Below are 144,179 nucleotides of genomic sequence, written 5' to 3' on the forward strand. Positions count from 1 at the left end.
GATTCTTGGATCATCTCATCTCGATATGTTCCATCACTGCTATTGCTGAAGGAAGAGAAGGATGAAATCAGGGCGAGGAAACAGTACAGCTGGGGCATACGCAGAAGTTTCTCATGAACTTCTTTTGTGGACAGAAGTCTATCACATTGGTAAAAAGCAAGTAAAACTTCATTTACAGTGGCAGATGCTCAGAATGGGCTTATTTCACCTAAATAAGCCAGCATTCAAAACAAAGGTAGCAGTGCTTCTAACTCAGTGTGGCTCTGCAAAGCTCCACTCACCAGGGTTTGTGAGGCTCTCTAGGCATGCAAAGTACTAGTTTTGTACCTTGTTATCCAAAAATAGCACTTTAACATTATCTCCATAGACACTGTGTAAATATATATGTAAACACTACAGTGTGTATCTACACACAACTCCTAGGCACAGCATGACGGGGTGTATGGCAGAATCACGTTGTATTCAAAACCTGACAAAAAAGCCCAAAGAAAAGTCTCAGGAAATCCAGACTGTCTGAAGACAAGCCCTGCCTCCAAGATGGCACCACATGGTTTCTGCAGCTGTAATACACAGACCTTTCACTTTTAATTAAACGTATGCAATTTTCATGTTGTTCCTGTCTCATATCTAATATGCGCCACAGGACAGATTCCCAAATGTAACATTTTGTGTATTTTAAAATTAAAAGCCATCCCCCCTCAATGAACACTGGAGGGAGCGTGGGATGTAGGAAAGCAGCAGTCTTTAATTGGATGGTCTTCGGAGCAATATTTGAAAACCTGAAGTACAAAATCTTGTCTCTTTCCAACAGAGCTGGAGTATTTCAACAAATTTATCTGCATTCAGCCAAGGTAAACGGCAGGTCAGGAGGCAATGGAAAAACAACTCTCCTTCCCAAGAAGTCAAAACAACTTCCTTCATGGTATAGCGTGTGGCCATACAAAGAGTATAAAAACTGGGAACTGAATCCAGGGTTTCTACTAATGAACTTCAACGGGTTGCTAATTTTTTTTAATTCCTGATAAGCAGCACTGCTGCCTAGACAACGGCTCATGGGACCGTGGAGGAAACTGGCTGGGTGATGATATCATCTTATTAGCCACAGTGCTTTCTGTTTTGCAGCATATTTTATTTTCTAGTGTGTTTGGAGAGAAGTACTGGTTGAAGAAAACAGAGAGATTGATTTATAAAGCCCTTTGGAGAAGTGCAAACTGATTATAGACTTTTCCAAATATGGCATGTTTTCCTTACCAAATTTTGAAATCTGTCTTAAAAAAACCCATATTTCCGTGTGTGCAGCTCCTTCATTTCTGTTGTCATAAAATCCTTCATCTGGGCTTGACTTGCAATGTGGGTAGCGCCTACTGGGGTAGAATTCCTCACGAGACGGGAGAAGGAATGAAAACATTTCAAAATAATTCTGAAAATTCGGAGATTTACTTCTGTGGCATCTCTCATGAGTAGAAGGAAGGCAGGATGGCAGGCAGGCTGGGAAGAAGGAAGGGAGGCAGGCAGGAAGGCAGGCAAAAGAAGGCAGGCAGGAAGGCAGGCAGGCAGAAAAGGCAGGCAGACAGGCAGGAAAGAAGGCAGGCAGGCTGGAAGGAAGGAAGGGAAAGCTTTTATTAACATGGTCTTTGCACAGTACCCCGGTGGAACACTGGCTGTGATCAGAGCTATGAGTATCTAGTCCTTAGTTAACTTAATTGTTACACGCACAGACTAGATTGCATACAATAAGGAAAACACTATCTAAAATCTGCTTTAAAAGTTATTTAACCAGACCAAATCATCTGGGAAAGTACAAATATTTCTAAATGGAAAAATATTTCTCTATAGCTGAGCTAGGCCTGACAGCAAACCTTAATGAATTATTAGTACCTTTATTGTTTTCTTTGGCCCCTGTGCACTATAATTGTAAAAAAAGTCAGTAAAAAAGAGAACAATTGTAAAAAGCAAATATTTTTTACAAAAATACAAAGTTTTAAAAGCTCTTAAAAGTATATTCCATATTATTGATAAGAGTTGGACTATATATATATATTTATATAAAATCTATATATTCGTGTATCTGTATAATTTTCCTACATTTGGGATTTTAGCAAATGAAACATAGTGTTTCCACAGTTGCTTTATATGTTTTTTTTGTATGAGTGACCAACAGTCTTACTCGGATTGACAGAATGTCTTTTCTCAGAAGACAAAAGTTGCTTATGTATATGGTTACCGGTTGGGAAGAAAATCTATAACAGAATTAGTCCAACGGTATTTCCTGATGCTGTGGGTTGAAAGGCCTCCAATAATTGCAGGATGCTGGGGAAGAGTTGCTGCCGAATTCCTTTATGCATTTCAACCAGTTTTCAGTGCTTGCTTTTGGTTTTTTTTCAATTTTAGTAGGCAATGTTGCTCTCTCCCAGGATTTTCTTCTTCTTTAAGTAGATTTCCATACCATGTAGGTATCTGTAAAGTCACAGCCTATTACACTCCAAATATTTGCCCTACATTATGAGAGAAAAAAGAAAAACACAGAGAAAAAAAAAAATGTAAAAAGCCTGTGAAGATTAAATGCATTTCCGAAAACAAAACTTACAGAGATCAAGGTATGTTAAAAATTTAAGTGGATTCATATTCAGAGCCTGTAAGTCCTGGAGGATAAATATTTGTAAAGCACGAAGTTTTCCTAAAATAACAAATGTATGTAGGAAAACGAAGGCAAATTACATTGTTACTTACACACGGTCCTTTAGTCTGGACACCCAAACAGAGTATACACACACAAAGCTCCTTCAGCACTTTTGGTTTGGTTTAGGGGGGCATTTTTTGTGGATGGGATGTAATTTTGGCTCTAGCTGACATTTCCATCTGCCTTCACTGAAATTCAGCCTACATGTTTGCAACTGGAGCAGCCAGGCACTCTTGGCAAAGCAATGTTTAAATAGTTTGTACGGAGGAGATAACGTTTCGGGCAGAGCCCCACCCTGAACACAAATACCACCTAGCTCTGTGAAGACAGGGCTAGGATCTAAACAACCATGTGAACCGCCTGCCCTCTGCCATTGCAGAAACGCCTGTATAACCAGAAAGAGATGCCCCATGGCAATCACCTGGGTGACTGCTCGGCTACATTAGCAATTTATGAGTCCTCCACACCAACGGCAACAGATGAGTTGCTTATGGCCTCTCAGCCCAATGGGACATGTCCTGGCAGCAGTGGGAATTTTAAGACCTCCTTAGCAGTCACCAAGTGCCTCCTGTTGCACAAACTCTCAAAACAGAGTCCTTTTGGCTTTCAAAGGCTGGTACCTGAGCCATCCTAAGGCCAGCTTTCCCCCCTGCATGGCCACCGAGTCTATAAAAACAGCTTCCAGTGTGGCCAGGGTCGGGAGCACATGTGGCAAATCACGCTTGAAATTTTAGGTGTGTTTGAAGTCTCAGGAGATGGTCAAGATGCAGAACATGCTATGCCTACAACCAGCATGAAGGCTGCTCTTCTCTTGTGGTGAAAGAGCACAAGATTTATTGCAATAAATCCAGCATCTGCATCGTGCAGAGTATTAGAAAAGCCCACACTGGGCTGGATCTGAGTAGAAGTGCTCGAAGTGTGATTCCACCTCTTCCTCAGCAAGGCACTGCCATAGCATCTAGCCTTATGCCCTGATCTTCTCCCCTCTAGCTGTGGAAAATGTACTTGAATTTGGCCTGCTAGGGGTAGGGTGAAATAATCAAAGCAAGCGCCTTGCTTACCTTTGTCCATGTCTTTTTCACAAATGAAGTTGTTAACATCTTCACAGTAGAAGTCATTCCAGAGCCCAGCATAGATTAACCCGGCGCAATCTTCCCCTGGCTCGTGCCCGTGGCTCCAGTTATCAGGTTGCCCAGTTTTCCAGTTTCTTTCAACCAAAAAGCAAGTGATGTGATTGCACAATGCAGCACACATGACAGTTTTTCACCACAAGAAATTAACGAAAACATCATGAGATCTGTTCTGAACGGGAAATACACGTCGAAACAAACAATACATGACTCTTGCTGAAAATGGAAAACAGATGTATTACAGAGAAGGGAATCTATTCAGCCTCAGGCTGCCAAAACTCAGAGACCTAAAATTAGACCGATGAACTTTATTTTAGTTTCTGAATGTACATGCACATACAGCGGGAGTGCTTCATGCTCCATGTGCGTTGCTCCAATCCTGCAAAGCCTGCGCACTGCCTTCCTGCTGGCAGATGGGACTGAGAAGAGCCGGCAGGCTCACGAGTGCTACCCAGGATAGCAGCACTCTGCCATCACCCACTGCAAAGGCGCTCAGCCCTCTGACCACACCGAGGCAGGCCTCTCGGCAGGCACAGCAAAGATTTATCTGTTTTACGGACCCATATTTGGATGGGAAGTGAATTTTTGGACTTAGAAGGAATGTACAAAGTATATATAAACGTATCTTTTGAGATCGTTAGCTTTGATGGTGAAACTTAACGCAGCATGTAAAAAGCTTGCAGCAAGTGTTTCCTCATCCTGTTTTTGTTCAACAAGCGAGAAATGCTTCCAACCTTGGGACTTAAAAGCTCCATTTTCCTGAAGAAACAGGTTGTTGAAGGGAGCTTGTGATTGCTGGCTGATACAGTCCATGCTCAGCTGAAAAACACGCCTGCCTGACACAGAGCGTCTGACCAGGCACCTGGGAGAACACACAGCCTTCCAGAAGTAATGAAATACTTTGAAAATCAGTAACTGACAGCTCTGAGGTTACGACAGGGCACCTAAAACCACGGTGTAGTGGAAACCTATTGAAAGCAGTGGCTGAAGTGGGAATCAATCACAGCACTGCCATAAAGAGAAAGAAAGATGAAAACGTAGAGGGAGAAAAAGGGAAAAATACTACAGCTCATTTGAAATACATCTGACTTTTTCCATGTTTCTCATCAAAATGAACACCAATGAGATCACAGCTAATCATTTCGTAACATTTGACTGACTGTAGCCTGTTTTTCTGGAGCACAGCATGCTCAGCTCTATAAACTCTTTAGTCCACTCCTCAGTATTAAAAATTTGGGTGGTTGCAATCTGTTCCGTTTAGGACAAATTAGGTGTAGCCCTAGGATTCCTGGAGAGCTGCCAATTCAGTTCTCAGCTGGCCAAAGCTTAGACACCCTAATTTCATGCATTTTCCTTATGTTTAATGCTTTCCACTTGGATTTGGGCTTTATCTAAAGGCTAGTCATTTTTATCAGAACAAGCGCTCTATTTATAGCCAGTTGTAATGCAAATAAGGAAAATTCAAACCAAGACAGCAAAACTGTCTGTGCTTTCCATCTCAACTTTGTAATAAAAGTCAGGAGCAAATGTTTTGGCAAGAAACACTGCGCTATGTAGTTCTGTGATTCTTTCATTCAACATTCAGTTTTCTTCCTGGCAAGGAAAGAAAGCCTTGTGCATGGAGAAGGGAGAGAGAAAAAAAACAGTTCAATAGCACCCTCAGTAACGAATTATTTCATTGGCATCTACAACCCTCTGCATCCACTGGATAATTTCTAGATGCTGCTTTTAGAAGTGTCAGCAAGAGTGGTAGCATCTGCAGAAAATCAACGCCATTGTTTTTTATTTACGTACGTGTAAACTGGTAAGGATCCATCCAGCCATCTCCATTCATTTTCCTTCTCTGAATCTGTTAGTCCAATCCAGAAGCTGCCTTTCCCAAAAATCTGCCTTTTTATCCATTGCTGTGGAAGAAAGATCTCAGTCCATAACAAACACAACCGTTTTTGGAGCCAATAAGCTACTCTGGTTTCATAAGCATCTGTGTTATCAGAACAGGAAGGGCCGGAGAAATTTTTCTAAGCTGAAGGTATGTTCAGGAGTTGGGCTTGCGACCCCTTGCCCACACTAGAATCCATCGCAGTGTTTGCATGTGAGGTAGAGAGGTAGGCATGAAAATTAGGTTGACATAAAGTCACAGCCAACGTCTTATAGATACAAACTGAAAAAAACCCAAAGAGTAAGCAGTTGTATCTTGACGTCCCCACTGCTATGTAGCCACCAAATAATTATGTTGAACAGTAGTAAAAGTATAGCTAGATTTATAGTCAGATTAAAAATAGTTTTGGGTCACATTAGTCTTAGGCCGCATGCATTAAATCAGACAATTTAAAATTAAATTACACTCACCACTGCAAAAAATACATTATGGATAATATGCAAGGCATAAAGGACTCCATCTTTAAAGGTTCAAAACTCCTACAATTCTCACCAGCCTTTCTGGCTGCTCTGTGCCCACCACCTTCAGGGTAAGCACCAGCTCTGCTCACACTCCCCTTCTGCACATAGAGAAGCTGCTGAGCAGGCAGAGGGTGGACAAAATGCTAGCTGGAGTCAATCACTGTGTCTACTTCACTGTGTCTACTTCACTGTATGAATTCATGATGCTCTCAGCTTCCCACTTGCCTTGTGGCTTCCACATGTTAAGTAACTTCAAACTTTCTCCTTGAAAAACAGAAAGAGAAGGTAATTACCTGCTCCTCTTTGTTGTTTATGATGACCAAGTGTGATGCCTTCTCTTCACAGAATAACTTTGCCTCTTCAAAAATTTCTCTGTCCATTGAAAAGTAGTAGCACTTTTCTGTATAGTTCTTCCAATGAGGAGAACAACCTGTGATGTGAATTTTTTGTGTTAAGCCAGTTACTGATAACTCAATGGGTCAGTGGTAATTTTCTGCATAGGGCCAATAATAAGTGGAGGATCCCATACACATCTACAGCATGCTACCACCTGAAGTACTTACATACAGTTTGGGAATTTACTTATTAGGATCCTGACTCCGTAAAATCAAGGCTAAACTGTGTGGTCAAAGGGATTATTTATTACTCATACTACTGCCGCCTTTTCTTTAGCCATAATCATTAACTTAAATCAGTTTCAGGTCATCAGAAGGAAGACCAACAGGTTTGACTTCACTATACAGGAGTCCTTGTGATAAATCCTAGATATTTAGTCTAAGGTAGCAGAGGTTATTTGAACGAGAAACTAAGTGGTGAGCACCCTCCGCTACGTGTATTTGTATCTCAGAAAAAGACGCACGTGGTGTGTTGACAGCTTACCGTTAGCCTCGGGCACTGACGTAGGTTCACTTTGTAGTGCCATTGGCATCCCTGGACCTGGCGGCCCTGGTGGGCCAGGTGGGCCCTTTGGACCAGGCAGCCCAGGGACTCCAGGTAGCCCAGGTAGTCCTCGAGGTCCTGGTACCCCTGGCTCTCCCACAGTTCCTTGCAGGCCTTGAAATCCTGGTGGGCCTTGTGGCCCAGGTGGACCATCTTTGCCTTGTGGACCTGGTGGTCCCGGGTCTCCACTTGGTCCAGGCAGACCCGTCTTGCCAGGAGAACCTCTCTGACCTTTGGAGCCAGGCGATCCTCTTGAACCTTTCCCTCCTTTTTCTCCTGGTGGCCCAGTTGGCCCAGGTGGGCCCTTTTCACCTGCAGGTCCTGGTGGTCCGGGCTCTCCTTTCTCTCCTTTTTGTCCTTTTAGGCCAGCAGGGCCAAGAGGACCTTGAGCGCCTCTGTCACCTTTAGGTCCCCTTGGACCCGGAGGGCCTGAAACAATGTAAGCATGCAAAGTGGGGATACGGACAGAAAACAAAACGAAAAGCGCATGTGGGGTCTTTGTTTAATATATCTCAGGCCAGCAACACTGGATATTTAGCACTGTGAAAACCGGGCTAACAGCTACTTCGAGCAGTGCTTGTAGAAGTACGTGTGCTTCTCAGGCACTGTATACCATTGCTCTTTCCTCAGCCTCCATGAAGTACAGGATACAGAAGAAAATAATCTGATGCACCTTGTCCTGTGAACTGGACACTGACACCATGCCCCCGGTGACCAGCCGAGGTGCCAGTCCCTGCAAGACACACTCCATGCTGTTGATGTACACGGTCCTGCATGTTGATGCTCCCGTTCCCTCACTCTGCTATGCTCCCTTTTCCTCTTAGCCCCGTCTCTCTGCTCTTAGACTACAGGACTCTTTCTCCTGCAATGACACTGTTTGCTGCTCTATCCATAATGGGTTGTCAAAAAGAGACAAAACGATGGATAGTGAGCAACAGGCCAACTGTGGGAAAGACCAGAAGTACTAGTTGCTAACTGGCTGGGTCTAACAGGAAAGAGAACAATACCCACAATAGGAAATGGCAATATTGTGACAGCAATAAACAACAAAATAATTTTGGGTTCTGATTATGGATGAGCAAATGCCTTGCCAATACCCCCTCCCCCCCCAATCTACATAATTTAAACTCCTCCAGTGATACATTCCTAAACTGGAGTCATTTAGGCCCAGTTGAAATGAGAAGGGTTAAGGTTACTGACTTGTAATCTTGCCTCTAATTCAGCCTTAGTTTATCTGCAGCAATGGATTTATATTTGTGATTAGAGTTTTAGGCCTGACTGGTTCACATCAGGTTGGAAATATGAGTGTTCTTTTCATTTGGGATAATACTTGGCTGGAAGAAAACTCCTAAACTTGATGCTATTTATTTCTGGAGAAAATAAAATATCCCAGGTTTAAAAACTAAGCAAAGTAGGATGTTTTCTGGCAGACTAACAACTGGCTTGAAGTGAAATAGCAACTTGTTTTTCAATAAGGGTGGACCTTTCTGGGAGTAGTCCAACATATGTTTTTTAGCCATTTCCTCCATAGCAGGGATTTGTTTCTTGAGGTTCCACACCTTCACTAGCTTATTTTAGAAATTAAATCAAAAGCATATCCAGTCAGTCAGCCACTCAGAATAAAATTTTGCTATGTCAGAACCTTCTTTCATAACATCCCCATTCTAGGTATGTAAAGGAGGCATAGGAAAATTAGTAAGGAATATTCAAGCTACATTTACATTTCCAAAGTTTAGGATTAGATAATGGAAAACTCTGTACCAGCATACACTAACTAACTTCCACAAAACTGAAGAAGTAACACAAGCAGGAATTCAACATAGACCATTACGGGCATCCTTACAGAAGCGACGTACCTTGTAGGATAGTGAAGTTCTTGATGAGCTGGCCATGTTTGGAATCTACCAGCTTCATTTCTTCCATGATTACTGACAAATTGGCAACTTCAACATCTAACCTTGACCTCATCAAATCCTGTTGCATCTTGAGAGATGCAGAGTCTAAGCGAATATTGGCTAGTGTGCTGTTCATAAAAATCAGCTCATCTGAATGTTTACTTAAGGTGTCTGTACAAGTTGTCCTGACCTCATTGAGATTGCTAGTCAGTGTCCGTAGATGATGAGCAGTGTAGCTGATGTTGCTGATGATATTGACTACATCGGTTTCGAAGACCTGGAACCTCTCTTCTAGCTGACTGAATTTGGCAGAAGTTCTGTTTTCATATTCTTTATGCTGTTCCTGGAGTTCCTTTAGATTTTGTTCATTGGCTTGGGCAATTGTGGTGATATTCTCCATTTGCCCACTGAAGGAGCTGAGCTGATTGTTCATGTCTTCAAGTGTATCATTGTTAGCTTTTGCCAGTGCTGAATTGTTGGCGGCCAAAGTCTGTAAATTTTGTACTTTCTCCTTAAGCCAGTCAGTGTCCTTCCGGGCTTGAAGGACAACCTGCTGCAGATTTTGAAAGTCATTCTTGATTCTTAGAATAGCTAAGCTTGTATCTTCCATTGACTTCTGCAGGACACTGATAAGATTTCTTTGCTGTATTTGTGTTAGATTTAAGTTGTTCAGGTTCATGATGACCACATTATGAGAATGCACTTGGTTTTGCAAGTTAGTTTGAATATTACTTGTGTCTTGTTGAAGATTGTTGATATAGCCAGTATATGCTTGAAGAGTCTTATTGACACTGATGATCATGAAAGAGTTACTATCTAAGGCACTTCTCATTTGGCTCTGTCTATCATCTAATACATTTCCAGACTCTTGCAGCTTCTCCAGTGTATCTTTGTTTCTGGTAGTTTTCTCTGCAATGTCATGAAGCTGCTGACGAAGAGCCAGAATGTCAGATCTGAAGCTAGACAGTTCAGTATTAGTATTCATGGCTTTTTGTCCAGCTTGGTCATCTGTTGTACAGGAAAAAAATGCAAAAGCTTTAGGATGAGTTTTTTAAAACACAGTATAAAAAAGAACAGTCTATTTTAAGTACAGTCAGGATGTCCAAATATTCTGTCAATAAAACTTCTATGCCATCTATTCCAGAAAAGAGAAACCACTAAAGACAATTCTGCCACTAGACAGAGAAAAAATCAAAGAGATGAAGACCTTGTGTCTTGCTGAGGAGGACAAAATGGTGATTCTACCGTCATATACAGGAAAAACTACCATTAGAAACTGATGAATACACACAGTCAAATAGTGCTTGTATTCTCAATGAAAACTGAATGGTAAGCAGAATTCAAAATATTAAAGAGGTATCAGTAAGTTTATGTTTTGAAGTTAGAACTGTCTGTGGCTGGAAAGCTCCCCTGCAGAAAAGGACCTGGGGGTGTTGATCGACAGCCGGCTGAATATGAGCCAGCAGTGTGCCCAGGTGGCCAAGAAGGCCAACGGCATACTGGCTTGTATCAGAAATGGTGTGGCCAGCAGGAGCAGGGAGGTGATCATGCCTCTGTACTCGGCTCTGGTGAGGTCGCACCTTGAATACTGTGTTCAGTTTTGGGCCCCTCACTACAAGAAAGACATTGAGGTGCTGGAGTGTGTCCAGAGAAGGGCGACGAAGCTGGTGAGGGGTCTGGAACACAAGTCTTATGAGGAGCGGCTGAGGGAACTGGGGTTGTTCAATCTGCAGAAGAGGAGGCTGAGGGGAGACCTTATCGCTCTCTACAACTACCTGAAAGGGGGTTGCAGAGAGGTGGGTGTTGGTCTCTTCTCCCAAGTGACGAGTGACAGGACTAGAGGAAATGGCCTCAAGTTGCGCCAGGGGAGGTTCAGGCTAGATATTAGGAAAAAGTTCTTTACCGAGAGAGTAGTGAAACATTGGAATAGGCTGCCCAGGGAGGTGGTAGAGTCACCCTCCCTGGAGGTATTCAAGGAGCGTGTGGATGTGGCATTGTGGGATGTAGCTTGATGGACATGGTGCTGTGTGGTGTTGGGTGGGTTGGTTTTTGGTGTGTTGTGGCTTGTTGTTGTTGTGTGGTGGTTCTTTTTTTTTTTTTTTTTTTTTTCCAGGTTGGACTTGATGATCTTACAGGTCTTTTCCAACCTTAGTGATTCTGTGATTCTGTGATTCTGAAAGCTCAGAGGTAAATTTTAGCTGTTCATATTTTCTTCCTCCTTTTCCTGGCAGGTGGAATATCTTCACTGTGATTTAGTACATATCGTTTCAATTTTTAAAATCTTGAGCTTAGTTTTAAAAAAGTTCTAATACCTATTTTAAAACAATCTGGGTTAGAGACAAAAGCTTTGCCGGCAGGCTACTCCATATATGACAGGATATGATGTATTTCTGTTTTTCTCTCTAACATACTACTATTGCTTTTAATGACATTTATTTTGCTGTTATCGTTTCCTCATGTTCTGAGTTTCAGTAAGGCAAAACCTTTAATCTTAGAGGAACATCTCTGCTCTTGCTTACACTGCCTTACAGTATCCTTCTGGGAGCTTGCCTGAGTATGATTAAGCTTTTGAGGCTACACAGTTCATCAGCCAGGACGTAGAAACCAAGGAAATAAGCAGTCAACACTCACTGTCAGGGAAGATTCCTTTTCTTGATCTCACTCACTTCCCTCTCCTACACACGGTCCATATATTTTTGTCCTGATCTAAGTGTAGCTATATTTATGAATTATGCAGTCTGAAGTCCATAATTTCAGACGACTCCAAGAGAGGGCAGAATGGTTTTCATAAACTACAGTGAATACAGCTGTGTATGGAGCTCTCTTCTGGGGTGACTGAATGAGTCATGATGGCGAACACCAAATGGTGGCTTGTGAGACTTCAGTCTGAAGTATTTATGGAGTCTTTCCTGGATGGACATCTTCCCGAGCACAGTTCCTCTCCCTGCCACTTGTCTCATTCCAGGATCTTCTCAGCTCTGACTCTACGTTTCCCTCTCGGTTATAGTTCAAGTTACATTGTGTTCCTCACACAGCTCTGACAACTGCCAGGTCCACATAGAGCTAATCACTGAAGCCTTGTCTTTCATTCACCACATGCTGTTATCCTTCTGGCCCTACAGCAGTTCTCTTACCTTTATGCCTCCCACATACATTGCCCCATAACTTTTTTAACTTCCTCCATGGAAAGTCCACTTAAATGGGAACTGATGGTCCTGAGCATCTCACTGGCCATCCATCCAGCAGCATGTAAAAATATGTGGGCATGAATGAATCAAAGGTGCTCCAAGTTGTAAAAATTTAATCAGCATGATATAATAACCCAAATAAAATCCATGTGCTGCATGTGCTTTAAGGTGTAACATTTACTTCTGTATATGTATCAGTAAAAGTACATGCCACTGAATTACCCCATGTCTTTGAACTAAACGCAGTGTGCAAATACTTCAGAATCCAGCTATTTTTTGAGGGGAAAAAGTTGTAAAAATTTATGATCAAGTTTCAAGCAAATAATTTTTCCTAGAAATACATGTCTCAATATATGGTTTATGAAGCTAAACAAAATTTATTTCAAGAAGCACATGTGTGTGTATATTAATATTTATGTAAAAACTAATTATATAAACTATAAGTCTATAAATTGATAATAAACAGCTCTGCTTCCTTTCAGACAAGCAAGAAAGGTAGAAATGTACACTTGGTGAGTAGAATCCTTATCCGTCATCTTTTTCCATCTTCCTGCAAATTGAGAACTGTGATAGCACTTGGGAGACTTGAACTCATAACAACCTTGTGTTTTGTATTCCCTAAGATGATTAAGAAACATTTTATGGAAGTAATCAACTTGCCTCAGACATAAGAGTTTTGAACAGCTGATTATTTGTGCACCCCTTAAAATGGCCTTCAGCTTTGAATCTTAGTTGCTAAAACAGCATCAAGATGACTGGGTAACAGATTTTCATTTTATGTAGAATCTCTTGTGCTGTGGAACAGCTTCTGCTATGTTTTACATCTCTACCTCAGAGAAGACTCTCTACTGAGGACAACCTTAGAGTGTCTGTTTATTTTAGTGTACATGATTTCAGAGTGACCTCAATGGGAACTGTAAATATTGAAATAAGCTTAAAATGCTGTCCTAAGTAGAGCTGATCTTAACTATTTGTAAGTGCTTTCCCAAGTACTTGAGAAATTGGAGTAGAAGTGCTGTATCTTGTCATAGCCAGAGACTTTTCAGACAAATTTCCTGCCACTATCTGCCGAGACAACACCCCAAAGCCATAATACAAAGGGGCTTTGCTTGTGTGTAGATTACCTAATTTCTTCAGACCACTCTCCACCTCTGTGAGCTTTTCCGTATATCTTCTGTGGGATGTTTCCAGGCCACCTGTCACATTGTCCATTTTTTCTACAACTAGGGGAAAGAGAACAGTATGTTATGCAAAGAAGAAAAGTGAAATTACTAAAAAACTCTAGTAAACAATAAAGCAAACCAAAAAAACACCACTGCCATCAAACACAAAAAGAAACCACCTTAAAATTGCCCTGCTTGCCACTACACTCTGCTGTTGCTCTGTGAAATGTTGGAAGGATGATCTCCTGTCTGCTGGTGGGACGCAGCATTCTTCCAGTTCTTCAGTCTGCCAACAGTCCACAAACATTTCTTTGCTCATGAGCAATCTGTCTCTTAAATGAGGAAATCCCTCTTTGTGGGTTTTCCTCATGAACCAAGTCCTTTTCATTTAACAGTATTTCCATGCTCCAAGCATAGTGCTGTGTGGCAAAGGCAGACTGATTGCTAAAGGTTCAGATGCATGAGAGAAGACTTCCTTTTATTTTGCTATGAGCCATTTGTCCTTAAAAAGAACACTTTTTTCTTTGTGCGTTTTAATCATTAAAAATTGCCACCTGGATAGCAAACTTTGGACTGAGATAACAGTTTGAAGATGCAACTACTAAATGTTTTGGGAATCAACTTTTAAACACCTTGATAGTGGTACAGATCACTCAAAACGGTCTTGAAACCATTCTGCCTCATTAAGATTGAAAGGACGGTCATTCAGCAAGTGCAGATTTATGGCTGATGTGCTCTTTATTTTGTAATGTCTGAGTCATTTTCTTGTCACTGAGACAATCTGATTATTTGATAGAATTGATACGGAAACGGAAAAAGCAGAGGAACAAATAAAGAGCCTGGGGTGGCTTCCAGTGGCAAAAACGTGAAATGCTTGCAAGGTTAGTGGCAGCCTTCAGCTTCCATACCAAACCTTGTCTAATAGGCTTTTGCATTCAAGCCATAACCAGGGGCAGAACTTTCTTCTCATCAGGGAATTATTTAGCCCGTTTGCTACACTGGGAGCAGAATGAATCTGAACCAACCCTGGGAGAGGCTACATGAGTTATTGGGCCAGTTCCCCCTTTCAAACAGAAGAAATAAGGTGCTTCCCATGTCTTGAGATAGTGAAGCCAACTCTGTAAACCTGTGTGGTGTAGGGGGTACTGCTAACTCTTTCTGTTTGTGAGATAATCTACAGCTAGGAAATAGTCTCATAGAAGTTGTTGCTATGTAAAGATTTGGTTTTTTACTAGAAATGGAAATTTAGGGGATCTTTTGCTGCTCATGAACAACCACAAGAATCCCAGACCTTTAAAATGTAGTCCACCAAGTGCTCCTTCTTTATTAACTTTTGCCCTTGTTTTTCTGACTCTGGGTACCACAGTTACACAGCAGGCTTTTATTGCTTCCCCAAAACCAACAGGAGAAAAAGCAGACCAAGATTATCTCTGGTGGAACTGCACTGAGGTGAATGGAGTTATAACAGAGAAAAAGTGTCAAGGTTTTCAGAGAGACCAGACACCCTTTGGTGGATTACCTGCCTGCTCCTTTCTGTACTGCTAACGAACCAGTAAAACAGAGACTCTACTGTGTGTGCAAAGACAGAGTCAGAGTGTGGCTTTCTGTATTTGAGATGATGGCATATTGCTTGCTAAACACCAGATCCAGGCTACAATAATGGCTTTGCTTTTTCAGGGGGACCATTGTTCAATACCTTCTGCTTTAGAAAGCATCTTCCCCCCCAATATAGCACTAATATTTCACCAGTTCTTCTGCCCATTAAAGTTACTTGTCAAAATGCTGTATGCCATTTTTCCTAAATGAAGCCAGAGTTGATTCTCTGTTTGTCCTGCCCAACTGTCTTCCAAACTGAAGCCCAGATCAGCAAAGGTCCTTCAGTTACTTGACACTCCACTGATGCATGTATACACCTATGCATCACATGCAGTGAGCATGGGGACCACACTTGGCTTTTCCTTCTGGCTAGCTCTAGGCAGCTCCTTGTTCAGTCTGTGGTGTTCTTTGTTTATGGATAGTCACTGTGAAGGACATGGCTTACTCTGGGCACTTAGAGAGGACCTCGTGAAAGCATCTGGATTTGAAAAGCAGGCCTACTCCAAGTGTTTCTTCTGGACCTGTGCCTTGACTAGCAATGTCACATCACCTATGGGTCTTGTTAATTCAGGTTTAGTGTAATATTCACCTGCTTTCTCCTGTTATGCAATACACTTGGAGTTGCCAAATGAATATATATAATCAATAAAGAAAGGAAAATGTAGTTTCTTCCTTTTGCTGTTCAAATGAATGCCAGTCTGTACGTCAGATATGAAGTTTGTAAAACAGATTTTATACTGTCCTATAACAAGAAGAATGTTTTCATGGTTGAATTAAATCTAACACTGGAAAATTGGGTTAAAATATTCCCCTGAAGAGTCCAAAGCAAATGAAAATAGTAGAAACCCTATCAATACGTAGTAGCCTGTACTGGCAGTTAGATGAGATTGGATGGAACTAAAGATACAACAGCGTATAGTATTTTCATTGCCGAAAGTAAAAAAAAAACACCACCCCACACTAAAAAGACCGAAGCTGGTCTGTAGCTATGGACACTCTTTGTGTGGAACACCCCAAAAATTTGTTGCAGCAGGACTTTAATCAGAAGCCTTACTGGTATTGACAAGTGGCCATGATATGTGGGGAAGACCATGCCTGGACTGTGTTTGAAAGATCACTAATGAACACTATTAAAAGGTCTTTCAGTCCCCAGCAGATTGTCTCCTACAGAAAGTAATAGCTTTTAATTCTAGCCTGTACCTGGACGCCAGACAGCAGCCCTGGATCAGGTGGGATGACATGGCACTTGGGTGGAAGATGCTGGTTTAGAGAGGCTGGAAAGAGAAAGCTGCTTTCAAATACACAAGGTATTGATTTTTGTCTATTTATTTGACACTAAACGGGCGATGACTTACCCAGATTAACTGATGCAAAGTGCAGAATTAGCTGTATCAGGCAAACCATTTCCTTTATTTTAATTCTGTTTCCCCTCACAGGGCAAGTCAGCCCTGTCGTGTGAAGTGTAGAGGAGAGAGGCCAGAGCCAAGTTCAAACCACCCAGCTCCAGCAGCAGAAACAGCAGAGGTCTCTGCAAACGTGAACTGCAGGGTTAGCTCAAGGATTCCCAGAGATGCAGACTAAGCTGAATTTTGTCGTCCCATAGACAAACCAGTGCATATACTTGCTTTGTACGGGGGCAGGATCTTAGTGTCCACGGTCAAACAAATCATGGGCCTGGGGGACTTGATCTCCTGCCCAAACTCCTTCCCCAAGCAAGTTGTAGCGTATTTACTTTCTTGCTACTGCCCTGCAAGTGGAAAGGATGAACTCCGGGGAGAATGAGTAGGGAGCTGTGGCCAAAGTAGGTTTTGTTGCTCTTTCCGTCAAAAGGGGTCATATGGACGGATGTCCTATTATTGGGAATGCCTTTCCTTCCCTGTCAGTAGCTCCCACCACCATTTCTGGATGGAGCCTTCAGTGGTAGACAAGCATGTGGAGCACTCTCAGGAGTGGAAGTCAACCTCTGGGGAGTACCCCAGGCTTGAACAGCCATGTCCCATCTTCTCCAGAAAAAGGCAAAGGCAAAACAGGTAAACCAGCCATAATATCCCTTATGAAGGCCACTCTGCTGCTCCCAACAGTCTGCTGCTCTCAAAAATGCAAAGTCTGTCCATGCCTTAAGCTTGCTTTTGAATAGCTTCACCTCAGTTCTCAGCTTGTTCAGGTCTCTCTGCATTGTCATCTCACTTTCTGACAAGGTCACTGTAGAAAATGTGATAAAGACCCTCCAAACGACGCCAAAATTTCAAGTATAGTTCCTGACCGGAACAGTGAGGACTGTCTGCATTTGAGTCACTATTTCAGAAGCAGGGACAAAATCTGCCATCTCACCAGGGTGTGTTGGCCCTAGGAAATGGCAGGCAAACTCTGGGAGACATATAAAAGAAGCAGATGAAAGTCATGGTGGGCATTAGTCAAGAAACTTAAAAACGAGGACTGACCAGAGAATGAGAACTACCAGAAATTCAAGCTGAGAGCATGCTAGCTTTCCTCACTGGAGCGAGCCACAGGAAGATCACTCACCTTCAATAGACTAATCCGACACTGGCTGGTGCCAGAAAAATTATAACTTTGTATGTTGAATTTAATTTAAGAAAGTATGCATTAAAAATTACAGATTGCTTTATTACTGTTTTTAACAATAATTTAATATGTCTTCTCAAAGCACACTAATAGTAAACTCGGCTTGTTATTCCTTAATGACCTTGATGTTTAATTCATATTTTGGTTTCAGGTTTCTCCAACCTACTATGTAATTTTTACCACCGGTTTGGAGGTTAATTCTATGTTGACTTTGCCTCCCATTGACTTACTTTTTTGCCTGCCATATTTAATCCACTGATTAGTAGTTTTAATGTTTTAAATCACAAAGGATATCTAAATACCACGTAGGAAATGAAAGTTTTAAAAGTAGTTTTGGGCTTTATAAACATAAGTGTGGGAGGCAAATTTAATGGAAACTTAGCTAAGAGACTGAAAGAATCCCTGATGCCAGCAGAATTCTTTCTTTCAGTGTAATATTGCAATAAAAAAGACAAGCCAAACTCTGATGCAGAGAGGAGAGTTCAAGAGCTCTATAAAATTTTATTTTGAATTTTGTTCTTCCTTTAAGGCCTAATTCCTTCCCAACGATCAAAAATATTGCAGTAATTCCTTTGAATATGTACCATCAGCTGTGATTCGTCTAACTCATGTTTTCCCTGCAAATTAGTGCCTAGGCTCTGTGGAGACGAAGCTCTTAGGCTGCCGGTACAAAGGGCGAAATTAACGCCTGACATAAGACCATTTGCTGCTTGGTGTTACAGAAGGAATGGGCACCTTGGACTAAACAGGACTTTTCTCCAGAATATGCCTCTTTCCTTTGCCATTCAGGTGGAGCGGTCACCAAGTTGGTAAATGGTGGAGCAGTGGTCACCAAGATGTCTTAAGGTCTGTGAGCACGATGTGCATTACCCACCCTCCTATAATCTTTTTCCCATTTTTTTGTGGGAGAGGAAATTCTTATGTCCATGCCCTGGATAGACGGCTTGGTACTGCTACGATAGAAAGACTAGTCCCCAGTCAGGCACCACTGACTACTCAGTACAAGAAGGAGGTTTAGAAATGAATGTAGCAAAGATGGGGCCTCAAGATCAGAGCAAAGCCTGGGGAAAAGGCAGTGCTAGAGGCCCCCATGGAGAAAGAAGCTTGAAAACTGTGGACTGAAACGAGGAAGAGAAACTCCCTCTCCCAAAGAGATCTTTCGGACAGTTTCCTTATTGCCATTGCTTCCTACACACACACGAACAAACGTTTGCCAAAGCAAGATATAGACCAATGGTCCCTCCAACTTGATATGCTGTTTCTGATGGCAAGTGAGGTCTGAGTCTTCGGCCGAGCCCCAGAACTGACAGTCTTTTATAAAACTCTCTTGAGGAAAATTTTGCTAAAGCCCAGGCATTGAGTGGGTGGGTTATAGCCCGGGAAGATACCATCCTCATCTGCTCTAAGCACATCTTTGCAGATTTATATCTGCAAAAGGCCTAAGTTTGTCCTCCCCTAGTCCGTATAACCAAATGATCTTATCTTTATAGATCAAGTTTTTGAATCCTGGAAAGTTTTTTTCCTCAGAACCTGACTTCCAGAGACCAGTTACACATTCTTCAGGAGAATGTCTGACCAATTATACATGTACTGCGTTTCTTTACATTTGATTTTCCACATTCCGTCTGCTTTATCTTGAAAACGGAATACCTACGTGTCTCTACCTATCCTTCACATTCTTTCATCTCCCTGGCTAAATCTTCCATCTAAACCAAGAAGTTTTAATTTTTTTCCCACTCAAAACTGTACCAAATCCTCTTAAGTAAGTATTTATCCCTTTCTATTTCTACAATTTCCTTTTCTTTTGCTGGCAAAGGACCAGGGGTGATGTCAGCTCTGCTACGAGCACAGCTGTTGGTGGCACAGGACGCACTGCATGCTGATCACATGAACATTTACCCAGCTTCTTGGAGGGGTTTTGAAGCTATTCTGAGCCACACTCAAGCAGCTAGTTTAAAGCTAGCGTGGTTTTCTCCGCAACAGGCTGCAATGTCCTGTTATAATACTCACAATGATGTTATTCGCTTCCTTTTTTGTGCCAGAAACTCATGTCTTATTTATTTAACTTATAGCTGTGACTGCACAACAAGCAGACATTTACATCAATACATTCATAAGAATGCCTAAGTGGCTACAGTTAATTAGTGCTGAGGATGTATGGGAATTTTAAACCATGCTTTCCAATGTGCCCTACTGACAGCTTGCACAAATGACATTTTCTCCATTACTGGGTTGCCCAACTACCAGAATCTTTGAAATTTCTGTCAAAAGTGTCTAAGCATCTTTGTTCATCAAAGTAATTGTAGATAACTCAATACAGTGGCACCTCCTGGTTCAATCTTTCTTCCAGATATTTCAAAGTACTACTGATCCTACACTTTGTTCCTGTGATAAATATTATATTAGTAAGACTATTCCTGGCTCTCCCATTAAGAAGGACACTTATTCTGGAAAGGTGTGATATATGTAAAAGAGCTCCGTGAAATTAAGGTACAGCACATGTTACAGAGCTTTGAGTCTTCCAGTTAGTACTCCTTCATGGTGGAAGAATAATCATTTTGTTCTAACTTTTTTCTTTTCTTTCAAATGTCTAATCTGGTTTCAAAACTTCATAATTGATTGAAAGTGAAAATCTAAGGTTGCAGTTTGTTGTTATGTGTGTACAAAAAGCCAACATTGCCAATTTATTGATATTTAAGATGAAATGTGATAAATTGCCTGTCTAATATGTGGAAATGCGCTTTGATGCTTGGCTGAAAGTGAAATGTTGGGCTTGATGCATACATACCTTTGTATCCCAGAATGGCTACTGTGATTGTTAATAGGGCACATAAAATATATAATAAGATGATGGAAAACTTCAGTGCCCAGTTATTTTTACATTTGGTACATTGAGTCCCCTCCTGAATACCTGCAAAAGAAGATTTTAAGAATTTTAAAACAACGGCAAAGAACACATTGCTGGTTTTATCTCCCCATTTCCTCTCCTCCATTTTCTAAAGAACAAATTATTTATGTTAGCAGATGGGTGCCTATCTGCCTAGTCTGGCAGGATAGCCTCCGTGGTGGTTAAAGCATCAGCTTAGTGATACAATCACTTTGGGATTTTAGCATGTGGAAGTAGGTTCTGCTTTGCTGGAAAACCTGTGGCTTTCCTGAGAGACAGGACTTTTTGTCAATTGTGCTAATAAGACTATGGTGGGCTTTGGAAGTCAAATATGTATTAGCATCTCCTCTGTCAGGCATCACTCCGCGGCAGCTCGCTCTTAGCATTCAGTCCACCTACAGGGGCAATAGGAGACAGTAAATGCTCTGGCAGAAGGAAAATACAGAAATAAAATAGCATTGTGAAAACCTGGTAGGACTACTGGTCCTGCTTTGTAACATTACCAGAAATGGTTACCATGTGAACACTTTCTTTCCCTAATGAGAGAGACTTTTTTCTTATTTTTGGGGGGTTTGGAGAATACTATTTCCACAGAAAAGAAAGGGTGCTATACTGGTAAAGCTAGTGGTGCATCTATACCAACAGAAAAATGGTGAATTGCCCCTTGTGGACAAGTTTAAGAAAAAGGGCCTCAAGTTGATGAGAGAAAACAGGCCTTTACTATTTTATATTTGAGCTTTTTTCAGAATGGTTTGATATCTTTGAGTCTATTAGGGAAGCAATATTCCTCTTTTCTCTACATGCTCCTTGGGAACAGCTCAAGAGTATTGGAAGTGTTGATTAAGTTACCAAGAAATTAATCAGAAACACAAAGGTGTAAAAACATGAAAACTGGACCACCATGCTGGAATGAATGGGCAGGATTTATCCCTCCTTCCGATGTGCATTAAGCAGGCCAGGGTTAATGTAGCTTTCTGTGCCTGTCAGAAAATGCATTTCTTTGATATTTTACTCTATTTGTGTACTATTAGGGGAGTCCCACAGGAAAGCTTTAAGCTCTACTAAATTCTATGTACCAGATTACTCAACTAATCAAAACTTGTTCCATAGCTTTTTATGAGTAACTTGTATTTCTCCTGAGGCCTAATGCACAGCTGATTTAATTTTCTCAGCTCATGACCTTCTGCAGAGCGTTTTTTTATTTTTCATTTTTTAAGAGAAAAGCATGGGCCACTTTCCCCAGGTTCACAGAGGACGGGTGACTGACATACCAAGTTAAGTCAACTGTATTTCTCTCTCAAAGAACAGCAGTTTCCAGTGACTTCCTTAAGACCAGGGTACTTGAAGGAGGGTTACCATATTGGAGCAATTCGGGAAGAGGACTTATACAAAGTTTATTGGACAAGGCATTTTTCTCAATTCCCTCTGCACACAAACTAGCCATGGCTAACGCAGAAATGCATCTCTCTCAGGTCAGCCCACTTTCCACATTATGTCATCGCATGTTTTTTCTAAACTTTTCAGCTGTGACGTCACGGTCTGTTGCCATGAGATGAAAGTAATGTCATAGATTTGGGTTACCTGGGGTTTAGGCATAAGATCAGTTGGGAATCTGGTTCTTTTTTCAGGAACAGGATCGTTAGGGGAAAAAAAGACAAAGACTTGTAAACATAAACCTAAGAACAGAAACTCCAGAGGGGAAAGGCTTTTCTCCTGCCTGTGCAGGTGGGAAGGAAGAGAGCTGGCACAGAGACGGGCAGTTGCATAGCCCATTTATTGGTGACTTGGATTTGGAAGGCTGATAACTCCTGCACCACAAAAGAAAAGGTGAAGGGTCCATAATTCAACAGCCAGGTTTGCTTATGGATTCTGATGTGCAGGCTGGTTTTCTTTGTTTGGTTGATAATCTCAAGGAGTTCGCTAGTGGGGAAGCTCTGCTTGCTGAAAAAGCTGGAGATGGAAAGTGCAGTTTTCTAAGGGTTTGCAGTAGGTATTCAGAGACTGAAATTATTTCACAGTGGGAACTCATGGTGTCTGGAGCACCATTTTGCTGCTGTTAGCTGATGCTAATGGGCTCACTGAGCCCCTGTGTGCTGAATGCAAGGTTTCTCCTCCTAAGGCTTTAAAATTCAGATTCCAATCCTGTAAGTCTTTGAACATCCCACATACCAAAAAACCACAAGAAGCTTGGGGCACAAAGCACAGCACATTCACCTTTAAATACACAGATAACAGAAAGCTTGATCCTCTTTATTTTAATGTTAATGGAAGCAGGACCAGATCCATAACTGGGAAGACTGATAGACTGCAGAGGTACAAAGCACAGAGAAAGGCAGAAATAAAAACAAAAACTTTGACAGCAACTGCACATGGAAAAGTTTCACTTGATTACAGTCTCATATAAAGATTACTCATTTTATGACATGACCTGCTTTCTGTCACCGTACTGCGGCTTCCTGTGCAGTGTAATGAGCTGAAACGTTGCTGATGGCACTGGATGTATTTCAGTTCAGCATCTAGCATCATGTATGTTCCAGTGCTTCATAAGGATCTTGTTTCACTTGTCTCAGTCCTCTCTATCGCCGGTTCAATAAAACAGCACTTTGGCTTTTCAGAACTTTTACTTTCAGCATATTTCAAACTGACATCAGAACAGCACCCCAACAAAAGCCAGATCTTTCCATCCTTTAACAGTCCAGCACTGTTGGTATCGATAACATAAACAGTGTACTAAAGCGATCATACAGGCAGGAGTGATTCCATTAACTAAGCTGGGCTGGAACTGTGTATTGCATTGCCTGCTGGCGCTTTCTGCCTGTCAGCTTAAAACTGCATCTGATTGCCATCGAACCCCTGCTACCCTCATCTAATGTGCCCCAGGTCCAGGGCTGGAATAAAAAGCCACAGAGCTCTAACAGGCTCCTTTGTTTTCCTTTGCCTAGAGATGGACACAGTAATGTCTTTCAGAGCTATTAAATTTACTCTTGATTGCAAATACATAGCTCTTAACTCTGTTGCTAGTAACAGCTGACTTTCTAGTTTACTAACCATATAAAAATTACTAAAGATAGAGGTACCTTGAAGAAGAGAGCTGGAAGACTCATTCTGATGTCTTTTTGTGCAATTAAATAATCCAGGCTATAAGCAAAGGTAAAAGCCAGGAATGCAACCCTCTCTGTATAGGGATGAATTACCCTGTAATCAGGGCTCCACAACCTCCCCAAGCATGGAGCCTGGCTTCAACTTGCCCTGTTGCTCTTCCCCACTACCCTGTTTAAGGACCAAGCCCAAATAAGCTTGTCCTGATACAGGAGACACATTTAGTCCATGCTGTGAGGACACTTATTTTTATTGAAGGGTTACTCTGAAAAGACGTGATAGCCAAAACATTAAGCAAAAACAGATGGGAGACTATTTCAAATGCTCATTGTGATTACACAAAACCCAGCAGGTTGGCATAACATTATACAGGTTTATCACAAAAGCTGAGAGTCAAGGCTTGAAGGAGCCCTTGCTTGGGCTTTAATTTGACAAAATTTCCCCACTTTTACCCACTCGACTGCTTGCTTTCATGGCTTACACAAAATGGAGTGTTCTTCCAGGAGATGTGTAGCCTCTTATCTAGAAAGCTGTGGAGTAAATGTACAGGGAAAGACCCTCCACACCCATTCTGACGATAGAACATATGTAAAACTTGCAAAAGGGGGTTCTTGGCTGAAGTCAGCTCTGTATCTTTTTGTTATTGTTGCTCCGAGAGCAGCACACTCCTCTCTGTGTCCTGTACACGTGTTTTCAATGTTGGTCTGCTCCCAGACATTTGTCACTAACTTCCAAACCCAGGGAGCCAGGGTCACTTCCGCATGATGTGCATTTCTCACTGCTGATTTGATCAATGTTTAATAAATATCAGATGGGACACAATGTGCCTCATTTCGCTGGACACATGCTTTTTTCCATTCCTTTCCCTGACTTATTTTAATAAGAGCTCTGGTTTTTCTGTCTCACTGTTGGGAAGACATCTGGCCAAACAGACAGCAACCTAGTACAAAGAGATCCTGCTGGCTCACATGCTTTGGGGACCCCCTTCTCTACAAACCAAGATGGTCACAAAAAATATGCAAGTGAGACATCCCCCTGTTACCAGGCTTTGTAGTATTTGTTTTTATAGCATTGCATTCCAGTGACTGAAGACTTTGTTCTCACGCGGGGGGTATACATCTGCAGATTCCTTTTGGGCGCCAGATAAGCAGAGGTTTTGCTGGAGGAGGAGCTGGGTGGTTTGGTTGGTTTTGTTGTTGTTGTTGTTCTGTGTTTTTTAATGGGAGACTAAATATCTTTGCTCTTTGACATGGACTAACCACCTTACAAAATGCCTGACTCCTCAACTGTATTACGTTTCAGGAGCACATCTTTGAACACTCAAATATGATATGCACGCACATTTTTTTGCTGAATAATTATTTTAGAAGTATTTGCCTCTGTGTCCTTTTCTTGGCTCTTGCTGCGGGATCATAGGTGGCCTCATAATATTTCTGCTAGCCGATCAGTTTTGACAAAGATGCAAGGTTACCTTTGTAACCTTGACAAAAAATGTACTGATAAGATGATTGAAGAAATGTAGTGCAGGAAACAAAAATACATGAATTAGTTAGGAGGGGTTTTCCCCAGTGTGATTCACTGAAAAGAGATTAACATCCCTTGAATTTCAGAAGGAAGACTGCAAGCCTAGTTTGCAGCCTTCAAATGATAAATTTCTCAAAGCTCATGTTTTCAAAACTGATGAGCAGTAGATCTAATAGCTATCTTTAAAGGGGCCCGAGCAAACTACATACATCTAGTTCCAACCCCCCTGCCATGGGAAGGTGTTGCTGCCCATGGCAGGGGGATTGGAACTAGACGATCTTTAAGGTCCCTTCCAATCCAAACCATTCTATGATTCAATGTATAGGTAGGAATCAAATACTGAGAGGTACTTAACCATGCAGATATGCAACAAGTGGGTGCCTATCTCACTAGCAAAAGTAGATGATCCCATGAGGAATCCATCTCCAGGTTTAAATAACTAAATGCCTCGAAAAACCTGGCTGTAAGTGCTTAAATTCAGGCACCCAAGTGTAAAATGGTAGGTTTTTACTAATATGCATGACTAGCCTCTTATGACAGAGAGAATTTTGAAATTCAGGCGTATAAGAGTGTACATATATACATACATATACACACACATATTTATGTTCAAATATATAGAAAAATATATCTGTGTATATGATTTTACAGAGAGGTTTTTGTACTGACACAAAACCAGCATATTACATTAGCACACTCAAATCAAAAGCAGACTCATCTTTGCGAATAATAAACTTTGTAGAGCTTTGAGATTACTGAATCCATCCAGCCACAAAATTCAAAGTGAGATTTTTGCCTTCTCTTCTGTGTGGCGTTACAGATTATTAACCTACACTTCATGAAAACAGTTCCTGTGATCCTTCATGAATGGTTTCATTGCAGTCAGCGAAACTGATGATTCGATGGCTCCATATGACTAACCTACCTCAGAAAGCAATCGTTCTTTATAGTGTTTATCAATAGCAAAAACTGAGACTGGTTCATGCTTTTTTTAATTATTATTTTGAGATAAATCTTCTTCCTTCAGTTTAAAGTGTATTTGTACACTATAAAGGCTATAACTTGAGCTAAGTGTAAATAGACACCCTATATTTTTCCTAGCTAATGCATAAAGATCCATGCCCATCCCCAAGTTATTGGATGGGCATTTAGCATGAGGCTGTGGCCATGGGAAGCATAGCATGTACTGGGACTTCTCTGGGCAGCTGCCCCTCTAGCCGCTGCACAGTGCCCCAGCCCCTCTCCAGCTTTGTGACCAAAATGCTGCTGGACAAGCCCTCTTGGGTGTAAGTGTGGGTAAAAGAGCAAACATCATGGTTATTGCATGACCGGTCTGCAGGGGAGCACCAAGCCCTTAGGTTGCAGTTATGAAGCACCTGGTTTGGGAGAGCCGTGCTGCTGCCTTCATTCAAACTGAACCGTTCCTCATGCCACAGCTCCTTCACGTGTGCACATCCATCCCCAGGGCTTTGTGGGGAAGAGCTCTTGACCAGGCAAATCAAGGCCCTTTATTGTACATTATAGAACAGGGGTGGTACTACCAAACTGTGTCCGCTGCCCCCACCTTCTTCACTCCTTGCTCAGTCTCTCGCCATGATTTCCTTTCCACTCAGCCCTAGCGGGAACGTGAGTGCCAGCCTTCTTCCCACATCCACAGTCTTCACAAGCCCTGTCTCCACAATGGCAATGGTCCTGCTCGCCCAAGTGGTGCAGCGCTGGCTTGTGGGCAGGTGGATTGCAACAGCCTGCTTAACTTCATTGTCAGGTTTTCACAATGCCATCAGAAAAAATATTTAGCACAAATACGCTGTCATTTGTTCTGGAATTTGCTAGTTTTGCTTCTGGTTTTGTAATCAAATAGGGATAAATGCAAGCTGTGCTTGTTTTGAAAAGGTTTCTGGTTATTTACTAGGAAGCAATTAAAGCAGCAAAACTTGAAATCTAAGCGGTGGGTATGTACTCACCTAACTTGTGCCAGTTTTCCTATGCCAGGAGGAAAATCAGGAAACATGGCAGCAAGACAGAGGCTGACACAGCCACTCTATATTTCAAGTAAACACTGGAAGACACAGAGCGTCTTTCTTCATAAATTAATAAATAAATAGACCAACCCTAAACCACTCCATCCTCACAGGTTTCTACAGTGTCCTGCATAACCTGATCACCCTGTTACATAGCTGGCGGCTTGTACGAATAACCTCTGGAGAGGAAAAAACACACCTCAAAAGCAAAAGCCTGTTCTGAGAATTTATGCCTCAAAAGAGGAGCCTGACTCCTGCCAGGGCCAGTGGTGCCAGTTCCTGTGAGTTTATCCTGACCTTCACAGTGTGGGATTTCTTTTTCAACCTGGTGCCCCGTTCTTTCCAAGTGCAAGGTCCTGCACCTGGGTCGGGGCAACCCCCAGTATCAGGTATACAGGCTGGGGGATGAAGGGATTGAGAGCAGCCCTGCAGAGAAGGACTTGGGGATACTGGTGGGTGAAAAACTGGACATGGGCTGGCAATGTGTGCTCGCAACCCAGAAAGCCAACCGTATCCTGGGCTGCATCAAAAGAAGCGTGGCCAGCAGCTTGAGGGAGGTGATTCTGCCCCTCTGCTCTGCTCTGGTGAGACCCCACCTGGAGCACTGCATCCAGCTCTGGAGTCCGCACCACAGGAAAGACATGGACCTGTTGGAATGGGTCCAGAGGAGGGCCACAAAAATGAACAGAGGGCTGGAACACCTCTCCTATGAGGAAAGGCTGAGAGAGTTGGGGTTGAACAGCCTGGAGAAGAGAAGGCTCCGGGGAGACCTTATTGAGGCCTTTCAGTACTTAAAGGGGGCCTATAAGAAAGATGGGCACGGACTTTTTAGCAGGGCAATAGGACAAGGGATAACGGTATTAAACAAAAAGAGGGTAGATTTAGACCAGATATAAGGCAGAAATTTTTTACAGTGAGGGTGGTGAGACACTGGAAGAGGTTGCCCAGAGAGGTGGTAAATGCCCCATCCCTGGAAACATTCAAGGTCAGGTTGGACGGGGCTCTGAGCGACCTGATCTAGTTGAAGATGTCCCTGCTTATAGCAAGGCAGATTGGACTAGATGACTAACTTTAAAGATCCCTTCTAACCCAAACTATTCTATGATTCTATGGTTCTTGCAGCTATATAATTATGTGAGACCTTCAGCTTGCATTTTAGGAGAACAGCATATTCCCAGGCTGTTAAAAAAAGAAAAGTGGGGAGGAGTTGTTCCTTAAGGCTTAAGACAATGGAATAATCCACCGTTTTCAAGATTTTTCATAATCCTGCCCCTAAAGAGCCACTCTTACCACTGAGGGGGGCAATGCTGGGGCTGGGGCAGGCACCATGTCCCTTGTCCCCTGAAGCTGGAGGGGGGCACTTTGTCCCAAGAGCCCAGGGTATTTCTGTGGGAAAGGGGGGGGTTTCCTTCTCTGGGACACCTAGAAAAAGCACCACCCTTGATGATTTGCAGGTTGCAGCCCAAAGCTCTGCATGCAGGGGAGGCTGGACAAATTCTCCTCCACCAGACCGAGTCTGTTGGAGGCAGTGGCTGCTTCCCGTAAATCCAAATCCCACATCTGACATAATAAAGAGCCTCAGAGGGCCAACACTATTATCTCTGGAAAGATTTCAGCCTAAGAAATACTTTATTCTGTGTAATGTACACAAACCCTTTCATTAAAGGAGGGGAGAACCCTCATTTTCAGCCTGACCATCATCTCACACTTATTTATATAACCCAGCTAGCATTTTCTCTCTGGCTTTGTTCTTCTTCACAGTAGACCAGAGATTCACAATGAATTGTCAGAAATCCTAATTATACACTTCAACAACCATCACCATTTAATTATATAGTATTACCAAACAATGTCCTACTGTGATTAAACACTAAATATCTTAATTGAAAGGATACAAAAAGCCCAACCACAACACAGGCTAACCAAAGACTGCTGAGTATCTGAACTGTATGTTAGGCAAATATTATGAACAGAACTGAAGGACCGGTGTGGTAAATTTTAAGAAAAATCATGGATTTGCAACAGTTTAAGGTCCAGCCATAGCAATGCGATAAGAATATCACACCACAAGAGGGTCCAACATCCCATAGACTATTAGATTTAAAGACATACCTAGACCTTAACTCAAACCAGAACAAAACCCAGTAAGTGCTGGTGCTTTTAAATAACTGTCTGGAACAAGAGAGATGCGTCTGTCCTCAGTTACTGAAAGTCAAGCAAGGGATCACTCAGTGCACGTCTCTGGAACTAAACCCAAAAATCTAATTAGGTTGTTCAGAAGACGAGAGAAAAACTACAAGAGTTAAAAGAAGACAAAAATTATGTATGAATTAAAGATCTGTTCAAAGACAGCCACGATACATCACAGCAAAGAGCCTCTCTCAAACTGTAACCCAATATAGAAGAATTTAGACTGAATTGCAAGAAGATATATAGCCAGATCTATAGGGAGATCAAAGCCAGATCTTTGGTTTGTGCAACAGCCTCCTAAAACAACCTGAGGATATTCCATCCAATGAATTAATTAAAACTAGAGTGAACAAAGCATTAGCAAATTCACAGAAGGGATCTGTCCTTCAGAGTTATGCCAGATGGCGAAGTAATGCCATTTCTGCCTAAGTCCGGGCCCTCCATCCTGAAATAAACAAGCTTCCTAATGAAACATAGCTCCTAATTAAGGGAGCATAATTTTGTGATTAATGTACATGATTTTTAGTCTTAATTCAAACTACATTCAACTGAAAGGAGGAAAGAAGGTAACACACTCAGAGCATGTATTTCCCCTAACAGTCTCTGTTTTTATAACACAGTACTTAGGTGTTAGTGACCCTAGTAATAGTTTTACATTAACTGGTAGGTAGAAAAAATAGTAACTCTGTGCTTTGTGGCTTTTGAGATACATTTTTTTAAGAGGGCAACATGATCTCATCTAGGGCTGTGAGTGTGGTAGGCACCGATACCGCTGGCAGTGACACCGGTATTGCAGAGCATCTCACTGGGGACGTGGTGAGTCACCCAGAGCACAGGTGGAAAAACCATTCTCTTCGCGGGAAGCTTTCACCCTTTTACTAACTACTTCTGCAATTTTTAACATTATGTTAAGGACAATGCTAAAAACATTGGATCACTGTTTTACAGAAAAAGAAAAGCTTGCCCTTGCCAAATGAAGACTCCAGCCATGTCCAACGAGGCAACAATTCTGTATTCACCGATGCTGCCACAAATGCTATTCCAGCTATCTACAGAAGTTAATTTTTCTTATGTGCCTGCACAAGTTAAATGGGAATACTCAGCAAGCATCTGTTCTGTGTAAGTTTCTGTGCGGATACATATATGCACACATGCACCCCTAACGTGTTTGAGGGAGGTTGTTCGTTTAAGCGCATTATAAAATCCTATCTGTCTCTGCAAAGTGTGCTTTTAAACTCTTGTAACTCATATACATCTAAACCAATTTTCACTAGGTAGTCGGAAGCACGCTACATGCCCTTCTTATTCATTAGGTTTTTTTCTCTTCTCCACTACCTAGTGGAGTGGAACAAAATAAAGTTTCAACCACATTTGATGGCATAAAAACTGTATTTATCTTTTTCCGTTAGGGAAAAGTACAGAGCTACTTTTGATGAGGCTTTCAGCAGGAAAAAATAATTGCCTGTAGGCTATGAACAAGTATGCCCAACTTCATGGGGAAAAGCAAAACTTTGAGAAGGTTATAAAGACTGTGATTTGTTAGCATTAAAATGCAGATGTGTCTGCATCTGCAGGTTTTGTTACATGTTCCAGCTGGAATGCGGCAATGAAATGCTGACATAAATAGAATTGAAAAAAGGTAATCAAGATTTGATGCCTCAAATTAATATATAGACCTTTATCCACCTTTCGCTGTATTTAGTGGTAAGGCTTCTGTTGCCTTCATTAAGAAGCATTTTAATATAAAAATTTCCTTTTCCAACTGAAAAGTCTATCTGAGGACATTATTTGGAATTTAAAAGACTTATGTGTACGCAAAAGAAGAGGTGAAGGTGTTTCTATTCGTGCTGGCTACTTAGCCGTGACATAGGCCCCTTATTTGGAACGTGACCCCGAAAATGAAGAGGGCCACCAGGAAGAACGCAGTAGGACCTCACAGAAGAAAGTGAGTGCAGAAAACATAGTATGTATATGGAAGCCTGCTCGACTCATTTAATCATGTCTGTGAGTGCAAACTGCCACTTCTGCCTAGCCTTTTCCATGATGAGATCAAGACTGCCTGGCTGGGATACCATCCCTGAACAGAGAAGAAAGGATCCCCACAGGCACTGCATCGAACGTAGCTCACAGTCACAAATCCACTGGCTGTAAATTCATTCCTAATCTCCTGAGGTTACATGTTCAACTACAGGAGAGAAATTATGTCTAGGTATAAACACTGCTCCTCTGGAAGTGTGCTGCCTTACTCCCCTTGGCCGAATCGAGACACAGCATTAAATCACCTCCAAAGGAGAGGGGCTGGCAGGGCTAGGATTTATTTTTCACCTCACTGCCCTTCTAAAACCACTTTCTAAAATTGGGCTTTTTCCTCAGAAATATTGCAGGTTGGATGGCAGAGACAATAAATCCTATTTCCATCCTCCAACCTAACCAACCTCCCCCAACCCACCTCAGTCTCTGCCTCCTTTTCCTGAATCTTATCTTTTCAAAATGGATGTTCTCCTCTGTGAAGCTGGATCTCTAGGCTAAGAGGAAGGACTGTGACCCAACACAGCTACCATCTTTCAGTTTTCTCGTTCCGTTCTCCCCTTTTCTCTCTCTCCTGTCTCCTCTGTGCCCTGCAGTATCTCCAACTCCTGAGCTCTCCCCGTACCTTGGCTCATACACACTTCACTAGCATCCAATTTCCTGGATAAAAAGCAGATTTAGAATTAATTCCTCAGGTAATCAGAACATTTTTCACACAGTTGTGCCAATGTGCAATGGCTGTACAATGTAAGGAGCAAACAGCCCTGATAAATGGATTTTTTCCACCTAATACCATCAGAGTTTCTGTGATTTTTCCCTGCTTAATATTCACCTGTATCTAGAGAGGATATTTTTATTCAGTAAATTACTACAAGAAGTTTCCTGTACGGAGGTGGAAGTGTGGTTGATGAATGCAATTTATGTCTTCCCTCCTAATAAAGCAATAAGCAAATTTACACTGTCTTGACAAACACTGGAAAGTGCTGAATTAAATCTGCTTGTTACAAGTGAGGAAAAGCTATGCAGAAAGGCATCCAGAGCACTGTAGTCACAGACAAGGTAAGCGACTAGCCAGGAGTACAACAAATGTACTACCTGCCTACATGGCATCTACCCACTGCCTTCCTAATGTCAATGCAATCACAGTGTTAAGTAGGTGAAAACTCTACTGCAATCATGGAAATACAGAAATCGACAAATCCATTAAAGGCATTAACCTACTAAATCTGTAGGGTGTATGTATGCCTTATAACAACCTGCCATTTTTTTATATCTTGGGAAATTTATTAGACCACCCACTAATAAACCATTAACTATGTTGCTACAGTTACAACAATAACAATAATAAAAATACCTGTGATAATAATAATCTTCCTGAAACATATACTCCTTGCTATAATCCTTTTCTTGATAGCTTACGAAATGATGCAAAACCAAGGATTTGCAAAGTATTTTTTAATGGAGCCAGAGAGTTTTAGGGTCTCTGGCTCCAGAGCCCCACGAAGGGGAGGGAGCTGCCATGAAACCAGGGGCTCCTGTGATTCCACATCTGGAGAAGGACTCAAGTCTTACCTGGCATTTCAGGCTCATTACTATAAGTCTTATCAGGGGATTGAGGGTGACAGTGAGAGGCTTAAATTGAACCAAATGCTTTTCTTATCCAGAAGACAAAATAAAAAAATTAGAAGTTTTCACTATAAAATTTACACGCTATAATGGAAAGAAAATCACAGGTACAAAAGGACATTTTAATTAAGAAGCAGAAGGCATAATATAAATCTAGAGCTACAAGTGGGATTTTTTAAATTTTAATTTAGATGAGAAGTTGTCAGGGAGACCTGTGTTTTTTTCCCTAATTGATATGTAAACATATTATTAAAAGTTCTTGAGAAAGGTACAATCCTATGTAATGAAAAAAAACCAAAACCAAATCTTAGCTTGTGTTTCAGTGAAAGCAATCCCAAGGTAACTGAAAATAATGTTTACTTCTTTGAAGGCCAACAGTTCAGGAAAGAAGGAAGAAGGGAACTGAGTGAACTCAATCAATCAAGACATGCAAATTTTTTTTATTTTGAAAAATTATTCTTCCTGAAGTTAATGCCAAAGACTTTCGGACTGCAAACCTAAATATCTGCCTTAGAACTTTTTCATTGATTTCCAGTGTTCTCCTAGACTTGTAACTTTATCATACTTTTAACTTTCTTGAAGAATGTTGAAGTCCTCAATTAATGGCTGTAATAATCATGTTTCCCTATTTTGATATGATGTACCACTGAAAATATGAGGAAAATGGTCCCTTTCTGTATGTACTGTAAAAGGTGGCAGGCACTTAGAAAGTTAATAGAATTGCACACATTTGTGTCAAGCCTGAATTTGCTTTTCAACTCTTATTTTTTGCCAAATACCAGGATTTATTGGTTTTTGAAGCAAAAAAAAAAGACTGAAACAAATCTGGGGTCAGTATTTAACTCCAGGGTCAATACATCAATACTTCTTTCCAAAGAAGTCAATGTCTGCTGTTATTTATGCCATACTTTGCAGTTGCTCTTTTGAACTCCAACAGAGAAATACATCACACCCTTGACCCACAGCCTTTCAACCTAAGTGTGGAGACACTATAATTTATTTGCTCAATGCAAGTGTCAAATGTTTTCAGCACTACACTGCACTAAACACTCTTGTTCCTTATCACAATTTCAGTTACACAAGTGTAACCTCTCTGGCTTCCACAGAGTTACATGCAATTTATATCAGTGCAGGTGTATCACTCAGCCAGGGAGCTGGAAAATGTCTTTTATTCCACATCAAGCTAAAACCGTAGAACAGAAGAGCAAGTGAAAGCAGCCAATCTGGCAGCTCAGTGGAAACTTTGGATTAAAAAAATTAACACATAGCACTATAACCTATTTAAGGAAAATACAATAAACTACAAAATAACTCTTCTTTGTGTCTTCGGAGTCCACAGGCACTGGGTCCTTGTATTGCTCTAAGATTTATAAATAATAGGCTGAAAAATAATTTTCATGTATGAAAAGTAAAAGTATTTTCTAAAAATGTCTGTTTCTCAGCAGTTTTATTTGACTTAGAACATTTATTTCTTGGCTAGTTCCTTGTATGCCAAATTTCAGCCCAGTATGAATTTTTCTGTGGCTGTACTATATACTCCTGAAAAGCAGAGCTGGAAATGTTGAAAACCATAAACTATAGCTAGAGGCACACATCACAAACAGGACCATGAAAAGCAGACTGTGAGCAGAACCTTCTTTTTTAATGGAAGATGTATTTTGTTTGTTAAGCATATTTCATACATCACCTCCTTGTACTCTGACTGAATCTTACTCAAGCCTCCACAAGGAAGAAATGTTTGGACACACAAGATGTAGCCTTTTCACGTAAGAGACTAATGGTTTTCACTACTTTCCATGCTGTTCTTGTTCTGCACTTCTTGCCCAATCCACAAGGAAAGACAGCGTGCTGTTTGCTCATTTGAACAATGCATTACTCCCTTTAAATAGCTGAGATATGACTTTCTTTAATGCAGTGAAAACAAAAACTTTCAAAAATATTTTTAAGATGAATTAATGTATTCAGCTCTTTCATATCCTATTATATGAATACTACTTTTTACTGGTGAGATCAATGTCTGTACGATTTTAGAAGATGAACTGTGTTGTGCAGTTGTGCACATGACTCTAAAATAGATTAAACTGCTTGATAAATGTCCTGGTGGCTCTTGGGTCAAAAGATGAGAGAGGATATGTCCAGCAAAAAGTGTTACACTCCTGTAGAAATTGTAAGGGCAGTATAATTTGTTAGGCAGGTTCGAAGCTGGTGAGGGGTCTGGAGCACAAGTCTTGTGAGGAGTGGCTGAGGGAACTGGGGTTGTTCAGTCTGGAGAAGAGGAGGCTCAGGGGAGACCTTATCGCTCTCTACAACTCCCTGAAAGGGGGTTGCAGAGAGGTGGGTGTTGGTCTCTTCTCCCAAGTGGTGAGTGACAGGACAAGAGGAAATGGCCTCAAGTTGCGCCAGGGGAGGTTCAGGCTGGATATTAGGAAAAAGTTCTTTACTGAGAGAGTGGTGAGACACTGGAATAAACTGCCCAGGGAGGTGGTGGAGTCACCATCCCTGGAGGTGTTCAAGGAACATGTGGACGAGGCATTGTGGGACATGGTTTAATGGGCATGGTGGTGTTGGTTGATGGTTGGACTTGATGATCTTACAGGTCTTTTCCAACCTTAGTGATTCTGTGATTCTCTCTTCCACTCCTTGTTTTGCCGAGAGCTTTGTTAAAGAAAAGTTAAAGGCACTTACAGAAATTTCCTCTAAGTGTTCTGCCAAGGTGCATGAGCAAACTCAGGTCAAAATTTTGCTGTACATGGACAGAAGCCAGAGGACAGAAGAGCACTTCATTTTTAATCATTATTTCATTAGTTACTAAACTGCTTAGCTGCTCCATAATATTTTGGGTTGTCTGAAAACGGCATCCAGCTTTGTGGGAGATCCTTCTTTGGCCTCTCTCAGCCATGGACACAAACCTTATAAGGTTTCCAAAGGGACACAAAACTTAATGTGTAACTAATGATGAGTACAGGGCAGCCATTCAAGCAAGCTGAATCACAGGATAAGCTGGGACCACTTACAGAAAATGAACATCAATGTAGCTACGAGTATGGTGGGAACAAAAAGCATAAACCCTATGTGCTGTGCTTAGAGAGCAGTGGCTCCAAAAAGGATAATAGGGGTGAGATGACAAGAAGGCTACCAAAGTGTTCCCACCATGATGTTAGAGCCAAAAGGGCAGATCCAGCTTCCCAGCCTGCTGCAGTGAGCTGGCAGTTGGACAGGTCTTGGGCATTGCAGCATTGATGAGCACCCGGCTCGACACGTGGACCCCAAAAGTCCAGCCCACTGCTGTGGCTCTCCAGCCTTCTCATGCTGGAGACAGTGCTTGGAGCCTGGACAACCTTGGACAAGCTCAGCAGCTCAGGGCCAGGCCGGTCATGCAAAGACTAAGAGAAAAGGTCTCCTGGGGCTGGTGACCAAGGGCAGCTCTTGGTGGGGTCAGGAGCCTCAAAGGCCACTGGCTCCAAGGTACCATACAGGAGGGAGCTGCTATTGAGTTAATGATCCTCATGTCCATAGCGGGGAGGCTGCAAGTTTTACCAGGTGTTTCTTCTGCTACGAGTCTTACCAGGAGACTGGGGTTTCAAGTGAGAGGCTTAAACTGAAACAAATGCTTTTCTTATTCGGCAGAAAACATAAAAAGAAGAAGAAAAACAGAAGACTTGGCTGCAGACCCTGGGTGCTTTAATGGAGCACTGGCACTAAAGGGCACTTTCATGAAGATGCAGAAGGAGTAACATACGCCTCTGGCTACAAATTGGAGGAAGAAAGGTGCCTCTTGGAAATGAAGCAAAAATTCAAGCAGTGGGGGTGACTACAACTGGAACAAATTACCATCACAGGGGATTCCCTGTATTTTAATGTCTTTAGATCAAGCCTGACTCCTCATTTAAAAGATATGCTTTAGCCAAAAACAAAGTCATTGGACTTTGTACAGGAGTAACTGGATATAATTGTATGGCCTATCATAGACAAAAGGTCAGAGCAGTTAAGTGCTTTGGCTCTAATCCCTACAAATAGAAATACGTGTGTCTCTGCTCTGGCCTGCTGCATAGAAAATATATGTCTTTAGGGGAAATTAACGGTGATGACAAGGCGTCTCACTGCCCTGAGGGGGACGTGCCTTTCGGATCCAGCTGAGCTCAGAATTAAAACGGGGAGCGAGCAGATAACCCTCCCAGATGTTTTATGGCACTGGATGGAGACAGCAGATGATAAGGGTCAGCGTAGCTCTGTATGCTGGAACATGAGAAGTTTTTTTTTGTTATAAAGCGTATAGTAAGTCTGTTTGTTCAAGAAACAAAATAGAGTGAATCAAAAGGAATAAAGGCTGGAGGCTAATTAAAAGCCTGATTCTATTAATACAATGGGAGAAATTGCTCAAGGACAGTCCATTATGTTGAATCATGGCCCTGTAAGACTGCCAGAAAATGCTAAGAGCTTTGGTGAGTTATCTTTGGTCCTGTTTGTTAAACACAACCACTGAGAAATTGCTCTGTTGCTTTCCCTGAGAGCGGGCACCATCTCCAGTGTTCGGGTATCCACCTGGACAGACAACAACCAAGGCAAGTATATGTCTCTTACCTAGGGGTGAAAGGACACATTACTCATGTTGGGCCTTCTCTTTTTTTTTTTTAGATGAACGTACTGAATCAAAGTCCTAAAGCTGGCTCTTCCAGTCTTTAGGACCTTCTTCAGAGCTGCCTACCAAATTCTGGAGGGAAGCTCTTTTTGCCAAAGTGCAACTTTTTCCTTGAAGAGTACACAAAGCGTATGGAAAAGTATGAGGGAAGAGCAGTGTTTCAGTCAGTTAATACAGACTGGGAAAGATAATAGTACTAAATCACACATATTATGACTACACAAATAAATGAAAATTTGCTGATAATGCTAGTGACTTCTAAAAGGCACAGTATGGAAAGTAAGGATTTAGGACCAGGATGTGAAACAGGAGCATTCTCTAGAAAGCTGAAAAGGGCTAACTTTGACAGGGTTGTAGAAGCTATGTACTGAAGTTCTATTTAAGACAGAGCTCACTTGACATTCACAGAAAACTTCTGCGATCCAACCAGTCCCTGCAGTCCGTATTCTGAGCATACTTTCTGTTATATTTGCACCCCTTACTTATGGCAATAAAATTAAATGCTGCATTTCAGGACAATTTGATTACAACCAAAAAAGTATAATGAATGATATAATAAATCAAATACTGGAAGATTGCTAGAAGTACTGGACAACTGTGCATGAAGGCTTAAGCATTAAAACCTGTTTTCTTGCAAACTTTCCTTTATCCGCCTCTGTTGGGAAGGTTCCCACAACTTGCAAGAGAACAGAGAGAGAAATGGGTTTTTTTGTGAGCTTTTCACAGCATAACGGGTAATCAACACATCAGCCTTTTACAGCCAAGAAACCTGCCTCCCTGTGAGCTGTAACTTGAATCATTCACCATGTTAGTCACAGCTGGGGGTGGTTGTGCTCTGCTTCCAGCCACGACTCTGCCATGCCAGGAGGAGGGGTAAGGGCGCTTATGGGAATCTGCAGCACAGCAGTGACTCCATCATCGAAGGGGGACAGTCACTGCAGAGAGCGTGTGGCCACCTCCACTTCAGGGTGACATTCATGCTGAGTTTTTCTGCAGCCTGTAGGTCTATTACAGTTTTTTCACCTTTTTCATCTAGTAGGCAGCAAAATGTGGAATGCTGAGTGCCCAGACATACTATATTATGCAGTATGACACCTATTAACAGATAAAATGCCATTGTAGTACTGAGGGTGAGTCTTAAATTAACAGTGTTGCATTTCAACAAGGATGCTTAATGTGTTGCAAAAAGTAAGGCTGAGGGCCTGTGTCCTCTTAACTCATCTGAATAGTACCTAGCAATCTTACAAAGTGAAAAACATTGCCTTGAATTTTCATTAAGGCTCAGTGTTCGGATTCATTGCCAGTTCCCATTGGCTCACTTTGTCTTCAGGATAAGTTGCAGATTAATCTATTTTACTTTCTTATGGTAGCGAGGCCAAATTATCTTTGTACCTGCTCCAGTGGAGCCTCACAGAGTTAATGTCATCACACAGATAAAACTCAGACCAAAATTTGGTCTGCTGATTGCTGCCCATTCTCTGCTTTTCAGCTCTTTTTCAAAAAAAAGAGGACAGACCATCCTTCAGTTGTGCGGGACAACTACTGAAGAGACCACTTCTAAAATTTATATTTTTACTTTTCTTGATCAAGACTCTCTTTGGTGAATGTACATTTATTTAAACAGAATGAATTTGCTTAGCAGCTATTACAGACTGAAACTCAGCTCAAAAATACTGTTACCATGAATTAAGATAATTTTCTGTAGTGTAAATTCACCTCATAAATCAATCCGAATGGCTGTGCAGATGTGTCAACTAACTTGCAGCTGTAGGCACTCAGAAATCAGCAGAATTTGTCCCTAAATCTGCAATTGTTTGATGACACAATTAATGTATTATGACTTTCAAGTGAACAGATTATTTGAAGATGTTTTATAATACAGAGTTTCGGGATATCTAGCATGAAACACCACTGCTGGTAAAAATGAGGGGAAAGCGGAAATTAGTGGGTTTTTCTAGTTCTGCTTTCACTGCAGTTTTTCAAATATATCTTCCTCTGCCTCTGACATGCTGGTCAGCAGAGCAAGCATTTCTTCAGTATTGACACGCCATTCGGCTCTACGTGGAATATGAAAAAGAGATGCTCTCGTGCCTCAAGAATGTAAAGCACTTCCAGGTTCAGGGGAGTTACTAAATAAACAGCCTACATTTCAAAATTACCTGGCAACTCCTATTGAAATTGGGACCATTCATCAAAGAAACAGTTTAACATTAAATACATGAGTAGGAGGTTAACTGAAGTTGCTGGTGGTTCAGCTCTTTTGAAATTTGGTCTATTATTACTATTTAGCAAGTGCCTCCATAGCCAAGGACCCTGTTTTGAAGACTCTGGACTAATCCCACTTCCTTACTTATTTTTGTCAATCAAAAAGTGACTGGAGTTCCTGATTTTGGCTGAGCAGACAGAGTGAAACAAAAGCTCTAGAAAAAGAAACCTACGTCTTTGGGACAAACACTGAATTCATGAGAAAAAAATCTGTGATTCAGCAACCACAGAAGAAAAAACAGAAGAAATGATCTTTTTCTATAATTTTGATATTTTTCCAACAGAAATTTTTTTACTTTATTCACAAAAATTTTGCCTCAAATTTAGATTTTTAGCATAACGCAATTTTCAACCCTAAAATATGCTACATGCACCAGATCTACAGTATTCTGTTATGTTTACTGGAGAAATTTTGACTACGCTTTTCTGTATTCACACCTTTGTCCTTTAAATACAGACTGTCAGTCATGCTGTCCACCTTAAACAGCACAGGAACAAAATTTGACTCCCAGCAGGTAGTAGTTTGAAATACCTGCTCCCTCTACTGCTGAGATACACCAAGCAAAGTCACAATCACATGTTTTCCATGGAATTTGCTGCCTTCCTGAGAAATTTTTTTCTTCTGAACCAAATTCTCAACTCTTACATCAATGCAAATCCAGGATAACTCTAGCGTAGTAACTCCAGATCTAAATTGGTACAAGTGGAAACAGAACAGCACCTGAAGCATTTAAAATATTACTTGTAGAAATAAACTGTAGAAGCCACGTCCAAAAGCTCTGCCTTTGTTGTTTTAAAATATTTTGTGGGATATCTAAAAGGACTTCAAAAGAGGGGTCATCAATTCAGAACAAAAGTTATGTTCAAAATCAACTTATACCTTCCCAGGACCAAGTCTTTCTGTAGTCCTTCCTGGTTCCCTGTCAAGGCAGTGCTTCCAGGAACTCCCTCAGAGACTCTGAAAACATGCAATATAAAGTCTGGGCTGTAGGGAAGAGTATCTTTAGAAGAAATTAATGCAAAGTCGAGTCTCTCTGCGAGATCACCATTCACAATTGTAACGGCTCCTGTACCTAAATTATCTCCCTCCTTTATGCAAGTTGTACATGAGGCTGAAGAATAATGTGATCCCAACTCACATGCCTCCATCCTGACCTAGCTTCCCTGCTACTCCAGTCCCAGGCCTCTCTTCTAATTTAGCTAGTCAATTCTGTAGATACCAGAGACACAGAAACCACACTGGGATAAATTAGCCCTCTGAAACCAGACTTTGAATTTTAGCCAGATGAGGTAAAAATTGAGTGACTCACATGTGGTGCAGTAACTCACTACTCAGTTATCTTCAGTCTTCTTCACATGTCCCTATCTCTCCTCTCACGAACAGGCTGAGAGCTTTGCACGTCTCTGACACTTTACCTGCAGTACATACCACACAGCTAATTCCCTCTGTATGAACATATATACAGCTAGATATTACACACCATTTCTGTTGGTATCCCACCTGCCTGTGCAGGATGTTTCTCACCTGCTCAGCAATTCCAGCTCTCCCTGTCATAGCTAAAGCCTTGTGCAATATGGGATTAAAACTGCCAGAAAGCCTTCCTATAGGTATTTACAACAATGTGTTAATATTCCATGTTGTTTCAAAGGAGTGCATATCAATGGTTCATTCCTTGCTGGTGTGTGAATAAACCTCGGATTTTTAACTCAGGCTGAAGCTGTCATTGTCATACAGGTTCTTTCTTTAAAAGTTTCTACAATGAGCTTTCTCCACATTCTTTCTGCTAAAATTTTGGACCTTAGGCTGGCCATCCCTCGACTCAATGATTAAAATCCCCTTGCCACCAGACTCCTTACATTTCTTTCTGACCTCCTCCAGAAGAGCTCTGAGGCAGCTGCTACCTCCTTTTCCCCCATCCAACTCCATCGAATTTCCTGCATCCCTCTGCTATGTCCTCCTTCCCCATCTCCACAACACACATATGGGCCTGCTGGTTGCTCCGGAGGTCCTTTGGAGCCATCCTCCCACTCCTAAAGTCTCTCTTCTCACACCCTGGTCTTTCCCCCCTCCCTTTAACTTGTAAAACTTGTGACACAAGGGAAGCTGGGTCTGCTCTCCATCTCCCATAAGCCGGGCAGCACCCGGTCCTTGTGCACAGAGCCCCAGCCCTGCTCCATCACATGCTCCTCCCTCCTACTGCTCTGCAGAACTCCCCGGTGCTCGCAAGATTCAGCGGCTGCATTGCACATGCATCTGCCACCTGGATGCCTCCTGGGTTTGCTCGTGTCACATACGCCCCTGTCTTTAACCTGGAAGCAATTCTGGGCAGGGACTCTACTGAATATGTTACAGTTTGAATGGTGCAACCTACGGTGTATTATAAATGACTTGGTGAATATAGTATTATAGCTAATCCTCCTGGAGTCTGACAGTGAGGGCTTTTGAAACACTACAGAAAAAAATTTGTTTAAAAAAATCCCCTCTAACATCCCCCCCAGTCCCCGAAAGAGCAGGAGACACAGTAATCCACCTGTTTCCATGGCAATACCACTTCAACAAAGGCTTAGAAGAGTATCTGCTTTCCCCAAATCACATCATGTCACGTTAAGGAGGCTGCGACAGAAACAGATGTTGATGGTGTGTCAGAAGACAGTTACCACCTTGCTGATAAACTTGTTATCTGAAGGTTGCAGTTGTCAGAATAGCTTTTGTACAGACCTCAAGACCACCTGGCTGTTGAAAGAGGACACATCAAAGAGGCGCCAAGCCAGAAATAGCCTGACGCGAAACCTGTATTCAGCACCACCTCCTTTCAAATGGCAATATAATCTCCAACAAGATGCGTGAGGATATGGAGAATATGTCTGCAGAGCATAAAGTATCTGGCAACTGTGGTGGGTACTTCGCAGGGTTCACCACAGTCTGTGGGTCACAGCTGGAAACCCCAACAGAGGACAGAAACTTTGGAAAATACAGATGAGTCAGATCTACAAAGCAGCTCAATCGTGAGGCAATTGACTTGACTTGACCAATATTGTCTTTTTTTTAAATATTGCCAACTAAATATAAAAAGCAAGAGCCCAGTCACGTAGGAGGGACAGGTGACTGTGTTTCAGCAAGCGGTGAAGGCAGTGTGGGTAATCACCAGGGCATGACAGTAGGAAATCCTGTAACTGAAGAGAGAGTAAATACAATGGCTGGGTGTATAAGCAAGATTAGAGACGTGGTATAAATGTGTCTGGTGATGCTACTGGAATAGTGTATGCCATTTTTGCATCTGCTCATTGAAAAACTGAAATGCAGCAATGGCTTGGACAGTACAGATGAAAGGATGATAAAAACCTGCCTTAAAATGAGGGGCTAAAGAACCTCATTTTACTGAGTTCATCAAAGATGAGGCTAAGCTGTCTTACTCATGTTTTGTTTATAAATGAAACCCTTTCTGACAATACAGGGCTTTCTAGTAAACAAAGTCATGATAAGAGCCAATGTAGTGGGCAGTGATGTTAAACATATTACTAGTAGACACAAGCTGATGATTTTTATCAGAGAAGATGATTAACAATGGGAAACAGTGGAAAAGACATTTAATGCATTTTATGTCACACGAAGTTTTAAAATTAAGACTGAATGTCTTTTTAGAAGATATGCCTTAGTTCCAGAAAAAAATTTATGGGCATCATTCAGCAGTTACTCTGTCTTGTATTATGCAAAAGGTCAGACTGCACGATCGTAATGGTCTCCTCTACTTGTAAAGTTATGAGCCTATGCATTTTTAAAGCATTCTAAGCTCTTGAAAACAGTTAATTGCACCAAACGATGTGATTATGAAAATGAATCACTGTCTAGATGGACAGGCTGAAGAGGGTTATATCACAACAGCTAGTAAGCGGCTGCTATGCTTATAGAAACGGACTCAACTGCAAAAAGCAAACATACAAATACTACATAGATATCTGTGCAAAAGACTCCTTGAGGGCACAGAGGCTGCCTGAGCCAGGCTGGGTTCTTCTTTGGGTAGAAGATCAGAAAGAAAAATATTAATAATATATCATGCTTGTTCCTTTGTGCATTTGAAGAGATTTTTATCTGAACTCAGTTTTCCTGTTGCACCAGTTGTCATCCTGGCTACCTCTCTCTTGCATCTAGTAACCGTGCTCGATTTGGGATTCATGTTTGCAAAGCCAGGTCGGTCAGGCTGGTCACATTCAGACTGGCTGGGCACGCAGGACACCAGAGCCCCACTGTGCCGGAGCCTTCCAGCCTGAAGACCTGGCTGGCTCCTTCCACCTTCAAAGCAGGGGCGAGCTCCCATGTAGGCAGTGTGTATGACCAGGGTGCTGGGGCGGGGTTCCGCCTTCAAACGGGGAGCTAACGTCACAGTACAGACCAGCAGGCATTGCTTGGGAGGAATCAGTGCTTTTCTGCTGGGAAATCTGGGACAAAGCAGAAACTGAAGAGGCACCAGACACATATGGCAACTGATGAGCCCCAGTGTGATCTGGTGATGTCTTTTCATGTCTCTCCCCCTCCAGCCCCTCAAAAAAGGGTGGAGAGAAACTTTTTCTCTTCCTTTGCTGTTTTAGGAAAAAGGTTTTTTGAAGTATTGTGAGGCATCAGGGTAAGCCTAAAAGGGAACTCCTAAACAATATACAGAAAAATTGCTTTTTAAAGAAGTCCATCCCCACAACTATTCCAGCGTGTTTCCGAGAAGTCACTGTGGGTAAGTGATGTCTGCAGTCACTTTTCTTACTAAATAGTTCACTCTCTCCTTGAACATCGAAACAGCTTTCACCTCATCTGTCAGTTTGCTGGGAACTCTTGTAATTAAGAAAAATATTGACATGTTCTTTGGCTTTCTAAATAATGCCAAAAGATGCAGTTTCTTTATTTTACTCCCCTTGTGCAGTATTAGCAAAACTCAAAACCTCCCTGAGAAAGTAAGAGCCTTTGACTTGGGAGACTAACAGATTTCCTTCGAGACCTTGCAAACGCACCATCCTGGAGGACTGCTCATCTATCTATCCTGCTAATGTGAAACACAGTGCTGAGACACCCAAGTTAACACTGACCCTGTCCCTGGACTCGCAGCACTACAGCATTACTGCACCTATACCACTGAGCAGCACTGCTGCACCAGCATGGGCACATTAGCTTAGCACCTTGGTTTTGCATCCTGTTGCCTGGTATGATGAAACGCATCCTTCAACACCTAGGCACCATTTAAATAAAAAAGGACTTAACACATATGCAAGTACTGAGAAAGCTTTTAGAAAGACACGGGCATAATGTAAGATGGATTTTGAAATTATACAACATTCCTAATCTTGCAAAGTAAGGTTCTGCTTTTGTCTTCAGGTTCAAAATCACAGAAAGCTTTGTCTACAGTATCTCACTACTACCTCACAAGAACCGATTTAAAACAGCATTACCTTCACCAGCTACAGCTGAGTTCCTCCCCTGCAAAAACCCCCAAAACTTTATGATCTTCAAATATCAAACTTTCTGAGAGGACCATAAGCCAAAACCTACTTGACTTTCCCCCTCTGCCTCCCTGTCTTGAAAAGCAAACTTCACATCTGCTTGTTATCAGTAGTTATCTCACAGCACGCCTCTGAATCATTTAGAAAACTCAAAGCACATGTTTATCCCTGCTGAGGAACCAGTCATTATGATGCTATTTACAGGCCCTTAGTGACCCAAGCTCACTACATGGTGTAGAAAACTGCCAAAGATTTTGTCTCAGGGGTTCTCACTGCTGCTAGGTTTAATTACTTACCATCAGCTTTTCAGCCATAAGGCTACACTCCCTCCTTTCAAGCTGCATTGAGGCATGCCTGTGTGAGGACATGTGGGAAAGCTGAGATAAATCAATTAGACATATGAAGCACGTTGCATGTGACTTAAAGCAAGTTGAGTCCTCATGTGGTTACTCTTATTCAGGAGAATAAAAAGGCTTTCACTTTCCTGTGTAGACAACTTCAAAGCTGCACCGTTTTACAATTGTAATGTGTAGTGAAAAGCAGTAAGGGGCCAGGAAGAGATGCCAATGGTCTTGTGCAAATGCATTCACATCTAAAAATGAAAAATGCTGATTGATTAGTAATGTGGAAGGATGATACGTCCTCCTGAGACGAAAGTCTGCTTCTCACAAAACACTGCGCACACAAATTCCTCCAGGGCCTTTCTGCTTAGATGGCCAGACAAGCCTTATATTCCTCTTAGCACAAGGATAATTAACTACATCACTACAAGATGCTCAAAATAAGCCTACTTTTTGTGGGATATGAAGTTTGATGCAGGACTACGCTTCCACTGACCGTACAGAGTCAGCAGCTTTGCTCAGTATTTTTGATATTCAGGAAAACCATTTAAAATTTGGATCTTGCAGCCAGTATCCAGCTTGCAACTGCTCCTTACTATACCATAGAGAAAATTCCCAGTATCAAATCCAGACCTTTGCCATTCTGGAACAAAAGGCTAAGGATATTGGTTTCACCTTGCGCAAAGAGCAGAAATCTCTTCATATTATTCTTCTTAACCCTCTTGAAAATCTGTGCAGCACTAGCTCCACATTCAATTTTTCATGATTTTGAATCAAAACAGAGTCCTATGTATTTTTGCTTTCCAGTGAATACTTTCAGCAGTGAGCCATCTCTAGCTTTTTTTTTTAATCTAGAAGTGTTTCAACAAGTTTAAAAGTTCTTTTAAAATCTTAGCGAGACTTCAAGAAGCAGCAAGAATCCCGAGACTGCCTCCTCTTCTCATTTTGCTAAAGAATATTTTGAAAAGGTAACAGCATCTATCATCAGACATGGGTGTTACAGCCTTCACTGCTTTCAGAGAATGTCTCTGTGAGGTGACATACAGAGAAAGGACCTACAGTGCCAGATGCCAAGTCTTACAGTATGCATGCAAAAACTCGTCTGAAGCTACTTACTGTAGCATATCTGTGTGATGTACCAATTACAGACAGAGCCACCAACTATAAATTCTACAGAGAATCTATAAGGTGTCTGTCATCTTCTTAATTAAACTAAAACCCAAAAAGAATTAAAAAAAAACCCCAAACCAAAATACTTCCAGCAGATTGAAAACAGCTGAATGTCACCAGGATTTCCATTTCTTCACGTGGAGAAGAATCTGTAGCTGACAACTTCAACCACACGTTCTGCATGCTGCCTCGTTTCACACTGTGGGGGGGGATGTTTATATATCCACTCACATGCATTATGTTCTTTAATAACATAACATAGAGAACTGGAAAAGCTTAAAAAGAGAGCACTTCGGTACAGATAGGTCAAAACCAAAGCTAAGTCTAACTTAACTATGCCATGATTCTCATGTTCCTATTACCAAAGTAGTATAAAATGTGACTACAGTTAACATTTCTGGCTTTATCTTCAGAAATCCATGGAAACTTGGGGTTGGATTAAAAATATGCTTTAACTGCATTGCAATGTGACACTGGAAAAAAAGTCTAGAGGCAATAAGTATATACAAAATATCTGTTCTGCCATGTAAATAGATATTGAAAGTTTGGTGAACATTCCACAGTGGTTTGACAGAATAGACTTTGAAGAAATCAAATTAGAAATGAAAAACGAGTATGCAATTTATTTTGCACATCCTAGTGCCACGGGTCCAGTTCCGTAAGTGCTAGGGGGCTGCTGCATTACTCAGAGGCGAAATGTGTATTTCAAGTCTGCCTTCATTAAGGCAGTGCAGCACAGTTTTCTTTACTTCTCCAGTTTCTGGCTCACACAGGGACTTGGACTGGACTGGTTCTTTTTGTTGAAGCTTGGCTTGACCTGGGATGAAACTCCAGAGGTGTACATCACTGACATACAGGAGGGAAAGACAGTGATGCATTGGAAGGGGTTGTTTCTGCTGCTGTTGAAGACTGTCATTCTCCTCTCACGCAAGAATCTTACGATTTTGAAGTGAAACCACCCTCCTGGTTAGGTGCCCACATAGTATTTGCTTCACTGAAGGCTTTACTTCACTGAAGACTTTACAACCTTTTCTTCAGGCCCAGGTCCTGCCATAGTTAACCAAAGCTTTCCACGTCCATTTAATTTTTCTTCAATATGCAATTACTGCAATGCACTCAAGCTTGGAGCTACCCCTGAAGATCACTCAGAGGCAACAGCTGCCACACACTGTGGCTTCCCACTTGCTAGGAATTGCTCACCACAGGCGACATGTCACAACAACTCTTTCAACACACTGTGCAGATTTGCATCTCTCATCTTCAAAGTTGCATTCATCTAGACTAGCTGAGATGCAGGGAAGCTGGCATCTTTGTGCTAGCTTGCTGAGGTTGGAAAACCAAGGGCTTGATCCACACAAAGCTTAGGCAGCATCTCGCTTCTGGGCACAGTGTATTCCCAAGCCTTTTAGAGCTGGACCTCACCGCTTCTGCCCTCTCCTTTGCTGCTGCTTTACTCCAGGATCATCCTGGTGCCTACTTCTGCACAGACCTCATCGGCAGGTTCCTCCCGTGTCCCTCTGCCTTCCCACTCTCTCTCCTTGCTGGGCCCCTGCCACACGAGGATGAAATGCAAGCTAACGCCCCTGCAGAGCTGGCTACCTCCGCTGCGCTCTGCTCCGTGTTGTGCCTCGCTGGACTGAGCAGGAGCTGGTGATCTGTAACTCTGGCTGTGCGTACGTTGCTCACCTTGGGAAATCAGGATACGACTCAGAGAAGGCACGAGGCTGAGCAGGGATGCAGGTGTGGTTGTATTAAGTTACCACCTTAAAAAGTGGAAGGTCTGTACCAGGCGGTGGTTATCTGGGAGGTGTCGTATTGGACACTGGAGAGCCAAAGCTGGGGCACAGCTTCTCAGGGCTATACTCTAACCTCCAGTTCACCTAACTGCGGCTCCTAACAGTAAACACCATAATGGAAAGCCTGGCATAACTAAGCAGGGGTAGAGTCTTTCAGACTACAAACCAACCTCTTTTACATAAGAATGCAACCATAACTGTTTGAATTTAGCTAGCCCTTGTTTTGATCTGGATGCAGCCTGTTTATACTGCCTAATTGTAATCATTCCTGTGGCTTTGTTTGTTTGTTTACAACAGTACTGGTGAGTTTGGGAAAATGTTGCAAAAGATTGAAACAGCAAAAATGGCGGTCATTTTTTAACCTAATATTTATGGTTTATAGGAGGGCTTTAACATGCATTACAATATTGCAAAACTACAGAATGTCTTTGCATAGTTTGTCAGTATAAATCTGGGGGCAATTTATGCAGTGCTGAGAAACAGCTATTTCTGGTGCAGTTGTGAGCTCTTGCAGTATCAGGCACACAAGATAAATCACCTATTCAAAGATGACGGAAACACTACCAAGAGATTCAAACAAGTTCACTAGTAATTATCTTCTACCATCATGAAAAAAACATATAAGAAGTTCTGAGATCAAGAAAAAGAAAAAGGAGATGGCACCACCCTCGTGTTATGTCCCCACATAGTATTTGCATCACTGAAGGATTTACAGCAGTATTACTTATTTCCTTTTTTCCCAGACTCAAACGGGCTTTCTGAAGATGTCCTGAGCTGAGTTTGTATGCTATATTTCCCATACTTTAGTATATATATTCCAAAATTGTCCCTTTTTCCAGGATTTGTCAATCTTACTGATACATCAAGCTAAAGAGTCTCAACCTTCTCATAGTCTGGTTGGAGATAGTAAGGTTCACCTGAATAAGCAAAGGTCTGGCATCTTATTTAGCAAGAATTAATGGGACAGTTCAGGAAGGGGAAATCTGAAGAGCTCCATGACAGTTAGGAGCTGCAGTCCAGCAGACTTTTAAAGAGGGTATTTCGCTTCTACATTAATTAGATACACACACTTGAAAATTTTCTTTGCCTTCCAGTGCAGGGCCCTAAAACCTACAGTTCTGGTAACACGAGACTGAAACAGTTCTGGAAGTGGGACATCAACAGCTTTCTTTCTTTTAACTGCAGTTAAGGGCTCTGATGCATCGAAAATCACGGGAGCTTTCTAACTAACCTCTTTGTGGACACTTTCAGGTGAAACGCTCTCTCCACACCCTTTGCTTCTCCTCCAGCCCACGCCTAAATTACCAGATTTACACAGTGTGGTGTAACTTTTTGTTGTGACACTGATGACATTCACTTATCGTGCACGGTGTATTTTCTAGAAGGCAAGAATATTTAATTCAAGATGTCCATTCTCTGCTACCTGAACCTGAAATTTTTGCTCAGAATTGTGCAGGGTTTTGCTTTACTTCCTTTTGTCCTTTATTCTGTTGAACCTCAGTGTGTGGAGATTTGCAACCTCATGTTCCCCCTCAGTATTGAGGATTACTCTGGCTTGTGGTGAAATATCCATCTTACACTTTCTTGCCTCTTTGTTCACATCTGGAGCGAGGCACGATGTCATCAGTACGGTATGTCACCTGCCTCATCTCCCCTGGTAAAAGTGAGGAAATTTGCTTGATGCTAAGCATTCATTCAAGAGTCCTAACGCAATATGAAGCTGCTCTGAGCCAGTCTGATTTATCTGCACCATCCCACAGCTCTCTGGGAGGATTTTAACAGCCATTGCCTTGCTCTCAGAAAAAAATAACTCGTCTCATTCACAAATTCTCATTCCTCTCTGCCCTCCTGCTAGCCTTGAATCCCATTTCTGTGCCTTTAAAGGTGAATTATTTTTTTGTTTCCTTTTCATTCCAGCAGAGAGATGGCCCCTTTTCTGTTTCAATGGGATCCGGGCCTTCCTGCCACAGCTGCTCCCTCCTGGCCGGCGGCCGACTCTCTCATCCGAGCTCACTCTTAATGTAGTTTATTTTTCTCTGTCTTACTTGTTTCATTCTTTGCCTTTTCTTCAGGCTGGACCTCTCTTAATCAATCTCAGTCTTAGCCCTTTTCCCTTTCAATTCAGCCTTTTCTGCTGTGCGGGGTTTGGGGGTAAGGGAAACAAGGCTTCCTTGAAGGGATTTGCTTACTCTCTTTTTTTCCGATTTCCTTACTCTTCTCTTCCTCTGCCAGGGAGGTCAGGCGAGCTCTGACCTTGGGTAACAGTGCAAACTGGAACATTTGTGGTTGCAACAGAAACAATTCTTTAATTAATTAAATGATCCAGAAGTTGCAGAACGAAGCCAGCAGAGCTCTCCTGCCCATGGAGACCTGCTGCACTACACCTTACAGTGCCTTCCAGGCTGAAGCTCACTCTCAGGGAATACAGTCATGACTCTGATACCACCCCTCCTGGTCAGTCAGCAGCAATACACATCAGATATATTTATTTATGTATATTTATTTTTACCTTTTTAAAAAAAAATTAACCCAACAAAATTAAAACTCAAGTTGTGTTGTTGTGAACCCTTATTTTGCTTCATGTGGTTTTTGTTTATACGACTGAAGAGTCGCAAAGTTGATAGACTTGAAATATCTGAAGGATTCTGTAAGAAATGATGATATAAAATCTTTATTGGGAACAAGTAGTGCCTTTGTTTGCTCCTATGGATAGCAGTAGGCATGTACCATTGAATCCCATGGAAACAGAATGCGGCCCTACAGTTTCCATATGAAATGTTTTAAAACCGTATTGGCCTGAATGGGGTCTGCGAATTTGTCCTATATGTAAGAGAAAGAAATACTCTTTTAGGAGACTTTTTTGTCTGCTTAACATGTGTTCATAGAGATTGAGCCACAGTCTCTAGGAGTGCTGGGGTTACTGAACCAAATAAATTATTTACGGAAAATACAGGGCAATGTCAAAACACCGTTTGCTTCCATGGTGGAGGGTTGTCTCACCAGCTCTCAAGCATCTAAGCCAATTGTTTCAGCAATGTCACCTGACATAAAATCTAGGGCTGACCATTCTGATATAAAACCATAGGGACTGGAAATCATGAATAACCCATGGAGAAACTGTCCTTAATTAATAATCACATTTCTTCAGAGCCCCAAGTTTGCCACGTACTGTTCAGTAGCCTCCTTTTACAAGTAGCCACACTTTACCATGCCATCTGCAGAAGAAAATAACTGCGTTTAAAAGAAGTGTCTCTTTATTTAGAGCTTCAGGGGGAACTAATTAAAGGTAACTGAAACCACAGCTGCTAAAATAATTATATGGAATCTAAACTATTTTGGAAGGCTCTCATTGTTTCTCAGTGTGACATATGCAGAATATGATTGGAAACCTACCATCACCTTAAACAACATAATTGCGGCAAACTATGTACTTAGAACTCTTGGATACTACCTAACGTAGGTATGTGTAATGTTCATGTATGGTTTATGTGTATGTACACACAAACAGACACACACATTGTATACATGGACCTTTTTTAGTATTCTTATTAGCTGCATATAGTCTTCAAGACTTAGGAGAGAGAAAGATGTATTAGCACTATAAAACTGTAATAGAGAGATGCCCACTTTTCTGCAAAGCAAAGCGTTTTATAATCACACATGGAACTGATTGGCATTGAATACATTAAACATTACTCAACCAGTCTTCAGTTAAGAAAAATTTTCTTTCAATCATTTTCATGTAACAAAAAGGCTTGCACTTCATATATATACAAAGAATGGCAGTACTGAAGCTTGGAAAAAGAGTTTCAGATGAGGTTTGAATTATTCCAAACTCAGGGCTCAGTGGGGAGCTCAGATTTTACATTTGCACAGGGATGCAGCTGTCAAAAAGAGGTAAAATCAATTGACAAAAAGCACCAGAAAACTAATCTGATTTTGTCATTTGGACCTTATTCAAAATAAGTTCTCTAAAATGAAGAAGAGGAAGGATGTGCATTTGAACTCCCTTCTACTTTAACTGTTTCTCTCCAAATGATGTTCATCATCATGGCTTTTCAGTCTCTTTTTAAATTGATTAATACAATCAGGTCTGCAAAAGGCAGGCATTATCATAGACTGATCCAAAGTTGGATCTGGCTTTAATTTTACAAGCGCATTCTTCTCCTTGCATCCAATCCAACGTTTGTTATAAATCATACTAAATGTTTTGGGGTAACAATGTTTCCCCAATAAAGCCATGACAAACTTGTGCGGGAATGCGGGGCACTCCTCCGAGGGTGCACATCCTCCCTAGCCTTCCCAAGCCCAGCACTGTGGGCCTTTCCAGAGCAATATCCCCATATCCATCTCCATTAGTTGACTTGCAATTCACTCTTAGGGAAAATGAAGTGTGGTGGTCTATAATACAGTTATCACAAGGTTTATCAACAGTAAGCTTGGTTTTGCTGATAGTCCTGCTCTTCTAAGTGACAGCCCAGCCAACATGCATCTAAGTAGCATTCAGCATCACAAAAACAAAGTATTAATAGTTTGTTATAAAAAAACCTAACAAGAACCTTGGCGGTATCTTAGTACAACTATTAATTGGAAATAAGAATGAATACCAGAAATTAAATCATTTCCATAGCTTGGAAACAACATACTGTCCCCCTGGAGATGGAGAAAAGCATAGGAGGCCACAAACTGTCAGGACAACAGCTGCATTTACTACTTTAAACAATATATGGTCAGCAAATGTCTATTACTAAAAGACCGAAGTGCAAATCTCCAGCTCAGATATTACTTTTGTCATCATATGTGGATGTGAAAGATGGAAATCTATCAAAGACATAGGCAGAGTCTGAATGCTTTTGCAAATAAACACTTTGGAAAAATACTAGGCACTAAGTGGACTTCAGGGATAACATACACCAAGATACACTAGAGCATCCAGAACTCGGTATGCATAAAGTGAACTAGAAAAACACCCTAACGAACAATGACAGGCAAATGGTGAGGAAATATGTAAAGAATGAAGCTGATTTGTTTGCCATAACAGACATTGAATAGGGCAGAGGATAAACCCTCAGAAGGCCTGACTAAAAGAATTCCCTCCTTCAAGCCTGCTGGGGGGAGGAGGGGGATAGCACTTAACAACATGCTCAGCGTGAAAGCAGGCGTTCCAGTTAGTCAGGGACTGCAATGACACTTAAGTGCCCTACGAAATGCTGGGTGGCTTAAGGAAGGATTCAGACCCACATGTGACAATTTTCACAAAGTCATTTGCCTCACTAATTTTTTTTTTAAATAGTCTAGTTTAAATTTTCCCCATTGCCCTCTTGTACATTGCCCTATCTCACACATTTTCCTTGGTACAGCCAAGGAAAACCAGCCCAGGAGCTAGGGTGTTGGCTTGGAATGGACAATGTCCTTCCATTGGTTTCTACTGGGGCTCAGAGCAAGTCATGCAGGCACAGCCTCTTAAAAAGCACTATATCATCTAAAGACGCAGGTGCAAACATTCTATGACTTTAAAAAGTGCCTTTTAACAACTAAATCCTGCTGAAATCAAGGAAGCATTAAAAGACAAGCAAAAAACCATCACCTTGCAACATTGAAAGCAAGCATGAATTAAAAATGCAAAATTTCTTCAGGATCATCTCATCAAATAGTCTGTCAAAGCAAAATATTTTCTGTACAGTCTCTATTTTTTTCCCAAAGTTGCTTCTCATTGCTGTTCTAATGGACCCTGCATGAAACCAGGAAGCACACAGGCCTAAAAGAGGGATATGGAAGCTATAGATAGACTGTATGAGGCCTGCTCTCAATTACAGCAGAGCTGGAAGGAGTGCAAATGAAAACCAGACTGACAGTCTGGGTATTTTATGTCTCCATGAGACCTGCAAATTTAGATAGTTTCAAGAATATCACATATGACGTTTGAGCGATAAAAGGCTCAGAGACTGAATGGTCTCAACTTGTAGTCATCCTCGTTTTGACTTGATTGAAAACATCATTCCCCATCTTGGATGGTATGTGGGTCACATCAGTGGAAGGAGATTAAGTTCACCCTGTTGGTGCCCTTTCAGATCAAACGTGTTAAGAATGACCTTTGACATGCCAGAAGTGTTGACTGACAGTCTCTTTCCCTCAGATGCTGGAGAGGTTATGCAAATCACGGTGTTTATGAGCTGCTACACAAGACTGGAGCCAACTTTGGTAGAAATCACCCCTCCGTTTCACTGGCTCATGAGGCCACCCAGAGGAGCTGGAAACCTCAGACAATGTTCCTTTCTTATGGAATGAGAAAACGCCTCACTGAATTTGAGAAACTAAAAAATAGATTGACTTGGACTTCTGTGCCAAGATATTTATGTTTCAATTGCATTTTTAAAGTGACAGCAGATAGTAGTTTCCATTTTTCTTGAAGCCATTTTCAAACAGGAGATAGGGTCTGAAGAGTGAGTTACAGCCTGTGCCAGCAGAGAGGATTAAGGTTGTCAAGATACTATGATAAGAATTATGGTACTTTCACATTAGGATTTGGGATTGGAAGTATTGAAAGAGGGCCCGTACAGAGAAACTTGGAGTCTGTCCTCATTTTCCCTGCTACACACTGCTCATAGTTGCCCCGCTTTGTACTACAATAATCATTAGAACAGAGAAGCTGTTGATTTTAGTTTGGAAATCAGCTCTAAGGCAAGCAAATATTGATAAAACACCAAGATGTAGTTGAATACATTCTCCAAATTCCTAAATGTAGAGAAAAATTTCCAATAGCGTGGTAGCACTGAAATGAATGCATGCCCTCTTCTGCAGAGGTAAGGACTGGCACCGCTCAGAAAACAGCTGGCAGAGGACACACATTTGTCGTACAAAATAGAGCCATATCTCATCACTCAGCTCTGTACTTTCTGCATCTCGTCTCATCTCATCTTATCTCATCTCATTTTTCGTTGTATTTCAGCTACATCCATACCAATGCTGATCAGTGTAAAGTCTTACTTCAAGGGATAGAGTGATAGCCAACAGTCCTGTTTATGTGGCCCCGCATGAGACTGAGGTGGTTCGCTACAACCCTGGGGAAATGTCTAGGCATTCTCCATGCTACATTAGCCATGCACGCAGGGAAGGGTCAATCTCTCCATCAGGCTCAGGGCAGCACACTATGAAGAGCAATGTTCTTATTCTGGAGGTTCTGACCCATGAACTCCCATGCATCTGCCAACATGTTAAATATTGAAATGCATAACCACAAAGAGGAGATAAGAGGAAGACAAACCTCACTTAGGTTATTCAAGGTTGCATCTTTACAGCAAAGAAAAATGGGCATGAATAAGGCAGGCTGAACTTGCCCCAACATGGGCAGTCTGTGGGTTGCTTGTAGGCTTTACGTAAAGAGTGTGTTGGAGTGTGTTGGTCAGCATCTAGCTGGCTCCTCAAACTGAGACACTGCAACAGACTCTGGCCTCAACCAAACTCAAACCCTATGAATTACTGTAGGCAAGGATGATGCTCCACAGCTTTCATCTACATGAAAAAACCAACATTCTAAGTCTCCAGAAAATAATCTACAAACAAAAAGACATTCTCCTGTTGAATGTTAAACTGTGAAGCTGGGACCCTGCATGTGTGAGTAATATGAAAACAATCAAAATAATTGAACAATTCAGTTATGAAGTCAGTCATACAGCTGGTTGAGTAACAAATGCATTCAGAGAGAAGTATTTCTGAATAAAGAGTAAAAATATTGCCAATATTTTCAAGTAAAGACTTTCTAATGACTAACTTGACCTGTAAATTAATTCCATAGAAAACAATTATTTGGAAGTAAAATAAACATGCAGAAGTTTGGCATTTAAACAGACTCATAAATAGAAGACATGTGGCTGTAGATGAACAACAAACTCTTTTAACGTTATGATTTTCTAAAGAAAAAATAGCTGTAGATATTTTAGATGTTTTCAGGACAGGTTGCTATTGTTAGGGTCTTCATTTTTGCAAAGTAAAAGAAAAGCAAGACATTGTCTAGAAACACAGCATTATGCAGTTAAAGCAGATTTAAGAGTGGAAATTCCTCTTGCCATTGAAATCATTAGGGTCTTGTGCACGAAAAAGAATATAGCCTTGAAAAGCATAACCTCTCTGCAATGCACAAAGTGTAAAACAGCTGACAGGATGTGCCAGGCTTATTTGCCCTGACCCATCTCCCCTGGGCCCCCCACCCCACACCTTCACCCATGGGCCAGAAGCACCAATAAGCCAAGTCCCAGGACACCCATCATGGCCAGGGCTATGGCATCACCTCCCACCCAGTCCGCACTGACGACTTACAGGCCAGGCGCTCCCAGCACCTGGTCCATAGCCGTGGGCTTGCTGGTGGGCACAGAGTCCGTACATACGCTCCCTGAACGTGTGCTGCGCCTCACGGGCATGAAAGAGTGGGGTCTTGCCCACCCAGATGAGCTGTAGGGCTCAAAAGGGACTCTTGGAAACTTAATAAGAAATTTAAATAAGGAAGCTAATAAAGAAAGCAACAGAGACACTAATATATGATAATAATTAAAACATATTCAGACGGTGACAAATGAAAAGGGATGTTGAAGGTTAGAGAAGAAGCATAATTGTAAGGCAGTAGCTGAGCTTCCGCTTCTTACAAAAACAAGACACCATGAAAGATGCCATATTGCACTTGGCTCCTGTCCTAAAATAATTCCACATTATAAATATTTGACGCAGCACTTAAGACTATTGCCTCCACAGGATTTAATGTAGTATAATGTAATACATCTGTTTGCTGCCCACATGGTATGAGGAGAGTGAATGGGTAAGATATGAACAAAAAATGCAAAACCATATTGTATACTATTACTTCTGTGTTGATCATGCTGCACTCATTACTTATTAAATTAAGACGATGGAAAATGTTTCATAACACCTGAACAGCATGATCTCGTTTGTTGTTTTTTGATCTACGAGACTACATCAACCCTGTTCCTACCTTGACTTTCTGTACCCATGAAAAGTACCATGAAAAGTTGTGACTTGCATGGGTACCGTGTTTAATGTGAAAAGTTGGAGTATCTGTATGAAAATGCAGCAGCATAAGACAGGTACAGTCAAGTAACTTAGGGAAATATGCCTGCTTTTTATGTCTTCAAATTAAGTACTAAAAATCTATTGTCACTAGCTTACACTACCTGAAAAATTGTTATGTTGAAGATACCTGTGTTAACCAAGTTAATAAACCTTTCTATCAACCACATTGCAGCTAAGTGACATCTTCTTACTCTACTTTGAAGAGTTGCAGGATTGCCCTACTTTGACAGTTACCTCCTGTGTGAGTTCCTCTGCTCAGCATCCTTCCCACTTACAGGGGAATCTTCCTTACGGGTATCTTTCTTAAGAGACTCTTACAGTGTATCTTTCTTAAATCGCAAGTGCCATAGTCAAAGACAAATGTTAAAAGACACAAATCACATTAACAAGTAAACAAACTAAGTGCAGACAACACATAGGGGATGACACAAACTTTAGTCACTGCAGGTCTGTCAGTCTCGTGACAACAAACTCCATGCCAAGCTTTTTGTTCTTCTGATGGCAGCTTAGATTGGTTTGAAAAGAAAGCTACACTGAGAAGGTAATTACAGCACAAACTTGGTTTCCACATGGTGCCATGATCAAAGTGTGCCAATCAGTGGTGCCCCCAAGCTTGACAGAATTAAAAAAAAAAAAAAGAAATAACTTCTTACTGTGGGGCAGAGTAAAACCTTTCCAGCCCCACAAGACGGAGTCTCTCTTCATTCCTGTTTTACTTTCATCAAAGCATTTTTGTGTGGTGGTAGACCCAACCAGGATTTTCAAAGGTGCAAACCAGCTTAGATGTCCTTTGTCCCTTTGGAAATATCAGGGTTGAGCTCCAGAGAGACCACGCACAGTCTGGGAAGGGGCACAGCTCTATGTGCCTGCCCTCCAGCACTACCTGCCTGGGGCAGCCAGAAAGCAGGAGGTGGCCAGGAGACATGGTTCAGCCAGGAGCTATAGCTGTGGCAGGCTCCCAGGTCCCACCAACATTGACTGACCCATTACTGAGGGTTCTGGGAATACATTACAATGGATGCACTTTGGTAAGCTCAGTATCTCTGTGACAATCTTTTCCTATGTCTGAACCACAACATTTTGTTTTCTCTGAAAGCTGCCGATGAAGAAAACACTATTTTTTTGGGAAATTGCTTTGGCATCTCTCAGAATATCAAAATGAGTAAATCATTTAGCAGAGAAAAACAGATTTAGGCACAGTTTGGCATGCTATTATCTTGAGTCCTTTACTATATAACTTTTCATAACACTGCCTCATATGGGAAAAGACACAAATCTGTCGGTTGTGGGAAGCTAGATAATTAGTCACTCTAAATAACAACTTATGAACTACAGCTAAAAACTAACCAGACTGGTAAACAAGAATTGCAAGATTGTCATTTTAGCTTCTTTACCCGCAGTTTCACACAGATAAATAAATGCTTAATTCAGCCCTTCGCTAGCAGTGGTTCACAAACCAGGGGTGGTTCGTGAAACCACACAGCTTGCTCAGGGAGCTGTATTAAACCGTAACATTTCTCATTTCTATTTGCCTGCACTGGTCATCCCCCCTCAAATTCGGCATTTACTGGTTCATTTGTCCACAGCTTGGAGATCTATAGGTTTCAGTCAGGTCAACCTAATGACCAGAAATGTAGCCAGTTGTTCATAAACAATTTTCCACTCAAATGCACAAGAGCCTGATTCGGCAGCCCCTTAAGCCAACAGCACACCTCCTGCAAGAGCCAAGAAAGCAAGGTAACAGCATCTTGAAAAAAGTATTAATTTTTTTACACTGGGCAATGTTTACATTTTTCCTTAGCAAATAACCCATCCATATGTACTTGGTTATGGATGAATTTCTGATTTCACAAACACTGTGGTCAGACGTTGCTAGGAGCATACACATGTATAGCTGTTAGTCATCATGGTCTCCTGTCTTTGTAGAGGTTATAATTGAGAGTCTATCATTCACCTCTTTTGTTTGCATTATGGATGGACCTGGCTGAGAGCAGCAGGAATGAACTTGAAACCTGGGTCATGAATGTGGATGATTACAAGAAGGATCTCAGCTAGCATATTTGATCTCTTGAGCTTGGAGGACAATTAGAGCAAAAGTGAATGGCTTAAGTTTTTCTTTAATTAGTCTCCAGTCTGCAATGTATGGGGGTTCAGAGCTTAAATTAATTCTGAAATAACTCACGGTCCTCTTTTCTTTTTCCATCAATATTACTATTTCCATTGAAAAATATTTAGTTTTTAGAAAGGAGGGAAATGTGATAGTCATTTATTGCCCCCACACTGCTAAGAAATTCCACGCTTTTATGTGCAGGAAGCATTGTGTTGATGTTGGCATCCCCATGAGTTAAAAATCTTGTTTAAATGTTGCAGAATCTAAATGCTCTTTGAGGTTTTTCTGTGTTGTTTTATGGAAAGGCTTCTGCCTGATTATTTACAGATGCTGTCTCTGAGAAAGCCAAAAATAGTCCTTTACTAATTCAAACTAGCATTTTCATTATTTTATTTTGTAACCAAGAAACTCTACTCTGGGGTCCTCAGTTCAAAGAGAAAACCAGAGCCCTTCGGCTTGCCTGGCATCACAGGCAGCGACATTCCCGTTTAGCTAACAGCAGCGCCAAGCCTTGGCAGACCGTAGGGTCCTCTCCAGCAGAAGTGCAGCCTCCAAAGCATCTTGTGGCACAGACTCCCCCGGTTACATGACCATGAAGGACTCACACTGTTTCAAAAGTTACTTCTCCCACAGTAGCGCAGGGTGTTTAAAACAATTTTAGGAATTACGACAGCCCTTCAAGCCATGCTGCTTTTCTATGGCCACCTTGGCTGAACATCAGTAAGGGATTTTTTTCAACAGTTCATGAAGTGCTAAGATATATTTTGAGCTCAACAAGCAAGAAATGTTGCTCAGCCAGCTCAGCAAGCAAGCGTTTCATCAGATGAAACACTCCTCCAAAGTTTCTCTTCGCTTCTCCAAGGTTAAGGAGAGTCCTGAACACCAACAAACAGGGGGACTACCCTTGTCAAAGAGGAGCCAAAGAGCTTGGATCTCATCCTTGTCAGTCTAAAGACAAATTTTACTCTTTATTCTCTCAGCAACCAGCAGCAGAAGATTTGTACTTTCCTTGCTGCCTCAAGTGACTGCTTTTCTATCCTAGGTCCTGTATGTACCTGGTCAGGGGGTTGTTCCACTGATCTGGAGACCATGCGTTAGACTACTCCCATCCTATGGATATGGCAGCTCCAGTGATCCCAGGAAGGGGCTGGGGAACAGCACAAAATAGCAATGATGTGGTTTACTAGCTAGCTAGCTAGTTCGTAGCTAGTTTGTAGTTTACAAACTAGCAAAGTGGGTTACCAATATTATTTCTGCCTCACCAATAGCTACAGTAAGTGCATGGTTCAAAAAAGCCTTCATGACCCAGCTGAACTCATCAGCCTCTCCAAATCCCTGCGTTGTGCGATGGTCAGGAGGGAGAGCAATGTATCAAAAACTCAGCATTGCGGTAAACAAGAATATACATTACTGTTATCATTACAAAAAGTTCTGCATAAAATATTGTTGATAAGACATTTGCAAATGTAATTTTCCGCCTGTCAGCAGGTACTAATACAAGCTGAAAGCTGCTCCTAACTCAGTCTGCACAAACACTTACTTGCCTACTACAATGTGGCTTGGAAACAAAACAGTAGCTGTTTGTGAACCACCAGTTGTCTCAACCCACAAGTGAAGTCACACACAGGTACAGGACAAAGTCTGTGGGCCCACATGGTAGACCAAATTGTCTTCTAACAGACTGGTCTACAATCTGGATGATATCTTTCAAACATAGGGCTTGGGAGGTTTGTGTTTATTTCTTACAGTCTAACTTCTTATCTGAAAATAGCATTATGGATTTTCTGAAAATAACAGCAAACCCCTCTCAGGTGATTTCTTCACAGACTTTTTTAGTTGGTACAGAATGTGTAGTTGCTCTGCAGTTTCATCAAAAAAAAAAAAAAAAAAGAAAGCTGGGCTACGCTTATTTCCTGCAGTTGAAAATTTCCTTCACCTCAGATAGACACAGCTACTAAAAATGATCGGAAAAGCTGGTACATTGACAAATAAATTAGGTTCTTATTTGGTTGCAACAAAATATTACCACTTATTTTGAATGGCAGAAACCTCCCTAGAACAAATACCATTTTAAGGTTTTAACTTTTATGCAAACTATATATTTCTCCACTTGAGAACTAAGATCACAAAGTCAAATTTGATCTAAAATTGAGCTCAGATTTTTCCTTCCTGAAACACAGTGGAGCTTGGATTCCTACAGGTTCTGGCTGGACACAACTCATCTCTAGCACTGGAACAACTGGCATCTGCTCCTTCTGAATGGGCCACCAGCTGAGACATGGGGCTGAACTTACAGATTAAATACAATATGGTGAAGAGGGAAGAATTCCTAAAGGATGTATTCCAGAGAAGCTGTTATATATTTAATTAAAATACATTGTTCTGGATGATATAATTAAAGTACAACCAAGAAACTCTGCTCTGGGGCCTAGGACCTTTTGGGGAGTCTTACTAAGGATCATACACTGGGAAGACCTGTATGATATGTTTAGCTCTGTAAAGTTTCTTAGCCACAGTACAAGCTGGCCATATAGTTACTTCTCTTATTTCTTGTAACTACATTTTGAAAGATAATGTACACGAAAGATAATTTCCACTGCTATGCTACTTTTCATCCAAGGATTTTACAAGCTTTAGAAATATCTATAAATTTCTCTAACAGTGCCATTGCCTGCCATTGCTGCAATTTAAGATCCTCCCACAGTAACACTAACCTTTTAGTAAGCGTCCCAAAGCTTCTGGCACTTATCTCTTGGGTTACAAATTACTTGTTCAATGTGTTTTGTGTCTTATTTCAATGCTGGGATCGTGGATCTGAGATATACTTGGGTAAAGCTGACTAGATGTCCTCCACCAGCATTGCTTTGTCTCCAGCTCCCTCACTTTCTTCTGAGCTCTGTGGCCTGCTGTTCTCAGAGGCGGAGAACCACACAAATGCTGTAAAGTGTGTTTGTTTTCTTCTCCTTACCTTTTCAGATGGACATTAAGTTAATTTCTCAACAAAACACAGGCCTTCCCACTAGATCTAGAAGACCATCAGGATGTCCTGACTCTCCTCATGCCCTGTATCAGAGCTCAAATTAATTGCTAATTGCTCCACAGGTTCCTCAGGAATGCTGATCTGCCATGACTGCAAGCAAATTCCTTGCCTCGGTTTCAGTCTCCTCTTCTGTACCAAAATGATGATGACAAATATTTCCCTGTTGAAAAGATCAATGATCACTGCGAGACAACCAGTGGATTCTACTGTTGTTGAGGAAAAGATTTTCATAAAAACTCTTCATCTTACCTCACCTTGTTGATGAATATGCAGTTTATCAATGACATGGCACACGAGAAACCAAAAGACTTGTGCTGAAGACAGAGTGATTACTCTTTTTCAAATAAAAAAAAAAGAGTGGCTAGCAAAAATTTTCTTTGGCTTCACATGTCTTTAATAAGTCAAATGGATGTGCAAGATGTAACTGAGCATCTTCCTCTGTAGGTATATGCTGTGAGAATGGCATTTTCTGAAATATGCCTGGTTAAAGAAAATCCTTTAATCAATTTTGAAATCTGGTTCTGTAAGAAAAATTGTAGGATAACAGCCTCTGATGAAACAACAAAAATAATAATAATCAGGATATTTCCCTAATTCTACTAGCATTATTTTCATCATCATTGCATTCAGTACTTGTGGCTGTTGGCCCTAACTCCTACGTTGTTTCACTATGTTGGAATATGTGAGGTATAAACTAAACTCCACAGCTATTTTGTTTCTTGCTTATTAAAAAACCAGGAAGGTTCTTTTAACAACCATATGGACAAGGAAAGCTTGCACAATTGACTGAAAATTGTATCCTTTTTATCATTTTTATGGTGGAATAAAACTGCTACAGTTGGCCCACAGAATTGCACTGATATCGAGAACGTTAAGTGGCAAAACAAGTGCTTCACTTTTGAGGGATCTTCTCCCCTTACCTTTCTACTTACACATTTATAGGTCTTCAAGTGCTAAGAGGAAAACTGTGCAAAACTAAGTACTTGAGCACAGTTACACTGGCAAGACCCGTATCTAGCCAGAGACTAAAACTGATCCCTTATAGAGCATTTCAGCGGACTGAATTTATTAGCAATCTGAGCCTGGGTGCAAACTGCACATTGGATGCAAGTCAGTCAGAAAATGGGCTCGGTGCTTGGTAGGGTTGGGGATTAACCAGCCCGCCTTGGATGCTACTGCAGAAACTGAGCAGCACTACCCCGGATGCTGTTGGTACTAACCAACACTGTTTGTGCGTCCCTGCATTGCACCGCAGTTACACAAGCAGACTTGTGAGTGCCATGCTAGCCACCTGGATGATGAGGAGTCCCTGGTGGGGTCTGCTGATAGTGGTCTGGCTGGCTCCTACTGTTTTGTTACACAGGGCCAGAGGATTCCCCAGGACCTTCACACCCATTCCTGTGACAAAGCAGAGGCACCAGGGTGAAATATTTTCTGTCTTCTCTTATTTTGGGCATGTGCTAACTATAGGCTACAAAAGTCTCCTGTTCTCCTGTGCCAGGCCAGGTTTTATTTGTCGTTAGTCAACTCCTGTGTAATCTGAGTGTTTCTCTCTCATACCTGGAGAGAATGTTAAGCCAAAATTAATGACCCATGGCTATGATGCATCATAGCTAGTATGTCATCAGGACTGTATCTCCGCAAGCAGCAGTCTCTGCTGAGCATCAGTCCTTGTCTTCCTGACTCTGCCGTACTCCTCTGTGTAGGTTACTAACTCGGATTACGTGTAACATCTTTTGTTGTTTAACACTAATAGGACCCAGTTGAACTATGCATAATTACATCCAGGTCTCCTTCAACGGATGGCTTGTTCCCTCTGTCAATGATCTAATAAGTAGAGAGACGTTCCATAAAATGGAGAATGAGTAATGCACACGGAGGTGATTATTATGCCGTGGTGCTCATGCTAACAGCTGGAAGAGATCATGGATTACTGAAGCTACATGGGCTTTGGGATAGCCCCTGCAAAACATTTTCAAGAATCCAGAGTTTCTTTCAGTGCCCAGCTTAACATATCTTCCCAGCTGCTTTATCCTTCTTCCAAATGACTGTTTCCTTCACCCCATTTCCCGCATCCTGAGGAAGGTTATTTAATCTCATCATGGAGATATCCTTGTGAAAACTGGGGAAAAGTGGAAAAAGTCTGCAGCTCACAGTCATCCTTAAGTAATAGTTAATGGAGGATCCAGGACACCAAATTCTCGCTCATCAATACCTCCTTAGTTCAGTTAGCCATGATAAAAGTCACCAATAGGCTTAAGAGCCTGACGCTGAACAAGTTAAGACTGGTGAGATGGATCAAGTGAAAATTCCCCCGTTTGACAGGGTTAGGGGTCAAACATGGGGCAGACCCAGAAGCACGGCTCCAGGATCCCCACTGCCGACTGCAGGCGTGGGGTCAAGCTTGAGGCAGTCAATCTGCCACCCACCCTGTCAGCACATTGTTCGGAGCTGGAGATGGTGGACCGAAGGGGAAGTCCATGCACTGAACGCTGCCTGGGGTATACACTGTGCAAGTCTCAGAAGTGCTATGACCACCCCAAAAGTGCTCTGAATAGAAAAGGAAATGGTGCATGCCAACCCCCACCCCCGACCCCATGGGGAGGCAACAAGGGTTTAATTTACATGGAATTGGCCCATGGGCTAAATAATTTGGTATTACCCCTCCAAAAGAGAGGGAGCCATCACAGGAACAGGGTCACTTGAGACGCACTCTGACGGTCAAAGGAGCCAGGAAATTGGGTTTCCATGAAAAAGCCTGTTGCGGCTTGGGGAGAAGATGGAAGGGAGGGAGAGGAGCAAGCCCTGAGGCCAGAGCGAGCTGTGAGAGCTCATGCTGGGTAGCTGTGAGAGCTCATGCTGGGTAGGAAGGTTTCTTACTCACTGGCACAAGCCTGCAGCACGTTTGCTGGAAGAAACCAGGGTGCAAAGGCTCAAGCAGCCCCGTCACCCCAGGGTAGCTCTTGTTTCCTGAAGAGCTCCATCGCCCCAAGTTATCCAAGGGTGAATCAGCCTCTCCTTTACTACCACATGCTTAGCCAAGGACAGCTACACTTCATTAGCCCTCAGCAGTGAGCACACCCTAATCCGACTCTAAAAACTTCCCTCGCAGTTTAATCCCTGACTGTCCTGGCCATTCCCTAGCTCCTCTGAGTCATTCAAAAGCTTTTGGAGAGGAACAGAGCAGGTCAGCCAGAATCCTTCCAGACTTCACCAGAGAAAGCAAAATACTCATCCTGTTCACGTTACACGTTTTGGGAGCTGGGGCACACAACACCTCAGCCATAATGCTGCAGCTCACCAAAGATTTTGCAGCTGATTCCTGGACCGCTCTGTAACGTGCCACGGGAGCCCTTGATTCTGACCTCCCTCTGCGGAGCTTCAGCAGCTGCTCTGAGAAAGCTAATGCAGTCAGCATCCACCTACGAACATCCAGCAGGATGGGCTGCAAGTCTCCAAAAAACCATTGAATATCAGTATAACAAATCATGCATCGCACAGAAGCATGATTAGTCCAGCTTGCTTTACTATACCTGGCTACATCACATTCAACCTAGAGCTGATGGGCTCAGCTGCCTGATTAATCCAAGGGAAGACTTTCATCAGGTTCAGCGGGCACCTTGCCTCTCTCCACAGTTGCAGAACAAAGATATAATTGAATATAATGGATTTCTGTCAGGAAGAACTGCATGAGAGTCAGATCTCACTTGCTGCTCTATTAATTCATAATAAAATTTGGTTTATTTCTGCTGAAAACAGTCTAACCACATGAAAGTTGGTTCTTTGATGTGAACACATACTATAGTAATAAAAAGTGGCCTGTGCCATCATTTCAGATGACGAACAGAACAAGTTAAATAATCAGAAAATGCAGTAACTTGATGATAGTTTTTTCATCAGAGTAAAAATGTGTTTTCAGCAGGTTCTATCTTCTCTGCCTTCAGAGCCTTTCAGGAAAAACACTATCCCTCTGTTCTGGACAGGTTATGCTCCCGCTTTGCCACAGCTGCGAGTACTGGTACCACCCCTGGAATTTGTACAACCTGAAATGGTTTGTTTATATTTGCTTGTAAGGAGCTGAGTTAGCTCTCACAAACACTGATGTGGAAGCACAGTGACACCACATAAGCCTCAAACTTGCCTAACCCCTGCCAGAGACACGCTGAATTAGCTGTAATACCTTCCATGATGCTGCTGCAGCAAGGAGTCTGTCAACAAGTTCTCTTGCAGCATACAACACTCGGTGCAAATACAGCCCTGATCTGTGTGGGAAGCTGAGCAGTTTTGTAGCCACAACCACATCACTTGACGCTAAACCTTTGCTGAACTGATCAGAAGAAATGGGAATGCTACATCCCTCCCCATCCTCCATTCCCCTGCCCTGTTCTTCAAGTTTTTGGAGAGGTTTTTATTATCCAAGGCATATTTTGGATGCATCTAGAAACCATAGTTTGAGCTCTATTTTCTTGATGATTTTTAGACTGTGCACGATAAACTCACATTGTATTGTGATACTCACACTGCAAAAAGAAAAAGTAACTGGAAACCTCTTCGTAAAACGTCCCTGTGCTGCTTCCAGATTATGAAGTTTAAATGAGATGAAGATGATCAACACATAAACACCCTCCTTGGCCGGTACCAACAGACCTAGATGTGTTAGATGAAACAAACCAAACAAGTAAGAAAAGCTTTTATGAATTTGCTTGGATAATACTCCAACCTCCTGTTTACTAGCTGTTTACAAACAGGCCTAGAAGCAATTGCCTGTTCACTTTAATTTTTGTGGAAAGCAATATAGATAAAAACATGTTTTTATATGACAGCTAATAGCAGTACTAATTTATTTGTTGCTTATAAAGACTGGAGGACTCAGTCATTCAGTGAGGAGGCTCCCCTGGAATCATGGATACTCCTAAAATGCTACCTCAACTTTCACTGAACTCCACTGTCTTTTATTTCTACTCTGTTTAGATCTCAAGCCTAGAAGCCAGCAGAGTGGACGTGCTAATCGCTGCTATCACATCCGTCCCTTGGCTTGCAGGTTATTACCCACTCCTAGCTTATCTCAACTGCTGAGACCACAAGCTCTTTGGTACCTGCATGGTTCTTAGCATGAATATGGGTTAGCAGCAGGTGCTACTGAAACAAGCACCATCAGTAACAGCAACAGCCCATCTTTTAGACACTGGAAAGGGGACAGCTGTTCACTGCAAGCATGAAACATTTTAGCCACTTCTCAGCTTTTCTGCACGTAGGAAATACATAGTTTCTATAAATGGAGGCACAGTCCGTAATATTTTTTAGAGCAGGGCACTGCTGATTAAACCATAGTGAAGAATGTGACACTTTTTTTGGGAAATTAAACCCAGTGGAAGTTTTTACTAGGATATTGTTTCTATGGAATAAGGCAATTCCATTTGAAAGATTGAATTTTACAAACATTTTCAGATTTTTTTTTAAGGAAAGCTAAAATAAGCTGTGGATAATGTTTAGATTCTGGACAAAGTAATTACAATGAACAAGCATCAAAACGTTCTGTAAAACTGAAAAATTACACTACTCAATTGAAATGTGTTTATTCGGAGGTAACAAAAAGAGGAAACAATTGGACAGTATTTCTAAATAAATCACTGTGATACCCCACGCATCTCTGCTTGGGGAGCCCAGCCTCCTGGTGAAAACTGAGACATAATTTATCTAATCTGTTTTTCCCGTGAAACAAAGAGACAAAAATTAAAATCAAACCAGAATAAAGTGGAATAGCTCAGTCGTTCAGGAATTCTGAAATTGCACTTCAACCGAAGACCTCAAAATAAAGCAGTCTAGGCTTTTCCAAGATGATCCTTTCAACAACTGCCCCTTGTTGGTGGGGGAAGTGGGAGGGAAATCATATGTTGTCTTTATTCAGGGCAACAAAACAAAAATTAAAATACAAGAGTTTTCTCTGGGACAAAAAAGTCAAAAGTTTTTTACAAGGTCTAATATTAGAACAATATGTCAGCATTGCATTTTCTTTGAACAGAGGTATTTCCGTATAAAAACAAACCAATATACTTGGAATTTAAGATGAAATTCAGCCCTGTGCAATGCAGTCATATTTGCAGTATGTAATCCCCAAAATAAGATCTAAATAACAGAAGTATCTGGTGCTTAGAAACTTCCATATCACAAATATATGGACCATTAATCATAGTGAAAATAGACTGAAAAAATACCTTTTCCACCCAGTCTTTCATTAAGTTCCTGAATTCACTGCCAAAAGTGATGACGTACCAGAAAAAAAAAAGTCTACAGGTGAAGCACCTGCTTGTAACCACCAGTGTGAAACTCTGGATCTTCATCCTTTTGTGTTGAGGCCAGTATCTAAGTCACAGCAGCCTAAAGAAGGGGCAAGTTATTTCACGTTTTGCTGATGCAAAGTATCTTTCACCTTATTGTACTTGGTCACTTCGTGACAGCAGCACTCAGTGAAAGGATGCTGTCCTAGGAGCCTGGAAAGGCTTCAGTCTGCTTCAGAAGCTCTTGCACTGAGCTGGGCAAGGGGAGCACTGCCCACAAAGTAGAGCTCATGTGTCAGCACTTTGTGCATTGACATGAAAGAGGTGTAGAAGGAAATGGATCCTTGCCAGGTAAATAAGACACGAGAACTAGTGACAACAGACATGGAGAAGGATGAGGTACTCAAGAACTATTTTGCCTCAGTTTTCAATGGTAATTACTCTTCCCACATCTCTCAAATCCTTGAACCTCAAGGCAGGGACTGGGGGAATGAAGTCCGTCCCATCATAAAAGAAGATCAGGTTCGAGACCACCTGAGGAACCTGAACATACACAAGTCCATGGGACCTGATGAGATGCATCCCAGGGTCCTGAGGGAATTGTCTGATGTAGTCGCTAAGCCACTCTCCATCATATTTGAAAAGTCATGGCAGTCAGGCAAAGTCCTCAGTGACTGGAAAAAGGGAATATTGCACCCATTTTTAAAAAGGATAATAAGGAGGACCCTGGGAACTACCAACCAGTCAGCCTCCCCTCCATGCCTGGAAATATCATGGAACAGATCATCCTGGAAGTTACGTTGAAACATATGGAAGACAGGGAGGTGATTAGAGACAGCCAACATCTTCACCAAGGGCAAATCCTGCCTGACTAATCTAGTGGCCTTCTACAATGGAGTGACTGCATCAGTGGACAAGGGAAGAGCTACTGATGTCTTCTACCTGGACTTCTGTAAGGCCTTTGATACAGTCCCCCACAACATTCTTGCTGCTAAATTGGAGATATATGGGTTTCATGGATGGACTGTTAGATGGATAAGGAATTGGCTGGATGGCCATGTTCAAAGAATTACAGTCAACTGCTCAATATTCAAGTGGAAACCAGCGATGTGTGGTGTCCCTCAAGGGTCCGTACTGGGACCAATACTATTTAATATCTTCATCAATGACATAGTGGGATTAAGTGCACCCTCAGCAAGTTTGCAGATGACACCAAGCTGAGTGGTGCAGCTGATATGCTAGAGGGAAGGGATGCCATCCAGGGGGACCTCGACAGGCTTGAGGAGTGGGCCCATGTGAACCTCATGAAGTTCAGCAAGGCCAAGTGCAAGGTCCTGCACCTGGGTTGGGACAGTCCCCAGTATCAGTACAGACTGGGGGATGAATGGATTGAGAGTAGCCCTGCAGATAAAGACTTGGGAATACTGGTGGATGAAAAATTGGACATGAGCTGGCATTGGACATGAGCTGGCAATGCGCACTTGCCAGAAGGCCAACCGTATCCTGGGCTGCATAAAAAGAATCGTGGCCAGCAGATCGAGGGAGGTGATTCTACCCCTCTGCTCTGCTCTTGTGAGACCCCATCTGGAACACTGCATCCAGTTCTGGATGTCCATCCAGTGTCCACAGTACAAAAAAGACATGGACATTTTAGAGCAAGTCCGGAGGAGGGCCACAAAAATGGTCAGACGGCTGGAATACCTCTCCTATTGAGAAAGGCTGAGAGAATTGGGGTAGTTCAGCCTGGAGAAGAAAATGCTCCAGGGAGACCTTATTGTGGCCTTTCAATACTCAAAGGAGGCTTATTAGAAAGATGGAGAGAGACTTTTTAGTAAGGCCTGTAGCAACACGACAAGGGGCAATGGTTTTAAACTGAAAGAGGGTTGATTTAGATTGGATATTAGGAAGAAATTCTTTACCGTCAGGGTGGTGACAGTGTTACAGGCTGCCCAGAGAAGTTATGGATTTCCCATCCCTGGAAGTGTTCAAAGTCAGGTTGGATGGGGCTTTGAGCAACCTGATCTAGTGAAAGATGTCCCTGCCTGTGGCAGAGGGGCTGGACTAGATGATCTTTAAAGGTCCCTTCCAACCCAAACCATTCCGTGATTCTGTGTTTCTGATTCTAGATACCCAAAAAGGTACCCAAGCACCGAGAGAGTGAGGACCCAGTGGGGTTCCCATTACTTGGATGTTGTGTGCCATCATGGCTACAGGTTTAGCTTTTGGGCACAGACTTGCTTTAAACCATCAATTACTGTCCAGTTAAAGCTTTCCTCATGTATTTGATATGTCAGCCAAGGAGAATCTCTGATTTTTCCAGTTTTACAGGGAGCCACAGGTCTGGTTTAATCAGGCTTTGGAAAATCAAACTCAGAGCATGTAATAAATGTGTACACAAAGATGAGGGTTACTACACTGATGACAGGAATAATGCACATCCATATCTGGGTGAGGCAGGTGGTGCATAAGAAGGAAGAACATGTCAGTTTATTATTTAAACATGAAACCTGCATTTTGAGAAGGTATTTTCAAAGTAGTAGCTAAGTAGTAGCTAATCAGAGGTGAAGACCTTTGATTCTATTTGCTTTCTCTAGGAGATGTGATAAATACATATATATTTTGTTTACTGAGAGTATACGGACACTTCAAAACAATACCTGAGTTGCCTGATGGATACTTGATGAAGACACCAGCCTATAAGCCTTGATGTCAAGAAAGTGAAAAATGCAAATCCTCTAGGAGAAACTGTGGTAAACTAGAAGACTTTATCAGCGGCTGCCTCCTCCTTTTATCTGAAATGTTTACGCATTTACTAGTAGAATTTTCCCAACAATTTTGCCCTTTGTTACGGCACTCTCTACCACAGCTCATCGCTGACCTCAAGTTATGCTAGAATGGCTTGATTGTAAAAAATGTTTAGTGTTTAAGAGGAGACCTTGATAGAGGATTCACCATTTTAGTTGCACTTTATGAAGAGAGACTATTGAGGACCCCAATTTGTAGGTATGCATGAATATGAAGATCTGCCCACAGGTATGGTGTGGCAAGGGCATCCTCTGACCAGAGAGCATGAGGAGCTCCATGCTGCATAGGCAGCAGGACGAGAAGTTGACATGGATCCTTCTTTGTGCCCCCTCAGCAACCATTTCCAATCTTTGCTGTGGGGTCCTGAATTTAGGCCAAAATAAATTGGGAGTTAAAAAAACAACCCACATTTTGGGACAGGGGGATAAGAGAGAAATACTTCTCTCGACATTTTTTCTTTTCATTGGCCGTCACCAGACACTGCTTACAGGTTTGGTATGTCAGACGTGGTCCCAGCAGAGACTGCCCAACACACACGCTGCAGGTGAGGCAACTGTTCAGCCAGGGCTACCATCACCACAAACATGTTCCACCTTTGCAATTAATTGGGTATTTATTTGTCCTAATTATGTTAAACACAGACAATATTATAAAACAAACAAAGAAACAAATATGTTTTCCAAAGCCAGTGATTTATGGTGACCAGAAGTCTGTGACAAGGATCCTGTTTGGCCAGTCCTGCCCTTGCAGTTCCTTTAATAGCAGTATCCCGAGAGGACAGTACATCACACTTCCCATTATCTTGATTTCTTATGTAATAGAGGAAAACAAGCTCGGGCTCAAAATAACCAAAGAACCTTGTACCAAGACAAAAAAAAAACCCAACTGAAAAATTAACATTCCACATGTTTAAAGAATGTAAACAAAAATGTCATCACAAAGACATGCAGAAAACTGGTGTTACTCAAACCCAGCACTGCCAATTCTCCATCTAATGAGTTGTTGAATCCCGACACAATCAGAAACGGCTTGTGAGAGCTTAGTGAAAAACAGCATTTGTTTTTCCTTCTGATTTCTCCGTATTAAAAGCTACAGGGAAATCACTGAGCTAGAAAGGCTACCTCAATTACTCTTAATTGCTGTCGGTTCTGATTAGCCCAGACCACGGCGATCCTGCAACGAGCAGCACAGGGGACAAAGCAGGTGCTCTGTCTCTTCACAGCGCACTCCCTCCGCTTGCAATGGAAATGCCACCGAGGGAATGGGTATGAGCTCACGATTCACAGAAGCTGGTGATACTCACGACCGCATTTCATGTTAAAAGCAAGGCTTGGCCTTCCTGTTTTGCTCAACTATCCATTTTTTTTGTGTATGTATTTTGGGCAGCGCTCCAAGCAATCTTGCAAACGAAACCCCACCTCTGCCACGCGGTGCTCGTGGCCCACCCCTGCAGAGCGAGAGGGGTGCTGCTGCTCAGATGGGAGCGCGAACGAGGCTGCAGTGGCTCATGTACCGAGCAGGGACGCGTGCATGGCCCGGTGGGCCGATTACATGAAAGCAGCAACAAACGTTTTTCTAAAATCAAGATGAGGACAGAGGACTGCCTCAAGGGAGCTGAGTGAATATTGATGCTTTTTTGAGCAAAACAGAGGCAGTAAGAGAAGCCTGATCCTTGCTATTTCTCCTTTGGTATATATTTGCAAGTCAGTTGGGGCATAACAAAAAGTAACTAGCATGGTTTCCTCGACACACAGCAAGAAATAAAGATTGTCAGAGAACAGAGCTGCTAGGTGGCAAACTCTGAGTTATCTGGCTGGTTTCTTTTAACTTTTTCCCCAATAAAGGAAACATACAGAGTGGGTAATACATATTATCAAATAGAGATGAAGATGGATATTGTATTGAAGCGTAAAATATAAAACCAAGTTTATCTGTTAGCCCATTTTTCACCCAGTCATCTAGGACCACATTCAGCATCTCTTTTATTCATTAAAAATTAATAATACAGCAATGAGAATATAGGAATGTCCATCTCAAATCAGCTTGCAGTAAATACCAAATTATTAGGTAAGTAAAGGGAAACAGAATCTCTTAATGCTATTGATCAGCGAGAAGATCCAGTACTGGATTTTAAACAAAACATTATTTATTTTTATAAATCCCATAACGACCTGATGCAAAACTCCACAACAGGATTACCTTTACTATTGCAAAACTTTAAAACATTCACAGTGAGATGCAATAGTACTTTGACGCTCTTCAGGTCTTAGCAAACTCTTGCCTATGCGTTTGTATCATGTTCTTGAACTAAGGTGTGGGGAGAGTGGACCGCATGTGACTTACTAGATATAATACCATAATAATGTAAACTATCCTCATTTTTAAAATATGTAGAACAAAATACAAGGGTGCAAAATTAAAATGCCTAGGTACACAAAGGTATTTAGGTTCTCAAAACACATTTCGATGCCTTAGTTTCTGCAGGAGGCACCCCAGGCTTCTCTGACAGGTGTTAATGGATGGCACAGTGTGTGCAATTATAGAGGAAACTAGTCCTCTTCACCAAGAACCTGGCTCTGATTCACTAAATACAATGAAAATAAATGATGAGTCTTACTGTGATTTAAAGCAACGTACTTACTTAGGCCTTTCAGCTGGGTGCACAAGTATCTTTTAACTCCCTGTCTTCCAACAGTGGGATGACACAAATCTAGTCAAGTCGTTTCACACTTCAACACTGGCAGGGACAATACTGCTTTAATCAATGGAGTTGTACCTATTTACAACAGATTTGTCTGTGACCTAGGAATGTAATTTGTGAGAAACAGTCAGAAAATTCTCCACTCTCCTCAGATTTCTAAAAGCCATTTAAAATTATTATGAGAAAGTGATGTTATAGACAGCTCCCGTGAATTCAAAAAGAGCCTGAAGCAAGAAATCCCAGAAAAAAACATTTCCTTGCGTACTGTACTACAGCTGAAATGAGTAATCGGTATTTTAAGGCCTGGGAGATCAGCATGGAAAATCCCAAATCCTCATAACAACCTGAAGAGAACGATGGTCTGCTTTGGGCATTTCATCTACACCAGGCAGAGCTGCAGAAAAATTGCAGATCGTCCTCCTCCCACCTCTGTCTTTCACCGAAACCTTCCCCACGCCACTGTTCAAAGAAGCCACTTTGACTTAAATGTCTAGTTTACTAGAAATCTGCTGAAATCTTTATGAGTTGGTTGAAAAACAAGCAATGTAGTCTGCAAAGCTTTAAACCAGATAATTTTTAAACAGGGAAGTTTGCTGACTGCTTTTTCTCTCTCTTAGTAGTGGTCAGCTCTGGCAGCCAAACACTTTAAAAACCACACAGGCCGTGCTAGAAAAAGATCAAAAGCAGATCAGATGGCAGGGCCAGCTCACATTAGTCTCGCAAGAAAGAGGAGAAAACAAACAATATGAGAAGATGAGATTTTCTTGCTGTGTATCACCCCGTGCTACCCATCTGCACGCGAGGGCTCCCGGGCACAGCGCAGCATCTCTGCTGCAGGGCCCGGACCCAGAGAGCGAGGGGGACCATACCATCCACCTCCACCCCATCCCTCTCCCCATAACAATTCATCTGTCTTTATTCTGGCAGCAGCCGGGCTTTTCCTCACAGCGCTCCTCCTCGCTGGTCTGCCACTCCTGGGGAAGGGAAGCAAGCCTGGGCGCTGGTCTAACTCGACTGTTGAACAGCAACAGGGTTTAGGGTGATGGCGGCCCTTCTTGGAGGCAGGTAACTGATGTACACGTAGGGCCCGGCTGCATCCGAGGGTGGGAGGTGAAACACCACGGGGCTGCACCGAGTGCGAGGAGTGGCTGGTCACGGCATGGCTCTCCTTCCCTGCTCTCACTTCACCGCACACCATTTTACTCGACTGCATTTGCAAGACTACACAGACTGTGCTGTGCTAAGAATGTGCGAAAGCATGCGGATAATGCTCTTTTTTCTTTAAGAACGTGAAGCCTTTTAAAAGCCTTGGAGGTGAACGCGGAAAAATAGACCCCACCCAGAGTCTTAAATGCCATACACGTTTTCTATGGGATTGTCCTAAAGGGCCATGTGGGGACCCATATAAAAAGCAACAAATTAAGTTTATAGCCGTGTATATCCCTTCTAGATAGGCACACAACTACAGCTGACCAGTAAGCAACCCCTTCACGGTCCTCTCTCCTCCTTTCCGCTGTGCTTTCCCGAGCAGATGGGTGAAGGCTGCAAGCGCTCAGCGATTTTGGGGCAGACCCGGCATGGCTTAACCTGCAAATTACTGTACCCGCCACCGGGGTTTCGGAGGCTGTACCCTCCACCGGGGTTTCGGAGGCTGTACCCTCCACCGGGGTTTCGGAGGCTGGCCGTGCCGACGTGAGCAGCAGCGGCAGCGGTCCGTGCCCTGCTGACACAGCTGGGCTGGGCTCGGGCTGGTTTGCGGGCGAGATTGGGTTACAGGGCAGAAATCATAACAAAGGCAGGAAACAGATCAGCACTCCCTGGGTTTAACACCCTCTCCGGGGACCCTGCTGGTTTCCAGACTGCAGATGGTTTTAACCCTGTCCTGAAAACGCGCCCGCGTCGCACACTCTGCTCTGATGAAGTACATAAAATAAAAGCAATTCAAGGCAGCGCAGGAACGCCCCGACAGATGCCAGCTGGAGCGGTCTGAAGGGTTTTACATCGCTTTCTATGAATGGGCTCAGAAGTACGAACCCTCTGAATGGCGTCCAAGTAATAGTAACGAAACTCTCGCGACAAGTCCCTCGGCTGTGCTTTGGGACGACCCTCTCCCCGTTGTTCCCCGCCGGCTCTGCGTGGTTTTGCCATGCTGCTGCCAGGGCCCGAGCCTCCTCACAGCCGCAGAGCGTCTCCATAGCCTTGCAGCCTGGCTCTCCGTTTTTTGCTGCTCTCAGCACTGCACTTCCAGCACGGAGCAGGAGGAAAACCCCAGCTGATCTCATTCAGCTTTATTGACTCCAGCGCCAAAAAACAGTCATGCCCTCGACTGCTTAGTTTTGGTGGCTGAGTTAATGCAATGTATCCGTCGGACATGGGACAGGTAGTCTTTCATAAAATAGATCAGCTCTGCAGGACTGGGAGTATATTGTTTAAAATAGCTCGAGGGAGGTTGTGCAAACACATCACCAATTCCCCCCAAGTACTAAGTTGCCTCTAGGTGTTGGTTTTCCACTTTGCAGCAGAATGCTTTAGGAACAAGTCCTACCTGTGACGTGAAGTGGTGTTGCTCAGTGTGGGGGAGAAGGGGAGCGAGCTATGCAATCTTCAAACTGAAGGTGTTTGGGAAAAAGAGGACGTTCCTTATGAGACCGTAATAAGCACAGCACTATCCTCAGTCCCTGCTGGGAGCTCTGGAAATAGCAATCTCAATAGGTGAAACACAGTCACTTAGAGGTTACAAATCCATTTCATATACAAATCCAATATCAAAAGGGGAGACAAGTGCCTGCCAAAAAATCCTTGCTGTGAATTTGCCCAAGTGAAGGCTGCAGGACTACAGCGGGATCACGGCTTCCTTCCAGCAGAAGTGTCCTACAGGTACATCTGCAAAGGTGGTGATAGTCCTATAACACATCACCCTGCAAAGCTCCTGTAACTGGTGGAGTTTGGAGGAGTTTCTTAATTCAGTGGCTGTTGTATTAAAAGCATATGAAAACTATTAAAAAAAAAAAAAGCCATAGGAATAAAGTATTATAAAAACCCAAACAAACCTCAGAATACACCCACCCTGGAAATGTCTCCCATTCACAGCTTCACTGAGTATTTTCTTTTAACTCACCACAAGTCTTCCCAGAAGAACAACTGAAACGGTATTAGAGATTATTTATTTTTCTTTCTAAAATACTGTTTTAAAATTATTATAGTGCCACATCAGCGCAATCAGCAAGCTCAAAATGAAGAGGACTACAGTGACATAAGAATTCCTTTGACGTAAGATGCCTTTTAATGTCACAGTCAGCTCTTCTGCTTCCTTTTACAAAGACACTTCCACTTAATCTCTTCTAGGTTACCTTGAACACCCACTGGACATACACATATTCTTGGTAGCTCTTCTGGTTATTTTGTGGGGGTTTTTTGGTATTCTGGTTTCATGCATGTGAAAATTCATTATCTGCAGTAAATGAAAGGCTTTCACGTGGCATCTTCTTTCCACTAGAGACGTGACTAGAGGCTCAATTGCTATTCAAACCAAGTGTAATAAAAAAGGGCTTATTGTGGAGAATACAGCTCCATTTCTCTGTATTAAAGCACAGAACTACTCACAGAAACCTCCTGCATAGAAGACTCAGAATAAAAACAGCCCCACCATGCCATATTTCACAAAGCAGCTTGCCAAGAATACAAGTTTCTCAGGAGTCAGGATGCAGAGCTGCAGCAGAGAGGCAGATGTGGCTGTTGCTGCAAAGGTGGGCCCCAGGTAACACCCTCCCATCCTGTGTGTCAGTGTGCACAGCGGTAGCACGCTGGGCAAAGGGGTTAAAACTTGTGCCATCTCTTCATCGTTCCTGGCCCAGAGTCAAGGTTTGCTGAAGCAAGAGGTGAGCTGTGAGGTTTACAGGGTTTATGGGGTACTGATCGCCCTCTGACAATGGCAGGCATTTCCTGCAGCTACCAAATTTCCCTGCTGCATCCTCTTGGTGGGCTCAGTACTGAGCCTGAGGCTGAGATGTGCTTTTTACCTTCTGCGGGACTACTCCAGACCTAACCCGTATGGGCAGAGGGAATGGGGGGAATAAGGGACAGACTTCCAGCTAAACATAAAAAGGACAGGAGCCACCTCTGCTTTGCTCCTGCTATGGCTTGAAAAGAAAAAGCGGAACGTGGGGTTTCCTTATGGCACCACAGACTGCCATCTCCACAAAGCACGTTGTCTTCTGCACCTTGATGAACTAAAGCTTGAAATGTGAATGCTACACAAAGCAGAGGGTTCTTCCATCGTTGTGGTTTCATGCACTGTTTTGGACCTTGCTGAAAGGATGTGTTTGATCTGTGACCAGCAGGGATGGAGCAAAGAGGGTTGAACTACAGGTCTCTGAAAAATGGTCTTTACTTTGGTTCTATTTGATGACCCAAGCAAGAGAAAGACAACAGAGACATGTGTAATCCTCCTCCTCTTCCAGCAGTATTTCAGTTGGTTCAGCCCCTCACACACCCCAAACTCATTACTTTGACACCTCGAAGTTTTCTCCTACTTTTAGCTATCCTTGACTAACTATTTAAAAAAGGCACCAGTTTTAAAGTTTTCAGTATTTGGGAAAGCTTTTTCAGCTCCTCTGCAATGAGCAGGAGAACCAGATTTTGTTTCCCTTTAAAACTGAGCCATGGTCTGTATTCTCCAGTTCTCACCTCTGCTGCTTTCTGCAGGGCACTTACTTAGTAAAGAAATTTTGCCTAACACTGAAAAATGCATATGGTCATTTTTACAAATTTGTAAAAGAGGTTAAACGTGTACTATCATTAATCAAGCAGAAACCTGTTTTCCTACGGAGACAAATAAGTTATGGAGCAATGATTAGTTGGCCTGTTTTAGGAAAGCGTCACTGTTTAGGGTAGCAAGCAATACGCCCAGGAACACATTCGGAGCACAAATTTCCAAATGGAACCTACATGCAATCTAAATATCCACAGGTCTGGTTTTTGTACATTTGAAGTCGTGCTGTAGGTAGTCCAACACACTGACCCAAATCCAATTTGGATGTATTCGTATGAAACTGAGCACACAGGTTTAAATACAAACATCTGCGCACACAAGCAGTGACATGCAATAACTTCTGGGGACAAGTGAATTTAGCTGTGCACAGATGCTATGTTGAAACCTTGACAGTGGGTTTTCGGACTATTCTGGCTTTGGGCTGTTCAAAAGGTTAATTAAGGACAAGAGCTCTCCCACTCCAAACTTGAGTCTTACAGGTCAGCTTTAAAATGAAATCATCAGTTATGTGAGGCATTATAGGTCATATTTCCACCTGAAGCAATTAACTTCTAGGGAGAAGGGAGGAAGGAGGAAAAATATCCCTTGGCTCTATGTATTATTATTTTTTGTAACCAGGTTGTCCTCCATTATATGATAAAGCAGAAATGTATGTAAGGAATCTTTCAGTTACCAATTGTCACTACATATACAGATGGTCTGAAATCATACCTTAAGCTCTTAGCAAAATATAAAATGCAAGTATTTTTTCTGCCATTGAGCACTACCAAATGTAGGGTATATTGACCTTAACAAGCCTGGCAAGTAAAAGCATCCATGCCCATTCCTGGGCTTATTCAAAATACAAAACTTGGTAGAATTTTCCATGTTCCTGGCCAAGACCTTGGTAACAAGCACACAGAAACACGTTAGGTAAAGCAAATCAACACGCATTTTCCAAACTTTTAAAATTTCAGGTTTTGAAAGATATTCAGCGAAACCCTGTTAAGCAGATCCTAGTGCCCAGATATCCTTAAAAGAAAACCTATTGCATCCTGGGCTGCATCAAAAGAAGCGTGACCAGCAGCTCGAGGGCGGTGATTCTCACCCTCTACTCCACTCTTGTCAGACCCCACCTGGAGCACTGTGTCCAGCTCCAGGGCCCCCAACATAAGAAGACATGCACCTGTTGGAGTGGGTCCAGAGGAGGGCCATAAAGTTGATCAGAGGGCTGGGACACCTCTCCTATGAAGAGAGGGTGAGAGAGTTGGGGTTGTTCAGCCTGGAGAAGAGAAGGCTCCGGGGAGACCTTATAGCAGCCTACCGGTACTTAAAGGGGGCCTAAAGCAAAGATGGTGAGGGACTCTTTATCAGGGAGTAGAATGATAGGATGAGGGGTAACAGTTTTAAACTGAAATAGGGTAGATTGAGATCAGATATTAGGAAGAAATTCTCTACTGTGAGAGTGGTGAGACACTGGAAGAGGTTGCCCAGAGAAGTTGTGGATGCTCCATCCCTGGAAGTGTTGAAGGCCAGGTTGGACGGGGCTTTGAGCAACCTGGTCTAGTGGAAGGTGTCCCTGCCCATGGCAGGGGGGTTGGAACTAGATGATCTTTAAGGTCCCTTCCAACCCAAACCATTCTGTGATTCTGTAATTCTATCCACCCTGCAACTTTGTAGCGTTATGAAATAGCTGTCAGAAAAGATGCTGCAAAGTCCTGTTATGCCAGGCCTGAGTGTCTGCACAAGACATTTAACAAAAGTCTCCAAACGACCCTTTGCTGGACTGAAAAGAAGTGGATCCCTGTGTCTTGCACTCTTGTCTCCTACAAAACCTCCAGTTGCCTTCACTAAGAGTCACAAGCTGAAACACGAAGAAACACATTTATGTTTTATTTATTTGAGGCATCAATCTCTCTCTCTGGCTGGCTGGATTTTCCAGAAGCATTCCTGAATGAGCTGAAGAGTATCTACGGGACACAAACCTCTCCACGCACCCATTGCGCAACACTTGTCCATGCCGGCTCCGGGCACTGAGCAAGACTCCTTCCCGCTCATGCCTCCCTCTCGACCTCCCTCTGCTTTCCAGAATCTCAGCCCACCCACTTAACCCAGGCTGAAACAGGACAAACGGAAATTTCTCAGCTCTCTGGCTGCTTCGCTTAGGTTTACCTATGTGCAGAAGGTTAATCAAGACTGGATAACATTTTATTCCAGCTTTCCTTTGGCTAATCGGTTGTACTGCAGCACAGCGGAGTGTGAACTGGTTCTGACTTAGCAAAACAACATACTGTTCCTTGTTAGTGTCTGCAACAGGCAAACCCAGCCTAAAATACTTGTAGATTCTTTATTTGCGCTATCTCTGTTACTGTTCTCTCTCACAGGCTTCTTTACGCATTTATATGCTTTCCCCAGCATTTATATAGGACCTAATACAGAGATCTGGAGTTGAAGATCTCTATGGAGTAACCCAAAATGACCATGAGCAAAGCTCTCGCTCAGCATGGAAGTCCCTTCACACAGAATTAACCTCTCCTTGCTATTGCTGTTTTAAGGATGGGTGTCTTTAAGAGAGGTAGATGTCTAGGCTCCCTTAGAAGTAGGTGAAATGACTCCCACCCTAAGCCCTATATTCAGATTTCACATGGAAGTCAATCTTCAGACGTAAAATCTTCTCTGTGAAAATCATCAAGAAATTTGCCAAGTACGTGATGTACCGCATTTGTGGTGTCACCTCTCCCAGGACACTGGCCGGGCTCAGGGCTGCCGAGTGTGATGGTGGGGAACAGCAGAGACACCAGTCTGGGTCCGGGTCCAGGTCTGAGTTAGGTCTGGGTCCAGATCCAGGTTCGGGTCCAGAACAAGCCAGCGAGGTTTCACACCTCCCTCGCAGGGGCTCCCCATGGGAGTGCGGGAAACCAGGCACCAGCAGGAAAGCTTGATGTAATACTAAACAACATCTTACGTCAAAACATAGTGGCACTTTTGTTCTAATGCTTCTGAGAGTTCAGCAGACAAAATGCCGTACTAACAATTTAATCTGATCTTTCCCCTTGCCTGGGATGCTGCTGAAGTGGACGGCAGGAGACACGACTGCTCCTTTATCTGTAGCAAGCAGGAACACCTACAGGGGCTTTTGAGCAAGGCAGCCAAAGGAGGAGAGGCTTCTTCATCTGACACTAGGGGCTTACTGCATGAGGCAGTGCATGCGCCTATCAACATGTCTGCCAAGCTAACTTATGCCAGCTATTAGTCTTGGTTGCTGCTAATTAAAACACACAGCTCTTCGCTGTTAGCATACTTGTTGTTCAGAAATTGCTGAGAAAGAAATGGCAGCAGCACCACTTCATGCAGACTGCACGTTCAGGGGTCTGATTCAATGGGGTGCTGAGCAGCGTTTGCAAAGGGCTCAGTGCCCTGAAGAATCAGGTGCGAGGATGTCACCTCTGCCACATCACTTAATGTCGGTGTTAGAGCGCCGGGACGTTTTGAGGAAATTCCCAAGGAAAAAAGGAATCTAGGATACCAATGTAAGCAGCACCTGACAAGTATGTGGTTTATTTTTGAGTGTTGTTAGATATATCTAACACCATACTTTCAAGGGAAAATAACACCTCCTTTCTCACAAGACACCAGTGTGTCTCTTTCAAAACTGTGTCGCCAGCAGTAAGCACAGCACGGCAACTTTCTGATGGGAAATTACTCCAAAGTAGCTACAGAAAAGCTAGAGATCTATTAGACACATTTGAGTACTTGCAACCTTATAGTTAATAGCACGCAGTAAAGAGCAGAGTATAATAGCAGCCGGCTACAGGTGCAGACTTGTATTTTGAATAAAGCTTAAGAGGAGCTCCAGAGTAATGCTGGTGTGTGCTACGATCTCACAGCAGCACTGGGCGAGTCCACTAGCAGGTATTTCCAACTATTTTATCTTCCCCTTCCTTCTTCTGATGGCTTCTTATCTGAAATTTTCATTTCTCCCACAGTTTTCCTGTGTTACTCCTTTGCATGGAAACATAATGGTACCAACTGCTGAAAATACAATTCCTAGTTTCCTTCCAAGGCATTAATTTCACAGGTAAATTTGTTATGAAGTTGAACAGCCCATAATGCAGCCTAGGTGTTTTGGCAGCAACCTGATGTTGCCGAACATCATTATTTGTCCAGTTAGTTTACAGGGAGATAAATACAAAATCCTCACGTGTTGCTTACAGTGTAGCAAATATTTTTCATTCCATTCGTAAATACAACACTCTGTTCAGCCCACACACCTATTTTACAGCTCTAATGAAAAACAGAGAGCAAAATTCACACATAATGGTGACCACACCACCTTTGAACGCACCTCTGTAAAAGACAGAGATTGGTCAAACAGGTATCGCTCAAAGTGTGCAAATGCAATATATGAAGAAACACGTCAAGAATTTTAATTGTACTAGATAGGAAAAACCCGTAACTAAGAGAAAATAGATTGCCTACATAAGAGCACGCAGCTGGAATGACTTTAGTCCCCACAGCATGGCTAAGAGGCCTCTTTATGGGTTTGGATTAGAAGGAAAAGTGCCTTGAGCCAGGCACAGCAGGACAGGTTGGAGAGGGGCAGCTCCAAAGCCGTGGACCTGAACAGCTCTTACAGCTCCTGAGTAAGTTAGCACAGGACACACAAATCTGATAACTTTTTGGATCTCACTATTACTGTCTGACACTGATGGATTTCTCAGGATGCACCAACTATTTTCCATCTTTAGGAAGACTGGCAGTTTTAAATTCATTGTTTGGATATATCAGCAATAGCCCATTTATCACCCATACTTTTTACATCACAAGAGACAGAAGCTACTGACAGAGGAGGGACACACCGGCGGCACACAGGCACCTTGACAGTTCATGAGCACCTTGACGTTCCTCTGCAATGGCAATAGTGCACACACCTCAGCATTTATTTATTTATTGAGACTTCAATTCCCTGCCAACTGCCCCAGTACTCTGGGTATGTACTGGAAAAGAAAAGAAAGATAAAGAAACCCTTACACAGGCGGTCCCTCTGCACACAGCCCCTGATGCATGGGACTGAAGCCCCAAAGTAAACCCGGGACCCCCGAGGGTGCTGGGCTCTCTCCACCAGCCAGGGCTCACCCCAGGAGAGGGCAGGATCAGCTCTCTTCCACCTTGCTGGCTATTGCAATTAAAAGGGTCGCTCCAAATGAAATTTCTCGGCCTAAAATGAACAGCCACACAGGCACCGCCATTCAGAGGGGATTTAATTACCCCAGGACGCACGCAGGCAAAATCCTCATCTGATAAATACGGCCAGATCAGTGAACTGGAAGCAACGTGCCGGACTTCCCTCTGGCTTTGTGAGTACTGGTGACCTCATGACTTTTTATTAAGCCATATGATTACATGCTGCAGGCATACGTGTGAAAGAATGCCCAGGGAGGGATGTGGCTTGTGGCACCTGAAATCCCTCGCTGGTCGTTTACAAACCATAAAGAAAAGTTGACAAATTCCTAAAGCTTAGCTTTTTTTTTTTTTTTGTTAGGGGCTTAAGGTTTGTGTGGATATAGCACACCACCAGACTGATACCAGACATTTGTTTTGTGCATGTTATTAGAGATGTGAACAATGGACTGGATTTATCCAGAGATAAGGACTAAAATTATTCCATCTGTGCAGTGTTAATGACTAAATGCTATTCCTGAACTATCACAAAATTCCAAGCCATGAGTTTTGCTTATCATGATCATGTTTGAACTGTTATTTACAGGCAGAAAAAAATCGTATTTTTTTAAATCCTTTTCTGAAAAAGTTTTCTACCTCAAAGTTTTCATTTTGCACTGTAAACCATTCATAAGGTTTTAATCAATTTTTACACTCCTAAAACTTCCCAGTTGTATCCTATCAAAGGTGGAGAAATGATACATAGCTTCTCACTGCATAGAATACTATAAACAATATATCGTGAGAAAACAGTTATTAAATGGATCTAGTTCAGCTGTTCCCAAGCCACTTATCAGGGAAAAAAAGCCATATTTTCCAAATATGTTTTTAAACCAGGGTTTTTTTCCCCCCTCACCTCTTTTTTCGTATAGCAGATTTCATTACTGTGTGGCAGGATGATTCATCTATTTCCGGCCCAGAAATTCCTAGATTTAATTCTTACACCTGGAATGATGCTCAGGAGCTAGGTTGTCATAAGCGCACAGAAGGGACATCCCAACCCAGTCATCTCTCGCATACCTCATGGAAGGTACCTGAAAAAGTACCTACCTTACTTGAGGGGGCTCTAAAGTAATTTTTATCCCTCCCCTCCTGTCAGCTGCTGACCTACAGGGTGTGGGGAAGGCTGGAGGACCAGTGCCTTGGCATGCACTGGAGATACCTGGGGACATGAGGGACTGTCCCCTACTGATGGCTCAGCCCTGTGGCAAGGGAGTGGGAAGGTGAAGGCGGAGAGGATACTGACTCACGATCTAGAGCATGGGGGTGACCGAGATGAGTCCTACTATGGAGGACAGGCTTACAGCCTCCAATTCTGGCTGTGTTTGCCAAGGGCAAAGGGTAATTATCTTACACCAGTTGTTTAGTCTTCTACTTATCTATAGTGTACTGGCCCTGTCTTTGATTCCTTGGGAGGTTTCTCTTCATCAGCAGGGCTTTCAGCTCATTTCTTCGAAGCCTGTTTCCTAAAGCATTAAAAACGTGCTTCGCAACAGTTCAAAGACCATCTCCTTTGCTTTCAGCTGTTCCATATTGTGCTACAGCTTCAAACTATGCAATGAGTAACTTCACACTGAAATTTCTACGTTAAATACTCTATTGAGTAAAGTGTAGGTTTGAAGTTCTAAAACATTAAAACAAAGAAAATTCACAATGATCTTTATGTCTATTACCTGGGAATGCCACAAGTTAGGAAGATGAGATCTGCCACTTATGAGTCTATTAGTTCCCTTCAAGTCCCTTGCCTGAGACTATGCCTGGAGGCCAAATCTCAGAAGGAGTCAAAACCTCATCATAAAGAGATCTCATCCTGTTATCTACCATCTAAAAACTAGTCTGAGCTCTCAAGCCAAAGATTTAGCATCCCCAAATTGTGTAAGACTGAAAGGCAAGTTTTTCCTTTTCCTCATTCATTCTTTCCCAAAGTAGGGTGGTGGTGGGGTGCAAACCAATGACACTGATTGACAAAAGAGTTAACACTGGTGGCAATCTGGTAGAGGAAAACCAATGGACAGGCATAGCTTGTTATCTGGAGCAGATAACTTCAAAGCAGCCTGAGCAGTGACTGATGATGAAGTAATGGTGATAAGAAACACGCTTCCTCACGTGCTTTCTCACTGCAGCAATCCGGAGGCATTGCAGCTGAGCATCGCACTTCTGGCAGCGTCCCTGCACATCTGTAGCATCCATTGAGAAGTAAACAGCATCAGGCAGCTGGAAAGAGTGCTTTCCTTAACCTCCCTGACCCCCTGCAGCAAATTTGTCCCAAGCTCAAACCAGAAAAAATGCTGGTGTGTATTTTCCTAGCATCTTGTCTGCATCTGTATTCATTGTTATTTAATATGTTAGTGTGTTATGCTTAGTATGTTTAGCTTAATATCACCAGTTAATGTTCCGTTGACGAAAAAATAAAGTAGCATGATAAATTCTCCGAAATTAGCTTATCTGATGAGGAGGGACAGAAAGACTCAGAAAAAGGGGAAGTGGTGCAGGACAGCATGTATTCGGTCCTCTTTACAAAAGCTTCTTCCCCAAAATGAGAATCGTTGGAGAATGTCTCCCTCCCTCCCTCCCTCTGCAAATCTCTTCCTTCCTTGAACCAAACTACAGGCTCCAGCAACAAGGCAGCTAATAATACACTCTTCAGCTGAAGTCTAGGAAAGGAGTTTGGTCAAGGCTTTGCCTGCTAAGTGCTGACCAACACATGTTCCCAGCTGCCAGCAGTGACTCACCGCAAGCCATGTTTTTTATGAACCAGTCGTGCTTTAGCCATCTCCCCCTCGGAGCATGTTTTGCTCCAAACAAGGCCTCCCACTTCCAAGCGATGGAGTCAAGGGCACTTGAGTCATGGTCATCCTACCATGCCTCATGTCAACGGGGCATAGAGGGACTACTCGGTCACAGTATATTAACACAACTGCTCTTACACCATGGCTCATGAAACAAAAAACCCACTGCTGCTGTTATTGCTGCCCACTCCAGCAGGCTGTACATGAACAGCACTGGGATTTCTACAGTGCCAGCCACCAAACAGGACAGGACTCCTTTCAAAATGACCTTTTATCAAGGGGTTGTATAACAAAACTTGGTGCTTGCCTTGGGCTTCCCCCATATTGCCTTCTCTTACCAGCAAGGACAGCGGGCAAGAGAGAACACCAGTTGGGACAGCAGGCATAACGTTTCCTGCTGGTCAGGCAGGAGCTTAAACTACTCGGCTGCGTTTCGTCCCCAAGAGCAACCTCTGGTGCTTCACTGGAAATGCTGACCCAGCTGGTCAGTGAATCTGGAGTTTTTAAAAGACATGTCACCTGCCTGAACAGAGGAGCCTGGTGCCAGGTGAAGCAGCCAGGGCTGCTGAAGGCACATGGCTCCCACTCCCTCCTGAGTTGCTCAGAGGCTGCCTGGAAATGCAGCAGGGACTGTAGAAATGAGAATGCACCGAGTTGGGTTTTCTGAGGGAGGGCAAATGACCCCTTGAGGGGCCACAAAAGCATGAACCCTTGCAGGAAAACAGCACGCATGCTGGTGCAGGGATGTATGGAAACCAGGACAGCCTAGCTCCTCCCTGTGCTGCCCCCAAGATGAGGAAGGGGGTATGGGAGGAAGTTTGAGCTCAAAACGGTGTGGACAAAGAAGGCTTCTTGGATCAGGACACTACTGAATTACACAGCTCTCACCAGTGCCAATGCTATGGCTTCATGGCCCCATTCCCCCTTTTGACGAGGCTCTTGTAAAGCAGGGAAGGGTTTGGGATGATTTGGAATTTAACTCCCAAGTACTGCAGCCATCTGGGACACCCCCCTGACCACAGCGATGTTGTTTTCATGAAGGAGAAGGGGGTTTGTTTCCTAAGGGTGGAACTAGCCTGTCTCCTCCTTTTGTGGTGAAATCTCCTCCTCCTGCCACTGCCAGACTGCTGGCCCCCTCCTCCCTCCCCGCTGCCCCGCCAAGCGCAACAGCACAAGCATTTCTGGAAATGCTCAGATAAAACTTGCATTTCTAAGGCGAGAAATAACTCACATTGGTAGCACCACATTACCTGGAAAAAAGACAGACATGAAAGCAAGTTAACAGGCAAAAATCCCATCACGTCACAACAGTGCACTAACTATTGGGATAGTAAGGATAGTGGGGTACCCGCTTCTTGCTAAAACCTTTCACAGTTCACTGCAAGAACATGCTGACCAGGGATATCTGGGTAGTGGGCAACACGGAGGGAGGCTATTTTTATAGGTGTTAGGGAATCCTAGTATTTTTTACTCAGCTGGAGGTGACAGAAATGAAGAGTTAACATTTCTTCCCATTTCTCAAGATTTTTTTTCTTTTTTGCTATGCTAAGGCCTAATTCAGAAAAAAAAATACAAGAGTAGCGAAAAAGCCTATGTGCAGCCTTATGGCAGGACTTTCCAAGCCACAGATGCTGGCTCTGTGGTTGGCTGACCTATCCAAAATAAAGCTCAACAGCAGGGAGCGGTGGACTAGTTCAGGGGGTAGAAGAGGTCATGCGAATGTGATCCCCACCTCCCGAATGCTGCACCTCCTTACGCTGCTTCCCCCTGCTCCTTTTGGGATGGAGGGAATTGTTGACTTACTTTTTATTTTTTATTTTCAGCCTGCCTTTCCTATCTGTTTGCCAGGTAGGGCTGTTGAAAGTGACTCTTGTTGCAGCCACTTTCCCAGGACAGAAAAAAACAAGGTGAACTTTTATGCTGATGGCTTACAGTTGAAAAAGCAGCTAGCAGCTCGGATGATTCACAGAAGTTGACAGAATCACTAAGGCTGGAAAAGACCTGTAAGATCATCAAGTCCAACCATCAGCCCAACACCACCATGCCCACTAAACCATGTCCCGCAATGCCACGTCCACACGTTCCTTGAACACCTCCAGTCATGGTGACTCCACCACCTCCCTGGGCAGCCCGTTCCAATGCTTCACCACGCTCTCAGTAAAGAACTTTTTCCTAATATCCAGCCTGAATCTGTCCTGGCGCAACTTGAGGCCATTTCCTCTTGTCCTATCACTAGTCACTTGGGAGGAGAGACCAACACCCACCTCTCTGCCACCCCCTTTCAGGTAATTGCAGAGAGCACCTTTGGCTGCTCCAAGACAGCGTTGGTGCTGTGGGAGCTCAGAGGCCACCCCGTCACCACCCCATGACTGGGGGCACAGGGGTCAGTCTGCCCCGGGCGAAGCTGTTGGCTGCAGAGGCTGAAACACTTCCCCAAGGGAAAGAGAGCACAAGAGCCTTGAAAAGCAGAGCCTCAAAGGCTGCTGCCCCCGGCACAGAGATGCGTGGCACCGCCTTCTTCACACGAGAAGGCCATTTTCAGTGAAGAAACATCGAAAAAAGGAAAGGAAGTGGAAAAAAGGAAAGAAAGTGACCAAAAGTGACCAAGTGTTTTAGTTATTTTTGACATCAGAATACATTCATATCATACACTTTTACCTCTTGAGAGGAGCACACAGCATATGTACTGGCTCAGCTGGCAGTACAACTTCTGTGAGTCTACAGGAGGTCCCACACCACCGCTCTCAGGAATACCTACAAACCCCGCTGCACATCAGTCTGCGGGCTGAAGGAAAGCCCAGGTGGCAGAGGACATGTAAGAGATGTGGACCCTTTTTTACAGCCACCACATTCATTCCTGTTGATGTATGGGCTTCATTTTCACAACGCTAATGATCAAATAATGAAACCAACCACTTCTTGGTTCTGATCAGGGCTGCTTCTGAAGCGTTATATTTGCCAAGAAAATAAAACAAGTCTAAAAATCAAACCTTCCCTTTGGGCAGATGTTAGACTGAAGTGGATAACGGGAGTGTACCTGTATGTTTTGATGCTGCCAGCAAGGGAGGTTTTCATAGCAAGTGCTTGACTTACCCTAAGCCCCAGGCAATAACGAGCTGAAAGACCTGCTGCCACTTACCGAACCTCTTGTAGCCAAAGGACTGCACCTCCTCCTCCTCTGCAAAATCGTCTGGAGAAAGAAAGAAAGACACAGCAACAGATTACTACTACCACTGGAAAAAGACTGGAAGCAGTTTTTACAGGTGCACATTTATAAATTAATGTACTTGAAAGTTTCATCGATTTGTAAGGCACGTTACTGCTCTTCCCCTCCGTCGCTCATATCCCACCTCTGTCCCCGGGTAGAAAAGGCAGTTCAGAGCCTTTCCCCCAAACCAGTATCACCAGCAGAAATCCAGACTACAAATGGTTTATCACCTGGCAGCTATCCTGGAGCCTGCTTGGCCACCTAAGTATAGAACAGAGCAGGCATGTCCCTCATCATGGTGCTGGCCACAATTGTCACGAGCGTGCTGCTGGGGCAGGCTCGCCCGGACCACGGCACTCGCTCCAGCCCACTGCCTGCGCCATCCGGGCAGTCGGGCTTAGGCTGCACATGCACCAGCTGGGGCGTGTGCACAAAGTGCTACGCATAGCTATGCTGAATAACGAGAGAGGAGTCAGAGGGGATGGCGGTCCGTCCATCCACCACCTCCCATGGGCACTAGCTTGGCCTGAAGAGGCAAGGTCTGACAGAAAATGAGAAACAGAACTGATAAATTCAAACAGATGAGAAAAAAAACCCCCACATTTAAGCCCTTTTGTTCTCATCTTCACCAGCTAGCAAGCAGTGAAATGCTAATAATCACAATTTTATTTTGTCAGAAGCTTAATTTCTCTCCACTTCCTTCCAGCAGCAAAGGAAAAGGCTGGCATCAGCAGAAGATATACACCCACGACTTCTTTTAAAAAAAAAAGGATATGTTTGTGTTCAGCCTCTTTCTACCAGCACAACCCCTCTTTCTGCTAAGTTGGGGAAGGCGAGAGCCCTGCCTTATCACCAGCATCAGCTTCTGTACCAGGTGACCGAACGCCTGGGAGGGCAGCACAGCCCAGGCTGCTCATCTCCTGCTTCCCTTTTTCCCGGGAGAAGCAGAGTAGACCCATTCCCCCTCCCGCAAGCACCATTTCATGTGGTGGGAAGCCTCTGCGGGGCTCTTTTTAAACAGGACCTAGGACATGGCTTCCCAAGTGGCAGCCGGCGGTTCGCAGCCCACCGCTGCGCTGGGGAGCCACGTGGCCTTTGCCATGGGTCTGAGTAGAAGCGCGCAGGCAGGCCTGCCTCCACGCTGCGAAAAACGCCGCTGGGGACTGATGGCAATGCCCAGTCTCTGGAAACCCAGGTACTCCTGGGCTTTCACTTGCATCGCAGCGGAGGGGGGGCAGACTCAGCACCCCAGGGAGCTTCAGCAGCTGCTCACCACCTTGTGCCACCCTTCCAGCACGGAATGCCAAGGAAGCTCACTCATCTGCGACCTCTCCATCCAGACCCTTCCCTGACACGCCGGGAGAAGGGAGCAGAAGCTCAAAGGCCTGCCAAGGAACTCGCCAGAAGGGAACATGTAATGAGCGGCAGTGGAAAAGCAGGCTCAAAGCAGATAAACAGACATGATGGAGTGAGAGGTCTGTGCTCAGTTAGACCTTTGGTGTCCACAGACTTACTGCACGTGGACAGGCTGCTCTGCATCATGAGACTGGGCTAGCTGGTGCCACAGCTAACTTGGGCCATAACAGAGCCTTGGGGGCATGAATTCAAAGGTGAGGTAAAGATACAGTCCTCATCGAGGCTCAACAAAGCCTAAATCATTTGAGTGTAGGTCCAGCAACAAATGTGACCTGCACCTCCCTGCGACGTGCAAGGTGCCACGGACTGAAGTCTGAGGGAGGCACTGCCTGAAGCAGCAAAGGAGTCTGTGAAATGCATCATTTTGCAGAACGTCACCCTTTACTCAGACAGCACTTCGATAAAACAGCTCAAAACTTGTATTCTTCACCAGATAACAGGTATTTTGCTCACTGCCAGAGGCTGTCCTGTCCGTATCTTAAGCTAGACCCCCAATTCAGAGGTGCATTTAAGAAATGGAGGAACCAGTGGACACTCCTTAGGCAAAACAATCACATCCTGGTTTTGAAGGCAGAAAGAAGCCTTTAAAAAAACAAACCCTCACAATTGTACCAAATGTTATCTGAAGACAAGGTCACCCAACAAAGCATAACAAATACTAATAAACCATAGTCAACAACCAAGCTTCTCATCCCAGCAGTGCACTACTCAGGAAAAACCTTCCTCTCTTGCATGAAAGATAAAATGCTGCACGAAAAAAAGATATCAGCTTCAGAGCCCTTAGCTTCCTGCCCTCTCCTGCTATCAGGGCCGTAACACAATTGCCTCCTTTGTTTCTCAGGAGCGCAACCTGGCTTATCCAATCCATATCTGATGCATGCGGCATGGCCGTGTTTAAATCCTGGGGCTCCATCCTACACCACATCTCCAAGACCTTCCTCCCGGGCTGCCAGCCTCTTCCCTAGTTGTTCCGTTTTTCACACTTAGGCCAATGGCATTGCCTTCTGGCCAAGCATTTATAATAGCATTTTTGTTTCTCTGGACTTTTTTATATTTGCTATATATATATATGTGTATATGTTTTATATAAACATATTATATATATTATATATATTTATATACACATTTATATACTTTTAAAATATATACATATACTTTTTAATATTTGCAACACTGCATGCTGTGCTTGCTAGGGATGAAATTTTTTTTTAAGCTTTTAATACTTTATAATTATTAATTAATCTCCTAATTTTGAAGCGCACTTGTGGCATTTGAAACAAAGAAGTGGAGATGGGCAAGGACAGTTTTGTCAACAGGTGACCTGGCTCCCTGCTCACTAAAATCTAAAACATCAGATAAAACCTTTTTTAATCCCTGTGAGTTGATCTAGCAACAGGCAGCAACATATTTTAGGGGAAGTCTATTAAAATTATTTAACAGACTAAGCTCAGTGGTCTTTCAGTCGCAACTGCCACTTAGGCACTTTGCTCAAATTGTGTGCTAATATAATATTTTACAATATTAACTGTAATGTAACAATTTTAAGGAAAATAAAGATGGGAAGAAAAATTAATAAACCAAGGTTAGACTAAATGTTCAGAAATGAACAGCACTGCATCCTTTGGAAAAAGAGACTAGGACGGGTTGAAAGTCCTACTTCAAAAGAAATCTGTGTTTGAAATATTAAAAATCAAGTTGACAAACAAGCCTATGAATTTAAGGTCCGTGGCAAAGCCCTCTGCCCCAGCCTGCTTCGCCCATGCGTTTTGGGCAGTATTGCGCTCACTGGAGGTTCCAGAAACTTGGCCCTCAGCTCCTTCTTCAGTGCTGAAAATATTAAAGTTTTGTCACAAGTTTTACAAAAACCTCAAAGCTTTGTGATACCTTTGAATCAGGGAAATATAAGAGAACCTAAGTTTTCATTGAAAAGGGAACAGCTTTTCTAGAGAAAACTATGAAAATGTGATCTGTGATGAATTACAGAGGTTAAGAAAATACGCACCAAGTAGGAAAGCAAATAGTAAGAAAACCTCCAGCATGTTTTTGTGCCTTATGCTTTTAAAGGTGGTATCAGAAATCAGAGCGGAAGAAATTCAGGAGTTTTGAGCACTGGTGGCTGATATTACAAAAAGAAGTTTTGCGGTTTTACATCAATGGTGCCCATATACTTGAGTGGGGCTGCAACTGGTGTAAGAGGGTTTTGTTTGACATCGTGAAAGCCACAAGTTAGAAATACTTTACTTCCGTTTAAATCCAACCCTTCTTGGCTACAAAGAGGACTGGAATTAATGCAATATTTCCATTACGTACATATAAATTTATATATAGGCAAGTCTTATTTTCCTGGGTGAAAAATATGAAGGGCAGACTCCTCCTTGAAGCAGATAATAAAGCAGAAGCCGTTGTTATGTCCCAGCTGGAAGAAATAACTCTTTAGTGCTGGGAAGACCAGGCATAATTTAGTTACAAGATGGTCTACCAAGCTGTCAGCTGTGAGCTGGAAGAGAAGGAATCCAGAATAAGAAAGATGGAGAAACAAGAAAGGCTGGTTAAAATGTAATTTCTTATTCCACTGACTACTACCGAGCTCTGGCAGAAGGAAGGTCCATAAAAAAAAAGTGAACTTTGCGCAGAACAGAAATACATATGAGCAACCAATTGTATTTAACCGTGTAGGGGAAGGACCACGGGAGATCTGTTTCATCAGGTTTACAAGAGTCTCCCTGGAGGCTACAACAGATTGTCACACGGAGCTTACAGCAAACTGCTAAAAATGAGTGGCTCGCTGTAGCTGAGCAGCAGTACATCAAATCTTTTAGGGAGTCAGTACAAAGCAAGAGCTCCGGTCCAAAAAAAAAGGCTTTGAGATATTTTGGTAATATCCACACCCCACTGAGTACCAATGCCAAATTCTACTTGCCCTCCAGTTACAAATTATTACTGCAACACCTCTAATAAATACAGTTGTAGAGTTAAATAAGTTACAGTACAATGCTTCAAGAGCATTGTGGAATTATAAAAAGGGAGTTCAGCTGGGGATTAACACAGTGAACAGAGGGAATTCATTTAATCTAAAACAAATTAGACTCTCATTTGATTAATTTGCTAGAGGCAAAGCAAAAATCTGTGGAGTAGAACTGCGTAATTTCTAGTTCTTGTTCTTAAAACTTAAATAAATTAATCATGGACCACTTATGAGTGACTCTGAGGTCAAGTAAGAAAGAATTGGCCTGGAGCCAAAAAGGATGCCAGATCTGCCCTGGGACTATATAGGGCCTATAACCACTGCACCGCTTGGTCCCTTGGCTGGAACAGCACCAGATTTGAGGAGCCTTTGGTGCAAGGTGATTTTAGGGAAATTGTTTCCCTGTTATTCCCTTCCTTTTGTGGGTGTCATTTTGCTGGCATACGGAATGTGTTGCAGAAAGCTGCTAATGTACATGTCCAGCTGTCACCTTTTAACAGTACATCCCACTCAGCCATTTAAACATAATTAACCAATGAAGCAAACTAGACCTCAGAACCATTAGAGATGTTGGGTCATACGGTCGCTGAAGACACGTGGTATCCAATCATTTCTAGAACTATTGTGTGCAGTAAACATGGGTTTCAAGTCTTTGTTTAAAGACTTTGTTTGAAGTCTTGAACTAAGAAAAGACACCGATATTCTACACTGCATTTCAAAATCTGGAGAAATCTACTTCAGGAGAGAATGAGGCATCTGGGCTGAAAATTGTCAGGCTGAGTTTCAACCCAGATTTTAGAAGCTACTTTATAATCCCCCTGCAAACTGGATTTACAGTACATGAGAACTGACCCCTAGGTACCACGCTGGGAACTCAGGACTGTCAGACTAATTTGTAGAAACAACGACAGCTAGTGTAAGAGTTTCCTTTAAAATAAATCTCTGTCTCAAAGGGCTTTAATAGTTACGACCCTGCTTTTCCCACTGGATTAATGGGAACTATATAGTTATATCCCAGTGCAACTTTATAAAATTCATTTTAATATTAAAAAGAACAGATATTTTTGTACCATTTTGAAAGATGCTGTGCCCATTAGTTGAAAATGATGATATTCCTCTCTTTTACCCAAAAACCAGCATGGATGCAGAACTCTGCTCAGACCCATGTAACAAGTGCTTCTCCATCACGAGGGACTGCTTGCAGTGTCAAAAAGCTACTTTTGCCCGTTCTCTCCATCTCAGCCCTCTCATGGAGAGGCAAAACTTGTCCACTTGTGAGGTTTCCATAGTATTATGAACTGTTCAGACAGATGAGAACAGTGAACATCAATTTCTTTCTCATATCACATTTCAAAAGCTTTTTGAGCAGCCACCAGATTTATATGCATTTCTGGTCACTATTAACCGGGTCTACATTCAAAGTGCTGACCTACAGGTGAAACCGAGCCAGCAGAAGCACAGCAAGCAGCTGCAGCCTTCAGATGTTGATGACTTCATCAATCTAATTGGTTTCCACTGGGTTTCATAGCTTTTATTCTGGACAGTCTGCTGCTTGTGCTAATGGCCTGCACATTCCCCTCTCTCCACAGATGCTTCATTTCGCTTGTCCTCTTCTGTCTTTCTCCACTAGTTTTTCCTTATATAGCCCCTTTTCATAGGCAAGTCTTTCTCTCTGCTTCTATTTTGATAAGCCATCCCTCATAAGAACCTACCCCACATTTAAAATCCTTCCCTATTGATGAGGTCCCAAACTGACACGTCACACAACCACAATGTCATGGTTGTTGGCTCTGTGTGTCGGGCTCACCTTTCCCACCCGGTCCTTTGGCCGACTTGTCATGCAGTAAGCTCCTTTGGATGGGGATTACACAGATTCTGCATTTGCAGAGTACCTGGTCTTTAGGGAAGCTGTGGCAGAGGTTCAGCTGAGGCAGTCCTGGAAGTGAGCCTACCTGCCCACATCCCAAAGCATCTTTTGGGATGTTGTTTGAGCCTGGATTCTGGCAACGAGACTGGGGCTTTTTCCCACCTCTGTCCTTCAGGCTGCTGATCTGGGAATTGATCTGCTTTCAGTATTGCAAAAAAGCAAGAGGAAAGGTCCCAGACCAGAGATCCTTTCTTGACACTTACAACCTAAGACTTGGATTGTGTCTCTCATCACCTAACATAAACAAAACAAAAGAATCATGACAAATGGGTGCATTTTAATATCCAGTTTTGATCTATTCCTCCACTGCTATGCCTGAAAAATGTTCACATTTTTATGCTCCCATTAAGAATGCAGAGAAAGACAGGAGATTAAGAAATTCAGAGGTATAAGAGTGATGGCTCTCGTTTTCCTTTTTAGGCACAAAATGAAAACAGTAAATAGGGGTGTTTCTCGAACAAAACTTGTTAGCCTGTAAATGCCGCAGAGCAATGCTACAGTACTGGGGTCAGGACCAGCTGCATGGTGCAGAGGGTCGACCTTAGAAGTTAAAAGTTTAAATCATATCGTATTTCAGCATAATGATTTAAGAGCAAACAGATCTGTTCTCATTAGTGCACTGAAAAATCGTGCCTCCCTGTCTGTATGTTAGAGCAGGCAATTAACAACAGCATTGAAATGGCATACGCATTCCTGAACAACACACTTCTCTCTTACCTCCCATAACTCATCCACTTTGTTCCCCAGCGACGTCCCAGTCTTCACCTCAAATTTATGCACCAAAAGGGGCTGCAGTTTTAGGTGGAAGCAGGCAAACTCTGAAGACAATTCATCTTAGGTTGATCCCTCACTCGTACAGACCACGCTCACATTATTAGGAGGATCAGTTCACTTTCAGTGCCTGGTAAAAAGCGTCTTTATTTTGCTGTCCAAGGGGGAGGGCTGGAAGGGGGGAATATCTGTTCTGACACACAGAACCTCAGGATAAGGAACGTTTTGTGAAGCTGAAGATAACTGAGCACACATCCTTCGCAGCACTGAACTGCTTTTATCCTTGACGTTTCTTCCAGCTCTCTTTCTTTATTTTCCTTTGGTTTTGCTCTGCAAGGCCTGCCTGATCAGCTCTATCTCCCTGCAAGATTACCTTTCCCTCCTTATCCTAGCAGGCAAAGGTGTTCGAACCTCTGGGCACAATGCTCTTTGAGTGAGGATCTAAGCAAACTGTTCAGCGGTTTTGACAAAAGAAGGGGTCTGTTCAGCTCTCAGCTGTAGCAAAATCAGCCTAGAATAAATTTATGTTATCCAAAGTAGCACAAGGAAGAGCCACAAGAGATTTTAAACAACTCCCTTCTTCACAGGGATAGGCTCGCCGGTGCTATTCTTAGTCCTACATGGCTGGGAAAAGTAGAATATTGAAAGCTAAGATGAACAATTATGACTTCTTACCAAAAATACTACTGTCATAGATAGCTTATATGCTAATTCTGCTCAGTATCCATGGCAGTTGTACAGTAATATTTCTGTCTGTGCAGTAACAGATTTCTCTTGTATTTTCACAGCTTCTAAGACTCTGCTTTCCTCTATGTTGTTAATAAGAATATCCTTTGACGCATGCTTGCATGCTCACCTTTCTCATCCGTATGTTTAAAAACCTGCGTGCCACCAACCAGTTCAGGATACACACTGACTGTATAGTAGCATTGCTCGGGATTTGTTCTGTGTTGTATCACACATTTATTATAACTGCTCATGCCTTTGAACTTCTGCGGTAGGGTCCTGTGACATGTCCAACACACACCACTCAGAACTCCTGCATATGTTTCATGTTTATGTCACTATATTCATATAAGTTCTGTTATAACTGGACTAAGCAAAGGTTACTGGATCACTCCACTTCTAATCCTTGGTTTTCAAATGTGTTCTGGCTTCTGCAAAATGCTGTGGACTGGATGTTTTTTTGGAATTTGCAGTTTGAAGTTTCTATCCAGGAAAGTCCTACTGACTAGATGACTATTCATTTGATTTTGTGCACATGAAGGTTAGAGAGAGAGATACACTTTTCTCCAGTATTAGAAAATTAGAATGTTTATTCCTATATTCTTTAAAAATAGCGGTGGCATCAAAACAGGTAGAGAAAAAGACGAAATCTGTCAAGAAGGTAGACATCATATAAATAGATTATTTATTTAAGACTTTGCAAGGCAGCCAAGAAAGAGCAACTGAATTTGCAAGCACACGGAGCTTTTGCAAATGGAGGCTTTACCTGCAGATTACATCCAGGATCCAAGTTAAAACACAGAAGGGATGATTTTAGCAATACGGGCTGATGTATCATTAACTGTCTGTTAAAGTATGCACTGTATAAGGGAAACTTGAGGTTAACTGAACTGGCATATCCCATGAGAGCTCAGTGTACTCTATGCACTGAAAACTCTGTGCACGAAGCACATAGAGCTGCCTTTGAGGCAAACTGGTTGACGCTAAGAAAGCTGGGCGTTCAGACTAGACCATTCCTGAGGCAGTGCTGGCTTCACTGATTTCAGTGGAGCACAACCAAGGATGAACCTGTCCTGTTGTTTCACTCTGTGCATCTTTTTTTTTAAATGAGAGGAACCACACAGGACAGGGTATTTAGTCACATTCCCGTCCTCAAGCACAAGACACCAGCTGTTTTGTCCTCCAGCACCATCGCTATACACGCGATACATAGAAAGGTGCCTGCGACGGCAGAAAGGAAGGAGGAGAAGGAGGACCAGTGGAAAGAAGCAGCTGAGCTACCTTGGGTATCGTGATGCAGAGCTCCTCTGTCATCCTGGAGCAACAGTCCCAAAGCGACCACCTTGACTTTGTCATAGCCCGATTTTGGGCATTAGCATTAAGACGTTATCCAAACAATATCCGCATTTCAGAAGAAACTACTTACCACCAGAACCACCATGACAGTAGTGATTACAGATACAGTTTAAAGTAATCATTACAAAATATATCACAGATATATAGAAAGAAGTTCTCAGTTTTAACAACGTTTGTCCCTGTCTTAAATTAGGGCCAATGTTTTTGAGCATGTGGTGGTGTTTGACTATGAGGAAGCTGTTTTCATTCGTTGCCCAGGCAACAAATACTCCTTCATACCCCAATAAACAACTACAACTTAAAAGTATCATTTGATAAAGATACATCTGACCCTAAAGCAGTCAAGTCCCTTTATAAATCACATGAATTATTACGAAAAAGTATCACAAAGTTTGTGAGCTCAGTATAGTTTGCTGGAAATAAAACTGCCAGCATATTAAACATAAATTTCAATTTGTTTTACTGATTTAAAACATAACACATTATGAATACCAGCAATGGAAAATATAATTTATTCCTTACAGATATTTAGTGATGTAATTATTTAGATATTCCTCCCTTCTCCAGAGAGGGTAGATACAGAGACAGCTGCAATCAACAGATCATTTTGTTGTTATTGAGAAAAATGTGTAACTACACCAAGTTCTAAAGTCCTACAATTATCACCACCATCAAGTTTAAAGAGAAAATACGAAAAACCAAGTCTGTACCCAGCAAAGGAAATCACAGAGTCAAAATTTGGTTTGGCTCTCTGACTTCCATAACACTGGCAATGGCACTTGATGTGATGATTTGTTTGAAGCTTCTCTTTTTTCTTGCTATCAGCACAGTCATTTAAGTGTTCTCCTTTGCCTGTTTTATTACTGGTTTCCATAACTCTGCAGAGGGAAGAAAAAAGATGGCTGTGATTGCTCTTAGGGAAACCAAATGGTAAGGACTAGCAACCCGAGCAAAGCATCTCCCCCTCGCTGGAGTGTGGGGCACCAACATGTGCTCCCAGCAGGAGCAACATCTTCCCTCCAAATGCCACTTCTCCACTTTGCAAAGAAGAGCGATGGAGGCAGAACGGAAGGAGACACAAGTCACATTATACGTTACTGCCGTCCTCGGTCCTTCGCATCCCGCCTCCCCCCAAAACTGGCGCAGGCTCAGCCCCAACAAAAACAGAGCGTAAGGCTTTCAGTGATAACACGCATGGGTTTATATTACTGGATCCCTATTGTTTTGGTTTGTTCCTGCCATTACACTTATGCTGATAATGACAAGCTGATGACAAAACTTTTGGCACGCATACCCTATAAATAAAGAACATTGTAAATACATTATTTTTAATATGTTGCATGGCCCTGTAGAGGCACCATGTCACAGTGCCAGAAGTAACTTAAATAGCGTGTGTGGGCTTGCAAAAATAAAACCCCCCAAAAAGCTTCTCCTCCCTTCAGGCAGCTACTCTGGCAAGTGAATAAATAATCACATCATTTGGTGTCCCAGACTCTGGAAACTAAGTGTAACTATCATGATGTTTACTGGCCTCCTGGCATCTGGAATCAAACTCTGGAATCCAAGCACAGGCACACTGGTGCCCAAAAGCAATTTTCTTATATGTAAGTTTTTTTCCTTCCACCCTTCAATTTTCTTTTTGCCTCTCAAGAAAAACTAGATTCAACTCTCACAAACTCCCAACTACTTCCTAAACTTTCTATAATGTCCTTTGATGTTTTCATTGTAAGTATTCCCCACCATGTAAAGTCTCTGCCTTTTGCTGTAAGGCTATCAATTCTCGTAAACAGAAGGCTTTCCCGCAACAAGAGTAATACATCTTTACTAGGCTAGAGTGTAGCAATTTGGCAATCTGCTGCTTTATTTGATTTTAAAAGCGTATTATCTAATACCTCTCAGTCACAAGTTCGTAGCACGGGGTCAACTGGTAGAAGTGGCACGTTTCACCCATTTAAAACAAAAAGAGAGGGAGGGAGGGAGAAAAAAGAGAGAAAAAGGAAAAGAAACAAAGTTTCAGTTTTAACAGATGCAAAGCAAAGACCAAATATTTTCCAGTCGGTGGATGTTGAGGAGAAATATGCCAAATACATTTCACAAGCCAGTTAAGCCTCTACTGGCACCTAATCACTGCCAGATGTTAAGAAGTAACACCAAGAACATCGCAAAACGCTGGCAAAAAGTAAACAAATAAATTAGGGAGAAATAAAAGTCGTCTTCTCGGGACGCCGGGGAGGGGGGAGACGAAAGTTGGGTGCCGAGAGAAAACGTGCTGGGGAGAGCAGGCGTGACGGGGGGGACGACACAAGGACACCCCGCTCCCCGTCGGGGACTGGCCAGCACAAGCCAAACCGAAACGGCGGCGCAGAGCCCCGCGCGCGGGGCCGGGGCTCGCCCGCAGCCGGGGCTACCCCGTGTGCGCCCCGGGGTGGCGGTGAGACCCAGGCCCTGCCTCTCCCGGCACCGGCTGCCCCTGCCCTGCCGGTGTTCTGCCCGCAGCCGGCTTGCCCTGGCCGCAACCTGCCCGCACGGTGCCCTGCCAGCACCCTGCTCAGGGCCGGCTTGCCCTGCTTGCACCCTTCCCGCATACTGCCCTGCCTGCAACCCTGCCCGAAATCTCCCCTAGCTGCAGCCTGTCCGCACGCTGCCCGACCTGCACCCTGCCTACAGCCTGCCGATCCTGCCTGCACCTTGCCCGCCGCCTGCTCCCTGCCTGCACCCCGCCTGCACAGCCATCCCGCACCCTGCCCCTCCTGCCCGCCCCGCCAGCACCCTGCCCTGCCCGCACCCTGCCCTGCCGGTGCCCGGTGCCCGGCGGCGGCGGCGGCGGCGCACGTGTGCGGGCGGAGCGGGCGCCCCGCTGCCGTCCCTACCTTTCATCTTGGCGCCGGGGCGGGTCACATAGGACGGACGGGGCGCGGCGGGGGCTGCCGCCGGGAGCGGCGGGCGGGCGGGCGGCGCTCCCTGCCTACTGCCGGGCCATGCCGGGGGCCGGGCGCGCCCCCGCCGCAGGCCCTGCTCTGCACCCCCGGCCGCTGCCGCTGCCCCTGCCGCTGCCGCTGCCGCCGCCGCTCGCCGTCGCTCCTCGGCCGCCGGCGGCCCTGCGCTCTCGCCGCCAGCCCCGCGCGGCCCGGCCCGGCCCCGCGGAGCCGCGGCCCGGCCCCGCCTCCCTCCCTCCGCCCCGGGGAAGGGGCCGCGGCCGGGGCCGGGCGGTGGGGGCGGGCTCGGGGCCCCGCCGGCGGCTGGGGCCGGGGGCGCCGGACCCCGCCCCGCCGCGTGCCGCGGGACCGTGGGGTTCCCGGGGTGCGGGGCCGCGGGCAGCAGGGTCTGCCCGTGGGGAGCAGCCCGGGACAGGACTCACAGGCCGCCACGGGTGACCGGGGAGCCTGAGTGGGACGTGGTGATGCCGGCAGGGAGAACGGCCCCCTCCCTGCCCTCCCCACGCACGTGGCAGGCTCCGGGGGGCTTTCGGCTGAAGCCGTCCTCGTGAGCGTCGCACGGCCCAGGCTCGCCAGGCCAGCGTGCCTCACAGCGCGGTACGCCGAGCAAGAGGTCCCGGAGCTGTGGGTGCCTATGTGACGGCTGGGAAGAGGCTGCAGGACGTGCGAAGTTCACCCTGGCGCTGGGCGAAGCGCCCGAGTAGTCCCGCTGGATTCAATGGGATTGCGCCCAGTGCACGCACTGAAGAATGTGTGTAAATATTTGTGGGATTAGGGAGATACAGGCCAGTCGTCTTTTATTTCTCTAGTTCTGGATGTTGCCAGGAATAACGGATCGTTTCCAGGCTCCTGTTTTCATGAAAGGCGGGCTTTGGTTTTCTGCAAACCTACCCATATTTAGGCTATTGAAGATGGTGATAAGATGATCCAGTTTTGACTATTAACGTCAGTGCTGATGAAGCAGAGCTAGTGCAATGTGCACCAATTCGTTCTGGGGACAAAGAAAGTAGCCGAGGCGCCAGAGAGTCTTTCCCATCGCAGAGAGGAGATGCACACAATTTTGCCTTTGCAATTATTGGTACCACAATCTGTTGAATGGGGGGATGCCCAAAGAAATGATTATGCCGTGTGGTCTTTTCAGGGGGCCTGTGGCTCCAGTAAGGATCATAGCATACCAGGAAGGTCATGGTGCAGTATCACAGCATTAGTTTAACACCAGGTCAAAAAGCATTGGAAACCTACCAGGTATGATTTTGCCCGAGAAAGGAATGAAGGATTAAATCCACAAAAAGTAATCATTGAAGAGCAAAAATTAAAGAACAGAAATGTTAATTCCTTCAGCTGGTCTGATGACTTAAGTTGACATCCGCTTGAGTGCGTTTCGCTGACTCAGAGGCAGTACCTTCAGTTTGGGATTGCTGAAAATGCTCGAATACCAGCTGCAGTAGCCATTTGCTGCTTTAAAGCAGGGCTCAGATATCAGAGAGACTTGACTCAGATTTTACTTTACGCTCTGGTAGTTGACTGGAATATCTGTTTTTGGTACAAGTCGTGAATAAAACACTTAAATCTGGATACAGTCATCAGGTAATTACAGATGTCCTGAAGTGTTGTGTTGGATTAGGGCAACAGCTTTTGCAGTGTTTGTAAGACTGATTAATGCTTGGTCAGTTGTGTGATTTATTTTGAATCCTAGCTTAACTCTCAAGTTTTGTTTTGAAAAATCAGTATCATTCAGTTTCCCAAACTAGAAACCAACTAGACTCTGATCCAAAGCCCATGAGTATGTTTCCAAGAAGAAATCTTTCCATTAATTCTCATAGACTGGATGAAACCAATAGTGAAGCTCCATTTCTCCAAAGAAAAAGTACTTCTGTTTGAAAACACAGTGCTGAAGGAATGCTTTAAAAAAAGAAGAAGGAAGAAGAACATGAGTTCATCAGGGAATGTCATCAGGAATGTGCAAGAAGCAGCACTGTGCAGAAATTTAGAAAATTCTTCAAAAGCAGTAGCTGATAACACTTTTCTAATTTTTCATACAGTAACCTTAGTGAACTGAAGGATAGCAACCAAAAATTGCAGAGACTGATGAGTGAACTGCTGTGTCTGAGGAAAACATGTTCCTTACTAATCGAAAGAAAAATAATGAGTATTTTGAATTCATATAGAGTTTATGATTGATTCATTAGGCCTGAGATCTACCTCCATTCTTGTGACTGTAAAATATTTATTAATTTGTGGACATAGTGGGACACTTCATATTTCTAAAGTAAGCTTCTATATTCTCTTCTAATCGTGTAAGTTGTATTCCACATTGGATTTCTTATCGATACATTCTATATTTAAATGGCTGATGAGCTTTTACTAATGCTACTTCAAAAATCTAGTGTTAGTAAAGAAATTCAGGAAACTCATGAACTGTTTCATGTATCAAGTCTTTCCTCTAAAACCAAGTATTTTATGTTTCGGTTTCTGAAGTAGGTGTTCCTTTTTTCTTCCCACTGACCCATCTCTGTCCACCAGAAGAAGGTATAGCTGTTAGACACTATCATCACCACTTATCAACTCTGGGATTAAGGAAGGGAAAGGCAGATTGTTGATGGTTCATGGAGATGGGGCAACTGCACAAGCATACTTAATAAGCTGAGTATTAGTGGATTATTGATATTATAGAGCATATACTCTCTTCATCAAAACCAGTCTGATTTAACAGGAGAATTCCAGATCCAAAAAAACCCAACCCCAACCACTGAGTGGCATAGTTTAGGAATACTGACTTTAAAAATCAGTGAGAGCATGTCCCTTTCCATCTGTAAATGGATTCAGCTCTCCAGTTTCCTCTCCATTGTCTCTGTTTCAGCTGCTTCTATGAACAGCTCCCCAAATTTCCAGTTCTTGTTCAACGAGCCCTCTGAAAATGATGGTCTGAGCCCCTATGTCCAGAAGAGACCTGCCTTATGTTTAGCCTGGCTTCAGACACCCCATCCTACCTGCAGAAGGTGGTTGCTGGGTGCTGTCTAAATGCTGCTGGTGTCCCTGGGTCAGGCTACGGTGAAGGTACGGGGAGACGGTGCTGCAGCGGGCAGTGCTGACAGACACATGGCAGTCCCCGTGGTACTTCTTCCAGCCACCCTGCCAGGAGTACTTTGTTGGTGGTGGCATCACAGGTCCCAAGGTTTGAACCATTTCTTGCTCTGGGTGAAACCAGATCACTTTACTGGGGCTGCTCAGAGCTAAATGGTGGGGTTGTCCTGTGGTTTGGGCTTCTCCCTTTCTCTTCCCGTGCCCTGTGAGTTTTGCCCAGAAGGGTACTCAGGCACAAGGACACTAGGAATCACCCAGAGACACAACCTGTGGCCTGAAAAGAAACCAAGCTCAGTTCTCCCAAATTTCAGCCCTACGTACTGTGCAGATACCCCAGCATACTTGATTTCAGCTAACAAGAGCAGCCTCTCTCCAGCATCCTTCCACTGCCTGGGTTTCAGACAGATGCTGACCCTGAACAACTAAATCAGGTGCTACTTTCAGACTCCCCCTGTTATTGCTGCTTAGGTGCACGCTCCCCACAAAGTTGAACCTCCCATACCTTAAGCTTTACCTCCATTTCTTACTACATGGGGATCAAGAGATATTCCTACTAGCTGGGTAAACCACAGAATACGTACATATTTACGGTGTAGTACAATACATAATACAGGGTGCAATATGTAACTAGCATTGCCTGGTCCTGGGCCTTCACAAGCTTGAACTTTTTATAGTCTTTCATATTTTTCAAGTTTCATTTAAAGCTATGGTGAAACGTGCCAAACACAATTACACTGCCTCTCTGGTTAAAACCAGTGATCTTCTCAGAAGAAGTTTAGAGCATGTTTTCATTTTTTTTTTAATCTTTAGGAAACTTTAGACTGTGTTCTAGGGAAATCTAGTTTCACAGAAATACTTCATTTTACAGACTTTTTTGTTACTCTAGTTCAGGACATAAATTATGAGGCCTGTTTTTTCATCCAATAGTAATAATATAACAACAGCTTACCACCGCAACAGGCTGCATGACACACAGTGATGCCACATTGCAGCCAGATTCAGGCTCAGAGAAGGTCTAGAGGATCTAAACAAATCATCCTTGTTTAGAAATATTTATATATTGGCTTGATATGGATTGTTTATATGGAACTATTTCAATTTATTCATCAAATGCTGAAATAAGGTACCCAAGTGAGCACTTTGCAGTTGCTGTGCCATAGCGTGACTTTAAGAACTTACCAGACACGTGTGCGTTTTTCATTTCTTCCTTGCTACAGTCTTTTCTTGAATATCAAGGAAGTTAATTTATAATGGTTCACACTCACTTTTACTCTGCAAAACATGTTCAAATTTGGCAGTAATCCAAAAGAAAAAGATGCAAATTTAATCTCCCTGTATGCACTTCTGAATAAATTGTGCAGACTTTGCTGAAGTGATCTAAAACCAGAGGTAATGTGCACAGTTCCTGTTCATTTGATTCCACTTTACAACGGACCATTACCCCCACCTGGCTCTTTCCCACAGCCTAACCTACAAAATTTTGTCAGCATCACTCCTCTCTTCTCCAACCACAAGCTATTTGGCGATTTGGCAAGTCTTAGGGCGATGGACATGGAGGTAGGTATGTGTGACATTCTCTTTTGATTGGCAGCCTTCTCATTGCCTGAGCCCAGATGCAATACAAAGGGCAATAAATAAATAAAAAATCTGAAAAAGAATTGCATGCATCATTGAGAAGAACTGCATTTGACACGGGAACCATATGTGAAAGATCATTTGTCTGAAGTAAGTACCATTTGGGTTCAATACAAAATGTGCATTTGAAAAGTAAGAGTTGAGTATTATAACATATTTTAATGATAAATCTTTTCCTCCACAACAATTTCATATTGTTGTTAATGACCATTTTGGATCTGTGCCCAGAGTGAGGACATTATCCTTGGATCTGGGTAATGAGTTTGTAAATGATCCTGAACAAATGGTGAAGTTATTTACTAATAATTTTGTTAAATCCACAGATGAGACTTTTCTTAATCTGGGTAATTAGCATCATAATTTGAAAGTATTTCGTTATCTAGACTTGACTCTGACAAGTGAGGTCGGTTTTCGGTTTTCCTTTCCTATTTTTTGATTAACTGGGCAACTGAAGGAGATTCTGAAGGCAGCAAAACAGCTGGCTATCTTTTCAGGATGCCATAGTTACTCAGAGATACAGACTTGTTCTAGCTGTAATTTGGATGTTCATCATGCGAAGGCCCATGCGCCAGTTCTCTTGTCTTTCAATTGCTGTGACCATTTCTTTGAGAACCTGGACTTCTTGGAAGGATAATATGAGACAGCTCTAAAATAGCTCTAAATTTAAAGAAAAGCAAAATGCTGGAATGCAATTAAAAGTACAGCTATTACGCTTACCTGCAGGTGATATTTAGGGACCACTTTTGTATTTTTGATATTTGATGAAACACATAATTATGGGGTTTATTCATATTTTGAATGAAGAGCAATAATTTCTGGTTCAGAAAGTGGGAAATTTTATTCTGGCAATTTATAGACCAATTTCCTTGCACAATATTTTGTCCAAATTACTGAAAACAACTGTAGCTGTTGTGTCTGCTGTATATTTTAAACAATAAAATATTCAACTTTTGTGCACCAAAATTTCACATGATGAAAAATAATTCCATTACTGCTAGAGTGCTTAAATGTTGAAGACAGCAAAACCAAGACCAAATAATTAGTGCCAGATTTTGTTAAGATGCTTGCAGAAGTAGATTTTTATAGATTAGTAATAACATTTTGTTTGTTCATAGTGTGTGTTTCTTTCAACACACAGAGTAAAATAATTCTGATTTCCTCAGATATCGTTTCTGACTGCCTGAGGTCTAACTGGGTCAGTTCTTTGGCTGGAGTGTATCAAAACGATACTGGCCAGGGTTTGGTTCATGTTGATGGGAGGAGGGAAAGATCTTGCCATGTTTTGAGACTGTCCAGTGACGTTCAGTTTCCGGTTACCTTCAGTGGGAGCCAGCAAGCAGGAACCCAGAGTTGGGCTCTGTCAGCCCGGAGGAGTGTCCTCCAGCTGTTGTTACATGCCACACATTTCTTCTGGGGTTCGGGACAGCTGGGCATGTTCTGCATGCTCCTGTCTAGCTGTGCAGCTTCTCCCAGAGGTAAGGTGATGCACAGAGATGTCTCCGTAAGGCCATCTGGCACTAGAGGGAGTGGAAGCTGGTGTGATCTACTTACAGACACGGACACGCTTTGTTCAGGTGCATCTGTTCCCCAAATTTGCTGGTTATGGCAATATAGATCCACATGACAAGCCCAAATGGATCATATATGGTCTTCCTGACCTCTTGCCTTGCAGTGCAGACCTAAGAGTCCAACAAAGGCTAAGTGAGTATGGCTTGTATACTGCTTGGCCACAGGAGAGGAGCACAGCAAGAAAAGCAAATAAAAAGACAGTGAATCCTCCCTATGTTAAGTTAACATTACTGCAATGTATTTTGGCTCTTCAGCCCATGAGTTACACCCACCAGGACTCTCTGAAGCTTCAACAAGTGGGTGTAAGTAGGTCCAGGGAGGTATTAAATTACAACTCTTCAGCTCTGAATTTGGCCCAAAAAGCACAGAAAAAAACTGTGAAAATCAGGGAACATCATGATTATGACTGTAAAGTATTTTGCTCACTACGTAGAACACATCTGTAATTTATGTAAATTACTGTGTATGGAGAATGTTGAACCTTTGAAGTTTTGCTTGTTGGGGCATAATGACAAGAAAAAATAGCCACTCTAATAAGTATTTTTAGTCATATTTACCGGGTTTTCATTGGTCTTGCTTTTTAGAGTAAACAGACTTCAAAGGGAACAAAGGAACCAAAAGATAGGTAATGATAAATAGTCCCTTGTATATTGCTTTTGAGAACATACTATCAATAGTTGCTTCTGATGCAGTATTTCTGTCTTCTTTCAGGTAGATTACAGGGCATTAGATATTCACTGAAAATATTAATGAAAGCTTTGGAGAGATCCCATGTCTTTTTCATTTTGTCAGACTTCATAAATACCACACACAAATAATTGTTTTCAAAGAACATTACTGAGGTGGTGAAATCCTGGCAGAGCACTCACAAGCTAGGAAATGCCAGGAGAAAGATTTCCCATGGGACCTTAACTTGCCCGTATATGTTTGGAATTATTGACAAGACATATTTATTCCTGCTGATAAAATGTATTCATATGGATGTTAGTTTATAATAGTGTATTAATTTTTCTCCAATAACTCCATCTAGTCGGTACAGAGAAGGGCCTGAACTCATTCAGTGAGCACCCATTCAATATTTTATCTTTGCTGCACTGTTCCTCTAGGTCCCATTCACTGCAACAGTCACGCTCTGCTGTGAAGATAAAATTATTGATTTCCTCTATGCCTGTCATCAGGGTAGCTTTTATATATTTCACAAATGTTAATTAAACTTTACAAGTGATAAGGAGTATTATTACCTCCATTTTATAGGACTGAGCCACAGTAAGATTAAAGTTAAAAGTTATCCTCTCATACGAAGTGAATCACTTGAAGCGCTATGATTTCTTAGGGTGCCCAGTGTTACAGTCAATGTTTACACTATTCACCCAAGGGCACATTCCACTTTCCACTTTGTAAGCCTGGCTAAAAGTCCTAGTCACAGCCCAACAAGACTCAGCTACACGCGATGCTGCCTCTGCCCTTCCCCTCCCTGCTTTCCACGTTTATGAAACCTGCAAAGAGCAACCCTGGCATACTCTGAGCCAAATCCAGCATGTGGGTGACTGAGAGATCAGGACACTAGGTGTGCTGCTGGTAGCACAAACCCGGTGATCCAGCTACAGTCATGCACTGTATTTTACACGCTTCAAGGCTAGATCCCATTGACTTCCATGGCAGGGGTGAGTACTCAGCCCTTCTGCAAATGATAGCATAGGGTTCCTGTCAGGACTGTTGAGAAAAACATGGGTAGTGATAAACTAGGTTAGGCTGGATGTTGGTGAGTTGCTGGGGTGGGTTGAGGCCAGCTGGTGGCAGCTCAGCCCCCACCCAGTTGCTCGCTCACTTTCCCCCAGACAGACGGGGGAGAAAATTGGAAGGGCAAAAGTGAGAAAAACTCGTGGGTTGAGATGAAGGCAGTTTAATAAGTGAATGGGAGAAAAAAGGAGGGAGAAAAAAAAAGAAAAAAAAAATCCCAACTGATGCAAAGGCAATCACTCATCACCTCCCACCAGCAGACCGATGCCCAGCCAGTCTCCAAGCAGCAGCTTCTTTGGAAAAAGAAAGTCCCTGTTTTATTGCTGAGCATGATGTATATGGTGTGGAATATCTCTCTGGTCAGTTTGGGTCAGCTGTCCCCTCCCAACCTCTTGCCTACTACCAGCCTACTCGCTGGGGCAGGAGAGTTAGGAACAGAGAAGGCCCTGATGCTGTGCAAGCACTGCTCAGCAAGAGCAAAAACATCGGTGTGTTATCAACACTGTTTTGGTCACAAATCTAAACCACAGCACCGTACAGGCTGCTGTGAAGAAACTGAACTCCCCCCCAACCAGACCCCGCGCAGTTGCTCACATCACATAGGCATTGCCTGGCAGAGCCAGAGTCTTGTTCTCTAACACTGAAGCCACCAGCTTTGAAAATAAGATTTTCCTTTTTCCGCTGCCTCTTCTCTGACCTTTACAAGAAGTGAGGCAGAACTCTTAAAAGACTTAAAGTTTTCTTCACTATACAAATCTGTGGTTGACATCTTGCTTCTATGCTGTGCAGATTTCCACTGGGAAAGAGAAAAGGCCATTCCAGGCACAAAGATTTCAGTACTGTGCTCCAAAGCCTGGGAAATGAGAGTTTTTAAAAGAAAACGTCTACACGTTTTTGACATAGACAACAATATATACATTTTCCCTTAGGTTCTTTCTTGGAAATGACTGAAAAATTTCCAACAAAATTATCAAAAGAAGTCCAAACAAAATCAGCCAGAGGCATCCAGCCAGCAGGAGAAATTACAGCTAGAATGACTGAACTTTGGCAAAGCTATAAGGTCCTTATAATGGAAAGTATTGGGTAACTTTAGTGAAAGGCCAAAACCAGTTGAGGAATGAAGAAAGAATGACCATGGTGGCCAGTGATTTTAATCTTCCATCTATCATGCAACGCTGTAAAGGGCAGCTATAACCCCAAATGCGTTTGGAGATATCTATGGACAGGACACGAGGGAACAAGCTGATTTTGACCTTTCTTTTGTCACTCCAGGCTGTTAGGTCTTCTAAAAGCCCTACAAAGCTTTCTCCCCCAGTAGAAAAGTAAGCTTTCGCTACTTGAGAAATTTATGAGAAATGAGATATGTGCATCCATATCTTTCTGAGATCCACATAAAAGTACCTATAAGCCTACCTGAGCAATGAGTTACAGCCTTCAGCTGGTGCTTCCAGGCCCAGCATTAGCCACTTAGACCTCCCCAGGCAGAATATAGACCATCCTTTTCTCTACTTGGAAGGTGACTGCTCAGCGTGCAGCTGGCTTGCAGAGTCTTATGTAAAGGATATTCCAGGCATTTCAGTTTAAAGTTCAGCAAACAAGCACTGTTACTAGCCCATTTCAATGCAGGTGCTACAGCGGAGTATTGGGATTGAAAAAACTCCCTCACGCTCTGGCAACAACACATCTGCTGCTGCTAACAGAGCACAGCGAGGCCGCCGGATCTCTGCCTCCCAGAGAGGCAAAAGCACAGAGACCAAGAGCAAAGCTCCGTATTACTCACTGGCTCTGTTGTTGCTGCAGGGACAGTTGGGATGGAGAGGGAAGGATTCTGCTACACATTTATAAAATAACACTTTGAAGTGCAGAGTTTTCATGCTGTCATTTGTAATACTGTTTTCTTCACGGAAAGAGACCAGGTATGCTTGTTGGCAGAGCAATTTTTGGTCAAAACCTGTCAGAATCAGCATGAATTGCAGAACAAGTGTATGAACACCTGTTCATTCAAACTTTTCTCTTATGATGTGGAGATCTCTGGGGTTTCTTGGGCAATGGAGAACTGCAAGAGCAGAGAGGAGTGTGAAGCACGAAGCAGCAGTAGACACCATGTTCAGCCCATGTGCCATATGCAATGCAAGCAAGAAACGTTTCCCAGGGGAAGGAAAACAAGACAAGGCACCAGAAGCACCACCTGACCACTGTTCCTGGGGGCTGTTTATAGGTTTAAGTATGGAAGGGTTTGGATCTTCTGTTGACATTTAATTTTCTGAGTTTAGGAGGGTTACTAGTTTTGCATTGCATTAGACTTTAGAAAGTATACTTCAAAATTGGTAACAGGCAGCTGGTGTGCTCATAATGTTCTTTTTTTCCCCCTTAAGATACTTGCCTGTGTAATAAAGTTCCATTTTTCTATTTATTAAATGGTTGTTGTCAAAGTACCTGCAAAGAAACAAATATCCAAATATATGCAGAAGTATCAGAGAAAAAAAATCACTTGCATAGCAAAATTATAACAGAGTCATTTATGTTGGAGAGAACCTCAGGAGGATTCTGGTCCAGCCACCTGTTCCAAGTAGGGTTAGCTGTGAGAGCAGACCAGGTTGCTCAGTGCTTTGCCCAGCTGGGTCTTGAAAACCTCCAAGGACGGAGACTGCACAGCCTCCCTGGGCAACCTGTGCCCCTGCCTCGATGTACTCAGGCTGAAAAAGTTTCTTCTTATATCCCATCTGAACTTCTCTTGTTTTCAACTCCTGCCCATTGTATCTCGTCCTCCCACCATGCACCACTGTGAAGAGGCCAGCTCCATCTTCTCCCTAACCTCCCTGTAGGAAGCTGCTATCACCTGCCAAGCTGCCGGGGCACACTGCTGGCTCCTGGTCATCTTGCTGCCCTCCACAGCCCCTGTGGCCTTTCCTGCAGAGCAGCTCCCTGGGCACCCAGTCCCCAGCCTGTCCCATTGCAGTAGGTTAGTTCATCCCAGGAGCAGAAAATTGTACTTGTTCTTGAATTTCAAAACATTTCTATTGGCCCACTCCTCCAGCCTGCCTAGGTGCCAGCACTGCTCCCAAGCACATTGAATACACTCCCCAGCTGGGTTTCACCTGCAGATTTAAGGGAAGTGCACCCCATCACGACCTTCACGTCAGTAATAAAGGTATAAAATAGGATAGATCTCACTCATAACTAGTTTCCAGACAAGAGGGGGGAACCATTAACCACTACCCTCTGAGCCTGATGATCCAGCCAGTTCTTCATCCATCTAATAGTCCACCCATCTTGACCATAGCAACCCATCTTGAATACAAATATACTGTGGGAGACTGCATCAAAAGCATTTCTAAAATTGAGGTAAGTGACATCTGCTGCTGCTTCCTCATCCTCAGGTCCAATCATTTCAGCACAAGGCACTGAGGTTGGTCAGGCATGATTTACCCTTGGTTCCCAGTCACCACCTTCTGCTTCCTCTGCCCAGAAGGCAACGAGACTTGCTCAAGGAGACTGAAACAAGGCTTACTGGGCTGTAGTTTCACAGACTGTCCTTCTTGCCCTTTCTGAAGATGGGTGTAACAGTTGTCTTTCTCCAGTCACTGGCGACCTCCCCCAATCTCCATGACCTTTCAGAGATGATAAAGATGACTTGCAGTGACATATTACAATGACATAAACCAGCTCTTTTGGGACCCTTGGACAAACCCTATCTAGTTCCATGGTTGTGTATACATCAAGGTTTCCTAAAAAAACACTCAATTCTTCGCCCCTTTTCTGAGTTTCCCTTCTCCCTGACCATTGCTGCTAGGCACAAAGGCCTGAGAGACTTTGTTGGTGAAGACCTAGGCAAAGAAGTCATTGCTCAGCCTTGCGTCTTCTGGCACTGCTACCTTCAGCAGTAGGTCCAGCTTGGAGACTATGCGGTGCTCCTGACAGTGGTCTTCTCTCCCTTGACCTTACCAGACAAGTCCTAAGAAGAACCTGCTGGAGATATGCCCAGGTTAATGTACGTTAGGTATGGGGTGTTTGTGGCAATACAGCAAGGATGCTTCGAGGCAGTTTACTTTGGCCCAGCTCATAGAAGCAATAGTATGTGTTGTAGTAAAGGCAGGACATCTGAGTGAATATGCTACAGAGCCGTACACTTTCTGTTTACCCCTGCAAGCCTCCCTCAACCCAGCCAAAGAGCTTAACTTTATGATATTGTATTTTATTTTACATATTGATAGTATTTGTGTTTGCAATTAAAGAAAGCTGAAACTTGTAAGCCATTTTCATGTCCTGTTGGCCCAGATGCTACTTTTTTCATAGAACTAAAACACAGAATGCAAAATTTTGCTGGTGGTTGATGTAGCCCCTTGGTCTCACAGGAAAAGGGAGGGAAAAGTTTTGAGTCATTCAGCAATAACCACAGGGAAATATAGCACCATCCACATTCATTTCCAGAGAGGGATTTGAGGTTTGGATGATATAGAAAAGGAATTACTGGGGGGAAAGGACTTCCCAGGCTCTGCTGATAGAAGGACCTTCCAAAGTGCAGATGGATTTTATCGTTTCTGTAATTCGTCTAACTCTGTGTTTCTCATTTTATGAGTGTGAGCTGTCTCCGCTTCCCTGCCCCTTCCCGTTGGGCTCATTCGTCTTTGTGTAACCCTGATTCAGCAGCAGCTCGATGCCTCCTGGGATAAGGGTGAGAACTGGCTGTATTTGCTGGCTACAGAAACAAATATTACCTTGCCTGAGAGGAACTGAGTTGCTGCCAGCAAATAGAGTCAGCTAGCAGAGCCTTGGCCCTAACTGCAGCCACCTCTCTTTTCCCCCTCCCGCAGGGAGTGAGCTCCTTCTGGCTAACAATGCTTTCTGGTAACTCTTCATGATGCCTTGGACCTTTTTGCAGCCTTGGGGTGAAAGAAAGGGACATGGAAATGCAACCTCCCATTTCATAAAAAGTGTTCAACATCTTCCAGAAGAAGTGACAACTGTGATGAATTGATGGATGGCCAGGCTCTAAACACGTATAAGCATTTGAAGAGCAGTACTTACCTGTCTTGACAAATGACCCAAGTAACAATGGGACCCTAATGCCAGTCTTTCTAGCTGTACAGTTGGGTGCTCATCTGGGCTTGCCCATGTACCCACTTCCTTAACATCCTATCTCCAAGCTTTAAAAAAAGGAAATAATTACAGTAAAGCCCCACTTTTCTATTTATTCAAGATAAATTATCTTGTTACAGTGTTTGAGGTATTCATTTAGGTGAGGAGAGTTATGCATTTAGAAAGATGGCAGAGCACTTACATCATCTTGGTCCTACCGCAGTCAGTAACAGCCCAATTTCCACTGAGTGCAATGCATTTGCTGTGCACGCTAGGTGCCTGCGAGGAACTGTTGGAGCCAAGCTAAATCACAAACATGAGTTTTGCATAAGTTGTTTGGAAAAATATGCAGTCTGTAGCCCTGTTTATGTCTTCTCAGAATGGGTTCCAGTCCCAATTAATCTTTAAATCCATTAAATAGGAAAGTCCTCTCTGCACTGATACCAGATACAATACATAGTCCTGTGTTACATGGCATGGCCATGATCCAACTTCTTTCATACAGCTGCTCCTGTGAGCCCTCCATTTTCTGCACTTTGGAGCTTCTTTGCTGACTTTGGTAGTTGCCCCAGAAACACAACTGCTGTAGGAGATGATAAAGCAGGAGATGAATTCAACTATGCTTACTATAGCTATGTGGGCATCTGATCACCAGACAAGAAATCTTGAAATGGATTTCTTGTATGGTGGGGTTGAAATATGAAGAATGCAGCATTGGGATACCATCTGCTCTGCTAACCAAGTAGGCTGCAGCATTTTATACCTCTGGAAGCTTTTTTCAGGGAGGTGGATGTTCTCGTAATGGGTTGCTCTTACCAAAAAGTGACTCTGAATCTGAAGAGTCTTGTGAAAACAAGACTGCAACTAATAACTGCAAAGAATGAATATGAAAGCTGAAAGTTCATAACCTGTGTCTAGGTGAACCCTATTGAGTGGATGTTTTGTGCCATTTTAAATTATACATTAAAGTCTCTGTTCTTGCTAGTTTTATGACAACTTTATGCTAGTCATGCAAAACACCCTTGCGACTAATATACTCAGGCATATTCACTCAGTTGTAGACCCTGGCCTTACCAAATCAGCTGAATGACTTCAGAGCTACTCTCTCCTCCTGCTGCTGCTGATAGTCTGTGATCGTGGTTTTTCTGGTAACTGAACATCTTTAACTTTCCTATAAATTGTCAGCAACCAATGTCTGCTCTCATTTGCACCCAAGCCTGGACAGATGTGCAGCCAGCGCAGGGCCGGGAAGCTTGGGGATCGCAGGTGAAGAGCCTTGTTCACGGTCCAATGTGCTAAGCCTTATGCAGGAATTAATCGGTCATGCAGCCAATACTTTTGTTTATGTTTTTCTTGGCAAGAGTGAACTGAAATAGTTTGTATATAATTACATGGCTTTACTTTGACTCGTGCTTCCCGATTATGCTGATGGGCAGCATTTTTGGCTATTAAGAAATCTATATATAATCTTACACTGTACATGGTGATGATATATGAATTGATATTGGAACAATGACTGAATTCTTTCATGGTTTATTAATACCATTCTGAATTTAAACAGTTTTGATGAAATGCTTGCTCGGACTCATGCTGTTTTATAGCCATGTGGCGCTTTTTGGAAAGAGGTATTTTCTTCTAACTTGTTTGTGTAAATACCAGTCCTGATCAAAACATGGAATTTATGTGTTCAGGAAATTTTGCCATTGAAAATTTGTTTTTATTCTGAAACAAAAGAGAAATGACATTTGAACCTATTTTCCCTACACCCCATGGTACAGAAATTAAAAAAGGACTATCTATTTAGAAAATCGTAAATTTTGTTTTGGAGTTTGAAATTTTGGTTAAAATTTTTAAATGTTTGCTGTATTTCTTATTTTATGGTTTTGTATTTTTATATTGATATTACTTTATGTTGTTTTTAGTATTTTGAAATCAGTTTATGACTTCAGTGGGACTATATTTTATTCTATTATTTTAAAAAATCATTACGTTTGGCTTCTGTGTAATACTCATTAAAACATTTTATCTTCTCACTGTAACTGTCCCCTGTTTCTGTTGGGTTGAAACAGTTTATCAGACTGTTCAGTTCCAATACAAACAGGAAATACTTGGACGGGGGTGACATACCAGTTCTTTGCAAAAAACAGGAGACACCGTGATCAAGGAAAGAGGTTTCATTCAGTGATAGACAGCAGCACACAGTAATGATTTTAAAAGATAGTACCACCCAGTAAGGGAATAAAATATTTCAGCTATGACGTTAGTTTGTATTACATTATGCTATGTTGTCATATGCCAACTGCAGTAGGGTATAACATGCCATAAGTTACAGAAATTATTTCAAAATGAACACAAGACAAATAGGAACATAATTTCAGAATGCTGAAATGAAGTTTCATAATGTGTGATGAATTTTATTTTCTTGAAATAGTCAACATTTGTGCTGAAAGCCTTTGGGAGTGGAGTTCATTTGTATCAACATGTTTTAAAATGTTTCAATTTTGATTAAAAGAGCACTATTGCATTGGAAAATATTTTGATGGAAAAGTCAGCCAGTATTTTAGGTACTGTTCTAAGACAGGATGGCAGTTTATTAAAACCTGTGTATTAAGGAAATGAACACATTTCAAGGACATATGCAGACGTGGACGTAGATATTGCTGCTTGTTTCCTGAGAGGTGGACTGAGCCGCCACTAAAGTCAACGGAAAAGATCCTATTTTCTTTTCATCTCTATAGGAGTGGGTATTCTTTAGTCCTTTAAAAGCTATTAAATATCTGCTTGAACTTCAACTGCTCTTTTAAGATGCTCTTTTTAGAGCAGTTTTACTACTTTCACTCTTTCTGATGATGCTAGCTAGCTCAAGAGACCCTGATAAGGCGGCATCTTTACAGACATCCTTTGCCTTAAACTTTCACATTCAACAGCTTGGGAGACCAGAAGCCGTCACTGAAATCTTGACCCTTCTGAAGTCAATGGGATATCTGCCACTGGTTTCAGCAGAGCCAGGATTTCGCTGCATGTTGAAAGGATTACCTTCTTCTGTATTTTATTGGCAGAAAGGAAAGCCATGAAAATCCAACACAGTTAAACAAACATATGATAGGTTTGGATGTGTAACTCCTCTTTGTATGCGTATTAGAGACAAATTGTGCGGGAACCTGCCCGTGCTCATTGCAAGTGGGCGGCAGAGTGATCACTGATTCGTAACAACATGCAAAGTTGTTTGAAAGTCAGAATTTTGCATATATCTGTAGGAAATAATGTTGCAACACTAGCAATGATCTAGTGAAGATCAAGGCAAAGCTATATAGAGGGGAAGGTGATTTTTGTTTGAAAAATGGAACAAATTTCACTCATACTCATGCTCTTGTGCCCATATGCTGATGCTGAGAAGCACCAGGAGGGCTATATACCCAAATTGATGCATTCAGGCATCCAGCTGTGAGTACCCAGGTGGTCTGGTTGGGCCTTCTTGGTAGGTAGGACAAGGGATGCCACCTATGAAGTCCTCTCCACATCTCCTGGTTTCTTCTTAGGTTAATGAAAATGACCTGGTTTTGTATGTGCCTCTTTCATACCATCTAGAAGTTGAGAGTCATTAGTTACTCCAGCCTGGCCCACCTCTGTGTCTCGCAGTCTGGGTGTCCTGGGAAGCCGTACACAGATCAGCTAGGGTCTTCATGGGCTGCTAAGCCAGTGACTGTCAGCAGCTGCTGCGCTCATAAACCTTCCCCTGCTGCTTCTTCAGGTGGTTGCCCAGCCCAACTTTCCCACTCCTGCCCCATTCGTACCAGTCCTAATGTTTCTACTGCAGTGCTCTGCATGTTGATGCAAAATTCAACAGACTTTCTTTGTTTGCAACTTTTTCAAGGTCTATACAAATTTGAGCTACTTGTGAACAAATACAGCCCCCTTTTCACTTATTTTACTTTGAAAGGACTCTGTTCTGATGCTAAGATTAACTTTCCCTCTCAGGAAAAAGATCCATCTTATAATGGATAGTTTGTCAAGATTGCAAAACTTCACTGAATAACTCCTATGTTTATATATAGTTTTTGTATTACATCATATTGGGAGGCCTCGACAAGACATATTTTTGTGAGTTTATGTTAAAAAGAATCCACTTTTTCAGCTTAACTGCTTGGCTGTGTGATTAAGAGACACCCATTTGTTGGGGCCCCCTGGTGCTAAGCCCTCTAAGATGAGTAACATTACTTTCTGTCAAACTGTAAACATCACATACTTTTAAAAAACATCTCAGATAAAGGAACAAGATAGTAAAGAGGTACCTTACATCTATTGTTGAATGGTGAGTGTAGTTTTTGCCTTTTATAGACTGTTGCATGTGAAGAACTGTGCGAAGTTGATGAAATTAGAAACAAAACAGATAGCTTTCTATTGCAGGAATGAATGAAGGCTTTAAAATGAAAGGCAAGAACAACCTTCCGCCCACAAAAACCAGTCCAAAAGTAAGATTTTGATTTATTTGATTCTACACATATTTTTGTCATTAAGCTTTGTAGCGTATTCTAAACTTTTGCTGCACTGTTATACATGTTAAGCCACCGATTCCCACATGGTGAGCTAATGGCAAAGAAAACACTTGTGTCACCACAGCTGAGGAAAAGAGAAAGTCTGAGGCAGTGACACAGAAGATTTCAGTGCTATCTCAGACACGTTAGCCTACACAGAGATGACACCATACAGGATTTCTGGGCTCTTCTCCCCTGTCTTAGGACACCTGCATGAGCTCCTCTCAGTCACAAGAGCAGAAAGGAGGACAGAATTTAATGAAACTCCAGTAAGGAAAAAAAAAAAAAAAGAAAAGCCAGCTAAGATCAGCTAAGATCTTTAATTTTAGATAGCTGGCCGGAGTTAGCTGCGCAGTTTTGGAATGAATGAGTCAAATTGCAGATGGTCATGAAAAAGAAGAAGCAAAGCTGTTGATAGTAACAGCAGAGTTGCATCAGCTAAGCACGTGTGTGGGTGCATGCAAACATTGGGATGCCCAGAACAAGAGCCTGTAGCCTGGTACAGAGCCTATTCACATCTGCTGGAGTCCCACCGCTGCCAGTGGCTGCCCCTGGCCCTAGCCTTTGAAGGCAAGAGGCTCCTTGGACTCATTCTTCTTTTTTTATGAACAGGGACAACAAATTTCAATTGCTAATGTATATGCCAAACCGTTCTCATCCTTTGAGTGGCTCAAATGATATTTTTTGGAAGTGTTTCTGTAAGTGGGTGCTATATATAAATGAGGAGTTGGATATATAAACATCTCATTTATTTATTTATTTATTTATTTGACTTAAAGCTTCTCTGTCCAATTCTGCTTTCTCAGCTGTGTCAGTCCTGGGTCTGAAGAGATGCAGAGACCAAGACAGCTACCCTGTAGAAGCTCTTTTGTATTTCCTACTGTCCGGCACCTGCAGTTTCCTTCAGTGATGGGAGAGGAGGGATGGATGGAGGGAGCTGCAGCAGCACAAGCCCTTGGACATTGCCCATCCTCCTCTGTGCTCACATGAGGGGCAGTTCGCTGCATAATATACCAGGAGGTATCTCCTGGAGGAGAATCCAAGAGGAATGCAATTCCCTCCAAACCAAAATACAGTTACAGCTACAGAGATGCCCATCTTCACTTCCTAGCAGAGCTGTTTCATCAAAGGTGGCCTACCTCCTCATGCTGGAAGGCCAGAGTCATTCTGTGAAGTTCTGTTGGCCTATGTCTTATCAGAAAGGAGCATAAAAATAAGCACTCCCAAACTGACAGATTTATCCTCACAAACTCTGTGTGTATTTGTGATGTTGTTCTGTGAAGTCCTTTTACTGCGTGAGCACAAACCTCCATTTATTGGTGAAGTTGTGTCTTCACTAAAGGCATTTGCCAGTGTTTAGCAGTCCTCCTTACTGAAATATCACCTAATGGGTTGGGGGGGAAAAAAACAAGTCCAAGGATCACCTTGCACAGAGTTGCCAAAATAGTTTTCATTACAACCAAATACCAAGGCTAGGCTTCAAAGCCTCATTGATTCGTCTTATTTTCTCCCCTTTTGCCTGCTTGCTTGTTTGCATCTGTGGGAATATGCATGCATGTGTGTGTTTTTTTAATTTTTTCGCAATTGTTTCGCAGTCTCCCTTCTGATGTCTTGGAGACCACACATTAAGAAACACTGGGTGTAGACTAATTGTAAGAGTCCTAGGAGCATGAATTTAAGCTTGAAATCCCTTCTGCTCTTTTATTTTTCTTCCCACAAGCAATATCAAAATGCCAACAGACAGAGAGACATTTTTCATATGGGGGAATATTTATCTTGCATCACCCAATGTGCTCACATGCTGCAAGCATATACCCATTAAGGTACGGGACAAGCCAATAAGTTACTTTGAAGTAAATTAAGGGCATGAACTTATAGCATAGCTGTGTCCTGGTGATAACTGCAGTTCCCTTCCAGTTTCCCTTCACGTAAAGCAGTTTACCTGCAGTCATGGCTGGGTAACTTACCTTCTGCTGGCTGCAAGGTAGGAGCCCACACAGATGTGCTGCACAGGAAGGTCATGGCTGGGAGAATTTGCTCATCTTTCTGACTTTTTAAGGCTCACCACAATGGAGGGCAAGGTTGCTTAAACACAGGCAAAGAAGCAATGAAATGCCGTTGAAAAAAATGAAGAAAGATGCGCTTCATTTGAAATATGTATATATGTGCTATGCTCCTTCAAAGTGATGTAAATGAACACACTACAGAAATAGTGCTTCATATTTCTTTTAGATGTGGATATTTGTTAATATTTTTGGATGGACACAACGCCAGATGGCTTCATTTTGAATTGTTATATGGTGTTCTTTTTCCACTGTGCCTAACAAAAAATCATTTATGAAGCAAAGGAAAAAAAAAACCTCCTTATATTACGTAACTGTTAATTCAGCCTCAAAAAAGAAAAGAAAAAAAAAAGAAGCCATTTGGGATCCCATGGAAATATTATTGGATTGTTGCTGAAAATGTATTGCTTAAGACAAACATTGGATTAAATGACAACTATTATAATGGCACCTTCGTGGCCAGTACATGCATTCATGGGAAAGTGGTTAATATTCCCTGCAAAGCAGCTGAACTTTGCAGAGAGGCAATAAACTGTACAGGTTTTTTCAGAGGCAGTCAATGTTTTTTGAAAATTCACACTGCTGGAGGTGCCCAGGAGCTCCGAAAGACTGTGAACATCTCCCGCCACCAGCTCTTTCCCGATTGCCGCCCAGTAGCCCCTGGCACCCAGAGCACAGCCCAGACAAAGTCCTTAAGGAACAGCGCTGTTGGGTGGCAGATGATGAAAATGAAGCAGAGAGGAGCCGTGTGTCATGTAGTGTGATGGTGACAGGGCCAGGAATAAACCTAGACCTCCTGACTGCCTACCTTGTGATCTCCCCACTAGACGTCTTCCTGTTTTCCTTTGAAAATGTTGACAGCTTACTGGAGAGGAAAGCCTACAAACATTACACATTCCACTGTCAAAAAAAGGGCTTTGTTATTTGATATAGGAACTCTTTTAATTATTGCGGTAACTTCACAGTATGAGGTCACAAAGGGCAAATTTGTTAGCAGCATTTATTAGTGATCTCTCCATGGGTAGCACACAAGTCCAAAAGAACTGGCTTGGCATGCCGGAGTTTTTTATTCGGTCCCATTCAAGAACATTTTAATAACAAGCTTTATAACTTCTTTGACTGGAAATAGTGAAATTGGTACTGATCCAGTGAGAACTGACCTGATTTTTCATGCACCACTTGAATCAACACCAAAAACTGTTCCAGCTCCTGCTTCTTTGGATTTTAGTTTCAGATAGAAACAGATGTACACAAATCCAGAGACAGTTTTTCCCTGTAGAAGCCAAGAATTTAAACAAAACTTCATACACCTCCCTCACACTGACTGTACTTCAATAGTTTGAGTTTTCAGACAAATGCAAACTTGTTACTAGCAGGACCGATTAGACATCTGGATAGCTAATTTAAATGCTTTCCTTAGTCACAGAACATTTTTGTTGTTTCTCATGAATATTTCTATTAAATTTGTTCACAATAAGCCCTTTTTGCCACTTCTTTATAATGGGAATATTAAAGGGGTTAGAACTAAAATATGTCACAGGCAAAAGCTTTCCTCTCTATGTGTACTGTGTAAATGCACAGTAAAAAGAAAAAAGTATTCAGCCATGTAAAACTATGATTTGAAAACTTATATCCTAAATTGTTCTTGATCTGAAGTCAGTAGCGAAGTTCTGTCATCTTTTTGCCTTCTTACACCTAACGGTATGAGGCACGTTGGATTCAGCACTGGGACTCAGGCTGAGAGAACCTGGCAAGCTTTCTTCTTAAAAACCCCCAAACATCAGCCTACATCTAACAAGCCAAAGCATACATCTTCGGGAATTTTGCATCATGCTCAGAATTTGGTCTGTCCCCGAATAAAGTGCACTGGTTTAATGGAGCATCTTGCTGGGGTAACTCTCCTCACAGGTTTGTGTTTTGCATGGCTGGAGCTCATGTGAGCTGTGCACCCCTTTTCAAGCAGGTTGTACAGTGACCATGATATTACAGTGGCCATACTAGAAAAGGATGCATTCTTTCCATGGCTATGTTAAACAAGAGCTGTGGTAAGTAGTCCCGATGGAACTGAAAACAGCAACTACGATGATGAAATCATAAACGTCAGTTTCCCAAAAGGAGGTATGGAGCTGTATCTTCATGCTGGTGATGGAAAGAAACAACCCACAAAGCAGCTTCTTACATTGATTCAAAGAGTGAGAGATGGGAATTCAGGTACCCTCATTCCCCAGTCCAGCACCCTTCCTATTACTGGCCTCAGTATTCAATGCACGTGTATGGGTTTGTAATCCCTGGAGGTGAGCCTGCACTTCAGATGATACACCACGTCATCTGCCGTGTCCTGGATGTTAGTAGGTCCTCTGCAAGGCTCAGAGGTTTGCAGTGTTAGGGCTCCCAGGCACCATGGGCCATGCAGGTTGCTGTGCTTCTGTTACTACCACGGTGTCCTCATTCAAGAGTGTGATGAGCTCTTCAGAGCTTGCTGGTATGCCAGATTGCTAGGTCCTGGTTTATATTGACAGAGAAGGAGAGTTATGACATCTCAGCTAAGCAAACCCTTTGCTACGGGCAGTTGTCTCAGGTGCCACCACTGCTATGGCATTACATTCAAGAGCAGTAGGGCTGCTGGACCTTGAGTCCCTGTATGACCCCTGCCTGCCCTGCAAGGGTCTCAGAAGAGTGGTAGTGGGCCATGCTCAGGGTGTCTGCTCCAGGCTTTTAACCTAGGTTTCATAACTCTTTCTTCCCTTGAATACACAGGACCCTAGGATTTGGCAGTCTCAGGTTGTAGGTGGTCTGAAGTGCTCACAAAGCTCTTGAACTTTGACATCACATTGGCACCAGTGTTCTCCTTAAGTCCTATATTAGCAGCTCTGAATGTGGCCCACATGTCCTTTCCTGGCAATACGATCTGCAAGGGTAGACCTTTATAATCAACCTGATGATACATTCCCAAAGAAGGTATCGGGGCTACACGTGAGCTGAAAAGTCTCAGCTTTAAATAGCTAACCCTTGTAAACCTTCATAGACCTTGCAGATGTCTGTGTGAACATAATACCACACCTTCCTAAGGAGGGTTTGTTTCTGCCTTTTCTGATCTGAACATGTGAAATACTTTGGACCGTCTGTATCATATAGCAGGGTCAAACATTTTAATTTATAGAGGGTCACAGTTGCTGCTCCTCTTAAACACCGATGGAATTTTTCAATATCCTTGAAGTAAATCCCTTTTGCAAAACAGTAAATGTTAGTATGACAGTATGTCAAACATGGATTTGTTCTGAGATTATTTACTTACAATTAAACAACTGTGCTGGCTCTCAGAGAGACTAGTCAGCAAAATCAACATTATTTGAAAGAGCAGTGGGGATGGCCAGTGTTTTAGAATCCAAGGAATGTAGGTTTCATAAATTCCACAGCCTGGTGAGGTGCCACAGAACTAATTGATTTGCTTTTTAAAGGGGTTTTTTGGGGGCCTATTTAACAAGTATCTACATTTTAAAGGTTTTCTATTTTGTGAGGAAAAAGCAAATAGCGATTTCTTAATTTTAAAACTTGTGAGAGGGACATTTTCCCATTACTGCCAAAGTATTTTCCTTTTTTTTTTTTTTCCTTTTACTTCAACAAGTGTGTATATATCCACACATACACCTCTTGGGCAGGGCAGAACAGGGAATCGGCTAATAGCAGCTGCCGGGAGTGAAATTTCCAAACACGAAAAGGCAGTTAGTCTGTTTGCAACTCTCATCTGCTTCACGACACCGTTAGTATTTCTGCATGCTGCAGTTCAGACTCTTCTTTGGAAGTGCTGTTCCTTAATAGGCATTCCTTGTAAATCCTTGCTACATTGTTTGCTCGTTCTTGAGCGGAAAGCAAAAGGTAGAGCCTGTTCTTAGTGCAAGGGAGGCAGTTGTTAAGCAGACGTTCTTCCTGGTGCATGTTTTCCATAATATCTTAAGTATCTTCTTTACTAAATTGGCATGTTTCTCTTTGCGGACACGGTGTAGTTCAGCACATACTTCGAAAGCAGGGCAGGGACAGCAAAGAAACTACAGAGCCCACTTGGGAGTTCAAAAATGAGTGTTTGGACACCTTTTACGCACACATTGAAGGGTTGGCTTTTGGTTTAGCGTAACGCGACAGAGCAAGGGCAAAGCAGACGTGGAGCAGCTCTGCCTGTGCCGGGGAAAGCGGCAGGCGGCAAAGCCAAGAGCTGCTGGGGCAGAGCATCTGCCTGGCAAAATGACGGTGACCTGGGTGCCTCCCTCACCTGGGCCACAGCTCCGGGCAAACAGACTCGCTCTTCTGCTGCAGCCTGCGAGGTGGAGGTGGCGGTTTTGGCAGGGGCAGCCCTCCCAGGGAGCCCTGGTGAGACCCCTGCCCCTGCCCGCCTCTGCCTGCACAGGAGCAGCCGCTCTGCCTCCTGCCTCCTTTTTGGGACCGGCCCTGGCCTCTCTTTTGCACTGCAGCCTTGCAAAGCCCTCAGCACCCCTGCTTGGCACCATATATTTGCATGAAATAGCTAAAGGGGAGGGTATGAAATGTCTGGGGGGGGGGGGGGTGCTGTGCAGGTCCTTTGGGATGTAGGTAATCTTACAGGGAAGCAAATTTTGAAGGGGAAGGTCATCAAAGGAAATGTTTTAAATTACTTAACTGATGCTTTGTATATCTACCCATACCACCGTTCTTTAATTTTCTCTGCAGAATAAGGAGTCTGTATCCATAGTATGAGAGCTGCAAGTATAAGCAATATTATGGTAGTTGCCACGAGTTTTCAGCTTAACTAAAAATAGTCCGTGAAATCCCTGAAGTCTATTTACAATATCCCAATGACTTCAACTTGCTCTTTTCAAAATTTGCCTGAGACTGAAAATCTGACTTCAAGATCTCCTTAGCAGTTCTGGTTCACATCTTAGAGATGAATTCTGTGAGGTGCCACATACCCTGCCTTCCTACACCCATCACCATCAGCGAGAACTGGGCTCTAAAGGGACAAGAGCAGATAAATGAAGTATCAGCCAGCAATGCTTCATATCAGTGGTGTCAGATAAGGAGATAAAAAAGGGAGAGGAAATCAGAAGTTTTCTATACATGTTACAAAGTGGTTTTCAAGCTCATCCTAAAGGGAAAAAGGGTCATTGAAAAAGACTGTAGATTTTCTTACAGATTTACAGATTTGTATTTATTTGATAAGCTAGGTAGAGTCTTGCTAAAACATTAAAGACATTTTTGCACTCAGTGTTCACATAATGATGTGGAAACAGATGCCAGAAATTGTCTTGAGGGAAGAAAAAGAAACAGCGAACTAGGAAACCAGGCTCCTGTTAGGGCAGATAATTAAAATATCTGAAGAGTGACAAAACTCCAGTACCGAAACAGCTCCATTTCATATCATGGAGGAGGTACCAGGAAGATGGAATATAACAAAGACCTCATAAAATTTCTTCTGGTTTCTGTTAAATATGTTGCAAAGAGCCCATACACTATGAAAGCTGCTTCACAAGCATACTCCCTCCCCTTCTAGTCTTACCCATTTATTCAGTTTGTGCCTTCACTACATTAGTATCTGTCCTTTAAAAATTTGCAAGTCGCTGTTGTCTGCCACAGGGATTTACACCACCTCGAGCACGTGAAGTTTTAGGTGCACTCAACTAAACCACACACAAGAACCAGACCCAGACCAGCACCAGAACTGGCTGTAGATGACGGGGTGTCAGCACTGCTGCAACCTGCCTGAGATCCACTTGTACAAGTCGGCTATATTTTGCATGAGGGGGCATGGAGGTGCAATAACCATCAGGACATATTTTCCCTTCAGGACAGGAGAAGCCAGCTAGTGCAGATACTGTTCTCTACACTTGGTCGTGTAAGGGAAGGGGGAGGAGGAGGCATCTGGCAGCAAGGAACAGAAAAGCAGGAAAGAACAGGGGATGTGTTTTGCTCTGCTCCATCGAGTAGCCGTTCCCTGGTCCATTTGTTGTGCAATTTAAAACTGCCTGTCAGCAACGTTATTTATGGCAAGGCACAGGCTGAGTCTCAGAATCAGGAAGCCAAATCCAGCTTCCCTGATGTCATTCTCCACCCAGGCTATTAGGTTTTTAGCCTTATTTCTTAAGAAAATTACTCCTACATGATTTTTGCAGCCTGTTCATACAATGATCTGTGTGTCTTCTATCACTCTTTTCTTAAGAACTTTGCAATGCAATTCACCAATATCAGATTTGGCAGAAGGGCACAGAGCTCAGAGTTGTTCAGTTTCCAAATGTTTGATTGAACCATTTGTCCGCGTAGAGAAACAAGAGCCAGAGGAGCATCTGCTCCTCAAGGGAATGCAGACAGAGTTCAGCCTTTGTTCGGTCTGAAAGTGGCCAGCTGACCCGTCCCCACGTTAGCCGGCCAGCTGGCATGCAGGCATGTCCCAGCCAGCCACAGCTTGTGCTGCCCAGAAGATTTAGGGGCACTGAGGACATTGATTTAGGACATTGGAGGAGGTTATCCATATTGCTATGGTGGGAAGCATGGGGAACATGAAAGGAACTGACGGCATGGGGCAGAACGGCATGTTCATGAAGACACAAAGAAGAAATGGGACGATTTACCAAGAGGCAGAGAGGCTATGGGGTGCAAGTCTGTGGTAAGCCACTTCCAGCCCTTATAGAGCACCTCAGGCATTGCAGGGATCCTGGGCTCAGCGTGACTTTGCACATATCTAGCTGAAGTCTGAGAAAAGTGGTGATACATGGAGAGCAGAACTGAGCACACTTCATGACATTCTGTGTATTTCTTGGCATAGACAAAGTGCTGGAGATAAACCAGATGATGCAAAAATTCAGAGATTGTAGTTTAAGAAGACTAAAGAAATAGGGCTTTTGACTTTATAAAAGACTCGAAGGAACCTTAAGCATGGAAACAGAAATAGGAATGGTCCAGAGACATGTTGATAGCAGAGATGATTGCATTCCTAACAATAAACCAAGGGGCTCTGATTTAATCTATGGAGTGACCAGACACAAAAGGAATTCAAGTGGAATTTTCAGCCTGCAGAGCACTGAATAGAGCTTGCAGGAAAAACAGCGAAGCAAGAGGGGCATGAGGACTTTGAAAAAGGTGTGGTATGCGAGCATGGGCTAAAAAGTATTGTGGAATTTATCTAGAGACTCAGAGAGGGGCACACTTAATTAGAAAGGACTCCTAGTTTCCTTCTGTCCCAAAATGTCTCTTCCCAGCTCAGCAGGGGTGGTATGATACAATTACTCATTAGGTAAAGGAATTTCAAACCTTTGCCCTACGAGGAGGCTAAACTTGTCACTCAAACTCAATCCTGCATCTTTTCATCAGCCCAAGCAATACTTAAACAAGGATCACAGAGCTGGGCTTTATTTTTGTTTTGTTGTGAGTGCTCGGGGTTTGAAATGGAGAGTTTGCTCCTGGTCGTATGTGCTGTGCTATACTGCAGCTGTCCTGCACGTGCCATCCTCCTGCCTGCTACATGAGGCTGCGACAGGCTAGTCTTATCTGCCTAAGCTCGTTTCCCTCATGAAATGCATCAACTACAGCCCCTCCTTTTCTAACAAAATCATTAGCTGTGAGTGCAATAACCATATTTTATATTCTGGGCAGAGGGGAAGATACAGACAATGAGGTTACATAGCTTCACGGCCATGTCTGCACGAATGATTAATCTTTTGTATCATCATACTGTTGTTGCTGTAGCTTTTGTGGTTTAAGGGTACAAGAAAGGTACTATTTTCTATTAGATTGAATGACTTAATTGGAAAAATGGGCAAAGCTTTTAGATTTGTGTCCTTTTTTCCCAACTATGGCAGCTAGGCTAATAAAAGATATTTCTTCCCTCTACATATCTTGCTTTTCTGATTAAATCTCTACAAACTAAGTAATGCACTGACTTGCAGCACATTCAATTTTATCCCTGTGTGTCACTCTTTTCAATAACTAATAAATAAAAATGTAAAGTTAAGGTACATCAAAGGCATTTAGAATAAAATCTTCAGATTGAACAGGAACTATGTAGCTCACATATCTTTATTTGAATAAAGAATATGGAAAAACTAACAAAGTGTACTATTTCAGCTGATCTGTTTTCCTCAGAAAACTTTGCTGAGTAAGACACTGAAATGTTAAACTTTGTTTCTCTTTCCATTTCTGTTGCTTAAGGAATTTTCTACAATACTGTGGAGTGTGTGTGTTGGGAAAATAACACCACTTTAACTTTTTTTTATAAGCCACTTTGATACTCTTCTGTTATGCCGGAGATTTAATGTTTCTTTTGACATCATAGCAGCTGTTTTTGCAAGGACTGCTTGGGACAGCAGCAAAGAAATCTTGCTCACTTCCGTCTGCATGTACCGAACAAAAAGCTAATAGACAGCAAGCAGTTTTGACGTATGTTTGGTGGATAACAAGGAACTAACAAAATCCCACAAAATTCTCAGAAAGAGACTGAAAAAAAAGGAAGCAAAGTTATCCAGAAATAACACCATTTAGTTTGTGACCAAACCAAAGGGCAGCATCTCAGGTTTCTTTGGGAGGCTGCTGCTTGGGATCAGGTGCTCCTATGGGATGTAGTCTGCAAGCCAAGTTTTCTCCCCAAGGCTTCTCAGTGGGACTGCTTTTGCTTTCCTCAGCGGAAATATCACCCAACCCATCCAAGGACTGAAGTTACCACCTCTTATTTTTCAAGGATCCTTTTGTGGGCAGGAGGGCTATTTCCCCTAAGAAAGTGGGTTATCTGTCAGCAAGCGAGCCACCCCTCTGCAAACACCAGCCCTTTTATAGCAGGGCTACTTTTGTGCAGCCCTGTGGTTTCAGATGATTTCCACAGAAATCTCCAGCAGGAGATTCCCCAGACTGTGGACTGATAACGTTCTCTGCTCAGTATATCGAAATGCAAGCCTGAGCCTGGAGAATAGGTACTTTCCGTCTGTAAAAACTTCCTTTTGTACAACTGGTTACAGAGGCATTAGGATTAAACTCCCTTATGACTTTCCTCGAGGTTGCTCTAGTTAAAGAGATATACACTGAAAAAATGGAAAAGCAGCTTTTGCTTTTTGGAAAAGCAGCTCAAAAGTTTTCAGCCAAAATATGTTACCTCCATGATCTAAACAGGTAGGAAGAAAGCACACTTAGAAAATATGATGAAGAAAGCAGTGAAGCAGGTGGCCTTGAACTTGGAGTTATGGAAAATGTGACAATGAGCAGAAATACCTTTACTTCTGGCACGTTAGGTAGTGTAAGTTCTCCTGTCCTGACTAACCTGGAAGAAGCTAAAATTAAGTATGACTTGGGTATGCTAAGCAGTTATTTCTGCATTACGGCCAATACTCCAGGCAAAGCAGAGCAGGTCAGGGCTCTGCAAATACTCTGGGTAACTTGAAGAAGAGGTAACAAGAAACCACGCAATCTAGTGAATGCCGCTGTATTTCTTGAGTTTAGGTTTAGTACATTATCAGATAGGAAGAGGCATTTACTTTTAATAGGCACTTACTGGTGGGCTAAATTCCTCTAGTCCTTACTCAGATTCGTTGTGCTTGGTGTTTTGTTTGTGTAGGATTAAATAAAAATAACATGCAATAAAGTGCACCACGCATGTTTTGCTTGTGTAGGATTAAATAAAAATAAAATGCAACAAAATGCACCAAGTGCTGTAGAGGAATAGAAAACATTTACCTTATTGTGATCGTATCAGCAATATGCCGCCATTGCAGTGTGCTAGCATCAACATGAAAGCATTTAGAGGCAGGACGGTGAAGAAAACACTTTGTTCAATGGAAGAAACCAGAAGAGCTAGGCAAGGAGAATATGTTTACCTATGTAATGGCATTTGGTCAAAATTCCTCATCCCTTGTGAAGACAGACTGCTCCTTCACGGGCAGGAGCATAGCACGGTCTCTCACCCAGTGGGTAATACATCTATTGCAACCCAATACCATTCAATACCATACTACCACCTTGACTGAAAGCATTTTATAAGGGCTAGAGAAGGTAGGAGATCTCACGAGCACTTCTCCCAGCCCGAGGATTTCTCCAAGGAAGTCTCCCTCCCCAGGCAGTCCTGTCTTTGCCATACAGACACGATCAGCACAGCTTCCTTTGGCTTGGAGGGATTAGCTGCAGCTCTTGGTGTGAATCATCCTGCCAGTGAAACTGCAAGATGATTTATAGAGAACATTTGAGGAAAACTTTTGACTGGTGAGGCTATGAGGATATCTTGCAAAATCTGCATTGGCAAACACAGCCACATAACTAACTGGATTCCTAATATAATTACCTCCAGTTGCATATGCAAATATGGTTTTCATACAATCACAAAATGGGAGCTGTCTGTCAGTAAATCTCTTTCATTTTACCATCAGTTTCTTAGCTACTTGGACACAATGAATAAGAAATGGAAGCGCAAGACCTTAGAGGACCCAGTTGAAAAGTAAGAAATAGAAAAATTACGTGCTAAGGATATAGACTTGGTATTTCTGGCAAATGTCCACATTTAAGTGGACTTGTCACATGATATGGATAAATGTTGTGAGTTGTTGACAAAATTTAATTCTTCTGTTTTCTCCATGACACGAAAAATTTCTATTTTTGCAGTAAGTCCAAACACTAAGGCTTATCCTTAGCAAATCTATTTAATTGCAAGCAAACATTACAAACGTAAGTTGAGTAAAGTTTACTTGGGGTTTTTTTTGTGCAAAAAGTGACTGCTTTAAGTGCACATAATAGAATGAATGCAACTGCTTGTCTGGTCCCACTTGGAAAACTGTAGATATACATTTCTCTTTAATATTGGCTAGTGTTGAAATAAGTAGATTTTAAGGTTTTAGTCTCTAAACTGCTCCCTGCTCTGGCAACAGTCGTAAGTCAAGTTGCATGAAGGATAAGTGAGCACTTCATATGACTATCCCAGTCCTAACTAACGTTTGCTGGATTGCCAGAAGAGCATCCTTCTGACGGGGTTATATATGTGAAGATTCTCCTGGTATTGAAGACAAACTCATATTCATTGCTCATGGCCTTTGGGTACAAATAAAAGCATTCTGTTGAAGAAGTTGCTGTCAAAATGTCTCTATACTAATTTCTCTGAACAAAAAAGAAATATCATCTATTAGCTCTGAAGCTAGAACAGGAAGGAAGCTCTTCCTTTAGCTGAAGGGAATGGGAAGAGAACTTCCCTGTATAAAATTTAAAGGAAGGAGCAAATAAAGACAGTAGCTATCAGCAATTGTGGGTATAAAAGCATGAAACTTTTAAAAATTGAAATATTTTATTTTTATGCCTGAACGCTGGAAACATCTAGAAGAGTACTTCGTCTGAACGTGTTCATACCTCTGAACACGTAGCAAAATGAAGTACATATCTTTCATTCCTAAAACCACTTCCATTCTTCAGGAAAACTGGAAGTGGGTTTTGGACACAATCTGACAATTAAAACAACCACTATTTTCTAACGCTGCTATGTGTCACAGAGCATTACTTTTTATTATGATTTCTTTGGTAGCTGTTCCATTCTGAATTACATGTGAGTGTGTGCACTTCTTCAGTGACGAAAAAATCCTAAATCGGTTTGCGTATGTGAGAACTGAAGACTGACTTAGACACTACAATACTTGTCATGTGTAGGGAGAACAGAGGTTAGCTGTGGTTTCAATAGTGGTAAGTCCTTTGTTAACACAATGACCTGTAAGAAAAGTAGGGAGCCCCTACTACATACTTACGTGATAACATCTCTCTTATTAATCCACTGTGCCCTTATACATGCAGCTCTTTTAACATAAACGTTTTAGGCAGATGGGGAATTGTAGTGTATTTTTTTCTCATTAATGTTCCCATAAATTATGTGGTGGATCTGATCTCCTCAAGGTCTCAAGTCATGGAAATTTACAACTGTAGGAAACCATCGCAACGAATGATTTTACTACTAAAGCGCAAGTATAGATGCCATGAGATGGCAACAAAGGACTGTGGCAAAGATGATTAAATTATTTTATTGAAACACTGAGATCTAAGTGCCCTATAGCTCCACAACATTATGACAGCAGCTGGGGAGATGGGGATCTTTTGCCCATTTGATGCTTCCACGTTCCTAACATGAGAACAGTGATAGCATTAATCTTTTGGAGGTATGCAGGCTAAAATACAGGCTTTTCTCTTACACCCCCGCACTCTGGGTGGCTTCTTACCTAAACCCCAGATACTTGGGACCTTGGGATGCTTGTCCTAGTTGCTTATCTTTATGGTTTCAGCAGTATATAGATACCAGCTCTCAGTTGCAGTTTGTTGCCCCAGCTGGTGGCTAAAAGCAATGCCTAAATATCAGTCTCAGGCCTTTTCTCTTAGGTAAAGATTTTGTTGCATTTTTGTTTGTTGGGCTAAAGATTCAGAGATGGAAACATTTTCCTGGGAGAGCTGAGAGGGTGAAACTGCTGCTGGGGAAGAGTTTTCATGAGTAAGTGCCCAGGTTTTTCAGTACTGTGAATGATCACTTAGAGAAGCCATGCACAGAAATACCTAAAGTTCAACTCCTCTTGGAGCCATAGACAACACTTATCGGCTAGAGCTGGAGAGGAATCTCTCACAAAAAGGAAAACTAAACCCAAATGCTGTCAGTGGATGCCCTAGTGCTGACTAAGCTTCTTTATGTGAGGCACTGTTAGATTAAGTGATCCATGTTGTGGATGAAGGAAATGGTGAATAGCGACAGAATGTGAGTTACCAGGTAATCAATCATAGTTTGGATGTAGCTGATCTGCATTTACTTAATCTGAAAATATAAAGCCTGATTTAACCTCTCTTTCAATTTTATATCCTTCTACCATGAGACTGACAGAAATCAAAAGTGCATCTTTGTTTCCTGATTATCTTCATTTCATCAGATTGCATTTAACATCTCAGCTGAGACATAATTTGTCTGGTAAGTACTTTATATAGGATAAGCAATGCACATAGTTTGGCTACAGATAATGATCATATTTCATGAGAGTGAGAACATCACTTCAGACTCCACCTAACCAAGCCATAACAAAGCAACTGTCCTCTTGCAGAAAGCAAAATAACAAAGTTTTCTGAAAAAGTCTCAATTTCATGTGTCCTGTTTTGTTCAGCCAGACTGAAGAAATATAGAATAAATGACAATTATTCTGTTTTCATTTTGGAAAGGTTCATCTGGTTTAACCTCCTCTGTATGGACATATGTACCCGCCCCCATATTCCAGACAAAGCTTAATGAAATAATGATGCCAACTTCACTATTAATAGAATGAGTTCAGGCTGATTAGTCAAGCTTAACCTACTTGTTTTGACAAGGTCTTCAAGTTTACTTCTGTTTAAACAAGAATAGAAAGCTTCTCACTGATGTTTATTAAGTATGAAACCATATTTTTCTGTAATGACAGTGAAATGAAATAAATAGTTCAAAGGTGCCAAACAAACATTTTAAAGTATACTTTGCAGAATAAGTGACCCTTGTCTTGTTTGTTTCCACAGATGTAGTGAAAATACCCAACGCATGTAATAACAGGACACAATCCAGCATCAAATTCCTTTGTTAGGGGGTAAGCAAGAAATAATATTTTATGCATTTATTAGGTAAAAGAATGGGTATTATTCACTTTTAAAATAATGGAAGCATCTACATTAGTATCAGGAAACTGTAAGTTGCAACTCTGTATAGTAAATCTTAATTAAGTGTTGCTTGATCTTGAATAAAAGAAACCTAAAGTCTAAATGTGAGTCCAGGTTGGATGCACACAAGGCATTTAAGATTCAAACCCCTTTTATCTACTGAATTAAATGTACTGGCCAGATACTTCGTTTTCCACCAGATTTCCTAAGACCCTTTCTGCGCTATATCCTCCTCCTTCAGACAGTGGTGGCTAAGGAGACAATTAAGACCTTAATGGAGGAATGTCACTGAGGCAGGAGAGGAGAGGAGCCCTTTTATTTGGTAATGCAGAACAGTGGCCGGCAGTTTCCCCTGGAGCTATGGCTCTTAAACTCAAACTGCAGATGAGTTCCTGTGCAGCTTCTACAGCTGCTCCTTGCCTCCCTTGGGCTCATCACCCAATTAGTGAAAGTTTTTGTGGCAAGTGTCGTGATACATTACGCCATGCTTCCCCATAGGCACATATCCTAGGTGCCAGTCCCCTGGTTGTGTAGGCTGTGTAGGTTGTGCAGGCATGTCAGGGTTGGGTGGACAGGGGAGATGGCTAGCTGATGCACACCGGTATCTAATGTCAGTATGGAAACAGAGCATAGCCTGGACCCAGAAACTGGAAGTGAAGACAAGTCTGATAGCTTACATATTGCCCGAGCATCCTCATCTGCAATGAAAACATTACTTATCAATCTGAAAAGACATGCAGCTCCATAATGATCTAATTCTCTTTCAACCACAGCTCTGAACTGTCAGACTGACGCTTATCTGTCTTGATTTGTAATAACAACCAGCCTAGTGGAGTGGCACCGAGGAGCACAGGGGACTGGCTTTCAGGTCTGGTGGGATGGGGAGGAGGGCAGAGGAGGAGCTGTCTGCGCAGCCGACCACAGGCGACTCGGCTCCTGGGAGAAGCTTGCCGGAGGCAGTTGCTAACATCTGGTTTGAGAAACAGCTGTGACTTGCTGATCTACATAATTGAGATGCCTCCCTGGAATTAAGTGTCTCCAGAGGAAACTCAGCATCTGAGCAAATAAGACAACCAGGAAGGATGTGGTATTGAGATACATGGAAGTTGGGTCTCCTATCTCTTCGTGTGCTAAACATCTTACTTGGGTACCTTGCTTCTTCACAGGAGATTTATAATGGGCAGTGTCAGTGCTGCAGCTTCCCCGGATCACCATGTGGAAGTTAGCAGCTCATGACTAATCCTGTGTCTCTGCTCATGGTATTTGCACTGACAGACACGCATCCGTCTCCCTGTCAGTGCAGAGTTCTTGCCCAGGAAGCGTTTCCAGTCCTTTGTCCAATCTCTGTCTTCAGACACCAAATTTCCCTCCGGACTCCATTCCAGTCCAACAGCGCCAGGGTATCTCCCCTTATATTTAGGCTATTTTTTTGCTACTTTGATCTCTTTGCACCACCCCACACCATTCTGCTCCCTCCTCAGCTGCCAGCCCCTATGGCGATGGTCCAGCATTTCTCTCCACACTCCTGTATCAAATGCTCAATTTCTCCTGTTAAGCCTTTTCTAGAAAAACCCTGGCCTCTAATCAATATCTATTTTTGATGAAACTCTGTGGGAAAGCTTTTTATATGTATTCCTGATAGATGGCTCTTTCATCCCAAATGTTGCTTTGAGTAGTGAGGGGGAAAGGAGGGACGGAGGAGGCAGGGATCAGGAGAAAGGCAAGAAACAATAATAGAAATATTTTACATTCTCCCAAATGCATGAAACTGTGCCTCTCATTTCACAATTAAAAGTGGGATTCAGCTGCCTTTCCCCAGAGCGTTTTGAAATGACAGGCATAGTTCTTGCAGTTTGGAGAAAGCGAAGACATTTTTAAAATATATCATATAGCAAAGGCAGCCTTCGCTGGATTTTTTTACCAAGATAATTTCCTGTGGCAGCTAATTTCTATTAAAAAGCAAACACATCACTTCTAATCATCTTGAGTGAATGCGTCTGACATAGATGAAGACTTTTTTTCAACTGTATGTGCCAAAGTTATAATTTTTCAGGAAAATGCAACTATTATAAACAATATACTTGAAAACAATGCAAACAGAAACAACTCACAAACAAGCAGGGGAAAAATCCCTGTCTTATGAAAACAGGTTATCATCTTAGCCACAAGTAAATTTTGCAGGTCAGTCATCGCTCTCAAATACACACAGCCCTGCTATCTGACCAGCTACCACATTTTACGCTCACATTTACATACTTAGTGCTTCATGGTTTTTACTGCTTGGTCCCTCAGTCACACCCGATGGCCATGAATGTGGTCTCCTCTGCCCACCAGCAAGGCTGAGCCAGACCTTGCGCTCTCGCTTGTGCTCTACATGGGGCCCCAACCCTTCAAGCAATTTGAGGTCACGCACCTTCAACCTCTGCTAGGGCCAGGGCAGGCAGCTCTAGAAGACAATCCTGAGTACATCAGTGGTTGTTAACTCTGGGCTCAGACTTGTGCTTGAGCCCGAATATTGGATCATCCACACTGCCTACATGAGTGTTCAACCAACATCTGGCTGATTTCCCAAGCAAGCTAGTAAGCTGACAACTAGAAAAGCCCAGGAACAAGGGAGGAACTGGCCCTTTCCTTCAGACAGTATAGAAACCAGCACTTTGAGGCACAGTTTAGCTGTTCAGTCCAAATTTTGGTGTGGCAGAATAGATGTAGCCAAGGAGACTTAGACTCTGGAAAAGAAATTCGAGGTGGTTAGCACATCTGAAAATCAGGGCCTTTGTTATCATGCCTGGCGAACCAGCTACCTCCCTAATTTAATACACCCACATTGAGAAAACTGACCCTAATCCTTACACGCCTTAAATTTTTTTTCTTGTCTGTGGGAATTTTGAATTACCAAGTAGAGCAAAGTTATATCTCAAGTTGCCTTTGCCTCATAAAGTCCTGAGCTTTTATATTCCAAGGATGGAAAGTGCAGAAGACAAATCCACCCACAAAGACACAAAACCATCATATGCAAATCTCCCTTCTTGTGACTATGCATAAAGACAATAATGTTGCAGTTGTCAAGATGTTTGTGTTATTGCAACTTATAAAAAGTGAAATATTCCTCATTCCTCAACCAACATTCCTAAATACCTTATTATTTAAATGGGGTTATTTAAATGGCAGACACATAAATGTTATACAAACACCTCTCTTATGACAATGATGACTTATTTTATATGCAAATATGCACCTATTTCTCACTGATTCTATATCATTGCATAAACAAGTACAGAAAAATCACAGCTTAGTATTTAGCAAAAAGCCTAACATTTAAACTGGTATCATCTCTCTGCTGTGAAAGACATAGGCATCTTAAACTTTGGGAAAAGTGCACAATTAATTACTCCCAGCACTCTGTTATGTCTTGAGTCTAAAACTAAGAGCTGTCATACTGAAACTTGCAGGAGCTCTGGCTTAAAACTGCAGAAAAATATTACTGCTATGAACTAGATCCTTAGGGTTATACCAGCTGTGCTTCTGGCCCAGAGCATGAGTCTTTTCTCATTTAAAACCCAGCCAATACTCATGTAAATTATGTGGGCTGATCTCAGTTTTGTTTTGGGAAACAGACCAACTGTGGTGAAACAGCTTTTCTCCAGTGGCTGAATCCTGCAGGGCCCTATAGCTAAACTTCTCTCCTACAAGGAATTTTAAAAGCTTTTAAATCCAACAGACCTTTCATAGAGAAAGCTGAGAAGAATATCTCCTGAATATATCTTTAGCTAATGGAGTGTTCACACATTTCATTTCTGTGAAGATGCTACTACTAGTCCTTTTTGAATAGCTCTGCTTGTGGTCATTTAGGTATATGTATTTACTGCAAGCTGACCTGCATTCTTTTTGGACTCCTGTTGACTCGGACAGAGGCTGTAGATTGAGTTGAAGTCTTGTTCATGCAGAGTGAAGTCAGTAGGAGTATTTCCAGGGACTCAGATTGGCTTTGATGGGCCCTAGCCCAGGACAAGAGTTTGTAGTGTTTGGAGCCAGAAAAAACTGAATGAGATCATCCAGTCCGATCTCTAGTTAATCACAGGATATGCAAGTTTTATCCAGATATGCCAGTACTGAAATGGCATTTTTTCCCTCTGAAGATTAGAAAGCGTGTGCCCTGGAGAGGAGAAGCGGAGGTCGCTTCCTCCCAGCGTGACACCCCGGCTGCTGGGACCTGCTTAGGCGAGATGTTCCCAGGTGACTCCAGCTCCGTTGCCAGCCACCGCGACACAGCCGACTGCGCAGCGCAGTACCCGCTTCCTTCCCAAATCCTGAAGGAAGCTGAGGATTGTCGGACTGCTGAAGAAAATTTAATCAATGCTGTTTCCCATCAAAGTCATGAAAAAGGTGGTAAGCAGAAGTCAGGCTGACATACTTTAGGGCCAGAAAAGACTGCAAATACCAGTCAGCCTAATCCTCTCACGATGTGTGTGTACGTATAATACAACATCAAAAAGAAATACGGTTGTACAAGGTTAAATCAAAATATGTCTAGCCCAGTACGACTTCCAAAAGTAGAAGGTGCTTACAAGAAATACAGAAAGCAGGGCAATATAAAATCATCTGTCTCATAATCAGTGGTTTAGGAATCTCTTGAACTGGAGGTTGAATCTGGACCAGTATACTACAATAAACTGGTGAAGGGCTCTTTCCTCCATGAACTGCCTAATTTTTTTTTTTTAACCCATTGAGTTTACTCCCAGAATCTGGATTAATCCCCTTTTTCTTTTAATATATTTAATGTCATTGTAAGAAATGTGTGTGAGGGTAAATCCACTTCCTTCTCATAAGCTGTCTCAATATTTTCCTCACAGCTATGAGGAAATGTCTTATTTCAAGGGTGGATTTTTCCAACTCTAACTTCCCGGTGCTAGATCTTATCATGCCTTTGTCAGCACACTTGAAACAGAGGATGGAAAACAGATTTTTCTCTTTCCCTTCCCCTGTTGTACTGTATCCATTTTTAAGTAACAGCCACTCAGATTTTTAAAATACTGATCCAGAGGACCATTTAATCGCATGATTTACTTTAAGTACGTAAGTAATCCCATAGACTTCAATGGGACTACTCTCAGGTTAAAAGTTAAATGCGTGATTAAGTGCTTTGCTTGAATAGTATTTAACTTCTCTTTAATTTCTCATTTACTCTCTTTCCTTGCTCATGATACTTGATCTGTACAATGTGTTGGAAGCGCAGCATTTCAAGTAAATTGTTCAGCATGGGATCACGTAGGTTACAACACAGCAATTTCCATTGCAGCTTTTGTTTAGCGCTGAAGGAATTCTGACTGATGGATACCAAAGACTTTTTTGATGTTATTTTCTCTGAGGAACTAATGGTCTTCATTCCTGCTAATTCCCTCTGCTGCCCAGTTTATTTGTTCAGCAGTGCGCTAAACAAGAAAGGTTTCCTTCAAACAATAGGCTGCTTTGCACTCTGTGTGTGTGTGTGGTTTACTGAATCCAGACCTAGGGAAAATGTACTCGTCTTCAGCTGGTATGAATCAGAGCTGTTTGCAGACATGAGGGAGCTATGCTTATTTACATCAGCTAAGGATCTGACCTGTTGTCTACTCTGTTAATATATAAACGTGTGTATGGGTGCAGTTAAACATATAAGACCTGGGCAGCGCAATAGGCCTTCAATAATCTGCTCTTGGGATATGAGATATAATATTAGAGACACAAGGGCAAAAGGCTGAAATGAAAGCTTATTTCTTCCTGAGGCCAGGTATGAAAATACATAATATGGTATTGTCTCCCAGTGCCAATAGCAAAATACTTTTGAATAATATTTGCAACATAATTACATCTGTACTATGGACCTTCAAAAGCTTTCTAGCACTTAAGGTGTTTCAAATGAATCTGCATTATTTCGGAATTTTCAGTATTAGACACTGAGCATTCGTGTGTCCTACATATACATGACCAGGGGCTCTGGCTCCTTTTGCAAACAATGTGAAGTGGCTGTTTCAGATCAGCCAAGCTAGGAAGTTAAGTATTGCCTAACTCATGGTTTCAATTATTTTCTGAAGGCTTCTATATCTGTCTGTTGACCAGATGCAGAGCTGAACTCCTTCTTTAAGGTGCTTGGAATATACAGAGAGACTACTCCTTAACATACAGTACTACCCCAATATTCCAGAACTTTTTCAATGTTCCAGGGTAAAAGCTTTTTTCATTAAATTGCCTATTAGTAATTTGCATATAGAAACTATATTGTATATAACAGAGATCAAATTTTTAAAGGACTAAATAAAATTCAACTTGAATGAGCAAATGGTTATGTTTTTCTGCCTAATTTCCAATTGGAGTTGAGGTGAATATTTTTACCTCTCCACATTTTACAAAAATCTCAACGTAGAGGTGCAAAATAGCCTTGATTTGCTTATGAGGCAGCTTAGTTTTCCACAGCTCAGGAAAGGCAGGGCTCTACCATAATAAGACTCTCTAAGAGCAAAGAGGTCATCACTCTAGTAATTTTTAGAATAACATTTTGATGCAATTGCTATGTCAGATAAAGCAAAGCCTTAAAAAAAACGTGTGCCACTGAAAAACAGTGAAGTATCTCCCTTTAGCATTTTTATGAGAAAACAAATACCTCCCAGGCAAATGCATAAATAAGAGCCTATCCCAAATATCCTTCCAGCAGGTAAAAGTTCATGGACTTCTTGATCTGGAGACAGCATTTTTTCCATTGTGCTAAATAACCACAATGAGCCTGTCTTCCAAGATTTTTTGTTACATCCTTTATCTGTAGGAACAAAATAAACACACCAGCATCAGGAATCCCTACAAGCCACTGTCCAGAAGTTAGGATGTGTGATACTGTGCTGGACACTAATTATAATGTAGCTAACCCAAAACCTAAAAGTGAAAGTCTAGCATGACTTTGAAGTGTCAGTCTAATCCTAAGTAAATTACTGTGCTCCATAGGAGTTTGCCTTCATCTTTTATGAGTTTAACACTTTGATTCAAGTTTTCAGAAAGATGATGATTTAGATGTGGCAGCTGCCGTCTCGGCTGACTGCAGATTGTGCTAGGAAATGGTAGACAGGATTTTGTACAGCTTGAAATAATTTCTAACTTGGTTGTGCTTTAAGTGTGAATGCTCAGAACCTGTCAACTTCAATGCATGATAGACGTTGCACATATCCATATTTAGCAGGCTACCTATATGTCTCCCTTTGGCCTGTGTCATACACATCATAGAATCACAGAATCACAGAATGGTTTGGGTTGGAAGGGACCTTCGAAGATCATCTAGTCCAACTCCCTGCCATGGGCAGGGACATCTTCCACTAGATCAAGTTGCTCAAAGCCCCATCCAACCTGACTTTGAACACTTCCAATAATGGGTCATCCACAACTCCTCCTCCTCCCCTTTCCAGTGTCTCACCACCGTCATCGTAAAAAAATCCTTCATTATATCCAGTCTAAATCTACACTCTTTCAGTTTAAAACTGTTACCCCTTGTTCTATCACTACAGGCCTTACTAAAAAGTCTGTCCCCATCTTTCTTGTAAGCCCCGCCCATATTGAAAGGCCACAATAAGGTCTCCCCAGAGCCTTCTCTTCTCTGGGCTGAACAACTCCAACTCTCTCAGCCTTTCCTCACAGGAGAGGTGTTCCAGCCCTCTGACCATTTTTGTGGCCCTCCTCTGGACCTGCTCTAACAGGTCCATGTCTTTTTTGTACTGTGGTCTGCAAAGCTGGATAAACACAGAAATCACAAAACTGTTGTGGTTGGCAGGGACCTCTTGAGATCATTTAGTCAAACCCGCCTGCTCAAGCAGGGCCACCTAGAGCTTGCTGCCCAGGACCATGTCCAGTCAGGTTTTGAATACCTCCACAGACAGAGACCCCACAACCTCTCTGGGCAACCTGTTCCAATGTCTGACCATCCTCACAGTAAAAAAGTGTTTTCTTGTATTCAGATGGAATCTCATGTGTTTTGAGCCCATTGCTTCTTGTCCTGTCACTGGGTACCACTGAAAAGAGCCTGGATCCCTCGTCTTCATTCCCTCCCCTCAGGTGTATATATATATACATTGATAAAATCTCCCTGAGCCTTCTCTTC

General features: G+C 42.7%; 1 protein-coding gene across 1 annotated transcript; it reads right to left on the reverse strand.

Moving 5' to 3' along the window:
* Positions 1-2,045: 2,045 nt before the first annotated feature.
* Positions 2,046-105,909, reverse strand: COLEC12 (collectin subfamily member 12). The gene is made up of 10 exons (XM_059815628.1): positions 105,714-105,909; positions 90,558-90,596; positions 20,363-20,485; positions 13,357-13,455; positions 9,006-10,052; positions 7,090-7,578; positions 6,504-6,640; positions 5,605-5,714; positions 3,742-3,887; positions 2,046-2,495 (listed from the first exon to the last, which is right to left on the reverse strand). Exons 1-10 carry the CDS (start codon positions 105,907-105,909, stop codon positions 2,476-2,478), a joined length of 2,406 nt encoding a protein of 801 aa, XP_059671611.1. The 3' UTR covers positions 2,046-2,475.
* Positions 105,910-144,179: the final 38,270 nt, after the last annotated feature.

Source organism: Gavia stellata, chromosome 3, assembly GCF_030936135.1.
Source record: "Gavia stellata isolate bGavSte3 chromosome 3, bGavSte3.hap2, whole genome shotgun sequence".
Lineage (NCBI taxonomy): Eukaryota > Metazoa > Chordata > Aves > Gaviiformes > Gaviidae > Gavia > Gavia stellata.

Bases quoted from the DNA above. Each gene is read 5' to 3' on its own strand.
- COLEC12 (XM_059815628.1), bottom strand. From the start codon at position 105,909: ATGGTTCAAACCTTGGGACCTGTGATGCCACCACCAACAAAGTACTCC. The intron at 3,888-5,604 runs GTACGTAAATAA...TTTGGTTGAAAG, and splicing joins GGATCCTTACCAGTTTACAC to AAACTGGAAAACTGGGCAAC. The intron at 2,496-3,741 runs GTAAGCAAGGCG...CTCATAATGTAG, and splicing joins TGAAAAAGACATGGACAAAG to GGCAAATATTTGGAGTGTAA.